Below are 107,752 nucleotides of genomic sequence, written 5' to 3'. Positions count from 1 at the left end.
AGCTCATTATCGGGCAATTTCTGTGGCCGGCTGAGAGCCCAGCCCCAGTCCAACTCACTCAGCCCAGGGAGGTGAGGTCTGGGCCCGGTCCTGCCTGCTTTGAGAAGGCTCAGCTCTGCCTGCATGCAGAAGGTCCTGTGGTGCCCCCCTGTGAGGGGCCAGGATTCCCAAATCTGCTGCCTAGAGACCGGTGTGCTTCAAAGGCAGGTCCTAGGCTCGTCTGCCCGGAGAGGAAGATGCAGCAGGTCAGAGGGGCCCCGCAGCCTGCCGTTCTAGACAAGCTCCCAGGTGCTTCGGACGCAGTCGCGTCCCTGGTCGACCTGGGATCCACATTCAGAGAGCTTTGCTGAGCGCCTGCGGGAAGCTGAGCACGACTCCCTTTCCATGCACTGCGCCCCATCCGGTCCCCGGGATTGCCACCCATGAGAGGAAACTGGCATTAGCCCGTTTCACAGACAAGGACATAGAAACCTAGCCTGTGAAGTCCTGCGGTCGTCACACCGCTGTCCGGAAGGAGCCTCTATCCTGGCAGACAGGCTTGCTCGCAGGAGCGAGCCAAGTCTGTGCCTGTTGGCCCGTGTGACCTCCATGACCTGAAGGTGTCCACGGCTGGTCCTCTTCAGCAGAAGACAGACTGATGCCTTAGGGCTGTATCCTCGCCCTGAGTTCCAGCCCCATCAGATGGCAGGCACCTGCATTTGTCAAAGGAGCAGAATTAATATTATGTGACCGACATACATTCGTATATATGCACACACACACACGCACATTATGTATTGTATATATAAATCTCTCTCGCACACACACACACACACACGCACGTATATATGTACGGAGGCTAGCATTCCAGAGTGTGCAGGGTGGGCTGGCCTGGGCTGGAGACCCCAGGGACAGCTGATGCTACCGTCCCAGCCTGTTGCGTGCTGGCGGAATGCCCTCTGACTTGGAGGAGGTCAGTCTTTTGGCTCTGTTCAGGCCTTCACCTGATTGGATGAGACCCACCCTTATTATGGAGGGCAACCTTCTGTACTCAACCCACAGATTTAAAAGCTAGTCTCATCTAAAAACATCCAGAATAAGGTTTGACTAAATAAATATCCAGGCACTGTGGCCCAGCTGGCTTGACTCATAAAATCATACCTCACTATGCCCGGTAGATATTTGTGGAATGAATAAATCCAGGCCCATTCTGTTGGGGCAGAATCGTCTGATGGGCAATAGCCTGGACATGGGAAAACCTGCAGTGTCCTAGGCCAGCCCTTGCCCTACTGACCACCGCTCGGTGTGGCCTCAGCCCTGAGCTCCCATTTGTTCCTTTGCTGGAGGGAGACCAGTCTAGCCTGGGGCCAGCTGGGAATCTGCCCACTGCTCGGCCCAAGCAGAGGTGTCCAGCCCCGCAGGGCGTGGTGGCGTCCCCGGGGCAGCTCTGCAGCAATTGGAAGTGTCCCGGGTCTGAGCACTGAGCACCGGCTCTGGGAGATTGTGGACCGGTGTGCCCACACATTGACTGAGGCCCGAGGCTTGGCTTCCCTCTCCTCTTACGTAACCTGCCCCCGGGAGGGTTCCAAATGCTCACCCCGAGCTTACCGTGCCACATCGGCTTTGCCATCACCAGGGAGCGCAGTCAGGGCCCAGGCGACCTGGGGGGGGCGGGGGCTCTGGACTCTGGCTCTCTGGGTTTCAGTCCCCACTCTGCCACCTGGTACCGCGAGAGCAAACGACGTGGCTCGTTTCCTCTGCTGCCGCGCGGACGGCACCTGGGTGGTTGCGAGGGTCCAGCGGGCAGTGTGTGTGGGCTCTGAGGGGCCTGCGGACGGGAGTCACGAGTCAGCACTGTGGTGCCGTCCACAGAGGCCAGCCTCCCTCGGCCCTGCCATGGGCTCCCTGAAGGGAGGCCGGGGGGACAGCGGTGGTGTGCCGGGTCATTGGTGTCTCCTGCCACTGAGCTGTCCCCTGTAGATACCTCCCCTGAGGGCCGTGCCAGGCCGTCCGCCGGCGAGGACTCGGCCCACCTGCCTGCGGGGCGGCCCAGGACAGTGACCTGCCTTCTGCTGCCCACGGCTGTTACAGAGAGTCCGCATCTGTACTGTGGGGGTGGCGATCGTGGCGACGCCCTAGGATGGCTTTGGAGACGAATGGGAGTGTAGGAAGGGGCTCGCCCTGGAAGTTGGCGCAGAGGAAGGGCTCAGGACACAGGGTAGTGGTGTTGACGGGGGCGTGTGGATTGGAAATCCCAGCTCTCTCGAACTGAGCCCCCTGAAGCTTCCACTTCCTTCCTCAAACACGAAACTCACCGTTTCAAGGGTGTACTCAGTGGTGTTCGGCACATTCTCGGAGTTGTGACGATTCTCAGCACTACTTACTTCTGGAACTTTCCGTCGCCCCAAACAGAAACCCCGTCCCCATCAGCAGACACTTCCCACTGCGCTCCCCAGGCCCTGGCACCCACAAACCTGCTCACCCTCCCTGGATTTTCCTCCTCTGCACGCACAGCTCGTGTGGACCCTCACAGCAGGTGGGGGACTCTGCACCCCCATTCCCCCCTCCCTCTTATAGCACAGGTCAGCCCTTCCTGCCTTTTCACCGCCCGCTAACATCCCACTGTCCCCACAGCGTGTGTACCTGTTCTTCAGCCGATGGACACTTGGGCTGCCTCCCTATGCTAACGCTGGAAACACCTTTATCTGCAGAATTTTATTGAGATACGACATACCAGCCAAGCACACGAATCCCGCCGGGGCCGTGGGCTGCATTTTCAGAACGAAGGCATTCATGAAACAGTAAGAAACAGATCATCGCCAGCCCCGTTAGCCCCTGGGCTCCGGTCTCCTTGACACTGTCCCCATCGAGTGAGTGTCAAATGACCTTCAGCGCGGAAGGTTGGCTTCTGACCCAGCAGGCGTCTCTCTGGCTCACAGCTGTCTGGGACTCGTCCGTGCTGCACGCAGCTTCCGCTCGCTCCTGTTTGTCGTGGAGTGGCGCTCCATCGTCCAGCAGACCACGGTCCTTTATCCCTCCCACTGCGGACGGATAGCGGGTGGCTCCCGGGGACAGCTGTGACCAGCTGCACGCTGTGGACATCCTGGCATGCGTCTGTGGAAAGACAGGTGCGTCTGTTTCTGCTGCGAAGGGGGCTTGAAGTCGTGGCATGTGCGTGCTCAGCCTCCGCAGGCACGGCTGGCTACAAAGCTCGGTCACTCAGAACCCCCAAAGTGTCTGAAAGTGCCCGTTACACGCGCTCTCGGCCTCCATCAACGTTCGCTTTGTTTGGGCTTCACCGAGGTACAAGGTGCAGACCGCCCGACTGGTCCCCGTCTAGTGCGCGGTCCGCTGGAGCTGAGCGGACGCTGCGGGGCTGCACGGCCGTCCCCCGGGCCAATTTTAGGACGTTTGAATCACCATGAAAAGAATCCCTCAAGCCCTGACCATGAGCCTCAGACCCACCCCGCCCCAGCCTGGGCCATCTCCAATTTACCTCCCGTCCCCACGCAGTGCTGCCAGACGGCCGCGTGTCCGGCGACTGCTTCGCTTGACGCAGGGTTCCCGGCTCCCGCCTGCGCGGCACGTGACAGCACGTCAGCGTCGTCTGCGCTGATTCCGATTCCAGGGTGCGGATGCGCGTGTGTCCCCGGCCTGCTCAGCGGGTGCCTTGGGCTCTGTCGCGAGTAGCGCTGCCGTGGGTGTTCTGGTCCAGGTTTTGGTGCAGATGCATGTTCGCATTTCCCACGGGTCGGTACCCGGGAGTGGGAATTCTGGGCAGTTCCTCCGCGTTGAACTGTTGGAGGAAGCGCCAGACTTGGTTCCCGCCGTGGCCGCACCGCTGTCCCCCTCAGCAGCCGTCTCCACTCCCAGCAAGGACCACCACTCCACCAGGCGGGGCCGGGCATAGGGAAGCCCCGGGGAAGGTGGGATTTGTCGCCATGTGCGCGCTGGAGGGGAGCCGCGCTGCAATCGCGTGGACAGCCCAGGACGGCCGGCATCCGGGGAGAGTCCAGTCCCGCCTTCGTGGCAGCCGTGTACCCCGTGTCTCGAGGCAGCTGGGCCGAGAGTCAAGGTGGGGTCTGTGACCACGGGCTGTAGCTCCTCTCCCTGAGCTGTTCCGAGTCTCTGGTGGCAGAAGTCTCCCGGGAAGGGTGGTTCACCCCACAGGCGCAGGAGCCAGCCTTGGTGACTTGTGCGGCCTCTAGGGCGTGTCACACAGGCCCGGCCGGCAGTGCCGTCCAGCCCCGACTGGCGGTCCTGTGCTCCTGTTTTGCCAAAGCCCAGGTTTTGCTTCTTGGGGACGCTGGGACTGGTTCTCCGTCACTCACAGAAAGTTCCAGAAGTTGCCTTTGATGTGGAGAAATCCTCCAGAACAGAGGAAGGGGCTCTGGCTCCTGACTGCAAAGTGGTCAGCCCTCCCAGGGGACCGTTGCCGCTTGGATGGAAGCACAGAGGGGTCCGCGCGGGCTCTGGTCTGTGGGGACACCAGCTTCGGCATGAAGGCACCAGGTGCTGGGCGGTCACTGGGCACCATTGTGCCTGCAGGGGAGGCACTGCTGGGCAGTCACTGGGCACCGAGCTGCCTGTGGGAGAGGCCCTCCTCCTCGCCTGAGTTCTGGGCCTCTTCCTGGAACGAGACGCACCGTCTGCTGGAATCTGGGCTGGGCTGAGTAGCAGGGGCTTGGATTCAGCCCCTGACTCCCAAGTGGCCTTGGGCAGGTCACTGGCCTTCCCGGTCTCAGTTTGCCCATCAGCAGGAGCATAGGGTCAACCCGATGATGCTTTGGGCTCTCCCAGCTCTCTCGGGAAGCGGGCCCCGGCTGCACACTGGTCTTTGGACAACAATCCTCCCTCCAAGGCAGCTAGCAGGGCCTGTGGCCCTCCCAGAGGCCGCGTGGGATGTGTTTATATTCTGGAGCAGAAGAATGCCTGGTTCCTGGAGGCGGGCCGCCCTGGCCATCCTGCCTGTCCGCCTGGGACCGCCCGGAGTCTGTCCACGGAGCCCTTGGGCCTCCCAGTGGCAGGAGGGAGAAGGGACAGTTCCTGGGAAGCTCCAGACATTTCCATTCCTCCCTTCCTTCCTTCCTTCCTTTCTTCCTTCCAAAGATTTTATTTATTTATTTGAGAGAGAGACAGAGAGCCTGAGAGGGAGCAAGCGTGAGTGGGGGTGGACGGCAGAGGGAGAGGGAGACGCGGGGGCTCGACCCCCATGACCCCAGGGTCATGACCTAAGCCCGAGGCAGACCCTTCGCTGACTGAGCCCCCCAGGCATTTCCATTTCAACCGAGACAAGAGCTTGCCCAAGGCAGTGAGTTTCTCTTTCCTTTCTTTCATTCACTCGGTTTTAGCGTGGCGGCCTGTATGCGTGCGCGTCTGATACCCTCACCGGTTCGCGGGAGGACAGCGTGGAAGTCCGTGGTCAGAAGCTGGCCGCGGGGGGTGCAGGCTGGTTGTCGGCTGCAGGGGCCGCGTCGGGTGAGGGCTGCCCTCTGGCTTGGCCTCCGCAGAGCCCTCGGGAGGCAGGTGTCCTTCTGTCCCCTTGAGGAGGAGGAAATGCCGAGGGCCATGGACCCAGGACCATGTGCCTCAGCACCGTCTCTGCTCCACACTGCCTATCCCCCAGGCCCAAGCAGGAGGTGAGCCTCACCTGCCCGTGCTCTGAACCCCCAACCCGCCCAAGGCAGAGCAACGCTGTGGAAGCCCCTGTGTGGGGGGGAAAGCTGCGAGGGGCCCGTCGTGCCCCGAGGAAGACACGTGCAGGAGAGGGAGCTCTGGGAGACTTGGTGAGGCCGTGTGCAGGGCCGTGGTGGGCCCCACCCCACAGGGCCATGTGAGGGTGCTGGGCACTTAGCAAAGCTCACTTTATTTGTCTATTTATTATTTATTATTTTTTTTAAAGATTTTATTTATTTATTTATTTGACAGAGAGAGATCACAAGTAGGCAGAGAGGCAGGCAGAGAGAGAGGGGGAAAGCAGGCTCCCCGCCGAGCAGAGAGCCCGATGCGGGGCTCGATCCCAGGACCCTGAGATCACGACCTGTGCCGAAGGCAGAGGCTTTAACCCACTGAGCCACCCAGGCTCCCCATCTCTATTTATTTTTTAAAGATTTTATCTACTTATTTGGGAGAGACAGAGAGCGCACAAGCAGGGGGAGCGGCAGGCAGAGGGAGAAGCTGGCTCCCCGCTGAGCAGGGAGCCCGATGCAGAACTCGATCCCGAGACCCCAGGGTCATGACCCAAGCCAGAGGCAGACGCTTCCCCCCGGCGCCCCGAGGGCTCGGTTTGAAAAGGCTGTCGTAGCACTGGGCGGCTGCAAGCCCCTCACCTCGTAGATGGAATGGGGCTGGGGCCTCGGCCTCGGGCGTAACACTAAGCTAGTCGGATGGTGAGGACGGCAGCGCTGCGGACCAGCTGCGGGACGCGCACGTGCTGACGGCCCCAGGGCTGACCCGAGCCGCTCTACTGTAGGGGCTGGAGAAGATCCCATCGCTTGAAACCCAAACCCCCCCGGCAGCCTCCATTGCCTCCCGGAGCTGGTGGGTGGTGGCCGTGTGGGCATCCCGGGGCTGCCCAGTGTAGACCGCAGACCAGGAAAGACACAGCTTATTCTCTGGCGGGCTGGAGGTTGGAGGTTAGCTGTGGCCTCCCCGGGCGGATGTCCAGGTGCCTGCCGGGCCAGCTTCTTCCGGCGGCTCTGAGGGCAGTCTGCTTCCCTGTCTCTCCCAACTGAGGAGGCGTCCGTGCTCCTTGCCTCATGGCCCTGGACCCCACGGCCTTTCCTCTCCCTGCGTCCCCACCACCCTGCGTCTGCCTCTCCGCAGGCAGACCTCCTCTGGCCTCCCACTTCCAAGGCTCACCTCCCACCTCCAGATCCTCGGTCCCATGGCACAATTGCCCTGTGGGGTCTCACAGCCCCAGAGTCCGGGGACTGGGATGGGAACATCCCGCAGGGTTTACCCAGCTGAGCACAGTGGCATCGTGAACCCCAGGGTGCACATGCCTGTCGATACCGTTCCCTTCCACAGAGGTGGCCGGAGAAGGATCTGGAAACTGAAGAGTGGCGGCCTATTCTCCCTGCCATGCAGGGTGAGACCCAGAGCAGGGGTCCCTGACCAGAGTGCTCAGTGAGCGGGGAGTCACCCCAAGGGGAGGCCGCAGGGAGGTAGAGATCCCGACGGCAGGAGGCCTTGCTGGCACCCAGTTCATGCCCCAGCCCCAACTTCCTCAACTTTGTCCCTGATGGGGCTCCCGATAGCCCAGGTCCTGACCCCAATCGACACCTGTGGAATGGGCACGGTGCACTCCTTGGCTTGTGGGCGGCGAGACACACACAGATGGGAAGGGGCCCTCTGGCCTGCAGACTTCTGAATGGCGTCCCTGGCTGCGACCAGGGCAATGCAGCTGCGTCCCTCCTGAGTCACGTTCCCAGCCTGGATGAAGTCCCTTCTTACGTGGGTGACGGGCTGCTCTGTGGGGCCAGAACGGACAGGCAGCGCTGGATGGAGAGCCCATTGGGCCCTGGGAGACCAGCAGGACAGGCCCCAGAAGGAAGGTGGGTGAGGCGGGGTCAAGGGATGGCCTGGGAAGTCCCGGTCCAGGTCAGTTCTTGGGGTGAGACCCGCATGGGGCTGAGGAGCGGAGCTGGGCCCAGGACACGGGCCCCTCCGGGCCACATGAATCGCACAGTTCAAACTTCCCATGATTCGCACTCTGAATTCTCTCTTTCCGGTGTTCTCCTGCTGACCCTTGAGAGTCCTTGTGACCTCTGACCGCTGACCTCCTCTGCCTCCCATCGGTCACAGCAACAGCCACCCCACGGAGGGCTCGAGGGGCCGCCTCATCCCCTGCCGTCTGGTTGCAGAGCCTTCCTCCTGGCAACAGCTGGCCGTTGGCACAGACCTGCTCCCCCTGCCTGTGACCCAAGCTCCAGCTTCCCCTCTGCCTCTCTCCCGGGGAAGAAGCCCTGAGAAGCCAGGTTCACCGGACTCTCACAGCTCCCCGGGGCACAGGTGGCCCAGGAGACGCTGGCCTGGGTGACCACTGTGGTCTCTACGCAGCTGTGGCTTCAAGCTAGGTGCCATCACGGGGGGCAGTGCACAAAGTGGGCTCTGGGCGGACGTTCCCTAGCCAGCACCCCTGGAGCCTGGTGGATGGCCCAATGCAGGGGCCAAGCTGGAAGTTTCTGGAAGGAGGTTGTTGGTCACAGTGACCGGGGTGCAGCCTGCCCTGGTGGGGGGCTATAGTAAAATCAGCCTTGTCCTTGGCGGCATGGGCAGCAGAGTCAAGTGGGAGAGGCGGCCTTAGAAAAAAGCCACTGTCACAGAGGAGGACAGCAGCCCTCTGTCCGTGTCCCCCTGTCTGCTCTCAACTCAATTCCCTGCTGCCCCCAACGGCCTGATTGATTGATTACCTCTGCCTCCCTCCCGTGCCGCCTCCGCCTGCCCGGAAGTGCGTGCTCCTGGCTGCCCGTCCTGCCCCTGTTTTAATGACAGCGGCCCTCGGGTATCCCATGGTTAAAGCAGCTGAAGCGAGGTGGGCCCTTGCGTCCCTCTAAGTCGGGCTGGGCTGCGTCAGGCTTGGCAGACGATGGCCCGCGGGTCACATCGAGCCCCTGCCAGGTTTTGTAAATTAAGTCTTTCTTCTGGCCCCCAAGTCCCGGAGGGGCCACCGAAACTGTTTATCCGCCGAAGCTCCGCATTTCACGGCCTGGCCCTGCCCCGGAAAGGTCGGCTGGACCCTGAGCCGCCTGGGACAGGACGGAAGAGGAGGGGAAGGGGCCTCTGCCCCCTGAACCGTGGTCACCTCACGGCTCTTCTTGAACCGGCTCCGAGAAGGATCCCCTGGTTTTCTGGACAGCAACTGCTGTTGGGTTGTCCCAAGTGCGGGGGGCACGCGGGTTTGTGCGGTGCCTGCTCTGCTCCCGTACGCCTTCGAAGATCCCCCGCTGAGAAGTAAATGGTAAAACGTCACAGGCAACGCGGCAGGTCGCCTAGTAATCGTATCTTTACGGGTCAGTCTCTCAGTCGTTTTATTTGCAGCCTGCACGTCTGTCCGGGGAGCAAAGCTTCTTCCGAAACGGCCTCCATGGAGGCCCTTGCGGGGTCACCAGGAAGCAGTGAAAGAGGCGGCAGCCGCGGGTCCGGCCGGCCGTCTGCGGGGAGGGCCTCCCGAGTGGAGGGGCCACAGCGAGAAAGCCTGTCTCTTCCCGGAGAAATCCTGTAAGCGCCGACGGGGCGAAGACCAGGCCCGGGAAGCTGTGCGTGGACCTGGGAGCCGGCTGCCCGCCGCAGCGCGGGCCACACCCCCGCCCCGAGGGCAAAGAGCGAGGGAGATGCCCGCCGCTTGGGGCTCCAGGACTCAGACGGGGCGCGAGGTCTCAGACGGGGCTCCGAGACTGGCGACGCGCGACGAGTCTGGAGTCGGACAAGCGCCGCCTCTAAGCCGCGGGTCGGTGAGCGCGGTGGGTGGCTGCGCCCGTCACCGAGATGTGGACCTCTGTGTGCCGTGAGCCGTGGCTTGCTTCCTTCTCCCCTCAGTCGTGGCGGGGGTGTCCGGCGGGTGGTCTTCGGGGGCCCGGGGCCTGTCATGTGGGGGCCCCGCTGTCCCCCGGGCAACAGCATCCTGCGCTGCCTTCGGCGTCCGGGGGGCACGTGGGCTGCGAGCCGGGGGAGACTGGACATGCGGGAGGCTTCTGAGGCGAGGCCGGGAGCGGCACCCAGTGTCACCGCTGGAGCCCCACTGAGAAAACTGTCCTGTGCCTGCGCCGTCAGCGTGGCTGGGACGTGGAATCAGCCTGTGTCCCCAGGAGCGAGAGGGGAGCTCTCGGCAGGACGACTGGCCACCCCACCACATGTTCTTGCTTTGTGTTTAATTCATTTTTACTCTTCTTTTAAGATTTGGTTTATTTGAGAGAGAGCGAGAGAGAGCACACGCACACAAGCAGAGGGAAGGGCAGAGAGAGAGGGAGAAGCAGACTACCCACAGAGCAGGGAGCCCAGTGGGCGCTCCATCCCAGGACCCTGGGATCGTGACCTGAGCCGAAGGCGTGCATCACCGACGGAGCCCCCAGGCGCCCCTCGTCCATCTTTTCTGTGCCGGGCACGTATTCTCTGTAACCTCACTTATGATCTAAAATTGCATTTCTAACTTAATTGACGAATTAAATCTCAGGAGCATTCCTGCGACACCTTCTTTGACAACCAGAACATTTGTATACTCCGTTGGGACGGGAAGCGGCTTGGAGGATTCTACGGGGCGTTTCCGGGGCTGGAGGTTCCTCGATATGCAGGCCCAGGTGTGACTTCTTGGTTGGGAAGGATGTTTGCAGACAGCAGGGGAGCAGGGCCAGTTGAGGCGGGGACTGTCCCTGCCGGCTCGCAGCTGCCCTCCCTCAACGGTGACGCAGGGGCGGGGGCCAGCTGGGGGCTCAAGGTGGGACAGCGCCCGCCGTCTGACCGGTGAGAACCCAGCAGGCACGGTAGGTTTTATCTTCCCACGAGAAAACCACGCGCGCATCTGCGTGAGAGAAGGGCTGAGAGGGCCCCCGCGAGCGGGAGGAGCGGCAGTCCTGGGGTGGAGCGCGAGTGTGCATTTGGTCAAGGTGCTGTTGAACACGCACGCGGGAAAGCAAGTAGGTCGGAAGTCAAAGGAGCACAGAGGTGCCGCCTCTTCCCGGGCCCTGCTCCTCTGCCTGGGGCTGCTGTCCAGCTTCCCGAGCCGCCGTGGGTTACTTAGCTCGGTGACGATCCGCGGCGATCGCGGAGCGCCTGAGCCGGGCTTCTGCCGGGAGCGCCGTCGCCGTGGGCGCCCATCAGGCCCGTTCACCTCCTCACTGTGCGGCGGACTTGGGGGGTTTTCAGTTCCTCCTGATGCTTATCTGCATTTTCTTGTTTCTCTGCAATGTGTATATATTGCATCGTGAAACACATTTTTCAGAAATCGCAGCGCAGAGGGGAGAAGCCAGCTGACGGCAAGGAGAATCCCAACGGCCCTGTCCTGGGCATTCTGGTTCAGGAGCAGCTTCAAAACACGTCCTTTCTGGCCAAGGCCAGCCTGTCTGGCGGCCAGAGCGGGGAGCGCGGGCAGCTGTCACCACAGGCGACGTCCTTCTCCCGTCCCATGATCCGACCCTGGCAGGCGGACGAGCCGGGACCCAGGAGGGAGCGGACTTGCTCCTCTGCAGGAGCTAAGCTCACCCTCCGGAGGTGCCTCTTCCCGCCTTCGGCCTCCGCTGGCCCTTCTCCCTCTAACACACCTCCAGAAGGCGAGGTCAGGCAGGAGGAGCCCTGGGGAGAGTGGTCCTGGTGGCCTCCGGCTGGAGAAAGGACACGGTGTGTGTGGTCCCGGCAGAGGTGTCCTGCCGTCTGGCGGACGTGTGGGACTCGGGGCTCTGGCACGGTCTGGAGCCCCACCTGTCACCGCCGCTGTGCCACCTCCCCCCGAAGACGCAGGTCAGGCTGGGGCCAGGGGAGGCAAGCGAGGCGCCCCCTCAGAGTCCTGGGGGCGGCACTCCCTTGTCCTGGTGACCTGGTCCTGAGAGTAGACAAGGCCTCTGTGGACGCCGGTGTGCACACGTGTGAGCATGTCCGCGCGCGCATGAACACCGGAGCGCGGGCACCTGGAGGTGAGGGAGGACGATCTGGGTGTTCACGCTGACGGCGCTGGGACGCCATCCCACTGCTGTCCTGGGGGCCAGCGTGGGACACAGCGTGGGTCCGCCACACCACCGGCCATTCAGTACAGGCCGCCCCGCGCACAGCCTGCGTCTGAACCCCAGCACCGCAGCCCACCCGTGCCCGCCGAGCGGGTGTGCGTCTGCTGAGGGGTCCTGCTCCCGGTCCTCGGGCTTCCCGGCCACGTCTCTGCGCGCCCGTCGGCTCATCCCCACAGTCCGTCCTCACAGGAGCAGGTGCTCACTGAGTGTCTTCATCCCCAGGCCTGGGTGCGGGTGAGCACGCCCCGCCCCGTCCGGCTCACATGGGGCTCACAGGCCGCCACACAGACCAATTCACAAAGTCTCGTGGAAAGTGACCCCCGGAGAGCGCGCAGTCTGAGGGCTCGGTGGGAGCTGGCAGGTGCGGCGGAGGGGGGGTCCTCCAAAGCAGACAGTCCACACCCCGGTGTCTCCCAGGAGAACTGAGACCTCGGTGCCCACAAAACCCTGCGCGTGAGTGTCCACGGCGGCATTCACCACGGTCCAAACGTGCCAACGAGCAAAGCCCACCCACCGAGAACGGACAAGCAGAGGCGCCCACCCATACGAGGCCCCGTCCTCGGCCAGAAAGACGGGGGGCGCGGACGCAGGCTGCAGCACGGACACACCGGGAAAAGGCTTCCGACGGGCAAGGAGCCTGCCGCAGCGGGTCCCGTGGTGCTGGTCTCCCCTTGGAGGAAGCGTCCAGAAGAGGCAAATCTGTAGAGACAGAAAGTCGATTCGCAGTGGCCGGGGGCTGGGGGTGGGGGTCGGGTTTCCCGGGGGTGATGGAATGTTCTGGAACTAGACGGTGGCGACGGTGACGAGCGCGCGCCTGTACTAAATGCCATCGGATTGTCCGTTTTATGTTGTGTGAGTTTTACCTCAATAAAAAAGGAAAGAAAAAATAGAGTTAGCAGGGGTGGGAGGCAGCGTGTTTCCATATGGAGCCTAGAGAAGGCCCCGGGGACACGGGAGGGACCCTCCCTGCCGAGGACCCCCTCCCCTGCCTCGCCCCTCCACACCCTGCCACAGGCCTCCCAGGGACGCGGGGCTCAGCCAGAGGTCCCGGGCCTCCCCCGGGGCTGGGCCGCCGAGCACCTCCCGCCACGGCGTTACTAAGGGCTGACAGGGGCGCGGCAGGCTCGCGGAGGGCTCTCCACTCGGCGCCGGCCCTCCTCGTCCGGCTGGATTCTCTCCGTCGTCCTGGAGACCGGCATGATTCCGGAGCCCACTTTCCAGAGGGAGCCTCGGGGGCAGAGATGGTGGGAGGAGACTGGAAACCCAGTCTGTGTCCAAACTCTCTTGACTTGAGGGCAAAATTCCAAACATCTTCTGTGACAAGGACGGCGGGGTTCTGGCCCGGAGACGAGGGACCGGTCGGAGCCGGTATGAGACGGTTCTGTGGCGTGGGTTCCCGGAGGGCCAGATGGTGGGGCTGTAGGGGACCGGCTGGCGATGGCAGGCTGGGGGACATGGGAGGGGACCGGGAGGAGGCGTTTGCCACCGGGGCTCACATAGACGTGCTGCGCAGCTCAGCGTGCTGGGTCAGAGGCCCACACCGGGTCATCCCCACCCCGTCCAGCGGCAGGACACTACGAGGAACAGATGCCTGGAGACTGCCGGTGGTGGGGACACGTGGGTGCCCAAGTCGGCCTGTGTCCTAGCACCAGCCTCTGAGGGATGCCAGAGGGGTGTGTTTGTTATCACCTGATGCAAAACGAGCGCCCCCAGACCCAGGGGCTTAAAGCAACATACACGTCTTAGCTCCTGGTTCGGGTGGGCCAGGAGTCAGGGAGCCCTGAGTGTTTCTGGCTCCTGACGTCTCGTGTGGTTGAGGTCCGGGGTCGTGTGGGGCTCTAACTAGAGCAGAAAGGTCACCTTCCAAGCTGACTTTGTGGTGGTCGACGGCCCCAGGTCCTTGCTGGCTGGTCATGGGAGGCCTCGGCCCCTCGCTGCGTCTCTCCCCGGGGCGGCTCCCATCCTGGCCGCTGACTTCCCAGAGTGTGCGAGCTGAGAAAAGGAGAGAGAGAGATGGGGGGGGGCTTCAACTCTGACTTGCATCTCCCTAAAAAACACTCAAAGCAAATAGGGAAAAGAATTACCATTTGTTCGATCTGGGAGGGGGTACACGGGCGTCTGGTACAAGCCGAACTCTTCCTAATCGGGAACCGGGAGTGTGTGTTGCCGGCGGAGCCGCGGGGACGCTGCTCTGGAAGAGGCTGAGCACGCCCCCACAGACCTTCCCGGGCCGGAGGCGGCCGGGTCGTCCTGCTCCCATGCGTGGTATGCGCGTGTGCACACGAATGCCCGCCACGCGTGTCCCTGAGTGTCTCGGAACTGGGAAGCAGGCATGTCCTCCTGCGGGGGCGTCTGACGCCATCTGAGACGCCGCGGTTAACCCGCCTGCTTCCCGGGGCCCCAACCCTGCGGACGGAAAGCCCGGCGGCCCCATCCTGCCCTGCTGCAGCAGGTTCACAGCCCACAGCCCCTTCCCGAGTGGAGGAACCCTCCTCCCCGGCCCCACCCTCCAGCCACGGGAAGCCCCCAGGCCAGTCTCCTTCCCCCGCGCCTTCCGGCCACTTTGCAGCCGTGTGGGAGCTTCCGTGCTCTCCCCAGAAAGCCTCATCACAGGAGTAATGGCCTGTTCCTACCCTCGGAGCGTGTGTGTGTGTGAGGCTCATCCCTCTTGACATCCGGACCTAAATTTGGGAGGGGGTCCGCCCTGTCTCTCCGGTGTGGATGCACCCAGTGACACCTGGGAGGACGTCACCTCCCGATTCTGGAAGGCGGGGCCGGTGACTTGGCGATCTGGCCGTGTGTTTACTATTTTACTACTCCTATCTGCTAATTATTTAGTATTTTCTAATCTACTATGAGCATCTTGGTCTCCTGGGAGCCCCACCCCTGGGTGAGCATTCTCCGGGGCCTGGAGCCCTCGGTCTGGCGGCCGTCCCCACCCAGCCCGCGGCTCTTCGCTGGGGCTGACCCTCAGAGTGTTGGTGGGAGAGGAAAGAGGAAGAGGACGGCCCCCGTGGACACAGAGAGAGGCCAGGCTCACGAAGGACCTCCTCCCCTGTCCGCTCGTCACCCTTCACTGGTGTGTGGCTCACGGAAGTGTACCGTGAGGCACAGCAGCCCTGTTACGCTGGAAAGAGGAAACAGCGGCGCTGACTCTCTCAAGTCCCCAGGGCACTGTCTGGGACTCCTCTGTTCTCGGAGGGACAGAGGGACCCAGAGCACCTGACACACGGTGACATCTCAGATTCCATGACCTGCGGCGCCCGGGGGTAGCAACACGTGTGATGAGATTTGTGCTTGTTGCAAATGTACTGGCTTCGCGTGTCCCGAGAACGGGGGAGTTTGGAACCACGACCCCGAATTTGCTCTGAGCATTAACATTGAACCGTGTGGAACTGTCTTTTTCTAGAAGGCAAAAATGGCCCAAATCAGCAATTTCATGTGGTTCATTTTCATATTTCATTTCCAATTCGTATGGAAAGCAAAACCCTCTAAGTGTTCTGTGGCCTCCCCCCTACTTTTACCAGAATTAAAGTTATTATTATTATTATTATTTGCTTCTCCCCTCCCCCAGCCCCAGCGCAAGGAGCCCACAGGCCTCAGCATCCTCTTGGGGGTAGAACGGAAACCCTCGCAGACACAGGCTCCGGCTCCCCGTTGCTGGGGTTTGCAGCGGAGAGACCGGCCGCCGCGCTGCACGGCCGCTCCCGTCCAGACGGGGTCTCCCTCGGCCCGCCGTCCTCTCCGGCTCCCTGGATGCCGCGCGGCAGGGACGGGAGCCCGCAGGCCCAGGAGGCTGTAGGAAAGGCCCTCCACGCACAGGGCTGGACCCCCGCCGCCTGGCCTTGGTGCAGAGAGCTGGACTCTCGGATCCTCTCTGGGCGGATCAGATTCGCAGGAATCGGCTGTGTAAATGGCCAGGCTGGGCGAGCGGCCAAAGACAGAGGTTCGGGCTCTGCGGGGTGGGCAGGAGCCGTGCCGGACGGAGGCTGCCTGCCAAGAACCAGCCTTCTGCAGCCCCCGCGGCCAGTGCAGCTGACCGTTCACGCCCTGCCTGGGGCTGTGCTCTGCCGGACCCTCTGAGGCCAGTGCCGGGCTTCCCTCAGAGGAAACCCTGGGGACCCTTCCTGCTGGGGGGGAGTGGGGATGCAGAGAGCTTGGGCCCCTCCCAGCCCGCTGGACCAGTGTCTCCCTTTTCCTAAGAGTCCGGGTGGTTTTGGTGCTGTGGAAGTTTGAGCCACACTGTGCTACGGGGGACTGTCCCTCAGTGGCAGCGGGCTTGCCAAAAGCACGTGCCCTCTGACCCAGCCCTTGCGCATTTTGGGGTGTATTCAACGGAATAGATCAGAGGTGCACACATGGGAACGTTTGATCTGGGGAGGAGGCGCTTACCGCCGCTGTCCCGTTCCATCCTCGCAGCAGCCCCGGGCTGTGGCTCTCTGAGGCTCCCGCAGTGAAGGAGGCCCGAGTCGCCCAGCCGGGACCCGCGGGGTTAGGAGCTGAGGTCAGACACCATTGGCCCGCAGTGTGGGTGACTTGTGTGTTTGGGTGGGGCAGGACCGTGGGCCTCCCGCCCTGTGGGCTGACCAGGTAGGATGCAGTCTGTACAGAACTGGGTGCCCTGCTCTCTAGTTTGGGGGACTCTCGTGGACGCTTGAACAACACCCCTCTACACTGGCCTGAAGCCTACGCTCTCCTCCCTCCCTCCTGCCCCCTTACAAATTCCCAGAGCCTAGGGGGCTCGTGTGGCTTCCCAGGGGAAGGGGTACCTGTTCTGCCAGCGGAGGCCTGTGGCCTGGCTCCCACTGTTGACACTGCTCTTGGAATCGCCAGTTTCCACAGACCAGCGACGCCTCAGCATCGCCACAGGCAGCCCGGGTCAGTCCTCGTTCTAGAACATGATGCTTGGGACCAAAGCGGGGGGGAATCGTTGCTGAACTGATTCGAGCTCCGTGTCAGATGGGTTTCCAGTGCTTCTCACAGGTGCGGGAGGGCACCCAGGTGCACATAGGTGCAGACACCTCGCCCACTGCAGGCCCCCCCGGGAAATGCACGGGGGGGTGCAGACACCCCAGCATCAGTTACGTGCTTCGTGCAGAGTCGGCCAGCCTTCCTGCCCCCTCTCAGGAGGCTTCCAGAGCTCCCAAGAGGAGGCAGCCTGCCCTCACCGCCCAGTGCCATCCCCGTCCTGTTTGTGCCCACGATGAGGGGACAACAGGGGCCGTGTGGACTCTGGAGTCAGACTCCTAGGTTCAAATCCTGGCCCCGCCACTTAGCAACTGTGTGACCCTGGGCCAGTGGCTTGACCTCTCTGCGTCTCCGCCTTCTCCTCTGTAAAATGGGTCTTAATAGGGTGCTTCGCTCACGCAGGTGTGAGCTTAAGTGAGCTGGCCACGAGGAGCGCTGAGGACACGTGAGCACGAGGTAGACACGACGAGGCTCTACAGCACGGCACGAGCCACACACAGGTACGAGCGTTTGCCGTTGTTGATGGCCACAGACAGACGCCAGCAACTAGGAAGTCGGGCTGCAGAAGACGCTTTAACGAAACGGGGAAATGGCTGGGACGTACGGCTCACCGAAGAAGGGCAAGTGCGCAGCAGCCTTTGGGGTCGATGCTGATTTCGTAAAACAGATCCGCGTTAACTGTGCCCGAAGGACACAAATGGTTAAGTGTGTGAGTGCTGGGATAATGAGGGTTTTCATTTCTTGCACGTGCTTTTCTGCATTTCCCGGAATGTGTATAGTACGTGTAACGGCTCTGATGTGAACCAAGCACGTCCGTAACAGCTGCTCTGCAAAGGAGAAAGCTGAGTTCAAGCGTCCCCGGCCCTTTCCACGAAGGAGTTCCGTCTCATTTTCCCAGAGCCAAGGCCCCTCTGCAGGGCAAGGGGGTGGGGGTGGGGCAAGAGACGCCGCTCTCCCGCCCTCCCTCTCCCACTCTGGGGTGTCTGTCTCCTTCCCTGGGGTGGTTGTGCGCAGTCCCTGGGGGTGCCCAGGCCAGGTCACGGCGCACGGCTCTTTGTGAGCGGGAACTTATCACAGCTCCCTCCTGGTCAGCCCCGAGAGCCGCTGAGAGTTGTTGTGCGCCCAGGACAGGGGACGGACGACTCTGAGCCTCTGAGAGGCTGAGTGAGCTGCCCCAGGCCCCAGCGTTCGTGGGGGGCACGGTTAGGGCGGTGCGCCGCACCCCTTCCGAGTCCACTCGGAAGCTTCTGGAAGTTCTTCATCTGGGCCGCTGTCACTAGGTTAGGGGAGTCCCCCCCGGCATAATTGCTTCCCACCCAAACCTAACTGCCACTTGTCGGTGGGAGGTGTTGGGCTCCTACCGTGTGAGAGCTTTCTGGCCACGTGGACAAAGACCACGCCCATCTCATTCTCTGTGTGTCCCCAACCTTAGCCTTGACTTTATGCGTGAACGTCGAGTGAGTCATTGTTCAGGCTGAAGGGTCTCTGTTTTGGAGGCAGAAAGGTGGGTGGGGAGGGGCAGGGCGCGGAGAGGAGCGGACGGTGGTCAGCTCTTCAGCTGGCAAAGGGCTGAGGTTGGCTCCTGCTGGGTTGAGGCCTGAATGTTGTCTGGGGTGCGTGGGGCTCGCAGACACCCGACTCACGTAAGCTCTGGTGTCTTCGGCCCCCAAAGGGGTATGACTTGCGCTCACACTCCTTGATTGGCTGCCCTCCCCGGTCGCCCACTTTCTTCTGGTCCTTCTTTCGGGAAGTCCTCGAATGTCCATCTGCTCTGGCCACCGTGGGGGCAGGAGAGTGTGGCTGAGAACCTGGTATCCGCGGGTGCCCGAGATGCCCTCTCTGAGAACACCGTGTTGTGGGAGCAGGCCACACGGCCATCATGGACTCGGACACACCCTCGTGCTCCGATTCTCATTGGGAGGCCAGGTTCCCACCCTGGGAGGCCAGAGGGAGAGGCCGACCCTCGAGAGGGAGCAGTCCTCTCAGAGAAGGTGGGCGAGTAAGACTCTTTCCTAGCAACGACCCCAGAAGCACGAGTGACCAAAGGAAACAGACCCACCGCGCTTTGCCAAAACCAAAACCGCTGGCGTCACGGCGAAAGATGCCGCGAAGACGGTGTAAAGACCAGTCCCAGAAAGGAAGACTGTTTTGCAAACCGTCTATGCGATCAGGGGTTTGTGTCCAGAATATATAAAGAAGTCCTACAAGTCACAGTAACAGCACACATTCAGAAAAGGGGAAAAGCTCGAATACGTGTCTCCCCGGAAGAAGACACAGGAGTGGCCAGGAAGCCCCAGAGCGGTGGGGCAGCTGCTCGGGAAAACAGCCGGCGACTCCTCAGAAGGCGAAACAGTCACCGCAGGACCCAGCAGTGTCTTCCTGGCTTTACACCCACAAGACGTCCAGACACACAGGCTCACCAAGGCTTGAACACAAACGTTCACCACAGCCTCATTCGCGGGACCCCAAAGTGGAAACAATCGAAACGTCCACGAACGGAGGGACAGAGGCGCACACTAGGGTCCATCCGCACGATGGACTACGACTCAGACACCTGCTGCGGGGTGGATGAGCCGTGAGGATGTTGTGTTCAAGGAAAGAAGACGGTCACAGAAGGCCCTCTTGGATGGTTTTATTTGGTCGGCAAATCCATCACGAAGGAGAGCAGATGCATGCTCTCCAGGGACTGGGGCACGGAGGAACCGGAGTGACCTCGAATAGCTCAGGGCTTCTTCCTGGGGTGACAAAAAGGCAAAGTTACACTGTGGTGGTAGCTCACAACTTGGCGATTACACTGGAAACACGGATTTATCCCCTTCCCGTGTATGTATCACGTGGCATGTGAATTGTGTCTCAATAACGCCGTTTAAGAAAATCCTTTCGGGGCACCTGGGTGCCTCAGTGGGTTAAAGCCTCTGCCTTCGGCTCAGGTCGTGATCCCGGGGTCCTGGGATCGAGCCCCACATGGGGCTCTCTGCTCTGCGGGGAGCCTCCTTCCCCCTCTCTCTCTGCCTGCCTCTCTGCCTACTTGTGATCTCTCTCTGTCAAATAAATAAATAAATAAAATCTTTAAAAAAATCCTTTCGCAAATCCCAGGAAACCCAGCTCGGAGCAATATAAGCAGTTAGTTTCTGTAAGTCAGTGAGTGAGTAAATTTGAACATAGGCTGGCTTCAGGTCCTGCCTGACTCAGGAGCTAAAACAGGTCGCCAGCGCCTGGGTGGAGACTCCCAACACCCTGGCTGAGAACCGGGGCGTGGTCTGAACACTTCGGCCTGTCGGGGGCAACAGATCCTGAGCAACCCTATCTCTATCCTCCACAGGCTTGAGGTGGCTCAGGAGGCAGGCCCTGGAGAGGCAGAGACGAAGGCCCTCCTGGCTTGCCTATAGGGAAGGCGAGGTCGGGGGCAGGGCTGGAAGAGGGAAGAAGCTTGTCCCCGCACCTGGTTGCCTCTGAGTCACCTTCTGACGCTCGGCAGACGCCTGATCACCTTATTCACTCAGCCACCAGGACATTCATTTCCTGGGCACCTGCTGAGTCCGGACCCTGCGCTGGGATAGAATATGGATCCAGCAGGCTTGGTGTCTGTCCTTAATCATCCAGCAGAGAGTGGTGCGGAGGAAGCAAGGCTGGACCGTACAGTGGGCTGGGTGCTAGGTCCCAGGGGCTTTGGGAGCAGCTGGCCTGGCCTTAGATGCGGTGGGCGTCAGGCCTGCCCCCTAGAAGAAGCAGTCACTAAGCTTGAGCCATTCAAGAGCACAGCAGGAAGGGGGCAGGACCTGCGAGGGCGGAACCGGCCCGGGCAGGGGGAGGAGGAGGGGGGGGGGGTACAGAGGGGAGCATCGGGGAGGCAGAGGGTTGGCAGGCACCAGCCAGGGACAGTCAACTGTCCCTTGACAGTCCCTTGACAGTCAACTGTCAAGGAGGCTGGACGTGATCCGCAGGCCCGAGGGCTCTGACGAAAACTAGCATTACTAAGACGGTGAGAAGGCACCTGGCCTGGCCTGCGTGGAACTAAGCTGGTTGATACTGGCCAGAGCTCCGGTCCACGGCTGTCACTTCTGGATTCATGTCTCCAACCTCTGAGCCTCTGCATGTCGGCTTGGACCCTCCGATATGCCCCCAACCTGCGGGAGTTCAGCCCCTGCCCAGGGCCTCGTTCACCCTCGGTGACTTTGATCTTCCTCTTTGACAAACGTGCAGATCCAGGAGCTTCCTGCCGCTGCCCAGCTCACTTGCCTTCCCGGGGACGGACAGATCGGGTGCCCGGCAGGTAATGAAAAGGCAGGAGGCAACCACCCGCTGCCTCCTTCTGAGGAGATCTAATCACACTTATTAGCCCTGGGAAGCAGAGGGGGCAGAGGAAAGGAATCCAGCTGGGAAGCGTCTCTCTAGACGTCTCTATGTCCACGCGCCATCCGCTGACAGGGAGAGAGGCCTCTGTGACCTCCCCGCTCCCCCGCCCGGAGTCCGTGTCCCCGCGTGCCGTGCCGGTGATACCGGCCGGTGTCTTCTGAGGTCCAGACGCCGATCGGAAACAGCCACGGCTGAGTGTCTTACTGGCACCTCCGGGCCGCACCTCTCACGTCTGTGACACGCTTCAATTCAGCAGGTGATGGGGGATGCCGACCGCTCACGCACGTCTTCCCTCGCTCGTTCATCTACTCAAAATTCTGTGGTCGCATTCCTATTGCCAGACACTGTGCTGGGCGCCGGGTGGGATTGAGAGGAGCCTGCCAGGGGCCCGGCTGGCCGCACTCCCCCCGCCCTGTGTGAGGGCACGAGGCCGTGAGTTAAAAGACAACTACCGGGCAGAGGGACACGCGCTGTAACGGGGGAGGCGCGGGGCTGACAAAGCTCAGCGGAGAGGCGCCCCCAGGCCTGCGGATCCCGGGGAGGGAGGTTTATGGTAAGGGCTCCTGGGCACACGTCTCGGGATACACAGACAGTAGCCCCCGACTGGCAACAGTCCAGATGTCCAGTTACGGTGACGTGGGCATCCATGCCATGGGACACTGCAGCGAAGGGGTCAGAGAGCCCTAGAGTCACACAACCACGAGGACGAACCCCGAGCACAGTGCTGGGCAGAAAAGGAACACGTATCGTCCAGCTCCAGCCACATAAGGTCCAACAGCAGACGGAGTAAACTGCAGTGCGGAGAGACACTCGTTCCCGGGGGTAAGGCTATAAGGAAAAGAAGGGGATGGTAAATTCAGGTGAACGGTCCCGTCTCAGAGGGGAGACGGTTATGACCGCCAGGGACACGCAGTGGGTTTTGGGATGTGAATAATGTCCGGCTCCTGGGCCGGCGCTTACCTGTCCATGGACATTTGCTATGTAACCATTTGTTCAATTGCACGAATATGGGGCTTGAGCACAGACAACAGCTCGTCTTCCCCAGGGAGGGGACGTCTATGCGTTGAGACAGAGGAACACGGTTGGACACATGCTCACGCCCTGCTCTCAGCTGCCTTGGTTCACTTCCGCCGGGACAAGTGACTTGACCTGTCTAAGCCTCAGCTTTCCTCATCTGTAAAATGAGGACCAGAGTAGCAGCCTCCTGACGTTGTTTTAGGAGGAAACGTGAGAGTGAATGTAAGTGCTCAACACAGAGTCAGGCACAAAGATGTAACCAGCAGCATCGTAACCATCGTCACTCTCAGCGTCATCATCTCCACCGTCGCTGCCATCATTGTCCCCATCGTCACCACCATCCTCATCGCCACCAGCATCGCCAACATCACAATCCGCGTCATCACCAGCGTCACCACCACCAGCACCATCATCTCCACCATCATCATCACCATCACGACCATCCTCATCATCACCATCATCATCCTCACCACCATCATCATCATCATCATCATCTCCACCATCATCATCTCCACCACCATCATCACCATCACGACCATCCTCATCATCACCATCATCATCATCATCACCATCACGACCATCCTCATCATCACCATCATCATCATCATCTCCACCATCACCATCATCATCATCATCACCACCATCACCACAGCCCCCCTTTTTTCCTTCTTGCTAATTCATCCAAATCACTTCACACTATCTTCCTTTTCCATTTCCTCCTTCCTTCCTCCATCTCTTTCTTTTTTTGTAATAATCTTCACTTAGAAATTGAATGGCCAGTGAGAGTGCCTCTGGGGACATAGATAGCTCTAGATCTTCACAAATATGGAGGAATAATTGTGCCTATTATTTTTCAAATGTCTTCCATTCTCAATTTCTTTTTTTTAAATGATAATGTCTTATTTATTTGACACACAGAGAGAGTGAGCACAAACAGGGGGAGTGCAAGAAACAGGCCCCTGCAGAGCAGGGAGCTCAATGCAGGGCTCGATCCCAAGACCCTGGGATCATGGCCTGAGTTGAAGGCAGAGGCTCAACCCACTGAGCCACCCAGGGAAGCCACCCTTCCATTCTCAATTTCAAATCATCTGTCCCATCAACAGAATATCCCAATAGAAAGACCAATCATGTGTTCTTCCCGCTGTCACCGAGAGGTCCCCACTCTCTGACCATGACTGACGGTCAGGAATCAGTACCTGACTCAAGCTGCCCCCAGTGAGGTCCAGTTTATTGATGTTAGGGCTTGGACTGAGAGGCAGAGGAGAGCAGAGTGGGGCAGACGGTAGAGAACAGACACACAGAGCAGGTGGACCAAGAGGAGAGACAGGGGCCCAGGATGAGGGACAGATGTGGGTTCTGACTTCCTGGTTCTCTTCCATCCAGAGCCTGCTTTCCCCTCTATCTTCAGGTTGGGAGAGGTCGCTATGTCTTCAACAGGTGCCACATCCCACCTGTGCAGGTCTATTAGTTGCAAAATATCCCTCTTTAAGGGCATCTCCCCCACCTCCTTTTTTTTTTTTTTAAACTTGGATGGATTTATCTTTAAAGAAAACTCTACATGCTCGCTTCGGCAGCACATATACTAAAAAAAAAAAGAAAACTCGGGGCGCCTGGGTGGCTCAGTGGGTTAAAGCCTCTGCCTTAGGCTCAGGTCAAGATCCCAGGGTCCTGGGATCGAGCCCTGCATTGGGCTCTCTGCTCAGCAGGGAGCCTGCTTCCCCTTCTCTCTCTGCCTGCCTCTCTGCCTAGTTGTGATTTCTCTCTGTCAAATTAATAAAAAATATTAAAAAAAAAGAAAACTCTACATCAGTCATGTAAATAGAAAATCAGTAGCACATGGTACTTTCAGGAGACTGCAAATGTAAGTACTGCAAACAAGAGACAAGAACAGGTTTGAATATCTGTTCAATTGAATTGAATATCTATTCAATTAAAATTAAGGAGTGAGCTACAAGTAAAGAAAGAAGCCCAATTAAGTTATAAAATGTTTCAGGACTGCAAATCAGAATCACAATGAAATACCACTGCAATACACTGGACTGGCTAAAATTTACAACGCGGATACTATCAAGTGTTGGTAAGGACATGGAGCAACTGGAATGTTTACCCCCTGCTGGGAGGCAGGTTGCAGACTGACTTGACCACTTTGAAGAACTAAATACTCAAGTACCCCAGGCCCTAGGAAGTTCACTCCCAGCTGTACACTCAAGAGATGGGTGTCTGCCAGAAGACACATACAAGGGTGTGCATGCTGGCTTGTTCAAAATGACCTCCAACTAGGAAACAGTGCATGTGCTGATCAGCAGGAAATGAGAGAAATAATTTGCAGTATATTCACGCAGTGGAATACTATGCAGCACCGAAAGGAACACACGAACCCCTCTGGTGAATCGGAGACACGATGTTGAATGAATGAAGCAGACGCAGACGTACGCGTGCATGGGTGTGAGGCTCAAGGATAAGGCAGAACTGATCTATGCTGATGCAGGTCAGCACAGCTGTCCCCTGTGGGGGTGCGTGGCGGGGAATATTGGTGGGAGGTCCGAAAGAGAAACTCTATCTTGCACCGGCTGGTGTATCCGGGGCCGCTGTGCTCAGTACATGCGTGGGTGGGTGCCAGTAAGAGCAGCGGCAGGGCACACTTGCCGCTGTTACCGCTGTTGCTCCAGATGCCATGATTCCAGCCGATGAGCGGGAGGGGCCGCTGCCGGCCAGCACGTGGCCGTATGTCGGCTAGGAGTCAAGACTGCTGCTTCTGGGCAGGCCAGCTCGTTGGCTCTTGCCTCTGCCTCCACATCTGCAGAGCGGTGGCCCCCCCAGGGGCTGATGTGTCTTGGGGGAGGTAAGGATTTCGGGGCACTGAGCCCAGCTCGAAGCAAGCCCCCTGGCTAACCGTGCAGAGGATGGTCAGGGATCTGGGTTTCTGGCTCTCCAGGTGGAGGGGACAGTTAGTTTGGATGAACTTGCAAAGTCAAGCTTGGAAGTCTGACTCCTCGAGCATTTACTTGCCTCCCTTAGGGCGACTCGTTCATCTGTTCCTGCCTCAGGTTCTTCATCTGTAACGTGGGGATAACAGCATCGCTTGGAGTCGTTGTGGGGACAGATGAATTCACCACGGGCGCTCCGTGGCTCTCCTGTTGGCCGCGGTCACCCCTGCGTTGTCTGGAACTGAGACGGGAGCGAGCCAGCTCCAGCATGAGGAGAAAGCGCTCCCCACAGGGTGGCTTAGCGTGTGATTTCAAAGCTCAGACTCGGGGTCTCAACTCTTCTCCTCGGCAAACTTTTGACCCTGGAGCTGACCAGCAGCTAGTCAAGAACAAAGGATTCCCCTGTCTCCTGTCCCCGTGGATCAGTCCCTGGGGATGGCATGCCTGCCTGAAAGCCAGGGTCCAGCAGCCAGAGTCCCAGGAGGACATTCCCCTCAAAGCTAACCTGACCTTTTGGGAGACAGGCCCTGGAGCTGGCACTTGCGAGCTGTATGCGGCCTGGGGCTACTCACCTTAGCTGCCCGAGCCTCAGTTTCCCATCTTTAAGAAGGAAGAGATGGTTACAGTCTGCACCCCAAAGGGCCATGCCAAGACTTAGATGAAATGAGGCATTCAAGGTCTGCACGGAGAAATTGGCCAACAACAGCCAGTGATCCTGACTGCCCCTGATTTTGCTCCCACCCTTGGCTGGCATCTTTTTCTACTTCTGGTTTGGGGAGAATCAAGAGCCCTCGCACAATCTCGAGGCACCCCCACGTCAACTGCCATCTTGTGTGGTACGGTTTACTTGTCCATGCACGTACAGCCGGAGGAACATTAAAACCAGAGGATGAGGGGTGCCTGGGTGGCTCAGTGGGTTAAAGCCTCTGCCTTCAGCTCGGGTCGTGGTCCCAGGGTCCTGGAATTGAGCTCTGCATCGGGCTCTCTGCTCAGCGGGGAGCCTCCTTCCCCTTTCTCTCTGCTGCCTCTCTGCCTACTTGTGATCTCTGTCTGTCAAATAAATAAATAAAATCTTAAACAAACAAACAAAAAAAAACAGAGGATGAGCTGCGGTGGTTGGGAAGGGGACAGGCGACGCCTCCAGCAACCTGGGGGTGATCTTCATCCTTGGGAACGACCACCCCCAGAGGGGGTGAGGAGCTATAGCTCTGAGTTGTTGGGGTCTAGTGAGGCAGTGGGGGTCCCCAAACTCCTTCCTCACCTTTGCTCCAGCCCTGGAAAGTAGGAATCAGTGTTGGTGACATTTTACAGAGGAGGAGAAAGGGACGTAGAGCCATCCTCATGAAGCATACGGTCTGTTCTCGTTGCTACTGCTCTGTACCAAGCCACCCCAAGAGTTAGTGACTTAAATCAGGGCGTTACAGACTGAACGTTTGTGTCCTTCAATCTCCAATGTGGCTGTATTTGGAGGAAGAAGTAATTAAGGTTAAATGAGGTCATAAGGGTGGGGCCCTAATCCCACTGGATTAGTGTCCTTGGAAAACGAGTCACCAGAGGGTTTTCTCATTCTCTCCCTTCCCGCCCCGCCCTCAACCCCCTGCCACATGAGGTCACAGTGAGAAAGTGGCCATCTGCAAGCCAGCAACACAACTGTCCCCAGAACCTGACCCTATTGGCACGCTGAGCTCGATTTCCAACCTCCAGTATTGTAGAAATAAATTCCCGTGACGGGAGGCACTCCTTGTGTGGTGTTCTGCTTCGGCAGCCTGAGCAGACGGAGCCACAGGGCTTGGCATGCTTTTTCCGTAAAGGGCAAGGTGTTGAGTTGTTTATGGGCCACGTGGTTTCTATGGAAACTCTTCAACCCGGACGCTGTGGTGTGAAAGCGACCGTAGCTGTGTGTACGTGGGCGAGACTGGCTGTGTTCCAGTCAAGCTTTGTCCCTAAAAACAAGCATTTGGCCCCTGACCTAGTAGTTTGCATGACCTCTGCCTGGCTTAACATAATATTTATTTGGTTCAGATACTGAAGTTATGATGGATGAATGGATGAGGAAAATGTGTGCGTATATAATGTCATGAAATATTATGAAGCCATACAAAAGGAAATCTCATCATTTGCACCAGCATGGACAGACCTTGGGGGCATTACGCTAAGTGAAATGAATCAGACAGAGAAAGACAAACACCACGCGATCTCGCCTATACGCGGAATCTAGAGAAAACAAACTGAACTCACGGGTACAGAGAACCGACCAATGGTTGCCAGAGGGGGTGGGCTGAATGGATGAAGCAAGGTCCAAAGACACAAACTTCCTGTCGTAAAATAAACAGGTCACAGAGATCTAATGAACGCTGCGGTGCCCGCCTGCAAGTTGCCAAGAGCGCAGACCTAGAAAGTTCTCCCTGGCAGAGACACACCGCGTGGCAACGTGCGGTGATGGGTGTCGGGTTTGGTCACCGTGCAAGGCACGCACGGATCCCCTACGTTGCCCCCCGAAGCTCTGGCATTATGCCACTTTTACACGTTGAAACCATGACGAGGCACGGGGAGGAAAGCTCCGTGGGTGGGGTCTCCGTGCGTCCATGGGCACGTGCAGAAGCCGTGTTGCCATTTACGTGACCCTCAAAGTCACATGGCATCGCTGGGGTGAGACGCAGCAGCAGGAGGCATGTCCAAAACTCAGTAGCGGGTGGGGGGCGTCCCTTATGGGGGAACCCAGGAGACTCCTGCCATGGAGACTGGAAAATTTCTGGGCCACGGGAAGAGGGAGCAGGTGAGGGAGAGAGGGCTCAGGCGTGGAGGCCAGAGAGCTTGCTGGCTGGGAGACCAGTCCGCTCGGACGGCAGTCCTGTTCTGGCCATCTGTCCTTCCCTTCCCTTCCGTCGGCACGTCACAGAGGCAGCCCCCAAGCTGGTCTTTCAGACAGGTGAGTATGGCAGCGCGGGTCACCTGAGGAGTGCCGACGAGGTCACTAAGGTATGGTACTCGTCCCAGAGCCTGGTGCCCCGAGCCATGACTTTCTGCGTGGTGCTATGGCTTTTTGTTTTTCCTTCTGGTTTCTGTTTTGAAATTGCTGGGGGTGGGTGCTGTGTTTGTAGCCTTACAGAGTTTTCTCCAAAATGGAATCAATCCCACCCGCCATCCATTATGGGAGAATGATTTCCAAACAGGACAAAACGAATGCCTCTAATGTCTGCGTTTCAGAGACTGAAGTCCTTCAGGGCTGAAGCTGATGCGACCATGACCGTGCGTGGGAGAGAAGGGAGGGTGGGCTGGGGGAGGTAGGAGCAGAGGTCCCTTGGGACATGCAGGGGAAGGGTGTGAATTCGCCCAAGGTAGAAGGTGCTGGCCAGAAATTGCTTGAAGCCTCAAGTCCTCATTTTCCAACAAGATCTTGGTTGTGATCCACCGCCTGTGTGAGGAAAGGCTGCTGAATCAGCAAAAAACCTGGGTGGGGAATAAACTGGAAGAAATTAAGCGCAGAGTGTAAAGGCAACAGCAATTTTATGTCAGTGAGGTTTGGGGGGAACAGGCCGAAAGTCGGGAGTCCCACGTCGGACTCCACGACCTTCGAGGAGGGCTGGACTCCTGATAACACCGCCGTTTCCGCTTCTCCCGTGCCTCCCATGCCCCAGACGCCAGCTCCTTGAATCCGCAGGGCAATGCGTGGGAACTAGTATCTGCCCATTTTACAGATGAGAACACTGAACTCAGAGGTAGTAAGTGACTGCCCAAACCACACAGCTGGCCCGCTCCGGAGGCAGAGCATGAGCCTGAAGCTGGTGAAGGGCGGGTTTGTGCACAAGTTCACAATACGCAAGTTTTCGTTTCCACCGAGCAGCCCCAAGACACTATTTCCTGCAGGTTAACAGAAGAAAATAAATGGAAACACAGTAGGAAGTCTGATAACTCCAAGGGGCTGCCAGGATGCCGAGAGCCAGGAGGACCCCGAGAGCCAGGAGGATGCAGAGAGCCAGGAGGACACAGCACTGTGGGGCGAGAAGGAAGCTGCTCTCCGCCCCACTAAACCCCAGATCAGATCTGCTTGGCCAGCAATTCTCCCCACCCACAAACTCCCTTACTATGCCTCCACAGATGGGGGGGGGGGGGTAAGGTGGTAACTGCTCTCCAGCAGGTGGAGGTTTAGGGAGGGAGGGGGCTTTGGAGCCCCAAGCAAGACAGAAAGTTGAGCTTGAACTCTGGGACTGCTGGAGGGGCTGGTTTTCCCGGGAGAGCCTGTTCAGCCAAAGACGGGATCCGTCTTCCCATCTTTGGGACGCAGGAGAAGGTGTGAGCTGGGCCTCCGGTGAATTGGGGCTAAATGTCAGGCTGTCTGCCTGGCTTGCAATTCCTGTCTCCCTGACCGCGGAGTCCCAGGCTGGCACTGCAATTAGCCACGACCCTGCGCAGTCTCGCCCCTCCCCCCGCAGCAGCGGCCGCTGCCATTTGCTGTCCACGTTTCGGGAGATTCCGGGAGAGCTGAGAACCAGGCTCCCGTCTGCGGATTTACGGCCCAGGAAATGCATTTTAAATTGGTCCCAGGATACTCGGATCCAGGAATCAGACAGCCTCACTTGGGGGTGGGGTAGGGAGTATGTATGGAGAAAGACCTAGTAACGCCCTGGTGACCGTCCCACTTTGCTCCCCCACGGCGCAGCCGCTCCCGGAGTTGGGGGCTACCTGTTGGTCAGGGCGCAGGGAAGGGACGGCATTTGGGTGTCTTTACGCCAGGACATGTGCGTGTGGCTGGACTTTCCATTAATTTATGGGGACGGACATTCACCAACTACACGTTTTCTGGGGCGATCGCCCCCCTTCCTGCAGCATGTGGAGCCAAACTGCCCATAAGGAAGAAGGGCGGATTATTTGTCTTAGGGAAAACCACCTGTGGTCTGCCAAGAGCCTCTCCAGTCAAGCCAGGGACAGGTGTCGCAGATAGGAGCCAGGAGCCAGGGGCGAGGCGCAGGTGGGAGAGAGGAAACGCGAGGGGTGCCCCAGAACGCCCCGGGCCTGCCCTGCCAGGCTTCACCTCGCGCTCGCTCCCGGGAGGGGGAGGAGAGCGCCCTGGGTGCTGGGCGCCTTCCCGTTACGCAGTTCCTGTCCCTTTAAATCTAAGTCCCGGGAAAGGGGGGCTGGGGCGACCCGTCTGGACCCCTATTTCCAGGCCTGCCCCGTTGAGGGGGAAGCCCGGCGGGCCGAGCGCCGGCTGAGGGGTGCGGGAGGGCGGGCGCCCGTGGTCCCCGCCGCCGTCCTGCGCCCTCCGCCCTCCGCCCGGCGGGGCAGCGCCCCTCTCCAGACTGCCCGCGCGCCCGGGGCAGGGGGCCGGCTCGGGCGCGCGCGGGTCGAGGTGGGGCGGGCGTGCGGGAAGCCCGTGCGGGGGCGAGCGGGTGGGAGTCGCGCGCGCAGAGGGCCGGGTCGGGGGCGGGTGGGGAGGTGCGCGAGCGGAGGGTCGGGTCGGGGGCGCGCACGGGGACGCGCGAGTCCGGGGCCCGGGTCGGGGGCGCGCGGGCGCTGGCGGGGAGCGGATCGGGGAGGGGGGCGCGGGCGGGGCGCGGGTCGGGGGCGCGCGGGTCGGGGCGCGGGCGGGGTGCGGGCGCGCGGCGCGCCGGCCCGAGCGCGCGAACCGGGCCCCGAGCGCACGCCGCCGCCGCCGCCGCCGCCCGCCCGCCCGCCCCGCCGCATTGCTGCTGCCGCCGCCGCCCGGCCCGGCCCGCGGCCCCCAATATGGTGCAGCCGCCCGCGCCGCCGCCCGTGCCGCCGCCGCCCGCGGGCCCCGCCGCCGCCCTCGGGCGCCCGCAGCGCGGCAGCCGCAGGTGGGGGGCTGCGCCCCGGGCCTGAGCCGCCCGCCGTGCCCGCCCCGGCCTGCGCGGCCAAGCCCGGCGGGCTCGCCTCCGAGGGGCACTTGCCGCTGAGGTGGAGCCGTTTGCACCAGACGCTCCTGCTCCTGCCCCCTCCCTCCCCCTCCCCTCCCCTCCCCCTCCCTCCTCCCCTCCGGTCCTGTCTCCAGCGGGAGCGCGAGACGCTGGTCAGGCTCCGCGGCGCAGCTCGGGGAGGAACCGTCGCCGCGGTTGACTTGGATCCGCCGGAGCCGGCGCCGCGGCCGCCGCCGGGGACCCGCTCGCCGCGTTCTTCGCTTTCTCCATTCTTCCTTAAAAAAAAAAAAGGCAAAACAAAACCAGCCAGCCAGCCAACCAAGAACCCGGTTTGTTGATCGCCTTGGTGTTTTGTTTTTTTTTTCACCGTTTGCGGGATTTGCAAACCGAGTTACATGCATGTCCAGTGGGGGTAGGTTTAATTTTGACGATGGAGGGTCCTACTGTGGAGGCTGGGAGGACGGCAAGGCGCACGGCCATGGCGTCTGCACCGGCCCCAAGGGCCAAGGCGAATACACCGGCTCGTGGAGCCACGGCTTCGAGGTGCTGGGCGTCTACACCTGGCCCAGCGGCAACACGTACCAGGGCACTTGGGCGCAGGGCAAGCGCCACGGCATCGGCCTGGAGAGCAAGGGGAAGTGGGTGTACAAGGGCGAGTGGACGCACGGATTTAAGGGGCGCTACGGGGTGCGGGAGTGCACGGGCAACGGGGCCAAGTACGAAGGCACCTGGAGCAACGGGCTGCAGGACGGCTACGGCACGGAGACCTACTCCGATGGAGGTAGGTGCCACCGGGAGCCAGGCCGGGGCGGGGGCCGGGGGCTGGGCTGGCGGAGGGACCGTCTTCTCTGGCCTCTTCTGTTTACCTCTAGGGAAGTTGAGCTTCTCCCTCCAGTGGGGCCCTGTGCACCTGGAGCATTTCCTGGGGCTTCCTGGAGGCCATAGTTGCCCTGGCTACAGGTTGCCCCACTGCCTGGTGGGGGACAGCACCCCCGTACCAGCTGAAGGGTGTTGGGGGCTTTCCAGGAGCAGAACCAGGCCCAGAGCCGCCGGGCTGAGCCCAGAGACAGCTAGTGCATGAGCCGAGCGCAGGCCACAGACCTGCTGGAAAGGCCAGACTGGGCCCTGGGCCCAGGGCCTCATCTGGGACCCACCAAGGGCAGAGGGGACCCAGGAGACGGCCCCTTGCCCTTGTTGGTAGAGCTCCGTGGTGCCAGGCCGCCAGGAGTCAGGCCCCAGCTCTGTTCCTTGTTTTCCTGCCGTGCGGAAAGGCCTCCCTTAGTCCTGATCAACCCAAGCCAATGGAAAGAAAGGGAGCGATTGGGAGAGGGACACAAACCCAGAGCAACACAACACGGCAATAAACTTCTAGGTGGTTGGACGCGGGCTAGCACAGCCAGAGAGGCTGCTGGAGGGAGGGAGGGGGAGGCCCATCTGTTTAGTGAGAGCCCAGGAATCTTGCCTTCCAGTGGCTGAATCATTTTCACGGTAGTTTAGGGAATGCTCTGTGCCTTCATTCCAGCATGCCGCCACATCCAGGGCTGAGCCTGTCTGCCTGCCCTGGCTGTAAGATGGTTTCTGTGCACAGAGCCCTGGCCAGCTTTGCAGCTTCCCCGTTGTTCTGGACACTCCAGGGTCCACTCCTCCCTGCCTCTCGGAGGCGTGGAGTGTTTACTGTTCCTGGAAGCTGGACCCCAAACAAGCCGGCTCTTCAATGCCCCCTTCCCCCATCTGGGCGCTTATCCCCAGAGTGGCTCCGTGCCTCCCTCTGGGTAATTTCTCAGGCATGGATGCCTGGGGAAGGCGTGGGGCACGGACCTGACTCGTGTGCTTCTGCCGGGCATGGAAATCGTGAACGTACGTGTGGTCTTCTCCCTGCCTGCTGCCTTAGCGTCTCATGAAGCAGGCACCAAACACCTGCTCCCCGGCCACATCCAGGACTGACGGAGGGCTGGAGAGTAATTATTATTTTGGCTTATGCAACCGAGAGGCAGGGTTCATTACTACTCAAAGGGGAGGAGGCGTGGGGGGGGCAGTTAATTATATAATGCTCCTGCCTGTCAAAGCCATGCCCAGCCTCGTCCCAGGCGGCCTCTTCTGTGCTCTGGTTGTTTTCATGGAGCAGGTTGGAGAGCATCCGTGACCCTGGGGCGCAGCGGCTGGACCCAGCAGACAGCCCTCTCTGGGTTTCAGGCCGTGTGTGCGTGCAGGAGTGTGTGTGCGCGCGCGCGGCGAGGCTTAGGCAGCAGATGTGGGTGGCTGAGGTGGGCGGCTCAGCAGCCGGGCGCTCCCAGCTGGGCTCTTTGGGAGCCTGGGGGCAGTTGTCACCCTGGGGGCTCTGGCCGTGCGGCTCTGAGGACCTGTCTCTCCAGAGGTGCTCTCGGCTGTGCCTGAGCCAGGAAAGCAGCTTCGCGGCCTCCTGTGGGAGCCTGCGGAGGAGAGGAGCCAGGCCCTGTCTCTGTGGAACTCCCCAGAATAGCTAAGGGTGCGAACTAGCCCTCCAGGCTGCCCACCTTCCCCGGACATCTTGGGCGGCCTGCAGAAATCCGTCCTTCATACTGCTATGGGCAGGTGCTCTGGGCTCTGGAATCCAGCGGTGAGCAGAGCAGACAAAAGTCCTGGTCCTCAGTTTCATTTCAGAGGGAAGGGTAGTAATTTGCTCTGGGCTCACTGGGGGAAGAGAGCCTCTGATTCGGTAGCTGGCCATGAGTTTGGGGTCTGATGCGTTGGTGTGAGAAATGCTTCCTTCAGTGCATCAGTGTTCTTGGGTCTCTGTCTCCCATCCAAGTGGCTGCCTAGGGTTCTGCTCCCTAAAGCTCCTCACTTAGGTCCTCCCGTGGTGGGGGCCGGGGTCAGGTCCAGTGTGCCGACGAGGCCAGAGCCCCCAGCCTGTGGCGGCAGAGTCATGTGGGAACATTGGTTTGTCCCGCGTGGAGCCCCCATTTCCCTGCCACACCACCTGTAGGCCAACCAGGTAGCAGGGCGCCCCGGCTGACTGTTCTCTTTTGGTTGGCGACATGGCATGACGGAAAATTGGGATAATTGGACCAGACATCTGGGGCCACCTTTCTGCAGCAAGGTCCATGCTTCTCACCAGGAAGGAAGTGACTTGCCCCCCAGCAGTCCATCAGGCAAGCAACACCCAAGGGGGGTGTTGTGGCGCGGGTCTGGAGGCCTGCTCCCCAGTCGGCGGGTGGGCGTGACACCTCGTGCCCAGGAAGGGCCGGCAGAGCCTTCATGAGTTCATGGTCCTGACTCCAGTCCGACTTTTCCTTTGCACGAGGAACGGGAAGACCGGGCAGGCATCAGCGCAGCTCCTGAACTCCAGCCCAGCTCCCAGTGCTGACTTTGGGAAACAGCGATTTTCATGAATAATGCACAAACGGCAAATGTATCCTACATTTGGCTGGAATTGGTATGGACTCCATTTCCACGGGGGCCCCTTCTGCCAACCCCTCCTCCTCCGGGTTCATCCTCCTCCAAGTGCAAGGCAGGCGTTTTCTACCGAAGTGAGCCAAGTGATTTCCACAGTTGGTCGTCTGCCGGGGGACCCCTTGGTCCCCTTGGAGTTGCAGCCGTTCTGCTGTGTGACCTTGGGTGAGTTCCTTAACATCTCTGAGCTTCCGTCTCTCGGTGCGTACGAAGGGCTGATAATATCTGTAAAGGAAGTGGGGATGGATTGAGGCGTGTGCACGGCTGTGCTAGGCTTACAGTAAGCTCTCGTGGCCACATACCGCTCTTCTCTTCTCACATGAACCTGGAGTGAATGCCTCTTATCATGGTCATTGCTGGAACAATAGCCAGGTGTGGTTGCGGTCATAATGATGCTAAAGGGCAACATTAAATGCTGAACACGTGCTGGGCGTGGGGCAAGTGTTTGCATGCATTCTAGCCTTTAATTCCTCTGCGGGGTTGGTTTCCTCGTTCCCGTGTCCCACACTGGGCAGCGGAGGCCCGGAGAGGGCAGATGACTCGGCTGGTGGGTGCTGGGCAGCGCCAGGATTCACGCTCAGGACAGTGATTCCAGAACCCCTGCTTTTGTGTGGAACACGTTCTCAAACTCCCTTATGCAAAACTGCCTCCTCGTTCCTTCCTCTTCCTCCGCACCCGCTTCCCCTCCGGGTGCAGCAGCCTGGAGTTGTCTCAGGTGTGCTCCCAGTGTCTCCTCCATCCCGCCCGGGTACGCACGTCCCCTTCTGCATGCGCCGGACCCCTGAGCTTAGCCAGACAGGCAAATATTTCCTCCTGCGGCCATGTCTGCAGGACCCCTCGGACCAGCGTTCCCCCCACAAATAAAGCCTCCCACAGCCCGAAAGATGTGAGTCATCTCACACACCAGCCCCCCCCCCCCCAAACGCAGATTCCGTTCACCGGCCCAGATCCCTCGGCCCACACAAATCCCACACGCCCACGGTCGAAATTCCAGGCCCTCTGCGCCTGTGCACACACACACGCACAATACACCTGTCACCCAGAGATGTTTCCACCCCGTCCCCCAAAACAGAGCCACGTGTACCCTCCAGATCCCTCCCAGCGCCTGCCCCCGAGAAGCAGGAATCCCTGGGAAGGGAGAGCGCCAGCCTTCCAGGAGGGCTCAGGTTACAGAGGGGTCAGTGACGCGTTGTTTCCACTTTAAACACACGTTTATACCCTCCGTGCCCCTGTTACTGGGGAAGCAGCCCTCATCCAAACAAAATAAAGGACCAGGAGGCTCATTTTTGATACTGGACCATGAATATGCGAAAGCAAACTTAAAAAGAAAGAAAGAAAGAAAGAAATCCAAATGCCCAGGTTAGGAAGGAAGGAAGCAGGTTCACGGACACGGGCGACGGACAACGTAGGCCACTGGGGATTCGTTTCAGAAACAAAAGCAGCACTCAGCCGCCGGAGATAAAAGCCTGTCCTCGCAGATTCTGGTTCAGCCACTTTGGCAAGGGAAAAGGCTCCGGGAGGTGAAAGGAGGAAGAAAAAGCAAATAACTAGTTCTTTGTTGCCAATAATAGCTGAGAAAGAGTGTTACCGCACGCTCCCCTCACCCAACACAGCCCTGGAGCGAAGTGGGTGCTTTAGATCAGGAGCCCCACCGCACCCTGGTGAGGAGATGAGGGTCAGCACCCTCCGGAAATAGCCCCGCCGCCGCAGCGGAGTTCGCGAGGAGCCCTGGCTGAGGGCGACAGTCAGCCCAGCTGACCGAGGGAGGAGGGGGCACGGCCCGGAAGACAGAGGGGTGGTGGCTGCTGGGTGAAAGCCAGGAAGCTCTGCCGCTGTTCCTGGAGGCTCACTTGCCTCCTCGCTTTCCCCCAGGCCTGCACAGCTCTGAAGTCAAGTGGCCGTGGTCTCTGAGCTGACAGCGTGTAGCTAGCCCAGCATCCCAGTGACAACAAGACGTGTGGGTCCGTGGGATCTCGAGGGGATGATGTTTGTTTGGATTTCCCACTGTGGTCATCCCTCTTAGATCAGCCACTGCCCCAGTTTAGGGTCTCCTGACTCCTGCGAGGCATGCGGTGGGTGGGTGAGCACAGCCCTGGGTCCTGGCTTTGCCTCCGACAGGCTCTGTACGTCCCACCAGGGGTTCTCTTGGACTCTCTGTGTCTTCCTTTAGGACAGAGGAGCGGCGGGTCCCTTCAGCACCGTGGAGAGCGCCACACCCCTGGCTGGCTGGGCTTCCTTCTCAGGTCAACCCCTTGCGACCAGGAAGCCAAACTGACCCTCCTGGCCAGTGACCCCCCTGGCTCTGACCCGTCCAGCACCCTCGGCCACGAGAAGTTTTTCCGTCCCTGCCCGTCTCAGGTTGGGTGCACCTCTGTGCTCGCGGGGCGTGCAGGGGCTATGCCAAGGCTGGCGAGGGAATGATGTCGCCCGTGACAGCCAATGAGAGGCCGCTGTGCCACCTTCCTCCTCAAGTCAGAACCCGTGGGTTCCTCCTCTAGACCCACCCGTGGCTGCTGGGCGCACGTGGCCTTTCCAATTTGAATCCGAATGAATTTCGAGGAAATAAAACGTAGACAATCAGAGTTTGCCTCTCACTAGCCGTATTTCAAGGGCTCGATAGCCACGTGGGATGCGTGGACGGTGTAGAGATAGAACACGTCCGCATCACAGAAGGTTCTGCTGGAGCGTGAGCCTCGCGCGGGGATGAGGGACGGGTCTGTGCCGGTCCCCGCCAGGCGTGCAGGGCCTGCGGTGACGCCGGCACGCTGTTTGTGGAATGAACGAAGGCCGTGCCTCATCACCATCTCGCCGCATGTCAGCTCCTTGCAAGCACCTGTAGCGTTGAGTGCTAAAAGGAGAGTTTTCCCTGAGACTGTCCTGCCGGCGGGGTCGGCCTCGCTCCCTCTTCTCTGACAGCATCGCGGTGACAGGTCCCCAGTGGGTTTCGCTTTGCTCCTGGCTCCGTCCTTGCTCGTAAGACGCTCTGCCATTGTTCCTGTGAGCGAGATGGATGGCGTAGAGCAAAGGGACCCGTTCTGACGGTGTGCTGACGTCCCGAGGGTGCGGTGCCGTTGTGGCCAGAGGACGCGGCGGGAGCACCGTGCAATGAGCAGCGTTCGCGGCAAAGCACTGGAGAAGCCGAAAAACAAGGGGCCGTTCCTCTACCGGATTTGTAACTCTTTGCTCTTACGGCTGCTCTGGTTTGACTGGTCCAGTCGCCGAGATGCGTTCCTGAACCGTCTGCTATGCTCGAGGGGGAAAGCCACAGAGCCCTGGGCAGCCTTTAGGAAGTCGACCTGGGATTACTTGCTGACCCTCCTGTGCCTTCATCCGTTGGGGCTGCTGTCCCAGAACCCCAGAGACGGGAGGCTTCTAAACAGCCGTGTGTATCTCTCCTAGCTCTGGGGGCTGGGGAGTTCGAGATCAAGGGGCGGGCACGTTGGTGTTTGGTGAGGGCCTGCTTCCGGGGTGCAGACGGGCGACCTCCCTGTGTTCTCACGTGGGGAAAGGGCCAGAGGAGCCGTCCAGGTCTCCTTTATAGGGCACTAATCCCATGCCTAGGGCCGGACCCTCACAGACCTTCAGTTGCTAGCACGAGGAATACGGTAGGTAGTTTGCAGCGCCGTCAAAGACACGAGATGACGTGACTTCTACCAAAAAGTCTGGAAGTGAAACTAAAATGTGTAAAATAACCCGGGGTTTCTCGCTCCAGAGTTTGAGGACTCTGGGGGAACCACCGCAAGGGAGGGGTCTGAGAAGGGAAGGGGGTTTCGTGTGTCCTTGAGAGCAGCAGAGGGGCATCGCAGGGGAGGGGACCACTGGGCTCAGGCTAAATCATGGCGGGTTGGGGTCCGGGCTCCCAGACTGGGTTGCTGACTCTGCAGGAGGCGTGTCCTCGTAGTGGAGTCATAATGCTCTGTCCATGTGCTGGCTCCCACCTTCCGGGGTGTCCGGAGGTCTCCCTGGTGCTCCTGGAGGCCTCAGGAAGGACCCAGGGTCCTCTGTGCCCCTGGGAGAGCAGGGGTGGGGCAGGATGCTCGTCCCCCACTGTCGTTCCTCGAGGTCGGTGCTTTGCCAACCTGACTGTGCGTCAGAATCGCCTGGAAGGTGCCGAAAGCAGATTTGCTGGTCTCACCCTTGAATTTCTGGCCTGCGATCCTGCCTGATACTGTGCGTTTCCAACACGTTTCCGTTGGCGCCGCTGCTGCTGGTCTGGGAACCCCACCTTTAGAAGCATGGCTCTGGGCCGGGGCTTCTTTCTTCTTTTCTTTTTTTTTTTAATTCGGTTAATTAACACAGGGTGTTTTATTAATTTCAGAGTTAATACTTTAGTGATTCATCAGCTGCGTGTAACACCCAGTGCTCATCCATCACGTGCCCTCCTTAATGCCCCCCCCCCCCCCGGTTAGTTCCCTGGAGTTAAGAGTCTCTTATGATTTCCTCTTATTTTTTCCCTCCCTTCCCCTGTGTTCGTCTGTCTTGTTTCTCAAATTGCACACGAGTGAGATCATATGATGATTGACTTACTTCGCCCAGCACAATGGCCTCCAGTTCCATCCACGTCCTTGCAAATGGCCCGATTTCATCCTTTCTGGTGGCTGAGCGGTTTTCCATTGTCTATATGGGCCCATCTTCTTGAGCCATCCATCTGCTGATGGACACCTGGGCTCTTTCCACAGTTTGGCTGCTGTGGACGTCGCTGCTGTAAACACTGGGGTGCGGGTGCCCCTTCGGATCACTGTGTTTGTAGCCTTTGGGTTAAGTGTCTCGAAGCACAATTGCCGGGTCGTAGGGTAGCTCTATTTTCAACTTTGTGAGGAACCTCCGTACTGTCTTCCAGGGTGGCTGTATTTATATATTAGAGAGAGAGAGAGAGCAGGAGAGAGGAGGAGGTCGGAGGGAGAAGCAGGCTCCCCAGGGAGCCGGGAACCCGATGCGGGACTCGATCCTGGGACTCCGGGATCATGACCTGAGCAGAAGGCAGTCGCCCAATGAACTGAGCCACCCAGGCACCCAAGTGTGGGGCTTCTTAACGCCAGCAGAGCCACTGAGGCTGGTTCCCCGGCAGACCGTTAGATGTGCAGAATCCCAGCACCGTGCCCCCAGTCCCAGCCCAGGGGCCTGCAGGGCCGGAAGCCCAAGTTTGCAAGCTGTCCGGGTGGCTCGAATGGAGGACCTCGTGCACTAGGCATCTGGCTGCGTTGGGAAATGCTGATGCCCAGGCCCCACCCGGAGAGGCTGACTGAGCTGGTCCGGGTGCAGCCTGGGCATCGGGGTTCTTTGACGACTGTCCCGGTGATCCTGATGTACAGCCGAGGCGGAAGGCTACGTGCTGGGGGCGTCGCTGGGAGACAGGCACCGAAGACACGGCTGGAAGGCAGGGTAGCCCCGTGACCCGGGTCCCTGAGGGGCTGAGCCGCTGCTCTGGACGGTTCTTCAAACGCTGGGTCTAGCAGCTCATGGAGGAGATGTTGGGCTTCATTTAAAGAGCCGTGCAGATTAGGAGAGCTGCTGTGTGTGCGTGGCCCCTCCCTGCCTCTGCCTTTGCCTCCTCCTTCCTTACAGGGTGCCCGCCCCCGGGTTTAGGGCCCCACCAAGATCCAGAACAGTCTCCCAGGATCCCACAAGGCCTGTGTCTGTGCAAGGGCCCTGGGGGCAGGACGAGGACACGACTGTGTCTTACAGACCCCAGACTGAAAATGCGCCAGACACGGGCCTCTGGAATCCCCAAGCCACGGGATGACTCCGAAGGAAGGACACTGAGCCCGTGTGAATGTCTGCTTCATTCCAGGTTCTGGCCAGCGTGCTTTGCTGTACTGGGCTGTGGGGCTGGCCTAGCGCGGTCTGCAGCACCCGGGGGAGCAGGTGCTCCGCTTGGTGGACACTTGTCTTGGCCACCCCCTTGGTGTACAGTTGGGGACAGCAGAGGACCAGGGAGGTGCCCAGGTCTGGCAGTAACAGAGAGGCGGGGAGGGGGCCTGGCCTCCTGAAGCCGGGCTTTCCGTGGCAGTGCATAAACTCGCGGTCTCTTCCAGGCTCCTCCGAGAGGGTGGGGAAGCCGAGGGTCCTCTTCCAGGACATATGCATGTTCCTGCACACACAAGGCATTTGGTGGGTCCTTGTGGGGGTTCACAGACTCCCCAAGACTTGTCCATGGACCCCAGGATAGGAACCGTCCCACTCTCCATGGCAGCCCAGGCTCGCGGTGCATAGCAAGTGGGAAAGGAGAGGAGGGCCAGAGCCAGGGGGTTCCTACAGCCCGCGAGCCCCGAGCAAGGACTGGAGAGGGCAGGCCTGGCCTTCCCCGCCCCCTCTCCCATGAACACACCCCAGGGCCCTCAGCTGCTCCCACAGGACTCCCCATCTGCCCCCCCAGACTGCATTTGACCCTCAAAACGTCTTCATCCTTGTCCTCCCCACCAGTCCAACACCACTCGAGCCTCAGCGAGTGTCTGGCCATCAGCTGGGAGCCGCCTGTGCCTTCTTCCATTCCGTCGGCCTGGGAGGAAGGCAGGACTCCCCCATTCTGGAGGGAAAAACTGAGGCCCAGGGAGGCCAAGGACACAGGGACGCTGGTTCAGGGTCTCAGTGGTCTGCTCCTGACCCCCTCCCTCCCCGGGCTTGCAGGACAGGCTCCCCAGGAGGGAATCTAGCAGGGGACACATCTCTGGGGCCTTCTGGGGCAGGGATCCTGGGGCCCACACCCGAGAAGCCCCTGTCCCTCCCTGTTGGCCTCTGCCTCGGGTGCGGACCATTAAGGGGAAAAGAGGAGACCCCCGAAGGTGGCAGAGGGGTGGTCTCACTGTAGGGAGCCCGGGAGGGATTTCCTGTGGAGAGAGTTTCAGGTCCTAAGGGAGGCTCGGGCGGGGTCCTCCTTGGGAGGCCCACCCTGCAGACCCGTGCCGGCTCTCTCGGAGGCTGATTGCAGACGCCAAGGTGAGGGGCTGTGCGCTGGCGCCCCGCTGCCCGCCTGGGACCGTGCACGACATTTCTGTGCCCCCCCCCGCCCAGCTGTTTGCTTGCTTCCTGGTGAGTTCAAAGGCCTGGCTGTCTGTGGGTAGCTCTGGGGGAGAAGAGGCAAGAGCTGAATGCATTTCCATGAGGATGGCGTGGGGAGGCCAGACCCTCAGGGAGCCTCTGAGCCCTCTGGGCACACCTGCTCCTGGGAGGGTCCCTTCGCGGTGGATTGGAGGCTGGGGGGGGGGGGCGGTGCGTGGCAGAGACTGGCCGTCCCTCCCTGGGACCCGCAGCAGGGAGCGCTCCAGAAATCCCGGTTGGCTGATGCGTGGGTGATGGGACAGCCAGTGGCGTGGAGAGCAGGAGAAAGGGCACGCGGAGGCCTGGAGGAGGCCGGAGCCGGTGTGGCTCCAACCTGGCTGTGGCTCGTTAGAGGCCCAGAGGGTGAGCGCGAGGGGGTGGGGGTCTGAGCACAGCTTCCCGGTGCCGGGAGGGAAGGGCACGGAAGGATTCAAGCGTGGCGGCCTCGTGGGCTGGTGTTCGTGGTTTTGTGATTGAGTTTGGATTCCGAGATGCTTGTAGACTCCCACGCGGTGCTGACAGTAGCGGGGGCATCCCCTGTGCCGTCCAGGCGGTCTCCCCGCAGGAACCCCTGACGCAAGGACCGATGCAAGGACCGCACGGGCTGCGGCCTGGATGCCCACAGAGACACGGAGCGTTCCACCAGCGGGGAGCCCCACCGCCTTGCAGAGCCACGCCGTGCTCGCTCCCCTCCCCGACACCCACTCCGCTGCTCTCCTGGCACTTTCTCATTTCCAGAATGTTCTATCCATGGGATCGTATGGGTGCCGCCTTTCAGGACTGGCTTTTTTCGCTCCCTCTGGTTCTCTGAAGCCACCCAGGTCGTGTGCGCTTCCACACCCCGTCCCTTTTTCCTGCTGCTGACCAGGGTCCTGCGGTGTGCCTGTGCGCGGACCGCGGGTTGTATGACCACGTGCCATCAAAAACCACGAGCCGTCGAGGGGCCGCGATGAGTCTGACCACTGCAGACTTTCACGGAGAGGCTGTTAGGTGAACGTGAGCCTTTGTGTCCCTGGGAGACACGCTGGGAGCGTGGCTGTTGGACCGTTGCCGTCTGTGTGTTTGTGTTTGGGTCATCACATTGGTTGTTGGGTGGGGATGGAAATGGGGGCCAGAGAGGAAGCTGGGTTCCCCTGGGAGGGCGCTTGTGTCCGGGGGAGGGGAGATGATGGCCTGCGTTGGGGAGACACAGAGCCCTGAGGTTGGCGGTGGGCTGAGCAGGCGGGCGGAGCCCGGGACAGCCAGCTCCCAGGTCAGGGCTGACCTCCTGTTTCAGAGGGGACTCCGAGGGCAGGGTGGGTGTGTGGAGGCACCGGGGGTGGGGAAGGGTGCAGGGACAAGGTACCTCTCATCTAGGTGGGGCACCGTCCACGGGGAGGTGGCAAGAAGTCGTTGGGAGGGACCAGACGGAAGGGAAGAAGCCCCAGGACTCAGAATTGGGCGGGAGAGGGAGGGTGACGGGGCGGGGGTGTAGTCAGGCAGGCCGAGGGGGAGGGCGCTCCTGGGGGAGGGCAGGGGAAGACAGCAGGGATTCAGCCCCGGGTTCCCCTTCTCATCCGGGCGGCCTCTTTACCGTCCGTCCATCCCACAAGGCCAGGTGCACACAGTTCACCTGGTGCCAGTTCGAAGACGGGGAAGCCACGGTTGGGGGACGCAGGGACTTGCCCACGTCCCTTGGACGGTTCGGATTCCAGCAGCGAGGGAATCGCACGACGTAGTTCCTGAGCCCCCGTGGGAGGGTCCCGCAGGCAAAGGTTTCTGTGCGTGCCCTGGCCGCCCCCTTGGTCTTCCTGTCCCAGACAGTGGTTCCGTGTCGCGCCGGCACCAGGAGGGGACAGACAGTCGCGCAGTGACATGGATTTGATACCGTCCTGTGCAGGTACAAGTGACCGGTCGCAAAGGTCGCCTGCGGAAGGGGACACTTCCCTGGTGTCTAGTCTGTGAACCCCTAATTTCAGAATTAAAATTATGTTTTAAATGTTTCTCCCCTGAGACAGAGACCCCTCCCGCGCTGAGTCCCGCCCCGGGCCACCTGACCTGCTTTCTGTCTCGGGAGCGGCTGGGGCTGGACACTCGGTGTGGACGGGCGTCTCCCTGAGACTGGCCAGGCCCATCTGTCCACGTGTCCGTGGGCCACGCGCATGTCTTCGGAGACGTGTCTGTTCAGACCCTTGCCCGCTTTATATTGGGATATCTGTCTTTCTGTTGTTTTGTTGTCAATTTTTAATACATTGTAAATAGTGACTTGACGTCCGGCGCCCGACCCCTCCCCCGGGATCCGGTGTGGTCGCTGCCTGCCCCGGGGTCAGCGGATTCCTTGAAATAAGCTCGATGCCCTTGTCTCGCCCCAGAGCACCGAGCGGGGTGCCAGGCACACAGCAGGGCTCCAGCCGATGTTGACTGCACGAAGCAGGACCACCACCCACGGGCGAGGCGGTCGGGATGCCGTGCGGGCGTGCAGTGGGGGCTCGGAAGGGTCGGCTTCCCCAGCCGGGGAGAGCAGCCCCGGCGCCGGCACACGGGCGTTCAGTGAGTGCTGGCTGTGTGCCTGTCAGTGAGCCGGCCCCGGGACGAGGGGACCGTGTCTGTGCACCTGTTACCTGACTCCCCGTTCCTGCTGGTGGGATGGAAGGGGCTGGGCCAGGGGAGACCGGAGGGACGAGCAGGTGTGAGAAAGCCTGCAGGGGAGGGGCTTTCCCCGGGAGATGGTGGGGAGAGGTGGGCAGGCTGGGGGGTCCAGATGCGCCAGGAGGAGGGTTTGTAAGCGTGCGTGGGCCGAGGGAGCACGGGGAGCGAGCGTGGCTGTGTCCTGCAGCCCCGTGTCGAGGCTTCGGGCCGTCCCTGGCCGTGGAGGCTGCAGCCCAACCCTCTGGGTCTGCCCAGAGCCAAACCCCGGAAACCTGGAAACCCGCGGGGACGGAGGGCCCGGCCTGGTTGCATCTCACGCCACCGGACAGCGTGGGGCCGAGCGGCTGCGTCTGCGGGGCAGGGTCCCGTCTGCAGGAAGTGAGCTGTGGATCCCCGAGAGAGTGTGGCAGGGAGAGAGCAGAGGTCAAGGTTTCCTTGGGACTGGACGCGGTCCTGGAGACCGTGACCATGAAGTGTCCACCAGCGCGGGGTGTCCTGTCAGCCGGAGGCCGGAGCTGGGGGGGAGGAGGGCAGGAGTGCGCCGGTCGGGGGTGCGCGAGGACGTTAGCGGACAGACAGGGAGGGAGGAAGGGAAGGCGGGAGAGACCAGGAGAGGGGGAGAGAGAGACAGAGATGGGGAGACAGAGAGAGAGAGATAGGGAGGGAGACCGAGAGGCTGCAGGGGTCAGCACCGGGGGCTTCCAAGTGCCGTCCTGCGCCGCCGCTCTTCAGGAGGGCCACAGGCCTTCCCCTCCACCCACGGCGGCCAGCGGAGTTCCTGTAGAAACATCCAGAACCCCCTCAGGGGTATCGAGGCCCTCCAGCCAGGGCACCCAGGAGTGCGTCCGCCCTGAGGTGGGAAGGTCTGGTTTATTCCTCGTTGCGGGAAATCCCGCGGGACCCTGGAGGGAGGAGTTGTCTGAGCCTGTGGTGGGACCGGGCTTTGCGGGGTGGTTCGGTGCGGGTCTGAGAGCAGGACCCGGACTTTGCGGGGTTCACTCTGCTCTTCCTCTGTGAGCCTCAGGGACTCTGGCTGGTGGCCGAGGAAGTAGTTTCGGGAAAACCCAACGTCCAGAGCCTGTCCGCCTGGACTGGGACAGGCGTCCGGAAGGAATCCTCACAGGGGTGTAGGGGAAGGGGTGTGTGCTGGCCGCTGGCCGGCCGGGTTCCTGCTGCCCCTCCCTCTGCTCTCCCGGTCTCCCCTCGGAGCTGCTCTGTCCGGAGACGCCTGTGCAGCCCCCCTGTATCCCTCCTTGCTCTGGGCAGCAGCGTCCTGGGGGCACAAGGACACACGGCTGGCTGGGCCTCCCCAGGCCCGGCACGAACTTGGAGCTGGCGTCCATGGGGGGGTGCAGGGGCCGGCAGGGACTGGAGGCCAGGGACCTGGCCTGGGCCACGCTAGCGTCCAGCGGGATAGGTGTGAGGTTCGTCCCGAATGTCGGCCCTGCTCTGGGGGCAGGCCTGCGGGGGGGGGGGGGGGTAATGCCACCCCAGGACATTGGCAGCCACCCTGCCCGGGACGTGCTGTTTCCATCGCTGACAGAATCACAGCTTCAGCGACCGACTGCCGTGCTTCGCTGCCCGTCTACATCTCAGGTCGAGGCTAGTGAGAAAAGTGTGTGAGTCCTTTCTCCGCAGCCCCCGGTTCCATCCATGGGCCCCCCGGGGTCTGCACACCCCAGGCTGGGAGCCTCCACTCCCACCTCGTCCCTCGGGAGCAGGTCTCATGTCTGGAATCCGACTGTCCCCGTCTGTGTCCTGGGGGGGATCCTGACCCGGGCCCTCGACACTGAGCAGGCCATGGGGGGCCCTGGGCTACAGAGCGGGAGCCCCCCAGGGTGCCCGGGAAACGGGATTGGGGAGGGTTGTTATTTGGCGATGCTGGGACATGGAGGTGCGTTCCCACTGGCAGGGACGTCCCCCCAGGAAGGCTGCGTCCACCTCACAACGGGGCCGCTCTTTGCCGGGTGCAGAGTCAGTGCAGACAGACTCCACCTGGCACACCCCAGACCCGCTGCGGACGCACAAGCCAGTGATTCCTGGTGGTCCGGAGTCGCACACATCGCCACGGCCGACTTTAGGGCCTCTTGTGGCCTCAAAAGGGAAACCCTGTACCCAGCTGTCCTCTGCCGAGCTCCCCTCCCTTCACCGCCACCGAACCCTCCCTCTGCACTGGGTTTGCCAGTCCTGGGCCTTTCATGTACACGCGTCACAGCCCCTTACGGTCCCCTCCGTCCGTGCGTGCGGTCACACGGGCCAGAGCTGTTCCCTCTACGACCTGCCGGCGTTCCAGGCATGGCCGGGCCGCCGCCGGCTCCCCCAGTCATCCGCTGACGGCCACCCGGGCCCTTCCTACCTTCGGCGGGCGGGAGGGAGCAGGTGTCTGTGGGACGGGCGTTGTCTGCTCTCTTGGGGGTGCACCTAAGCACGGAATTGCCGGGTCACAGGGTGGCTCCCGGCTTCATTGTTGGAGGACCTGCCAGACTGTTTCCCGAAGTGTCTGCACCTCTGTACATTTCCACTCAGCTTAGTTTTAAAAGGAATGTTCTGGAAGATCAGAAGTCCTTACTGGCATCCCCCCCTCTCCAGGGGGTGAGGGATGGATTTCTTTCTGGACGGGGCAAAGTTTGTGTTTGGAGAAAACCCGAACAGGGCTGGAGATGGCGGCTGTGCGGGACACGGGGGCACTCGCTGTCCCCTGCACGTGGTCCCCACCACAGTCCTGCCCCTCGGCCCCCACCCGAAGCCCTGCTCTCCGCCTCCTCCTGCCGGTGGTGTTCCCGTCATGTGTCTCTGTCCCTCTAAATCCCAGATCCAAGAGGTTCTTTGTTCTCTGCGTGGTCTCTGCCCAGCTCCCGGACGGTTCTCCGCAGGCAGAGATGGTGTGTGGTCACGTGGAGGGGGCGTCTTCTCCCCGTGCTGCAGAAGATGGGGGCTTCGGTGTGGGGAGGGGGACAGAGGAGGCCCCTAGCTGAGCAGGGACCGTGATCCCGCTCTCTATGGGAGAGGTCTCGAGAAAGGAAATGACATTGACGTGCAAACTAGCCCCGCCGACCACCGACCACCGAGGAGCCCTCTGTTTTTCTCTGGGGTGGCAGACTCTGGGGAACCCGCGTAAAGTGACAGAGTTCTGGGGGACCCCCGAGAAGATGGCAGGGACCTGGGGGTTCCCCCTGGGATGATAACAGGCACAAGGGTCCTCTGTGGGGCCGTGGCCATCGGGGGCTCTGTGGGGCTGTGGCAGATATGGGGCTTCTGGGGGCTGTGGTCAGAAGGTGGGGTCTTCAGCGGCCCCATCCCTCACTCTCTGGCCGGGTCCCCCCGGGTCCCCATGTTCAGCCCCTGTCTTGCTGCAGACCTGTGTGTTGGGTACCACTGTTGCCCTTTCATGGACGTGGGGTCTGAGGGTTAGTAACCCGTCTGGCCTCACGGCTGGTGGTGGAGCTCGACTTGCGTCCAAGTGGCCTTGTGGGAGGCCTGCCCCTGGGAACCCGCAGCCCCACGTACACCCCACCTGCCCCCGGTCCTCTGGCCCAGAACTCGGGAAACTGAGGCCTGTGGAGGTCTTACGGGGGCTTAGTGACAGCCTTGAGGGGGTTGGAGCCCCTGTGTCCCGCTGTGGCCGTGGGTGCATGTCTGGGGTGATGGACCACAAGCCACGTTGTGAGCCTCGTCTTAAATGCAGCCCCCAAGGCGGGGCACTCGGCCCGGCTCCTGGTGCAGCTGTGGTGTGTGTGATGCCCCAACCCTGAGAAGCGACACGGGGGAGAGGGAGCGGCGGGGGCTGCTGTCTGAAGGCCGGATGGGAGCTTCACCAGCAGGCGGCTTTCCAGCGACAAGACGGTTGGCTCTGGAAGGACGTTGTGCACACAGGAAAGTGATGGGGGCTGCTCCTGCCCAGCCTCCTCCCCGATGCCACCCCCTCCCCCGGGTCCGTGCTCTGCGCATGCCGAGAGTCCGATCGGTTCCCAGAACTCTCCGGGTGCTTCTCATGGGAGAACATGGGTTCTCGGCCCCAAGGGGCACTGGTCACCTGGAGGGTCACCTGGGTGCCGCCCGCCTACAGGGGCTCTGTCTCACTGGGGCTGGGGCCCTGGGAATCTGCATTTCACCAAGTCCCTGGGTGGGGCCGATGCTGCCCAGGAGACCCATGGTGGACCCAGCAGCCGTGACGCACGGACAGCCCTCCAGCGGACCCTCTGCTGCCTTGCTTCTCAGACCACTGCGGCCTCCTGATGAATTTTACTTAAACACAGTGATTGCCTTGGACCCAGCGCCATCCTCAAGTGCTTTCCAAGTATGAATCGATAATTTTCCCGTAAGAAGCACATGGCGGGGGGGGGGGCGATGTTGTCATTGTACCCATTTCACAGATGGAGACAGGTGAGGCTCAGGGGTCAAGGAATCCACCCAGGGTCGTGTGGCCATGCTCAGACCTGCCCGACTTCTGACCACTCTGGTGGAGGCCCTTTCTGGAGAAGGACTGAGCCCTCATTTCCTGCCCGTGGCCCCCATCCAAGTGTTCCCATTAACCCCTGACCTCAGAGGGACTAATCTTGTGGGCCTCGGGCGGCTATGGAGCCTCCAAGCCTGCTGGGTGACCCGAGGGGGAGCATGGACCCAGGAAAGGTGTTCCCGGGACGGCGGGATTCGGAGTAACACCGTCTCTGTGCGGCCTCGGTTCTGGCTGGCGAAGGTGTTCTTCGGGATGGCAGAGTCAGGGTTGGGGGCACGGGTAGTCCCCGCTCCCTGAGGCCTGGCAGGATGGCGGTCTGGAAGCTGGTGGGAGAGATGACCAGGTCCTCTCAGCCTGCCTGTCCAACCATTCCCGGGCCTTAGAACGAGTCCTCTCTGCGTGAGCGGCTCTGTGCACGGGGTGTGAGAACCAGCAGGCCTGGGGGGACGGGTGTGGTTGGAGCTGGGGCCCGTGTTCCTCGTTGCTGACTCCCCTCCCTTTCTGACGGCGGTGGAGGTAACGGTCCAGAACCCGGGCCTGGGTCTCTATCAGGCACACCTGGTTAGGGTCCTCACCCAGCTGTGTCCTCCGTGTCGGAAGTTTGGCCCAGTGACTCTGGGCACTCAGCCGGAGAAGTCCTTGGCGTGGCCGGTGTGCCCTGGGCAGTGTGGGCTGTGCCTTTCCTGTTGGCGGGGAAAGGAGCCTCCGCTCTCCCCTGTGGGGTCAGGGTGACGAGGCAAGCAGAGTCGGTCTCCCTGGGGAGGGCGGCTTGGAAGGAAGGACATGGGGACCCCTGGCTGGGGTCCACAGACCCGCTGCCACTTCGGACTTGCACCGCACGGCTGACCTCACAGAGCCTGGGCCTCCCCTAGGATGGGGGCTGTCAGGGGCCAGAGGTTCCTGTCTGCTCTGGGGGCCAAGCAGGGGGAGTCAGATCTCCCCGCTCTCCCTGTTCTGTGATCTGGGGAAAGTGCCCTCGTCTCTCTGCACCCCCGTGGCCCGCGTGGAATGACCACATGTGGCCGTCTACCATGACGGCTCAGCAAGCCGCAGCGGCCCGCGCCCTTCAGACACCGGACTCGTGGCTCTTAACCGCGGGGCTCCCCAGCAGGGGTTTCCAGGTTCATCCACGCTGACGGGAACGGATACAGGGACGTCTTCGTGACGACCAAGATCCTTGAAGGAACAGTCCTTATTTGGAAACGAGGTTTTTGTTTCCTTCTGTGGAAGAGCACTTCCCATGAACTGATAACTGCCCAGACTTGGGGGCAGCAAACTGCCCTTCCCCGGGGGTGGACGACCATGCACGGCACGCAGGCCCCCGGGGAGCCGGACGCCTCCGGGGCTGGGGGCCGCGTGCATGAGGCCAGCCCGGAAAGCTTCACTGTGCACCATCCCTGCTCTGGGACACCGGACAGGGCAACGCACTGGGGACAGTGCCAGGGTCCGTGGCTGCCTGGGGTTGTAGGGAGAGAGGACCAGGCGGAACTCAGGACTTGTAGGGCAGTGGAATGGCTCTGTGGGGGCGCGTTTGTCCAGACCCACAGAAGGGCCCCCGCGTGTCTCTTGCTGTCAACCATGCACGTCGGCATCGATACTGGACCAATGACTGGGACCAGTGAACGCAGGGGAACAAAATGGTGGCCTGGGGCCATCTGGAAGGTCTGCGTGCTTCCCACTCAGTCTTTCTGTGATCCTGAAACGGCGCTTAAATTCCGAAACAAAACAAAACCTCTTCCCGTGATGGACCGGTGTGGGGAGTGGAGGGGCAGTGTGGACACCTGCCGTGGACCCCCACGCCGAGGACGGGGAGAGGCTGGTCCCTGGCTTTTGTGCCCCCAGCACACTCCGCTGTGGCCCCCCACCTGGGTGGCTCCTCGTGCCTGCCCCCTGCCCCTGGGAGGCCGGGCGCACTGCCCACACCTGGGTCCCGTCTCTGCTGGCTGGAGCGAGGGAGAACGTGAACGTGAAGGCCGGGCTTGCTGCTCTCCGCGGGGATCTGCTTCTGCTCTGTGGCCTCCGACCCCAGGGTGCTTCCCGGCCCGTGTCCCACCCTCCGTCCCAAGGAGACCACTGACCTGGGTGAGGCTTGGCCCCTTTCCTCCAGCTTTCCCCAGCAGCCTGCTCAGGTCCCAGGCTGAGCCCTCAGCAGGCTGGCGTCCTCTGCGGGCAGCGGGGCCCCACGGCGGCATCCCCACGAGGCCTGAATCCTACCCGAGCCTCGGCTTCCACAGCCAGAGCGGTGAGGACATGATGACTGCTGAGGGACCCGCTTGCCAATGTCCCTCCCTTCCCTTCCCCGCTCAGCGTTCCACCTGCATCAAGACACGTGTGCCCAGAGCTGCAGGTGTCCGTCAGGGCCCCAGACACACACCCAGGCCCTGCCCGGCCCCACCTGCCCAGAACGTCGAGCCGCTAACTTTGTGCCCTCGCTGTCGGGTGTGGATGTGTGCTCCGCAGAGGGTTTTCGGTCGTAACTGCGAGGCGAACGCGTCCGGGGGCGCCCAGCCCTGGCCGATCCCGCTGCTCGCCTCCACGCCACCGCACGCAGCTGACCCGGTTTGCCTGACTGGTGCCGTCTCCCAGCTGCACGGCGCTTGCCATGCCCCAACCCCTCGCCGCCTTCCGAAGGCTCCTGAGCTTCTCCGGGCGCCTTTTCCGTGGACACACGCTCCAGAGTCTCCCCGCCGTCTACCCGTATGTACACACACGTTCTGTGGATTACACGATTTCTGGATTTCCCTTCGTTGTCTCCAGAGTCCCGTGTCTGTCCCCGCCTCCCCCTCTGCTTCCTGGGCCTCCCCTGTGCCAATCCCCACCTCTGGCTTTCTCGTGGTTCCCTCCCTCCCTTCGCTGGCCGCCGTCCTGCGGCAGCTTTGCGAGCAAGGGCTCCCAGAAGGTTTTTTCAGTGGCTTCGCTGCTCAACGGGTCGCATACAGAATTCTAGGCCAACATCGCCCCAACCTTGGGGCGGGGGCAGCTGCCCCAGACGGCTCAGTTTCTCTGCTGCGGAGGAGGCCTGCACCGATCCGATTCTCCGTCCTTCACGCACAGGCGTCCCCGGGCCCCCGCGGTGTTTGGCACCTTCATTCTTGGGGCGGGGTGGGGGAGGGTCCTGAAACCAGCAACGCCGAGTGTTGGTTGGAACCTTTCCCTCGTCGTGCTGGTGTCCGGGATCCCCTCTGGCCCGGGCCCTTCGGAGCTGTCGAACGTCTTCGGTAACGTCCGGGAACCCCTGCTGTACGGGCTTGGGGCCCCGGCTGACGCGCGCCGGCTCTGGTTTTCCTCTCACTACTGTGCCTGCCTCTTCTTTTTGTTCCAGGTTCTGGAGTTTTCTCGAATTCATCCAGCTCATGCTTGAATTTCCAGGCGCTTGCTCTTTGTCCCTGACTTTCCCTTTTTGTCGTCGTTGCGTTTATTTGCTCTTTGTGGAGGCAGGACCTTCTCTCCTCACGGATGTAATCTGGGCTCCCGGCGTCTTCCGCACTCCGTGCTTTTCATGATTCTCTCCAATCCCTCCTTCTCCCCCCTGCATTTTTTGTATGTTTGGGTCTTCCTTCCTGCCGGAGGCTTTCTCCAAACGTCTGACGGCCCCTGGCGGGGTGGTGGTGTTATCGTTTCAATATTTTATTTGAGCGTGAGCTCAAGCGGGGGGGAGGGGCAGAGGGAGAGAGACTCGCCGACTCTGGGGCTCCTTCCCAGGACCCCAAGATGCTGACCTGAACCAGCGTCAGACCCTTAACCAACTGGGCCTCGCAGCCGCCCCTCGCAGTCCAGTTATTAAAGTGAGACGCCGAGCGGCCGGCTGGCCCCATTCCGCCCCTCCCAAGGCTCTCTGCCCTGCCAGGCTGGGGCCATCCCAGACGCCTACCCCTGGACTGCCTGGGAAGGCCGGCGGGGTTTCTGTTCAGAAAAGGGACTTCCTCCCAGAAGTCGGTGTCTGCCTCCTCTCTCCTGGGGACCCCCAGGTGCGATTTTCTGGGTCTGTGTCTCCGGAAACGTCTTTCTGCGTGCTACAGGACGGAACGGCTGTGTGTTCTCCGCACTCTGGGTCTTATACGGGTTTGCCGGGGCTCCCGTAACCCCTCGCCGTTTGTCGGGTCCCGTCTGGAGGCCCAGACCGAGGCACCGGCCGGTGGGGCTCTCCCGAGGCCACTCACCCCGTCTTCACGCGGGTGCCCCCCTCTGCACACACCGCCGATTTCACCCCCTTTCTCGCAGGATCGACTGGGTTGGGGCCCAGACTAACAGCTTCCTAGTTCTGGCTGTGATCAAAGACCACACGGAATTTACCGTCCGCACCGTTTTCAAGACTGCAGTTCACTGGTACTAACGCAGACTGTCGGGCAGCCGTCCCCGCCGTCCACGTCCAGCAGGCTCTTCCCGTAAGGCCCCTGCCCCGTTAACGACTCCCCTCGGCCTCGCACCCACTGTCCGGCTTTCTGTCCTGCATCTGAGCTGCTTCGAGTGTCTCCTCCAAGTGGAGTTGTGCGGCAGTTATCTTTCCCCGAGCGCAGCGTCCTGCACATTCACCCGTGTCCTGGCACGAGTCCGGATTCCCTCCTTTTAGGGCTGAGTGGTGTTCCGTGGCCTGGGTCGACCTCATTTTCCGCACTCCCCCATCCGTCCGCGGACCCCTGGCTCGCTTGCGCTTCCCGGCGGCTGAGAACGCGGTGTGCAGAGCCCCTGTCGCGCGCCCCGCCAGGTCCGGGGGAGCCGCACGCCCTCACCGCGGCCGCCGCACTGTCTGCGCGCCCGGCGGCGGCGGCAGGGGTTCCGTGCTCTCCCTGCTCTTACCAACACCACCTCTCGGGGGTTTGACCGTGGCCGCGCTGGTGGGCGCGAGGCGGGGTCCCGCTGTGGGTTTGACGTGTTTCCCGATGGCGCGCGGCGTCGAGATTCTGCCCGTGTGCCTGTCGCCTCCCTTCATTCCAGCGCGGTCCTGCCTGCAAAGGCCGTGTTGCCAGGTGCGGCTGGTCCTGGGGTCCGGGGGGACGAGTGCGACGCGGGAGAGGCGTGCCGCACCCCTGCCCGCCGCATCTCTTCTGCGCCCACGAAAGTGGATTTTTAAAAATGACACTTCGTGGTGTTGGTGATGAAGGGGAGGTGGTCGCTCAGACGGGGTCTCTTCCAAGGGCAGCGTGTCAAAAACCCGGACGCTTCTTTGGAACGAGCAAGTTCATTCCCGGGGTTCGTCCTGAGGACATGGGCTGCGTACGACGACAAGCTCTCAGAAATGAGGAACGACCTCAGTAGCCCCCAGACCACGGCTCGCAGCTTCTGTGCCGTGGAGCCTTCCCGTGCTGGGCTGGCTGCGGCCGTCACTAAGGATGTCACGGTGGAAAGCAGGCCAGGGTAGCTCATGGAAGAAGGTTCTAGAACTTAGTGTGCCCACGTGTGCAGAGAGGCTCCCGCCTTGGCTCTGCTCCCCGGGGGCTGGGCGTCCCTGGGCTCGTCCCCTCCTGGCCGGCCTCTGCCACGCCCCTCGCCCCGGGGCGCCCCGACCGGGGGGGTGTTGGCCGGTGCACATTTCCGGCTCTGCTGACAGTGCTGGTTCTGCAGGTCAAAGTTCATGCCTGGAACTGGGGTTACTACCCCCTAAAATCACAGGTGGGAAGCACTGGCTTTCCCTGTTTCAAGGTCTTGCCTGTCTTGGGGGTTCTGGGCTTGCCCCTGTGTGTGGAAATATGGGAGCAGCTTGACTCCTCGGGGTGCCTTCCTGCTGGTCAGATGGTCCCTCTGCCCACCCAGCGTGGCTAGGGTGCCTGGATGGAGGGGGCTCCGTGCGTCCCCTCCGGCCGTGATGGGGGGGCCTCTGTGCGTCCCCCATGCCGGACATGAAGGCCGGGGTGCAAGGATGGGTGTCTCTGTGAGTGCCCCTGGGCGTGAAGGCAGGGACACGGGGGTGGAGGGGGCCCTGTGTGTCTCCCCGTCCCCGGGGTGTTTTGTCCACCTGAGGACAAAGGAGCCTGGAGCTTGTAAACACCGTGTCACTGGCAGGGAGACGCTGCTTCAGCGTGGGGCTCTCACAGCAGTCTGACGTGTCCTGGGCACCCTGACACCCGGAGGACAGACGGCGGTGGGGGGGGGGGTTGGTGGTATCGAAGGGAGTGTTTGGGCAAAGGGACATTTGGGCTTGGAAGGAGCGAGGGGTGTCGCAGCTCCGTGTCTTGCACTGAGGAAGACCCCGACCACCGCTCTCTCTCCTCCCCTGGCAGTAAGTGGTCCCGCGGGCCTCCTCAGCTCCCCGCTGACCTTCCACGGGGGGAGGGCGCGTGGCCACAGTCTGGCGTCCAGTCACCTGCGACAGGAGGGGCAACGCTGCGTCCGGTGCCCCCAGGAGGGATCGGCCCTGTAGGACGCAGGCCTGTCCAGTGTGGAGGGAAGCTTCTGGAGGGGAGGGCACAGCCTGGGCCACACCAGCTGTCCACCCTCCTGGGGTCCCAAGCGCGGTGTCTGCCTCCCGGGGAGCCGGTTAGGAACATAGCTCCAGCCGTAGCGCCCAAGTCGGAGGGTCGGGGAGGGCTTGGCAGGCCCCATGGGGGGATATTGGTGCCGCGCCGGCGTGAGACCCCCCGGCCTCGTCCGGTTTCTCTTCTCGCGAGTGAGTGTCGTTGGCTCTCGTGAGCGAGGTTCAGGGACATTTGCTTGCTCACCTCAGGTGCCCTTGGACCTCCTGATTCCAAGTTCCAGGGGCTGGAATGGGGGGATCCGTCCCTCATCTTCGTTGTGATGGGCAGGGGAGTGGGTGCCGGGATCCGGGGGCAGGTCCCCTGCCTTCCCGAGCTTGCCTGGAGGGAAACGGGTGCCCCCCGTGATCTTTCTGCATCGTGGTGTCTTTCTGTGAGGGGCCGTGGCCCAGGGTCGGGGTGGAAGGGCTCATAGGAAAGTGCCCTGCTCTGGGGACCCTCCCGGCATCCTGCGGGGCAGCCGACTCCTGCGTTTCCGTACACGGGCTGCGTGGGGTGTCGGACAAAACCACGAGACACTGCATCAACGTTCTGCCAACAGCCAGTTGGACTCAGCCACTGGGACTTGGTGGGCTGGAATTGAACCGTGTGTCCCCCACTCCGCCAGCCCCAGGAAGGAAGGAGAGGCGGAGGACTGGTGCAGGGAGGAGGCTGGGAGGGAGGGCAGGGGGCCTTCTCTGGGAGAAGCCGCCTTCCCAAGGCCTGTTTGGGGTCCGTCCTCATGATTCCGACCTGAGCTCGGCAGTGGGCGATGAAGGCCAGGCTCCCACGCGGGTCCTCGCCAAGCTGGTCTGCCGTTTCCACGATGCAGTTTCTTGCTGACCCCGCCCCAGCCTCAGAGATGGGGTCCCACGGGGACAGACGTGCACGTGGACCCAAACCGCAGTCTCCGGCCAAGCCCATCCCCAAGCACGTGTGCGTGCTACTTGCGGACCTAGCACGGGGCACCCCAGGCCGCCAGATCGGGGCTGTGGCTGCCTGACCGGCAGTGCCCCTGCTCTGGGCTCCCTCGGCCAGGCCCTGTTGGCCGCAGGACTTTGTCTGAAAGCCCACGTCTCTCTGCTCTCTGAGCCCCCAGAGCTCCGTCAAGTCTCCCTGTGCCTAGTTTGGGGGAGTTTGAAATCCTACTGCCCACTAAGTTTCTGTGCATTTCTCTGCCCCGATTTTAAAATTGATGTGAAATCCACATCATGTGAAGGCAGCCGCCCCCCCTTTTCTTTAAAGGGCGTGAGCGCGAGACCCCCACGTGCAGGACCGAGCGTCGCTGTCGCTCCACTGCTGTGGGGACTGAGGGTCGCAGAGGCCGCGGTTTGTCCCGGCCACACCCTCCTCCCGCAGACTCGCGTGGCTCGTGGAAGGCCAGCGTGGCGGGACAGGGGTGCTGGGGGGGTGGGAAGGACGGTGGGCCCTGGGGTTGGATCCCGCCCGGGAGGACCTCCGTTCCCTCACCTGCAAAGTCGGGGGTACCTGCTCCCTAAGGTGTGGGTGGGGAAGGCTTCCTGGAGTGCTGGCGCTCTGCACCTGCCCCCGCGGCCGCACCGCTCGGCCGTCTTCCGCCTCTCACGCACGAGGACGCTGCGGTTAAAGCAGACTCTCCACGATCACGGATCCGGAAAGTGTGCTGTCGGGACTCGAACCCAGGTCTGTCCCGCGGACGCCTCCCCGAGCCCCTGCCCGTCGCAGCCATCCCCAGCCTATGCCTGCGGCTCCTGGGAGGCCTTCGCTGCTTTCCTCTTTCAGATTTTGGCGAAGCAGACGGAAAATCTACCATCTGAACCGTGTTAAAGTGTACGGTTCGGTGGCATTAAGGGCGTTCACTCTGTGTAAGCATCACACCATCGTCCTTAGAGCTCTGTCACCTTCCTGAACCGGGCTCTGTCCCCCGGCGCGCTCGCTCCCTAGCCCTGTCGCCGGGCCCTCGCGCCCCCCATCTACTGCCCGTCTCCGAGGACCCGGCTCCTCCGGGGGCCTCGTGTGGTCGGAACCGCTCGGCGTTAGTGCTTTGGGACGGGCTGATTTCACAGAAGCGTCGCGTTCCCCAGGCCCGTCCTCGCTGTAGCAGTGTGACGGCGTCCCAGTCCTGGGCCGCGTGACACTCCGCTGCGTGGACGCGCCCCATTCTGCACACGGGTGACACCTTTTTAAATTCCTCCTCGTCGGCAAGCCTCGGCCTCCTCTGAGGGGAAGGAGGGGTGCGGGGCAGGGGTGAGGTTCCCCTCCTTCACAGGAGGTCCTGCTCTTGGGGAGGGGGCCTGCCGTCCCTCGTGCCCCACGTCTGCAGATCCCGAGGTGTCCTCACGGAAGGTCCCAGCTGGGTGGCCAGATTCAGCAAAAAAACCTACGGGAGACCGAGCTGAACTCGAATTTCAGATCATCACCCAAAGTTCTCGTGTAAGTGTGTCCCAGAGACTCAGCTTTAACTCAGCGTCCTGGGCCGCATCTGATGGTCCTGTCCCCGAGCCACAAGTAGAAGGAGCATCCTGGGCGTCGGGGAGAGAGTCCCAGCGACGGCAGCTTGTCCGCCCACATGAGCTAGGACGGGAGTCCGCCTGTTCTGAGCTAGGACAGGAGTCTGCAGCCTGAGCTAGGACGGGAGTCCGCAGCCTGAATGGACCCGCTACCCCCAGGCCTCCCCACCCCCACGGCGCCTGGTCCCGGGTTCCTCCTCACAGCCCTCGCGGGTGCCAGCCGTGGACAGGGTCTCTGTCCTGCGTGGCCCCACGGAGCCTGCGGAGTGACAGAGTCCGCCATTGCCTTTGTCCCGCCCCCAGGACCGTCCCCCGCTTACGGCAAGCGTGACTCCGGGAACGGTGCAGCAGATGCTGTGGGCTGCTGGGGTCCCCCCGGGAAGGCGCCCACCACCGGCACAGGCAGCCCACGGCAGGAAGAGCGCATGGTCAGGGCAGGGGCAGGAGGAGGAGGGGGGGAGCACCCCTGCTGCTCCGCTTTGCCCCTCCACTCGGGGCAGTGGGTGCAGGACAGCCTCCCCCAGCAGGGCACACCCCCCCAGCGCTGGGGCTGCCAAATGACCGGGCGGTGTGGGGGCGCAGAAGCCCGCCCCTTCGGGGTGGGGTGAGTCCGTGGGGTTGAGCTGAAGGACGCACACGGCGGAGACCCCCGTCGCCGCGGCTCCTTCCTCCTTCCCCCATCCCTGCAGGGGAGCCTGGTCTCCGGCTCTGCTCCTAGACAGCACCCGCGTGTGAGTCACTGTCTTGACGGACAGGCTGCTGTCTGCTGGAGCACACAGCTTCCGGGTCCCTTGTCCTGGCTCCTTGCCCCGGCCACGTCTCTCCCCATCGAGGCCACGCACCAGCCGTGAGGAGAAGGAGTCAGAACCCAAGGCCCGCCCCTTCTGGGGAGCTTGGCAGGGAGACGTGTCCCCCAAAGCCGGGCATCCCCTTGTCGTGGAGTGCCGGATGCTGGCCTGGAGGCCACGGGTCCTGTGTGGGAGTGCGCTCAGCTCTGTGGACCGGGGTACCCCATGGTGTTACTGCAGGGGGCGGGCAGTGTGGTTGGATCGGGTGGGATTTGAAAGGCAGGGGTAGGGGTTGAGTCAGGGCAGGCCGTGAGGACAAGTGTCAGACAAGCCCTCGAGTGGTCAGGACTTGTTCTGCCTTGGGGTTGTGGGGGACGGTGACGGGAGTGACAGACCCCTGACTGAAGTCTCTGGGGCCACGCTGCTAGGCTTTGGATTCCGCACTTGGCCTGTGTCTTACCTCCGGTGTGGGGTGGGCATGTGAAGGGGAGGGCCTGCGTGAGAGACGGTAGAGCGCAGTGGGGCGTGGGGCAAACCGGAGGGCGCACTCTGCTAGAGGAGGCGGCCGCTGCTGAACTGAACTCTGTTTTGCCTTCTGGGAACAAAGATTAGGGTTCCCGGATCCTCGAACTGTAGGAGAACGAAGAGCTGAACTTTGTGTGAAACGTCTTGGTTTTGAAATGTTGGCATCCAGTTTTGTTTCTGTTTTTTTTAATTTTATTATTCGAGAGAGAGACATACAGTGAGAGAGGGAACACAAGCAGGGGGAGTGGGAGAGGGAGAAGCAGGCTTCTGAGGACCAGGGAGTCCGACGCGGGGCTCGATCCCAGGACCTCGGGACCATGACCTGAGCCGAAGGCAGAGGCTTAACCCACTGAATCACCCAGGCGCCCCATAATTCTAGTTTTTTATAAGAACACTGTTGGACAAAATAGACCTGTATATTGGCGAGTTTCTGGTTTGTAGCCCCTGTGACAGGGAGTCGGAAGAGTGTAAAGCCCTTCCAGGGTGGGGACCCCCTCGGCGGACCTGGGTTGAGACCTAGTCTGGGAACCCAGGACGGACTCCACACTGGGGGCCGCCCTCTTCCTCCAGTGACTTACGGCATGAGGGCTTTCAGCGTCCTTCTATGGACGAGGACACTGAGGGTCAGAGAGGTTCCCATCACGCAATTAGTAAGTAGAGCAAAGGATACGAGCCTGCGTTTGTTGGTTTATTTTTCCTTTTTATTCTGTTGTGGTGAGATATTCTATACATTGGGGAATCTGGAGTTTTAACCGCTCGTTGTGTGGTTCAGCGGCATGGTATTCCCGGGGTCACGCAGCCTCCCCGTCTATCTACTTCCCAGACTTCTCCATCACCCCAAATAGAAACTGACCCCATCAGAGAACAAAACCCGTTTCCCTCCCCCCGACCCGGGCACCCGCCCTTTTGTCTCTGAACCTGACTGCTGGAAGGGCCTCCTGTCCAGGTTCTCGCGTGGCATGTGTCCTTCTGGGACCGACTTGTTTCCCCGAGTCCTCCAGGGCACCCGCACGGTAGTGGGCGGCAGTTTTGTGGCTGAATGATACTCCACTGTGCAGACGGACCCCGTCTGGGTTTCACGTTCGTCCGTAGAGGGAGACCTGGTCCGTTCCCACCTGTTGGCTGTTCTGAGTGATGCCGCTGCGAGTTGGGTGTGCGAACACCCCCTTGGATTCTTCTGGGCGTGTCAGGTCTGCTGGTGGCCCTCGTGTCCCGCATGCTGAGGTGTCCCACCTACTGCTCTTCCAAACCTTCTTGGATGCCTCCAGCCACGGGGAGCTTGCCACCTCCCAGACCAGCCTCTTCCCACCCAGTTTGTAGCCCGGATCTGTGTCCCCGTGGCTGGAGTCCCAGGCCCCACAACTGCTGGGGGCCACTCGGCAGCACTTGTTTCTCCCTCCTCCACTGGGTGCCTCCCTGTCTTCCCGCGTTGGGCCTTTGCCCATGTGTGGGGAGCTCTGGTTCACCCCTAGCCGCGTCAGACCCCTGGCTTTCCCCTCTCCAACTTCCAGGAGAATGGAAGGCCACCGTGGAGAGCACAGTGGAAGCGTCTTTACCAAAGACCATCGGTGAAATAATCATGAAAACACTGCGGTCTCTCTGCCTCCGAGCAGACTTCACCATGTTGTCCCAAGACGGAACCACGGCGGCTGGTCTACTGTGTTCCGTCCCCCTCCGTCTCCTAAGACAGAACTACGGCAGCTGGTCCGCCGTATCTGCTGTGTCCCGTCCCCTTCCGCCAATGCCCTTGGGCTCACCCCTCTCTCCTTTTTCTCCGCAGGGACCTATCAGGGCCAGTGGGTTGGTGGCATGCGCCAAGGCTACGGGGTGCGGCAGAGTGTCCCCTACGGCATGGCGGCGGTCATCCGCTCGCCCCTGAGGACGTCCATCAACTCTCTGCGCAGCGAGCACACCAACGGCGCGGCGCTGCACCCCGACGCCTCCCCGGCGGTGGCCAGCAGCCCGGCCGTGTCCCGAGGGGGCTTCGTGCTGGTGGCCCACAGCGACTCCGACATCCTCAAGAGCAAGAAGAAGGGGCTGTTCCGGCGCTCGCTGCTGAGCGGGCTGAAGCTGCGCAAGTCCGAGTCCAAGAGCAGCCTGGCCAGCCAGCGCAGCAAGCAGAGCTCGTTCCGCAGCGAGGCCGGCATGAGCACGGTCAGCTCCACGGCCAGCGACGTCCACTCCACCATCAGCCTGGGCGAGGCCGAGGCCGAGCTGGCCGCCATCGAGGACGACATCGACGCCACCACCACCGAGACCTACGTGGGCGAGTGGAAGAGCGACAAGCGCGCGGGCTTCGGCGTCAGCCAGCGCTCCGACGGGCTCCGGTACGAGGGCGAGTGGGCCGGCAACCGGCGGCACGGCTACGGCTGCATGACCTTCCCCGACGGCACCAAGGAGGAGGGCAAGTACAAGCAGAACGTGCTCGTCAGCGGCAAGCGCAAGAACCTCATCCCGCTGCGCGCCAGCAAGATCCGCGAGAAGGTGGACCGCGCCGTGGAGACCGCCGAGCGGGCCGCCACCATCGCCAAGCAGAAGGCAGAGATCGCCGCCTCCAGGTAGGTGGTGCAGCGGGTGGGACGCGGCGGTCTGCTCAGGCCGCGGCCGTCCGCAGGATGAGATGCTGGTGTTTCTGGACTGGTGCCCCGGGGCACCTGGGGGCTCCCCGGCGGTTCTTGGGGGGGGCCGGGCAGCGGTTGGTCCAGCGGCTGCTGCTGGTTGGTTCCTCCAGCTGAGAAGACCGCCCGCTGCCCCCTGTGCTGGCGTTTCCCGTGGGGTCGCCGTGGGTAAAGGAGGGGGCCCGTTCTGCCGGCGACACAGAGGTGTGATGTCGCCACGGTCGCGCTCCCAGCGCTGCGGGCGCTGGGGGGAGGGAGGAAGCCACCCTGGTTGTCCCTGGGCCCCAGGACACAGCCCCAAGGGGAGGGACCGGCTGGGAGTGCCCGGCAAGAGGCCCACGTGACCCTGGGCGCCGTAGGCCGGCAGCCCGTGTGAGGTACGCCCCTTCCTGAGTTGGGGTTCCTCAGGGCTGCTGGGCAGTGGGCAGCGGTCCTGAGCTGGCTGTTGGGGGGCACCATGTCAGCTCTCCGGGGGATTTTGGTGTCGGTGCACAGTGCGGGCTCAGAGCTAGAAGGAGGGGCTCAGGGCCCGGCTCCTGGAGCTGCTGGGGTAGGTCGGCAGCGGTCCTGGGGACGGCTTTAGAGGGTGCACCTGCCCAGGCCAGAGGCGTCTAGCAGAACAGACCCCCACGTCTTTCTGGATGATTCTGGGTTCCCAGTCAGGGGCAGGAAACCTTCTGGCTCCGTCAAGGCTCAGGACAAGGCCCAACCTTGTTGCTAATTAACGTTTTAGTTCGTTGGGCTCCGGTTTTCCGTGGACTTTGATCCACAGCGGAAGAACAGAAGCAGTAGCTAGCGTCTATCTGCGGCTCCCGGAGTCTGAGGCTTTCGAGGGAGGAGATCCCTTCTGAGAAGCCAAGAGAAGGATCGGCTGCTCCCTGAGCACCAAGGTCCCAAATCGCTCCCCCTCCTCCCCAAGACACGTCCAGGCATGGAAACAAATGGGGCCCGCATTGATGACGGCTCGCCTGGAAGCTGAAGATGAAATTAGGTGTGATCGTTATTTTTTCCTTCCTAAACGTGACAGTTGCTCGTATGAACACAGAGCATAGAAGGAGGACGGCGTCCGCGGCTCTGGTGGGCCATGGTGACAGGCTGGTGTTCGGTGTATGTCCCGCCTTTCAGCTGTGTCGTGTGGTCTGTTGACCTCCACGGACGAGAGGCCATTCCAGGGCTGGGGCACTGAGTGATCGGGGATCCGGGGTCCTTGTGGGAGCTCCCGTCCGGCTGCGGATCTGTTCTCGGCCCCCGGGTCTCCTGCAGAAGTGACGTTAAAGTCCAGCCACCAGGAGAATGTCCTTGGGACTGAGCATGTGGGACACGAAAGTTTTCTGACAAATCCCACAGAAATAGGGGCCCGAGATCATGTCACGGGCTGAGCTCAGAGTCCGCACACCTGACGGGCTCCCCCGGGGCTGGCTTCAGTCCGTGAACCGGGAGTGAAGGTCTAAGAACTCGGGTGACGTTTCTCCGTGCGTTGGGGTCAGCTCAAGGGGGCTGCAGACCCTGGTCCGGCTCAGACCCAGCGTGGGGAAGGTGCTTCCCTCTCTGGGCTGGGTTCCCTGTGGAAGGACGGGATGAAGCGATGGACAGTGCCTGCAGCCTGTGTGGGGGGCCTGGCTAGACACCCCAAGGCCCCCCTCCACTGGAGCGTGGAAGTGGCCTTGGCAGCTGCAGGGTGGGTGGTCCCCAGGCGGACTGTGGTCACTGTCACGGCCCAGAGACAGCCAGGCCATGTGGGCGGTCACAGAGGGGGGCCACCAGTCCCTCCTTGGGTGCCGGGAGGGTACAGGTTACTGAGCGACGTCTGCGAGAGACGGTGCGGTGTCTCCTCCCCCGGGGGCAGCTCTGTGGGGACAGCTGCCCAGTGGATGGGGACACGGGCTTTCCTGGAAAACATGGGTGGGGCAATGGCACCCAGAGCTTGAGCTCTGGGTGGGGGCCCCTTATGTGGGCCCACAGCTGAAGGGGTAGTGGGGTCGGGGGAGTGTCCGCAGCCTGGTTCCCCGTCCCCGCTCCATGCACGGGTATCCCGGGGCTCTAAGGCACGTGGAGCCCGGCAGCCACCCCCCCAAGATTCTGGGTTCCTCATCTGGGAACCTTACAGCTTTCCGGGCCATCCTTGCTCTCACCAGCTCCAGGGGTGGTGACGTGCCGCAGGCGGGGCCTCACCCCAGAGCTGCTGGTTTGGCGGGTCTGGACGCAGCCTGGGAACCTGCATTCGTCAGAACCCCCGGGAGGCTGCACCCGCCAGCTCCCCCCGGGCGGAGGCGCTGCAGGAGACAGGAAACGGGTGGGTCAGGGCCCGCCGGCTGGGTCCGTCTGGGGGGCCGTGGTCAGAGCAGAAGGTGCTGCTGTCCTTCCCCTGTGACTCTCTGTGGCGTCCTCTCCCCCCGTCGTGACTGATGGCCGCCACCTGCCCTGCTGTGGGCGGGAGACACCCTGAGCCCCCGGAGGAGCCTGTTCCAGACCACGAGTTCTCCGGTGGACCTCAGTGTAGACGCCTCCCACACTACGCTCCGGCCCTTCCGCAAAGTGTCCTTCACGGGACGGCAGAGGTGTCCCTTCCGTGCCTGCCGCCTCTCCACCCCCTCCCGGTGCCCGCGGCAGACGTGATGAGTCGATCGCAGCGCTCCCGGCAGCGCACTGGCCCGAGGACGGAACCTGACGGTCTCACCAGAGCCGCTGGTCTTCCCGAGGACCCGCCGGGGGCTGGTCGGAAGTCAGGACGCAAACCTGTCCACTCCTGGCCCGGAGGCTGTCCACCACGGTGTCCAGAGGCTGCCTCCTGTCACGCGGCTCTCGTGGCTCCCCGTGGAGGAAAGCACTGGTGGGTGCCGAGCTGGGGGTGACATCCCGGTCTGTCCCCCCATCCTGGGCAGCCCCGGGATGCAGGGCAGCTCCCCGGGTGCTGAGAAGGCGGCAACGGACTGTGGTGAGCCCCCCCGCTGTGTCTGCAGGGCGAGGGTGGTCAGGGCCTGTGACAGTTCAGGGGCTCCCAGTGGTGGTCGCGAGCGGGGTCCCCGCCTGCCGCCTCTGTGGAGCCACGCGGACGTGTCCACGGAGAGCTGTCTGCGGATGTGCGGCGTGGTCTGAAGGGCTGAGGTGTTTGTCACTGCTCGCTCTGTTGGGGCGTGGACTCCTGGCCAGGGGTGTTCCGGTCACGGCCGAGGCGCTGGGGGCTGGAAGAGCGTGTACCGTGGCGTCTGCTCCGTGTGCTTGCTTCGAACGAGCGAAGGAGGGAACGAGTGAGTGGCCGATCACGTGGGCCACACGTGCTCTCATCGGCAGCGGCTGGGAGCCTGGAGGTGTGATAGTGGCCGTGGCCTTGGGGGGCAGGACACAGGTCTGCCAGACGCCCAAGCAGCTAGGGTCACCCCAGCTACCTGTCCTTTCCGTGGGGACCGAGGGAACCCCCAGGCTCCTTGGTGCCCGTGGATTCTGGCAGGAGGAGAGCCGTCCATCCCGGGCCCAGCAAGGCTGCGCCTCCTGGCAGAGTTGAGAGGCAAGAACGGCATTTTTCCCACGTGGTTCCTCTAGTGTCCCAGCTCCCGGGGCCCGCCATCGCGCGGGTGGGGCCAGGTCCTGACGGCCAGGGCTCACCGTGCGGCCGTGGGCAGTCACCGGCTCCACGGGGGGTGGAGGCCGAGGCCCCGGCGGCATCCTGCGTTGCGGGGGTTACCCGGGGTGGGGTCCGCGGTGCTCAGCACAGGGCCCGGGAGGGGTGGGCACGTGCCGACGAGGGTAAGAGCTCGCAGCTGCACATCCCCCTCCCAGGCATCCCCTACCCCCGAGACCCCACAGGGCCAGGCGCGCCTCTGGACTTGCTCCTGATTTGACTGAGGCTGGTCGGGGACAGCGAGCCAGGATGTGCTGGGCAGGGGGCAGGGATAGTGACCCGAGAGCCCTCTGTCCCAGCTCCCCACTCCCTGGGCTGGCTTCCCTCTGGTGCGACACCCACAGCCTGGCGCTTGGAGCCAGCAGTCCCCGGGGAGCGGCTGTGGTGATTGGGGCGAGGGGTGAGGAGGTGCGGGGGGCTGAGCCGTTCAGGGGGGCTCTTGTCCCGGCGGGGCAGCCCCAGGTGGGGGTGCAGACAGGAAGGGGGCGCCGTGCCCCGAGGCCCCAGGGTAGGGCAGGCATCCCTGCTTCTGTGCCGGCGGTGGCCGGGCGGCTGCGGGCGCCTGTCCCTGTGTGCTGAGGCTGGCTGGGTCCTCGCAGCGGCCAGCAGGGCAGACAGGTGTGCAGGCCCTCGGTGGAGGTGTGTGTCTTGGGACGCTTGGCTGAGTGGGTAGAATTGCAGGGGGGAGGAGACGCGAGGGACCTTGTCCAGGCGTTTGGACGGCGGACGTCATTCCTGACACGGGGCTCCCTGACCTCCGCGCACTCGGGCGGACAGGGCTCCCTGACCTCCGCGCACTCACGCTCCTCCTGCCGGGCAGCCTGCCCTTCCGAGGTGGGGGTTGTCCCTGCCAGCGGGGCTGGGGCTGGGGGGAGGGGAGTCGCATGGGCGGCGTGGCCGAGGACAGGCCCTGATGCTGAGGACACAGTGCCCGGTCACAATGAGATACACCATCGGTGTCGGCCGCCAGGCCCGCCTGCTCTTGCCTGGCACGGAGCCCAGCGGGGGCTTGAACTCACGACCCTGAGATCAAGACCCGAGTTAAGACTAAGAGTCCGTCGCCCCCCAGGAGCCCCTGACAACCGTACGCTCTTGTCCGGCTTCTCTCCGTGTCCGTGTAGACACAGGTCTCACACTCTTGCAGTTTCCTGTTGCGTGATGGGGCTGCCCGTCCGTGGCTCGCTTCTCTCCGGACCTGTGTGCTCGTCATGGCTACACCACGTGGGTCCAGCCCTGACTCTCTGAATGAGTCTTGGGCGCGTCCGGACACTCGGTCTTAGGGGCAAGGCCGCAGAGTCTGGGTCTGTCCCCTCCACTGCCGGCTGGCCGTTCAGCCCTGCAGCCTCCTGCAGCGGCCCTGCTGGCTGAGATGCGTGCGTTTAGTCTGTGCTGGTGCTGGGGGGGCCTGGCGGGAGGGCTGCCCGGTCTGCTGTGGCTGGGGAGAGGAGGGGCTGCGGCAGGACGCGGGGCGGCCTCGACGGGCAGCTCCACCTCTGAGGCTTGTCCGTGGCCGAGGCCGGCGATACCCCAGAGACGCCGCCCTCCTGACCGCTGGACCCTGCGGGTATGTGACCTTCCGCGGCAGAAGGGACCTGGCAGACGTGGTGAAGGGTTTGGAGAGGAGGGGCTCGTGCGGGCTTGGGGGCGGTGTGACTCCAAGGGTCCCAGAGCAGGTGCGCGTGGGCTCAGAGGGGACCGCCAGTGGAGGCAAGGGCGGGTGACGTGGCCACAAGCCGAGGATGTGGCCGCTGGAAGAAGGGAGGTAACTCAGCCCTGCACCCCCAGGTTCTAGAAGGGCCCAGCACCGCCCGCCCTGTGACTCCGGCCTGCTGAGACCCCAGCGTCTGCCGTCCAGAGACAGAAGCTGCCGTGTGTGCCGCACGCGTTGGGAAGGGCGTGCCCTCTGCCCTGGATGAGGGCGGGGTGTGTCACCCCCGGTCCCCTCTCTAGAATGGGCGAGCCCGTCCCCTTCCCACCCTGCTAGGTGGCCCGCTCCTCCAGGCCCTGCGGAGCTGGGCTCTCTGGGCAGGGTACGAGCGCTTCCTGCCTCCGGAGGAGGGCCGACCACCTGCTAGGACAGGCCTTCTGGTGGGCGAGAGCCATCTGTTCTGGCTCTGGCCTCTGGACAGGAAAACCGGAGGAGAGACTCAGGACTGGGGTGCTCGATCCTGGGAAGGGGCTGGCTCCTTTCCATGCTCCACCGCACCCCGTGGGGCCTCGCCCTCACACGCGGGGTCAGGGGATGCGGGCTGTCAGATGTGATTAGGCTCGTGGCCTGCTTTGCTCCGCGGCGTCCCACTTGTCAGACAGAAGGCCCAGAGCCTGTGACTCAGCCCCAGCCAGTGATCCCACCTGGCGCCCAGACAGGCACCTTGGATGACAAGGAAACAGGAAGCCAGCCCCGCGCTGCCACATCCAGGAGAGCCCTCCCCCAGGTCCCACGGTCCAGAGTGGGGCTGGGGGCCATTTCCCCCATCCTCTCTGAGCCCCCCGCCTCTCAGGAGAAGCTCAGGGCCTCCTACAGGGCCCTGAGAGAGGGATTCAAATCGGTCTCAGCGATCTGTCTCCGGACTTGGTGACTATGGGACATCCCCCCCTCAGTGGGACCCCTAGCCCTCCTGCTGCAGCGGGATCCTGTTTCCTCCTCCTGGAGAGACGTGGTGCGCGGTCCTGCTGCGTGTGGCTCTCTGGGCTCCAGCAAGGCTCGTAACTCCCTAGACCGTGTCTTCGGCTCCGTGTAAGGAGTCGGGAGCAGCAGGAGCCTGGTGCGGCCGCAGGGACAGACGGGACGCTGGGTTGTCCTTCCCCTGCATGTGAGAGCAGGCAGGGGGACAGGTGCAGAGAGCACAGTGACCCCCCTGCCCTGACCCCTCGATGGTCACCGAGCCTCCATGCCCCCCGAGTAAGCCGCGCCCTTGGAGCCGGGGAAGCCACATCCACGTTAGACCCGAGAGTGTGGTTTCAGTCCAGCCAGAGTCCAGCAGATGACGGTGGCTTCACGTCTGTTCCCGACTCCGCCGTCCCCTCACTGGCCGTGCCCTCTGCCATGGGACTTTGGGGTTCCTCCTGTTAGAGGCTCGGCCGTGTGCTTTGTTGGGTCAGTGGCCTGGGGTGGACGTGGCGGCCGGCCCCCAGTTCGCCCCGTTGGGCTCCAGCACCGTGACAGCAGGGCCTGGGTGTGGGGACCCCGGGAAGACCCCGACGCACCGGCGGGAATGAACGATGACTTTGAGCCACCCCCCCGGGGCTTGTTTCCCGGCGGTGTAGCCGGCTGACCGAGCACCCGCCGTGGTTCTGGAAGGACGAGTGTCCCTGCTGCGCCCAAGCCATGCCGCACCGTCGGTCCTCCGGGGGACCCTCCTGACCTTCCCTGTGATCCGTGTCCCGGGGCTGCCGTGACAAAGTGCCGCCCGCGGGGGGGGGGGGCCAACACAGCAGGTGAACATCCTCTCCCGGCTCGGGGGGCAGAGGTCTGGAAACGAGCGCGGTGGGTCTGCTCTCCCTCCGGAGGCGCCAGGAGGGTTCTCTCTGCCTCCTGCTCCGGGGGTCCCAGGGTTTTTTGGCTGGTGGCCACGTCCCCCCGTCTCTGCCTCTGTCCTCACTCGCCCTCTCCCTGTGCTGGTATCCATGTCCCCTCTTCCAAGGACACATCCTTGGCCTAAAGGCCAGCGTGACCCAATCTGACCTCCTCTTAATTCGATCTACAAAGACCCCATCCCAGGTAAGGTCACGCTGAGGTTCTGGGTGGGTGTGAGTCCGGGGGTGAGTCCGGGGGTGGGGGCCCTGGCTCAGCCCACAGCATGCTGCGCCGCGGCCAGGCTGTTCCCGCGCCTCGAACGCCGTGTTCCCTGGTCCTTCACCTCCTGCTGTCCCGGCGCCTGCCCGCGGTCAGCTGTCCTCCGAGAGCTGGGGTCCAGGTCACTGCTCACTTGCTTCGGCTGCTCAGACCCCCTTTCCCCTCCCCACAAAGTGTCTTCAGTTCCTGGGGTCCCGGGGCCCTGCCTTAGCTTTCCTGGAGTTTTCCATGAGGCACGCGGGGTGGTAGACCCCGCCGATGGCGAGACGGTCGGGGTTATCTCAGCACTGACGGAACCTGCCACGGCTTACAGAGGCCACAGCTCCAAAACGCCCCGGCCACTCCCCCGGCCTGAGCTTCAGGCTTTGTCCGCCGCCGCCCCCAGATGGTGACCCCCAGGGCCTCGCCCTGCCTCTCCCAAGTCCCGCCGACGGGCTCTGCCAGGCAGTGAGCTGCCCAGCCCCGCGGAGAGTCCCAGCCTCCAGGCCGGTGGGAGAAGGGGGGGCGTGGCTGGTGGGGGAGGGGGGGCCTCACCGCAGGGGCGCGTCCCGGAGCTGGTTCTCTGCTGTGGAAAGATCCGTACCGTTGGCAGACAGTGCCCCTGCACGTGCGCCGCACGGGGTCTTGCAGGGCAGTTTGATGCCTCGTGGCTTTCTGCAAACCCGGGTCGGTGGAAACTGGGAGCTGGCGGTGGTGTTCAGGACTCGTTCGCAAAAGCAACAGAGTCTCAAATCCTGCAGGACGAAAGGGGCTGCGCTGGCTTCCCTCTGCGCTCACGTCCGTTTCCGGCGGGTTGCCCTGCGCTCACGTCGGCACCCGGCAGTCCTGGCAGGTCTGGGTCCGGAGGGAAGGAGGCCGCATGGGCTCCCGGCACGCATGTCGGCTCGGTTGGGAAGGTCTCAGAGCGGCCGGCCCGGGACGCACGTGCACCTCCAGCACCTCCAGCGTGAGGCGTCGGCGGAGGACCGGTGCCCGGACGGCCGCCCCGCGGGACCGGGAGTGGGGGAGCCACGGCGCCTGCCGGGGGAGGCCGGGTGCACCAGCCCTGCCCCAGCTTCGGAAGGGGGCGGCGCAGGGGTGCGTGTCCTCGTGTGTGGTGAACGCGGGCGAGCCTCGGCCCGTTTCCTCCTGCCACTGCGCATCCCTGCGATGTCCCGTTCTTCCTCGCGGCGCAGGTGTCCGTGCCCTCCCGCCAGCAGCGCCCACGCGTGTCCGCACCTCTGGGATGAGTTCTGCCACCGTGCACGGTCACCGACGGAGCCTGTGCAGACGCGTGTCCAGCTCGCTCGGGCGTCCATCTGGGAGCGCAGTCGCTGGGCCCGGGAGCCGCAGTCCTTGGTTCAGCGCTTCGGGGACCCGCCATGCTGTTCGCCGTCGCGGCCTGCCTGTCTTATGTTACCGCGGGCGGCGCGGTGGGTTCTGGTTTCTTCCCGTCCTCACTGCCTCTCGTCGTGGTGGGTCCGCGGCTTGCCGCCCCGTGGCTGTGTGGGGGCCTCTCCCCGATGGTGACGATGGCAGGATAAGGACACGCTCGTCGGCCGCTTGTGTGTGGGGACACCGTCTGCCGTCTGCGGCTTTAACAGTCGTGTTCTTGGTCCCGTTGGACACGCTCGGTTGTCGGAGTCTAGATCCCGCGTGAGGCTGGGCTCCTGCCGGGCGGGGGGCTGCCTGCCGCCCTGTTCCTCAGTGTCCAGCGGTGGGGGGTCCTGGGATGGGGCTTGGGGAGGCGCCAAGGGAGGGACCCTTCCGGAGCCGATCATGAAGCTACCCAGTGCTGACCCAGGCAGCTCTGAGCCCTCGACCCCGCAGTGCTGGCCTCGGGGCGCTATGCAGCCTGGGGACCGACCCGAGTCTCTGCGGTGGCCACCAGGGAGACCCAGCCCCTCCCGCCCCGAGGCCCCCCTGAGCTCGCCTGCTGGAGACTTAGTTGCGGGGCCTCCCCAGGGTGGGTCCCTCGGGGGAGGACGGGGCAGCGTCTCGGCACCCTCACCCCTTCCCGCCCTCGGCTGTCCCCAAGCACCCAGCCGGCGACAGCGTGTCAGGGAGGCAGGGGGACGGCAGCCCATCTCCCATCTCACCTCAGCCTCTCTGGCGCCCACAGCCTCTGCCCCGGAGCCCCCAGCCCTGGGCCCTTCCTGTGGGTGTGTAGACGTTACCGTCCAGCTCTGCCCCCGGGCCTCCCTCCGCTGTCCCAAGAGCACCTGCTCCTTGTGGAGCGAGTGGCCGCCGGTCTCTCACAGGGGCTGGCGGCGGGGTGAGCGGTGCCCCCAGATTCCCATCCCTCCAGAGCAGGGGGGCTCAGGTGTTGGGATTCACCCCGCAACTCCTCTACCCCCTGTGGAGCTCTCGGCCCCTCGTTTCCTCTACGGGGACAGGAGGCTTCCCGCCCGTTCTCTGGACCCACGGTGGCCACCCGGCCTGTCCTTCCGGGCCGATCCCCCGCTTCCTCTCTCCGCTTCCAGCTGCTGTGAGCACGCATGGTCCTGGGCCAACAGGAAGAGTTAGAGCAGAGCAGTTCTGCTCCCCGGCCTGCAGGTGCTCGGTCCAGCGTGACCATGCGGGCCGACTCGCGGCCACCAGCCCGTCCCCCTCCGTCGCAGGCGCACCGCAGTCCCTGGGGTTGGGTGCCCCGTGCCGGCACAAGCAGGAGGGGAGGAGCCGGCATGCAGTGACCCTCCCCGGGGGCCCGCGGCTTCACACGCACGGCAGCCTCGGGAGACAAGGCTGAGGGTCCCGGGCACTTGGGTCCCACGTCCCCACCTGGAAGGGAGCCATGGTCCACTGGGAACACCTGTTCACTTAAAACCTAATTGTGGGAAACACGTATAAGGTCAGCTTTACCGTCAGAGCCGTTCTAAGTGGACGTGCAGCGGCACAGAGCGCGTTCATGGTGCCGTGCAGCCTGGCCCCCCAGAACCTTCCCATCTTCCAGAGTGCAGCTGTGCCCACAGGGGAGCAGCACCCCACACCCCTCCCTCCTGCCCCTCCCCCTTCTACCCCCCACCTCTGCGGATCCCCCTGCCCCGGGGCCTCGAACGAGCGGAACCTACGGCGTTTGTGCCCTTGCGACGGGCCGGCCTCGCTGGTCCGTCTGTCCGTCCGTCCGTCCATGCTGCAGCAGGTTCACTGTCGCCTTCCCGTCGTCCGCGGGGACCCTGCTGGGTTCGCCGCACACCGGCCGCCCGGGCCGCTCCCGCCTTTTGGCTGATGTGGATGATACTGCTGTGAACAGGGCCGTGTCCTTTCATTTTCGCTTTGCATCGGGGAGAATTTCCAGGACACACAAGTGCAGAGGAGGGTCTGTGACCCCGCGGGCCGCTGCCCCGGCTCGAGCCCTCAGGAGCTCAGGACTGCTCTCGTCCACCTGACCCCGGACCCCGCTGCACCCCAGGGCCGCTCTTGGAGCCGATTCTAGGCATGTTGCCATCTCCCCTCTAAGGACAGAAACAATTAAAGCCGGGCTCCACGTCATCCGCCTGAAGAAAGAGCCCCGACGACTAACACCGTTCAGAATCCAGCCAAGCCCTCCTTCTGCTGCCGCGGGGACCGGTCCCTCGGGTCTCGCTGAAGCTTCTCCCCCAGCCCAGGCCCCCGACTCCTGGCAGTGCACGTGCGGAGCCAGCCAGGCTGTGCGGTAGGACCTCCCCGCTCTGGGACCGGCCGACTGCTTCCCGGGGGCGCCGAGCCTATGGCTGGTCCCGTGGTTTCCCTGAGACCCCTAGACCAGGAGGCCTTATCAGAGCCCCGTTCTGTTTGCCCGTTCCCACGAGGACACGTCCCTCTTGGTGCGGTCAGTGTCGGCCGTGGCCGCTGCCTGGTCCGCTGTTTCAGGAACACCGGGTTTTGACCTGGTGAACCAGAAATCTGTGTCTGTTCCGTCCGAGCCGTCGTCCGCCAGGCCTGTCTGATACACGTTGGCCCTGCCCGACAGATGCGCAGGTCGCCGAAGCTGAAGTCCCTCCTGGCGCAGCCGGCCCTGCACTCGGGGAGGCCATTGGACACTCTCGAGGCTGCTGGCTGGTCCCCAGGGCACCTGAGGGAGGTCCAGACCCCTCCACGTGCCGGCTCCCAGCCCGGCAGACGCGGCCGCCTGTCACTCTGGAGGCCTGCGCCGCGGCCGTGTCCACTCACCGTGACCCAGACAGGCGGAGGAGGGGGCCGTGCTGGCACATGGGACCCTGCGCCCAGGGCTCCTGCTGTGAGGCTACCGTGAAAGCTCTTGTCCCGTACGCAGTGGGATCCTGTCTTCGCGAAGGGAAACGGATGTGTGCGTGCATGGCTATTCACACATTCGAACTCGGCTTCTGAATCCCCGTTACTTCCCCAAGTGCCCCAGCCTCCGCCGTGCCTTCCCCGTGACCAGGATGGCACTGTCGGCTGGGAGTGTGCGGAGCAGGCAGGGCCTTGGGGGGCGGGGTCCCTGCCATGGGGCCACATGCCCTGCTCCCCTCCGCCCTCCGCATGGCACAGTCAGCGCCCAGGAGGCCCTCAGTCAGGGAGGGCCGGGTACGACACCCGTGAGCCCCTGGAGTTGGCACCCGGTCCTCTTCCTGGACCCCACGGGTTGGCTGAGCTGGAGACTATGACAGCCGAGGCCAGTCCCCGGACCGGCTTAGAGGCAAGGACTGTGGGGCCTGCTGTCCTCGAAGGTTGGCACTTTGGGAATAAGAGAATTTCAGGGAATGGAGAGGAGAAATCAGGCAGTCAGGGTCCAGCCCCACTGGGCATTTTCTGTGACTCAGACTGGGTTGTCAGACAGGCCTCTAGAGGCCCACGGAGGTCCAGAATGACTAAGAGACCAGCAGGTGTGGAAGCATCAGGGCGGCCTGTCTCGGGGGCTGGGACCTGCGAGGGAGCATCGACCCAGCTGTGTGGAATGTCTGTGCCTGTGCCGAGAGGCGATGGGGAGATCTCACCCCTGCCCGTCTTCAGTGCCTCCTGTCCGGTCGTCTCTGCAGACAACAGATGGGCAGGTCAGCAGCTGTGAAAAGAGGAGTCTGGTCTCTGTTCAGTGCTTCCGAGTCTCTAGGATACAGTCCTCTGGCCTTGGATCCCCCTACCCCTGGCCGACATCCAGCACGGGTGCACCACCACCCTCTGGGCAGACTTCCCCTTTGCACATTCTGTTCCCTCTGCTCGGAATGCCCTTCCTTCCGCCCAGTGAGCTCCTACACAACCCTCAAGACCCAGTTCAGATGCCCCTCTCCGAACTCCTCTGCGGTCAGAGGAGGAGCGTCAGCTGCTCTCTCTGTGGTCCCTCCGTGTCAACATCTGCCTTGAGGCGCAGTTTTTAATCTGTTGGGACCACGAGCTCCCTGACGTCAGGGCTTTGCTTCTCCATGAAGCAGGCATAGGAAGGAAGGGGGAGGAGTGGAGTCTTGCTAACACAGACGGACGTATCTGAGGAGTGCGCGTCACGGGCCGTAGGGTCAGAGCCTCGGTTTCCCGATCTGTACATCGGGCACCACTCCCAGGGCGGTAGATGGAACAGGAGGATGTTCTTGGAATATTCAGTCCGTCCCTGCCACCGGAAAGCCCTCTGGGATTGCAGTCGTCTTCATCCTGGGGCGTTCCGGGCTGGTGCAAAGTGCAGCAAGCTTACAGAACAACCCTCCCGCGGGCTCTGGGTCCTGCCTCACCACACGCAGACGCTGGTCCCCTGGGTTCTGATCGTGGCTCTGCCCAGCTCGCAGGGGACCACGCAGTGCGCCGCTCACCTGGCAACGCCCGGCAGAGTCTTGCAGTCGATCCCCGGCGAGCCTGGAAAACGTCCCCACAGACGAGCCACTGCCTGCCGCCAGCCCCTGAAGGGTGTGCCTGGCGGGTCGCTGTTGTTCGGCGTGGCTGTGGCTGGTGCCCGCTGAGAGCCTTGGGGGCCGGCGGGGTGGTGCTCTGGGGCCAGCAGGGGCTCGGGCACCCGTGGTGGCTCCGCCTTGACCTTGAAGACCCTGTTGCTCCACACGGGGTGGGGACCTTGGCTGGCGGTCATCCAGTCACCTGGAGGCCACCGGACCTGGCTCCCGCACGGGCCTCCTGGCTGAGGGGCTTTGCTGCTGGGCCCCGTGTCCCTGCCCACGGAACGGGCGTCCCCCTCCCGTTTGACCTTCATTTCCTGCTCTTCCAATTCTGTGACTTCCCAGGGTGACGGTGTACTTAAGAGCCCCCGCGGTGTAGCACTGGCCGGCATCCCGCCTCCATGGAGGGGACCGAGGGGCCGTCCCGGGTCCACACTCCGCTGCGCTTGCCCCCCAGGAGGCTCCAGATGAAGTCGGGGGGACAGGAAGTGTACACGCTGCCCCTGCCACCAAGCACATGTGCGGGGATCGTGGGTGCCCCTCGGCTGCTGCTGCCGGACGAGCTCCCCTTCCCACCCACCCGCAGCTTCTGCAAAACTGTGCTGAGGTCACCACCCCCCGCCACAGTGGGGCCTCGATGGCGGGTCCTGAAAGTCACCGACAAGCTGTGCCCCTTGAGGTCAACCAGCCAATGTGACTATGAACCTTTGTCCTCCAGCTGGTCCCTGGGGGTCAGGCGCCCCGGGGTCTCTGTCCCTCCTCAGGGGCTGTGTCCTCCTGCCGGCCTCTCGTGGTCCCGGCCCATCGGGTCCCCCTCCCCCGCTGTGCCATCCGGTCTGGCTGCCGTGAGGTACTGCAGACCAGGGCCTCCTTGTTCATGGGGACGCGGCTTCCTGAGGACCTCCGTGTCCCCGCCCTGCACACGTTCCCAAACACGTGGGGGCTGTGCTGCCCCGTCTCCTCAAGGCCGCGTGGCCGGATTTGTCTCCCTCACCTGCCGACGTCCCTCCTTTTCCGGGTGCCGAGGCGCCGTCTGCGCGTGAGGCCGTGTCCGGGGCCTGGCGTGCACCCGGCACTGGGCCTGTGACCGGCAAATACCACACAGGCGCGCGAGAGCTGGACGGTGCGATGGACCTTGGAGGTCGCAGAGCCCCCGAGCGCCCAGGCGGGACTCGAACCCACGTGCAACACGTCTGGATGGAGAAGTCGACCTCCTCTGCCTTCAGGGATGGGCCTGGGAGCGTTTGGACCGAGACTCCGGGTCTTCCCTCTGGATCCTGACCGGCCCGAGGGCTGCCTAGCAAGGGAGGCCTGCAGGAGACCTCCTGTATGGGGCCGGCCGGCAGGGGGTACAGGGCTGTGCTCCCGCCATGGGGGAGCCGTGTGGACCCTCGTCCTTGTTCACGCTGCCTGCTGGGGGGGCCTGGACCCTCTCCGCTGCCGGGGGTGCTGTGTCCGCGGCCCTGCACCAGCCCCTGCAGCCCCCTCACAGCCCCCCCCGCAGCCCCCCGCAGCCCCGGCGTCCTCTCCTTCTGGCTGGACACCGTCTGTTCCCGGCGGGCGGCCTGGCTGGCTGGCGCGGGTGGGAGAGGACGCGGAGTGGCTGGACGGGGAGCAGTCCCCATCAGGGCCTTTGTTGCCAGACCGCAGCCACCCCCGGCACGGCCGAGACGCGTGGTGCCCACAGCCAAGGCCCAGGCAGCCCGCCCTGTGTCTGGAGCGGCTTCTGGGTGGGTGCTGGCCGCCGTCCACTGGCTGGTGTGGCCGCCAAGGGCTGTGGGTCCAGAAGGACTCAGGGGCCAGGCTGGAGCTCGGCGGATGGGCCCTGACGGACTGGGGCCACCAAGAGAGGCGCGTGTGTCCTTGCTCAGCCGCCTCGGGAGAAAGGCAGGGAAGCAGACACGGAGCTCTGTCCGCTGAGCCGCCCTCTCTGGCCTTGGTGCCTGGGGCGGGTTTTTCCCGACGTTCATGCCGTGCTGACAGACACAACATGCGTTTTACGACTTTGACCATTTTTAAGTGACCGGCTCGGCCGTGCTTTGTATATCCCGCGGTGGTGAGGCTGTCCCCGCCACCATCTGCGGAACTAGCCCAGACTGACTCCGCCTCCTCTGGCTCCCCCGCCCCCAGCAGCTATCTCCACGGACGACTGGCCCCAGGCCTCACATCCGCGGGACACCTGCGAGATATCTGTGGACATCTGTGGGATCGTCCTCTGTCCTGCTGCGATGAGCTTCTCTCCCTGAGCACGATGTCCTCAGGGTCCCTCCGGCTCTAGCAGGTGTCAGGGTTTGCGGTGTCTTACGGCCGACGGGTCCTTCTGCCGTAGGGACGAGCCACGTGTGGTTTGCCCATAATCTCTCGACGGGCACTGGGCAGCTTCCACCCCGTGGCTGCCGTGGACGGTGCCGCCGGGCACACATGCGTATGGCTTCCCCCTAGACGCTCTACTGTCCGTCTACTGTCCGTCTGCTGTCCGTCTGCTGTCCGTCTACTGTCCGTCTACTGTCCGTCTACTGTCCGTGCTCCCGGGATGTGCCCCGAGGCAGGACCGCTGGGTGGGGCAGTGCTCGATCCATGCTTGGAGGAGCCGCAGGGCTGGTTCTCACGGCAGCTGTGTGGTCCTTTGCTGCTGCCGGCAGGGCGCTGGGCTCCCGTTCCCCGGCGTTGTGGCCAACACTCACCGTGTTTTCTGATGGCGGCAGCCTAACGGGCGTGCGGCCAGAGCACTTTGCCCGGCTTCGGTTAAGTCTCCACGACCAGCCCCACCGTGCACCCAGCGGGGCGGGCAGGAAACACGGGCCCAGCCAGGCAACCCCCTCCCCAGCTCACCCTGACCAGGCCCTGCTGGACGCCCCCGCTGGCCGCCTGCCCTGGTCCCGTCTTCTCCAGAGCCTCACCCCTCCCATTCTCCGTGGCCAGAATGTGTTCCCAGAGGCCGGACTTCACTGTGGGACCAACTCGGACCCTTTTGTGCTTCCCACCGGCAAGACCCCCCGAGCTCTGGTTCCTCCTGCCGCCCTGCCCGTCCGGGGCACTCGCCCTGCAGCCGGGCCTCTGGCTGGGCGGCCCCCGGAGTCCCCCACCTGCCGCCCTCCACTGGGGCCCAGGCACCTTCTGGACGCCTCCGGGGCTGTGAATGGTCTTAAGGACAGCGCCGTGTCCCCCCAACCCACCTCCCGCCAGAGCGGTGAACCACTGTGGGCTGGGTGAGAAGTCGGGGTGCTGGTACCCACCTGTCCGCCCTCTAGGCTGCCGCTCTCCGCTTTGGAGAAGTCTTCCTGGGCCTCGCAGGTGGGAGAGGGCTCGGGCCCTGGATGTCCACCCATTACCCTGCAAGGTCCTATCAGAGGGAGGCGGGAGGGTCAGTATGGGGACGGGGGAAGCAGATGGGACCTGGGCAGCAGAGGTCGGAGAGCGAGCAGAGTGCTATCACCTGTCTGAGACTTGGTCTCCCTGTGTGCGCAGGAGCTGGTGACAGGCCTGTCCCCAGGCTGCGGTGGGGCCTGCAGACGGTGACCGTCTGGTTAGTGCGACAGTCCTCCCGGAAAGGCTCCCGGAGGACAGCAGCCCTTCCCCCAGCGCGGGCTGTGACGCTCCCATTGGCGGATGGACATCTCGGGGAGGACGGAGCGCGAACTCGGGGAGGACGGAGCGCGAGCCCGAGGGGGATGTCCAGGGCCGGAGGCAGAGCTGGGGGGAGTCCAGGACCCCGTGCGGGAGGGGCCTGGCCGATCAGGTCTGCCCTCCCCTCGGGCACAGGGGCCCAAAGGGTCTGTGACGTCAGCCTGTTCTCAGGCAGAACCAGGCACCGCGGCCCCAGCTGCTGTCCCGTGGTGCCCCGGGCCACGCATGTTGGAACCAGTCTACACCCGCGTCCCCACTGCAGCCCTCAGCCTCAGAGGGAAGCCACCAGCCTAGGCTGGTCTCCGGCCTCCCACCAGCAGCCTCTTCCCGGACACACAGCTCTCACATGTCCCTCCCTGCGCCGAGATGGGAAGCAGCGCCCGCCCCGTGTGGCGTCCTGGGTACTGAACGACGAGCCCACACCAAGCTGGAGGGACGTGTCTGGGGGTTCCTGTGTCCTCCTGGGACATGTCTGTGGGATCTCGTGCAGCCCGTCCTCGCTTCTCTGAGCCTTGGCTTTCCCATCTGTCAAATGGGACAACAGTAATGCTGGCCTGGCAGGGCTCAGAATAGTGCCCAGCACAGAGCAGGAGCTGGGACCTGAGGGGTCCTCGGGCCCCCGCCCCCAGCGGGCCCGCAGCTCCGGACGCTCTGGGTCCTCCTACGGCGGCCTATGGCTGTCGCAAGAGACGGAAAGGACAGTGGCTTCAAACAACACGTTTGTTGTCTTGTGGTTCTAGAGATCTGAAGCCTAAATCAGCCGTGAGCTGGGCTGCTTCCTTCTGGAGCCGCCGGGAGCATCCCTTCGTGGCCTTTCCTGGCTTCCGGAGGCGCCGCCTCCCGTGGCTCGTGGCCCTGCCGCGGCCCTCGGGGTCAGCAGCTCAGCTGGGTCACCCGGCTCGCTCTGTGACCTCTGCTGCCCTGGTCCCTCCTCTCACTCTTGTCTGCCAGGGACCTTGTGGAGACAGGTAGTCCCCCTGGGTGGTCCAGAAAGTCCTCCCACATCCAGATCCCAACGTAAACCACATCTGCAGGGACCCTTTGCTGTGTGAGGGGACACCCCCGGGTTCCAGGGAGGAGGGCGTGGACGTCTTGGGTCCTGGGCCCGCCATCAGGACCTCTGGGTGATGGTAGCTCCTCGGAGGGAGCGAGGCCTCGGCCCCGAGCGTGGCCTTCTGGGGGGCAGGCTGTGCTGAGGGCTGGGGAATATGTCCCTCACCCCCAGAGTGCCCCAGCCCGCCAGGGGTCAGAGCAGGGTCGGCGTCCAGGGCTCACAAGCGGCTGGATGGGACGGGATCACGTCTGCCCTTGCACCAGTCTCCATGAAACTCGGTGCTTTCCCAGGCGCGCGTTCGGGCCCCCGTGGTCGAGCAGCGGGCCATGAAGCAGCACCACTGTCCGGGGCAGCGGGGGCCACGACCGCGGCTCGGTTCACGTGTCCGCGGAGAAGCATGGCATGGGTCTGGCTCTCAGGTGTGATTTGTAAACATTTCCAAACAACCGGTCTCGGCCGCACAAGCTGTATCCACGTGTCGCCAATCGTCCCGAGAGGGGCCCCGGGCCTTGCCTGCCTCCCGTGGGCACAGGGAACTCTGCTGGGCTGAGTCTGCGCCTCTGTCTGCGGCTCTGAAGCTCCTGGCCCAGCTTCCCCGCGTCGCTGGGACAGCAGAGCCCTGCTGGGAGGAGTGTGTCGAGGCGGTGCCTGGCCTGGGAGCCGCCCCACCGATTTGGGGGAGCCTGAGAACCAGCTGGCCTGTCGTTTCTGTTGGCAGCAGACGCTGGGCAGCCCCGAAACCAAGAGGACAGCTGGATTTCCCCCATCTCCTGATTTCGCTGGGCTCGTGTCTGATTTCCTGGGACCGTCTGCTAACGGGCCTGGGTCGTGGCTGGTTTTGGTGGGCGCTGGTTTGATGTGGGCGCTGGTGTCCGGCTTGTGTTTGGGCTGTTATGGGTCCGGATCTTATCAGGTGCTTGGAGCAGGAGACCCGGGGGAAGGGAGCTTTGGTCCCTCCACGGTCAGTCCTGGGTCATGGCCACGTGTCCGCCGAGTCTGCTGAAGGTTTGGGTGAGGGGCACACTGTCTCCCAGGGTTGGGTGGCTGTTTCTCCCTCATCTGCCCCCAATAAAAGTGTTGCTCAGGTCCTAATCACCTGCCACCCAAGGCCCCAACGGCCTTGGAAGTCCTGCCCCGTGACCTGGGGCAGCTCTGCTCTGCCCGCAGTGGATGAGCACCGGCCCCTTGCGACAACGTCAGGGTCCTGCGGAGTCTGACACGCTGAGCTCCTGGCCCGGCTCACGGCGGCGCTCACGGCCTCGCTGACACGTTGTGCGCTGGGAATGGGGGACCACGCAGGGAGGCGTGATGCAGTCGGCAGACCAGGTGTCGGGACGGGTGGCTTTCTCGATGATGTAATTGTAGCAAGTTCTGCCGCCTCGTTTGCTCCAGAGACACGGGCAGACGGGCAGCCGCGGACCCGCGCAGGGACAGGGCGCACCCGAGCCTGAGAGCCGCCCCCACTGGCCCCCGCGGCGGCCGCCCTCCTGCCCTGCATGCCCCGCAATCCCGGAGAGCTGGGCCTTGGCTAGTGCGGTCCTTACACATTGGAGCCCCGAGGGCCAGCGAAGCTGGGCTGCCCTCCCGTCGGGCCCCGTCCTGACGCGTCACTGGTGAGTGTTGGGGTTTCCCTGTGATCCCGCGTGGCGGGGTGATTTGTGGGAACCTGTGAGCCGTGTCCTAGCGCTGACCACACTGGGTTTACGGGAGGGAATGCCGAAGAATTTAGAGCTTCAAGCTGTTACCTCCCCGGGGGCCTGAACCCCACTTGCTCCGCAGCCCCGAGGGCATCTGGGGGTGCGGCAGGGTTGGGGGCAGGCGAGGTGAGGCGGGTCCACGGCGCCCGGTCCCCCACACCCGCAGAGCTGCTGGTACCGCTGGGCCTCCCCGGGCGGCCCGTGAGGAGACCCACCAAAGTGGGGTCCGGCCATCTGTGGGGAGACCCCCACATCCCTGGCCTCTCCCGGGGGCCCCTTCAGGGCAGTAGTCTCTCCTGACCTGGTGATTCCCTGCGGACGCTGCTGTTTCAGTTAATACGTGTAACAATGGAACATTTTTTCGAATATTTAAATTTCTGGACACGAGGTCAGGTGCTTCCCGGGCCACTCTGAGGGGTGCAGGCCCAGCAACGTGGTGCTGACGGGAGGGCAGTCCTGGCAGAGGGTCACCCACAGGCGGGTCCCGCTCCGCACAGACCCGTGTCCGCCCACGGCGTCCGCTCCTGGGGCCGGGTCCCGCCCCCTGCCCTGGCTGTGCATCCCCTGCGGGTCTGCTGACCATCGTCTCGGCCGTGCTGGGCACTTGCCCTGTCCCAGAGGCTCACGGGTGTCACTCCTCCGTGCCGTCACCGTCCCACTCCTCGGATGAGGACACAGACACGCAGGTGTGCAGCCGAAGGCCTGGGCCTCTTTCCCCTCCTGTCCCCAGGTGTCCAGCCGTGTACCGCCACCAGACGGCACAAGGGGGAGGAGCCAGCGTCCTCTGAAGGCGGGTGGGACACTGGTCCCGCAGGTGGTTCGCAGGTGCCACGGTCTCTGTGCTGGACAGGCCCCTGCACCGGGGTCGCCTCGTGGATTCATGGTGGTCCCTGAGCGAGCGGCTCCCGGGAAGGCTGCTGGCGGGACAGAAGGGCCCCAGAGCCGTCAAGGCTCGGCCACACGCCCTCCCTCCCGTCATGCTAGTGAGATGGACGTCACGGTCCAGGTGGCACAGGGGTCCTTTTCTGTAACGTGGGGTGATCACAGAGCAGGTGCCTAATGGGGGCCACGTGGAAAGGGCAGGGAGCTCGCGGTGTGCGGCCTGGGGGAGAGCTCCAGCTGGCTGTGGGGGTGGGGTGTACTGGGACTGAGTGGCGGGCGTCTGAGCACCACCCAGCGTGTGGGGAGGGGGACCAGGCCGGACTCGCCGCGGGCCGTGTGCACCGACTCCCAGGATCCCCCGTGTTCTGCGTCCGGCCGCACGTGGAGCCCGGCCGCCTCCAGGGCTGCCTGGGCTGCTGCTGGGCCAGCCCGTGTGCTGGGCTGCACAGCTCTCTGCCCCTCTGGAGACAGGGTCACAGACACGGGAGCATTCTGCGGTGCTGGGTCAGTGGAAGCCAGGCCCACACCTCGGGCAGCTGGTTGCTAGAAGCCTGAGACCAGTGTCCCCCCCAGGAAGGATGCGGGGCTGACGAAGGTCTGGACGGGCACGGGTGGGGGCCGCCGCGGGGAGCTCTGCCGCAGGGGTGGAGGCCGTGGGACGGCCGGGCTACAACTGGCCTGTGCCCTCATTTGCCCTGTTGCTGAGCTGCTGGGAGAAGCTGGTCCACGGGGGAGACCCACGGGTGTGCTGGTGGGAGCCCAGAGCATGGCCCCAACGGGTGTCCCCGCCGCTAGGGATCCCCGCGGGCCTGGCCGGGCCTTACGTATTCTGTCAAGGAACGTGGCGATTGTGCCGTGCGAGCAGTGAGGAGCCGGACGCCAGGCCCCGCGTGGGTGATCCCAGATACTGTCCGGTGTGAGCGGCAAGCTCGGTGACACCCGTCAGCCTCTGTCCTGCCTCTGCCTGTGCTGTTCCGGCCTCCCCTCCGGCCACGGGAATTCGCGGGCGCCCACGGTGCACCAGACCGCCTGCTGCGGGACGGTCCCAGCCCCGCTCCCGAGAAGCTGAGGGACGGAGATGTTCCTGGGAAAGTGCAGAGACGAACTCATCGGTGGGTTTGACATGTGCCCGTGTTGGCCCTGTCCCATGCCAGCCCCCGCTCTTGTGTGGGATGGGATCCCCGGTCTCCTGCCGCGCTAACTGGGGATACGAGCTAGGAGGGGACAGCCGCTGCCGCCCAGGGTCTGGGAGCTTCTAAGCAGGGTGTGGAGAGGGCAGGGACCTGCCCCGGCCTGGGAGGGACTTGCCAGGAGAACTGGCCGCTCAGGAGGGGCCACGGGGGTGAATCCTGGCCCTTCGTGAGTCGGAGACAGCATGACGTCACCAGAGGGCAGCGAGGCAGTCTTTGGGGTGGGTTCAGGGCGTAAGGACGGACCCTTGCAGCCCACGCCCACAGAGGCCCTGCTCCGGAGGCTCAAGGCCCGGCCGCCCAACTTGAAATTCCGGCCTTGGCGGCCGTGTCGTGGAAATGTGGCCGGAGGGAACCACAAGTCGCAGTCTTGGAACCTCGGCTTCTGTGGGACGGGGGCTTGGCTGCAGCCCCCACCCCTCCTGCCCCCTGGCTACCCTTCAGCCTCCCGCAGTGGTGACCAGGTCGTGTGGGTGAGGGAGCCCACGTTCCACCACCGCCCTTGGGGGCCCTGTGCACTCGGGGTCACCATGAGCAGATGGGGTCACAGCACATTTGGGGGCCCCATGGCAGGGTCCCCTTGTTCCCCATCAGACAGTGGCGTGTCGGAGCGAGGAGCCTTGCCTTCCCGCTCGCCTGTCAACTGGAGGCCGGAGCTGCAGACCCCAGGAGGGGAGAGTGACCGCACGGGCCCCTGGCAGGGACCCTGTTGATTTGGCCCTGCTGGACGCTACACATGGCCAGACCAAACCGAGCTGGGCCCCCACACCACGGTGCTGCCGGCCAGGGATCCTGGGGAGCGCGTCCTTCGTCCCGATCCGCCGAGGCCGGTGGTCCTGGGCCCGGCCCAGACGTCATGGCCAAACGGGCTCCTTTGCTAACGGAATGTGCCCGAGCGTTATTTCAAAGAGTGGGTTTCGGGCAGGGACTTAGGTCGGCAAACCCCAGAGGACCAGGCATGAGCTTCTCCAGCTGGGTTTAGGGTAAATCTGGTCTGTGGGGGAGGCTCCTCCCAGCCCGATCTTCTGTGCCTGAGGAGGAAGGTCGACCACGTGTGTTAGCTGGAACGTGTGAAGACACGTTCGGGATATGCCTGGGCCCGGCCCCCACCCCCCTGCCCCCCTCCCCAGCCCCCCCTCCCTCACCCCCACCTCTGCCTCCCCAGCTCCCTGCTCCCCCAACCCTGGCCCCATCCTCCCACCCCAGCCCCCCATCTCCCTGCCCTCACGTCCCCCGCCCCCCCCACACTGATGTCCCCCCGCGCCCCGCCCCGTCGGGCACCGGCGGTCACAGGCAGAGGTGGCCCGTCCCGCAGTGGAACCGCAGCGCCCGAATTAGCCGTCTTTCCACTCGCTCAGTGGGGATGTAGGCTACTCGCAGGGTGGCGGTTCGCGCTATTCCTGGCGTGCGGGGGCTCGGGTGTGGGGTGCGGGAGAACAGGGGGCGCTTGGTCTAAACATAGACCACGGCCGGGGGGCGGCAAGGCGGCGGGGAGGGCTGTGATGCTGGAGAGTCGGCTCCAGGGAGAGGAGAGGCGCGGGGGTTGCCATGGAAACCGCGACGAGCCCCCCCCCCCCGCCCCCCACAGGCATTCTGGCAGCGCGTCCCCCTGCAAGGGGCCGGCGAGCCCCGGGGTGGGGGGACCTCCCTGCAGGAGCCTCAGTGTTCCCGCCTGTGAAATGGGGGACCGCCTCCCTCTGTCTCCGTGCGCGGGGAGAAACCCAGCCTCGCTCTCAGAACAAAACTGCAGATCAGAGCGAGGTCGGATCACTGTCCGCTTGGGGAGGGTTTTTTAAAAATGGATCATCACCGGATCAGAGCAGATGTGCGCAGACGGCCGCCTCGAAGACAGATGTGTGAACCGGACGGCAGGACAGCGGCGCGTGAGTACGAAGCTGAGAACGGACTCCGGGCCCGTCGGCAGGCCAGGCGCGGTTTATTTCGGGGAAACAAAAATCCATTAAAAGGAACACGCGAGCTCTGTGTTTGCTGGTGTGGGACAATCTCCAAGACACAGCGTTGGGGTGAACAAAACAAAACCCAGCGGCAGAACGGCGAGAGGCAGAGCCGCGCGCAGAGTGTGGACATCTGCGTCTGACGTCTGCGGCGCCGGGGCTGCGCACGGTCCGGGACGCCCTGGGGCAAGATCCACGAGTGGGAAACTTGCGTCCACGCTGGTGCGGTTGAGGTTCCGGAGACGAGACGCGCGCGCCTTTGAGGACGTGGACCTCGCGGTGAACGGGAGTGCGCAGGACTCAGCGCCGTCTTCTGGGGGACACTGACGAGCTGCGCAGTTGGGGGGGAGACTTACATTCCCCGTCGACACTGGGAAAAGATTGCTTAAAGAACCCATCTTGGTTTTGTAAATTTAGAAATGTGTATATCCAGCCACAAAGCCGGATGGTGGAAGGTTCCAGACCCGCAGGCTCGAGGACTCTTTCCGTCACCCCCTCTCTCCCTCCACGGCAGAGGCCGCTGCCTCCCACCTCACCTCCCCGTTTTCGCATTTGCTGTCGCTGCTTGCTCCCCGGCCCCGGGGCCTTTGCACTTGCTCTCCCTTTGTCTCAGAACTCCTCGCCTGGCCAACCCCTCCTCGCCTCCAGCTCAGGGATGCCCATATCCACCCCAGGGACGCTCACGTCCCATCCCCACCCCTGGAATGCCCGTGCCCCCTCCCCAGGCACGGTTGATCCGTTAGCCATCCGCCGCCAGACGTGCCGCCTCCTCCGGGCAGGACCTGCCTCGTGCTTTGAGTCCCCACTACCAGCATGTGGCTGACGAGTGCGCCTGTGGGGTGGCTGGTGGCTCTCTGACCCACGCCGCTGCGGAGGTGCTTGTGTCTGGGGCGGGTGTTAACCCCCGTTCTGCCTTCCGTGCCCTTCCGGGAGGGTGGTTTTCTGGAGGTTTGTCTGCTTTTATAGCTACGAGTTGCTTTGACCTTAAACAGGAGCTCTGGTGATGCCAGCGGGGAGGCGACCGGGGTGCCGTGGGACAGCAGGGTGGGGGGGCTCTCCAAGGTGGCACCACGGCCCCAGCCCTCGCCCCTCAGCTCCCGCCTGCGAGAAGCACTTCCGACAGCCACCAAGGCCAGAGCCGCGGAGCGGGGGCAGGAGCCGGGCCGGAGGGGCCGGGCGCGGCGCTGCCGGGCGTGGGCTTCCTCACAGGGGCGAGTTCTAGAATTAGCTTGCGGCCACGGCCTCACAGCTCCAGGCTCACTGAGCACGCGGAGCGGTTCCCTTCCAACAGGAGGGCGCTGCGCTCTACGCACCGTACCTCGATCAAGCTGCTCGGAAACGAAGCCCACGAGATCGCTGCGGGCGGGGAGCGGCGGGCTGGTGCGGCGCGTGCTCCTCCCGCTCGGCGAGACGCCCTCCGGCCGGGCCCCTAGTGGACCCACCGCGCTGCAGGCGGAGGCTCACGGCGGCCCAACTGGGCCTGGACGGAGTCGTGGGGGATGGCGCACCGCCCCCCCGGGTTCCTGAGCCTAGAACGGGATCCTTGGAAAGGTGGGGGCTGTTTTGTGGGGGGGGTCAGGCCCACTTCCTGCGGTGAGTCTGGCCGGACGGAGGGTCCTGACGGGCGGCGCCCTCACGCCCTGTCGCAGGTGGGACGCTGGACCTCAGACCTGTCCAGGGCAGCCTGTCAGACTGGCCTTGTCCGGAAGCAGGTAGCGTGTAATTGAGGACCTGGAGATGAGGTCACCCCGGGTGAGGCAGGCCTACAGGCAACGAGCGTCCTGAGAAAGGGAGAGACAGGGAGGCCGGGCACAGAGATCAGGGTGGCACGTGGGCCAGCCAAGGAGCCCAGGGGACGTGGTGACACCGTGCTGGGGGCCTGTTGGGGCTGCTCCTCTGGGAGCCCAGCCCCACGGTTGTGGCTTCCAGCCCCCAGAGCTGGGAGAGGACACGGCTTTGTTGTTGCTGTGACCCCAGGACACTGGCATGGCCCCCAGCCCCCCGGGCGCAGTCTCCGCGTCAGACACTGGCCGTTTCTGGGCTGGTGTGCAGAGTGCTGGCGGCTGCCTGTCCCTCTGTGACCCCTGTCGGCGACCTGCTGCCTTTGTGACTCAGCCTCCCTCGACCCCCCCCCCCCCCGGTGCACGGGGCAGCATGTCCTTCCTGAGCTTGGGGAGTTTTTCTTTCTTGGAGAATTTTTAATAGGAAAAAAATGGGGGTAGGGAGGGACATGGTAAGGGAAAGAGAAGCCCGCTGCTGTGTGTGATCCAGAACGTTCTCTGGCTTCCCGGCCAGCTGTCCACAGGACGTGACGACACGGCGTGCAGGACAAACGCAGAAGGCCCGTGGTGACCTGTCCCCTGGGGTCACGCCAGCGGCCCTGGGGCAGGCACCCAGCTCTCCGAAGAGCCCCAGGCCTGCAGGACTGTCCTCCCAGCAGCGTTTAGCAGCCCCACCCGGACAGAGCGCCTGGCAGGCCTGGGGAAACGCGGGGCCCACCCCGGCAGCCACTCTCCCTCCCAGGGAAGCAGAGACTCCTGCATCAACCCGTTGGCTTAGCTCCATCCAGGGATTGGTTCCCGCCATGGCCCCTGCCTGCACAAGCATCCCAGCCCTCCGCCCGGGTGGAGCGCCTGCCTTCACCGCCCCCCGCGGCCCCCGCTGCACCCCTGCCCCAGGGGCGGGTCCCAGGAACTGTGAGGCTCAGCTGGGAGGGCCCTGACCACACACGCTTGCCGGCATCTTGTATTCTCTATCTCTGAGACGCCCCCGGCCCCGCTGGCTTTGGGGCCCAGGGGTGGTGGCTCCTCCCATGCCCCCATGGGTGGCCTCATCAGGGCTGCAGTCGGTGAGGGGACCCCTGAGTCAGCAGGGCCTGGTGGGCCTGAGAGTTGGCCCTTCTGTGATCCCCAGGGACAGGCGGCAGGTCCTGGGACCTCGCGGCAAGCGGCTCATCCTCCCACGGGCCTGTCCCTTTCTGGCGGGGGCAGGCCCAGGGTTGGGGGCCGAGTGGTCCCTTCAGACGGGCATGTGTGCGGTTGCGGCGCGGTCACGGCCATCAGGTTGGGCACGGCGGCAGGGACGGCTCGCGGGTCTCAGCTCGTCAGCTGACAGATGGTGGCCCAGGGCAGCTGGGGACAGGGAGCGGGTTCCCGGGCTGCGGCCGGAGACCCCCGGAAGGGCCGCAGACAGCGCTGAGGGTTGTCCGCGCTGGAGGGCGTGTGGGAGCGGCCTCCAGCCCGAGGACTCGTCCGGTTTCTGGGGCTGCCCTCAGCATGGGTGCCCGTGTGCTCCCCAAAATCAGCCTCGGGGTTCTGGCAAGAAGGGATGTTCTGGTTGCAAACAGGACAGGCCCTGGGAACCAGCCCAGGATCGCCAGAGCCAGGACCCGGGCTCGCTGTCTGCCGCAACCAGGCAGCTCTTTCTGACACCCACTCCCCGCCTGCCTCGTGCGTGGCCCGACCCCTGCTAGTAGGTAGGGGTCAGCTCTGGGCCTGGGGGCCTGCGGGCCTGCCCGGGGCCTGCTCCCCCAGCTCAGGGCCCAGGGCAGCGGGGGACAAGGGCTGACTCGCGGCCGCAGTCCCCTTCCGTGATGTGCATCCCTGAGCCCCTGGACCGGTGGGCCTGGTTCGAACCAAAGGCCGGAGTGTGACTCAGGGACCAGCGAAGGCTGACAAGGAAGCGAGGGGCGCGGCCGGGGCTCACGCGTGGGAAGAAACCACATGCCGTGTCAGCTCTGGCGGTGTGTCCCCGAGCGCCCCGGCCGGGGGCGGCTAAGCAGACCGTCTCGCCGCGGGTCCCAGGGGCGGACACCAGAGGGCTGTGTGGGCAGCTCGGCTCCTCCTGAGGCCGCTCCCCCGAGCGCGTCTGTGCCCCGGTGTCCGCTCCCTGGGGGGGGGGGGGGGGCACGCCGACAGCCACGTCTTCACGCCACGTCCTCCGATCGCGGTCACACGCACTGGTTCCCGGGCTAGGACCCAGCGCGTCTCCTGGGGACACCACTCAGCCCTTAGCCTATGCAGGTGTCCTCTGTGGGGCCGAGCGCCTCCCGGGCCCGAGAAAGACCGAAGCTGTGTGTCCGCGCCGGGAGGGAAGGCCCGTCGTGCCTGCCGGGGGCTGCAGGAGCGCGGCTTTGTCACACGGGGTCCGAAGCGACCTGCTTCCCCGGGCGCCCCACGGGCATGCCTCCATGCCACAGCCCGTCTGTTCCCGCCGCCACCGCTGTGCGCCAGGGCCGTGAGTGGGAGGGGGGCACGACCTCGAGCCAGGGGCATGTGGCAGGCTGGGGGACGGACCCCGCAGCGCATAGGACTGTGCGGCTGTTCGGCAACCCCAGGCCCCTCCTTAAAAATGCAGACGCCCCACTGTCCGTGCCCTGGCCTCTGCCACCTGGGGCCCAGTGCACCCTCTCCTCTGTGTAGGGCCACAAGGGCAGCTGGGGCCTGGGGTCGGGGACAGGTGACAGCGCACAGAGCCCGGGCGCACCGGAGGCCACAACACGGCCCCTGGGCGGTGGCACACGCAGGGGGGACCCCGAGTGGCGCCCGACTTGGACAGGAGTGCTGGGGGAACGTGCGGGAACGGGAGTCTCCGTAGAGGGCACGCTGCTGTCCCGGGCAGCCCCTAGCGTGTCTGCTAGCGGACGGGGACTGGTCGCGGAGACCCGCTGGTTGCCCACAGGCTCGTAGGAACGGGGCTCAGGGCGCCAGCACGCGGCCTGGAGAAGGAGGGATCTGGCGTGACTGTGAAGCGATCATTCCACGTTGCTTACCCTGGACCCCAGCTTTGCTCTGGTCCCGCCGCAGAGACGCTCGTCCTTCCCTGGGCCCGGCGCGGCGGACCTTAGACCTGATGTGGCGCGTCGCGGACAGGGGAAGGGGCCTGCGTGGGAAGGCAGAGCGCGGCTGCCGGGGGGGCGGAGGGGTCGGCAGGTGGGGGTGACTGCTGACGGGGCCGGGGGTCTGGAGGAGCTGGAGATGGTCAAGGATTCGAATTCGCGGGGACGGCCGCACAGCTCTGGGGTCGTGCTAAAAGGCCCTGTTTTGTACAAAGGCGACCCGTGTGGTGTGTGGTGGCAGAGGCAGGGCACGGGCAGCAGTGACGGTGGCAGGGGGCCGTCTCCGATGTGACCTGCCCGTGGTCGCCTGTCGGGAGCTGGGGGCCCCACCTTGCAGGCCCCGGGGCAGGGCTGGTGTCGTCTCTGTCCACAAGGGGGTGTCCCGCACGTGGCCCCGAGCGGGAGGGGCAGGTGCCCTGGTGTCATGGAGGTGTCCTCTGTACCGAGGCATGAGTCCCTGCGGGGTCCCCATGGGGGAGGAGGGACTGGGCAGCTCAGGGTCTCGTTAGCACCGGACGTGTTTGAGCCTTCCTAAAGGTGCCCGCGGCGCGTCTCCCCTTGTGAAAGACGAGCTCACGTGTGTGTCGCCCCCCTTCCGGCCACAGCTCTCCAGTAGCACCCCCGAGACCTGCCCCCGGCCTGACGTAGTGTCCTGGGGCGGCGCTAGCCAAGGACAAAAACAAGGGACGTTTACTCTCCAGCTCTGAGTCCGATGTCCCTGTGTCCCTCTGCAGGCTGGAGGGGAGGGTCCTTCCCGGCTCTTCGGGCACCCGCCGGCCCCATCCTTCTGTCGCTGCCCCATCCCGCCGCCATCCTCCCGTGGCCTCCTGCACTAGGGGCTGTGTCCCCCCTCATAGGGACTCCGTTCATGGGACTTAGGCCTCCTGTAATCCAGTAGGATCTCCTGGGAACTAAAGACACCTGCGAAGACCTTATTTCCGGAGAGGGTCACATTCATCGGTTCTGGATGGACGTGAATTTGGGGCTGGGGGTGGCGTGCACCCCCTCCAGGCCCCTTCCCGAAGAGGATGCGCTAGGAAGGCGGCAGCCTGAGCCACTTCTCAGAGACTCGTGGCGCATTTTTGAGCTGGAGAACTAGGATCGTCGGGCGAGACCTCAAAGCGTGTGGAAGCCCAGACGCCTGTGCCTCAGTGTCCCCATCTGTCCGGATGGGTCAGTGAGCCCCTCTGGAACACGAGGCAGGCGTCCTGTGGCGATGTGTAAGGCCCTGACCCCTGGGCAAGGGCTGGCGAGGGGAGAGCCCCTGTAGCATGGCCCCTCGGCCCACCTCTGTGCGCCAGCAAAGACCTCCCCCGGGGCCCCTCGTTCCCCACCGAGGCCCACGTTAGCGCCCCCGTTACCAGCACTGGTGACAGCTGGGTGCCCTGCAGTGATACCCTATGGGGACGCCAGATAGTAACTGTGAGGAGACCTGCCCTCAGGGAGTAACAGGGGACAGTGGACTGGGAAGAAAACCACATTCTGAACTGGGTGGGGAGGGTCTGGCTCGGCTGGAGACCCGAGAGTGGGGGAGCCCGCGCTGGGTCACACGCCCCCACTGGTCTGGGCTGGGGCGGTGCTGGGGCGCAGGACCCCCTCAATCCAGGGCAGGGCAGTGGGCCGCTGGCCGGCTGTGGATCAGGTGCGGAGGAGACGGAACGTGGGGACCATCCGGTAGGAAGGTTTGGACGTGGAACAGCGGCCAGGCACAGGAGCAGCGGGTCCAGGTCAGGCGGTCGTCTAGGGCGTCCAGCTTCTGGCGTGCGGGTTCCCAGAGCGAGGTCCCAGGAGCACGGGCAGCGTCACCTGGGAGCACCGGGCATGCAGACTTCCGGGCCAGCCAGGAGCGCCGGGGTGGGGGCAGGCGGGGGACAGGGCCCCGCACAGGTGCCCGCGGTGGAACTGGGGATGGGGTGGACACGGGCAGGTCACCCTATGTCCTGTCCTGGGCTTCCACCGTGGGCGACGTGTGGGAGGGAGACCGGGGCCGCGGCTTCCTGCCCACCGCGCCTCAGGGTCTCCGCTCGGGTCGTCGGGCTCAGGCGCCCCCCACCCCGCTCCCCTGGAGAGCCTGAGTCCCATTCGGCCCTTGGGAGGCGCCGTGAGGTTTCCTTCCCTATTAAACGCGCTCTCCTTGATTCAGGTTTATTTTAGGATTGGCTCAGACAGTCCTTCCCTATGTGTGAGCGTGTGTATGTAAACACACGTACGATGTTGGTGAATTAACGTCTGTGGTATTTGACGGAGCGAAGATGTGGAAACCAAACAGCGGCCACTCCAGGGTGCGCGCTCCTGGCTCCCGGGAGCCCGCCCGCCGTGGGAGGGTCCGCGTGGGGTCAGGGCGCCCTACCCCACCATGTGGCCTAGAGGACGGCCGCGGTGCCCACGGCACAGTCTGAAGGCAGGGACGGGGAAGGCTGTCGCCGTCCACCGGGGCCCGGGCCACACCAGCGAGGTGCAGACTCTCCCTGGCAGCAGCCGGGTCTCCCCAGGGGAAGGCAGGGGTGGGGAAGGGGGTTGGGAGCCCAGGGACTTTGTTTGCTGGGTTTGGGACAGAAACAGAGGGGAGAACCCCCGTGGGAGAGGCTGCCGTGGCCGAGCCATGTGGGGATGCAGGACCTGGAGGGGTGGCCCCCGTGTTGACACGCACACCCTCAGGGCCGCGTGTGCAGAAAGGCTTCGGGCCCGACAGCTGGGGGAACTCAGGCGGAGTCCTGCGAGGGGGGCGCCCGGAGGACAGACGCACGCTCACGCTGCTCCTCAGGACGAGGAACCCCAAACTCGCCGCTTTAACCGACTCCGGGCCTCACGCGTGTCCTGCAACTCCATTCTCGGGGCAGCCTTGTCTGCTCCAGTGTGCTGGGCTGGGCTGTCGCTCTGAAAGGGCTAAGCTCGGCTCCGACAGCCGCCCATAGCTGCCCCTTCCCCTCGTGGCATTTCCTCGCGTGGCCACACTCTGCCCCGCCTCTCCGGGTCCAGAGCGGTGTGGGTACACGCCAGCCCGCGTGCACCTGGCCGGCGGTGTGACTGTTAGGAAGGAGCGAGCCGTCGTGAGCGGGCACATTCCCACGTTCCCGGGGAGGGGTCTGCCCTGAGCCATTCGAGTTGAACTTGGAGGAGGAACCACAGCGTACGCACTGGGCCCTATTCCAGACCCTCGATGCTGGTCTTCAGGTCGCTCTCCCTGAACTCACCCTGCACGGCCCCAGCAGCCTGCGTCAAGGGTCCCCGTGAGGCCCAGAAGGAGCTTTCAGGTCCAGAGCCTGGCCATCCCTCTCCTGGGCCCCAGACTGGTGTCTCACATATGCCCTGAAGGGCATCCATGACGTTCCCGCTTGGCCTGGCCTCCAGGGAGCCCGAGCCCTCTGGCACGCCGTGCGTCAGCCCCTGCTCTGTGTCCCCTTCATCTGGTCTGCTGGTGAGCGAGCCCACTGGGTGTGGGACCCTGCGTCCTCTCGTCTGCCCCCTCTGGGGCTGCTTCCGCAGCCCGCATGCTGCCTCCTTCAGTATTCTTGCGAGGATGGGAGCGCGCTGCGTGCCTGAGGGACGGGCCTTCCCCGACCTGGTGCACGAAGGTGTCCAGGGGGCTAGGGCGGTCGTCGGCCGCTCGGGTCCCCTCCAGACGTGTGTGCCGGCCAGCCGAGTATCGCCGGTCCCAGGACGGGGCACCGGTGTTGCACGCAGCAGCCACGTGCAGCCAGGCCCTGTGACCGGGGCTGGCGCTCGGTCAACACGCAGGGTCGCAGAGAAGCCCCCGGGCTGCTCTGGGGCCGGGCCTCCTGCTGGTGCTGGAAACACGTGCGCGGCCTGGGAACGTGCGTGTGCCCCTGGCACTCTTCTGACTGTGTGTGAGCTTCGGCAAGAACCAGCTGGGCAGGGAGAACCCGAGGGCTCTAGGGCAGGGCCGGACGCGGGGTCACTGGAGGCGCAGGCGGGGCACGAGCTGTTCCAGAAGGAGCGCCGTGCGGGTGCGGACCGCGAAGACGCCAGAAACCACTGCGCTGTGCGTTAACTCGGCGACCCGCGGGGCACGTGAGTTACCGCTACAACACGGTCACCGTGGCAGAGCACACCAACCCACGCACTGGTTCCCAGAGCCTCACTCAACCGCTGCACCGGTCTGGGTCGCGCCGAGAGGAGCGCCCCTCTCCGCCGGGCCGGCGGCTGGGCCTCGCTTGTGCGTCTGTTCAGGCCGCGGGTCACAGTCTGGTGAAGGCCGTGGACGTGGCTGGGCAGGTGGTCGGGGGCCAGGACCACAGCCCAGAGGCTGGGCAGGCAGGGGCGGAAGTGGCTTCTCCGGGGCTCCTGGCGGTCCCTGGCGCGCGGGGAGGGTCCCAGGTAGCAATGACCACTTATCACGTGATCTGTCCTTGGTGACACGCGGCCCCTCTCAGGGACAGGCCGTGGCATGTTGGTCTCGCCGGGGTTGGGGGGCGGCGCTCTGGAGCCAGGGTGCCGAGCCAGTAAGAGGCAGCGGGTCTGGCCCTGTCCCACCGAGGGGGTGGGTCTCATGTGGGCCTGCAGGGAGACACCATGGGGTCGTCCTGCTGGCAGGTGCAGGGCAGCGTCCTCGCTGGCGGGTGGCATCCTCGGGGCAGGGCCGTGGCGCGTGCGGAGGTGTCTCCCGGGTCGTGCCTGAGCTTAGCGACTCGAGGTCAGTGCCGCTGGTATCCGTGGGACCAAGGGGGGAACCGAGTCACAGAGAAGCAAGTCTGCTCCGTAGGGCAGTCATCCTGCGTTAAGAGCCAATGGGAGCTGGGCCTCCTCCCTGGGCGAGCCCATGGGACATGGACGTGATTTCTCTCGGCATCTGGAGACCATGCTCCGTGCTGACTTGAAGGAAGCTCTCGGGCTCTGTGCCGGTCTCCTCCACGAGGACGGGGCCTGTGCCGGCAGCTTCCCCAGGCGCCGGGGACGGGCAGGAGGGACCAGCAACAGCATGTCATACCTGCACCCCGGCATCCTTCCCCAGGGACCCAATGGGGCCGTGTGAAGGGCAGGGGGGCAGAGGCACTGGGTGGCCCCGGCGGCTGCTGTCCTGGGAGGCAGGTCCGGCTCTGACACGGTGTCCAGCATGGCCAGCCAGCGCCCGCCCTGGGAAGGTGCTTTCTGTTCCTTATGCCCTTGGACCTTCAGACAGCCGACTGGTCTGGGCATCTGGCCTGCCCCATTCCTGCTCCAGAGCTGGCCAGCCACTTGCTCACCCCACATGTGGGGCTGGGCACAGCTGCCCCCCCAAATCCCCTTCCCGGGCAGAGCAGCATCAAGCTTCTGCGTGGGTCTGGAGCCTCAGAGATGAGACGGCTGTGCGTTTAGTTCTCTGGTGTGTGGACATGACCCCGGGAGGGAGGGAAGCTCCTTCAACAGGACCTGGGGCTGGCCTGGGCTGAGAGCTCTTCTGAGGGCGCAGACGTCTATCCCCGGCCAGGCCCTGCCCTCGCTGGGGTGTGTCCTGTGCCCCGAGGCACTGGCAGGCCTTCGGTCGGGCTACCTGCTGGGCAGCAGGTTGGCCGCAGGGACGAAAGCATGAGATCCGAAGCCAGCGGCCCTCCGCCAGGCTTCCGCCACCCTGACCGCCCGCCCTGCCTCCCCCTGCCAGGACGTCCCACTCCCGGGCCAAGGCTGAGGCGGCCCTCACCGCAGCACAGAAGGCCCAGGAGGAGGCGCGCGTCGCCAGAATCACTGCCAGAGAGTTCTCGCCCTCCTTCCGGCCCCGGGAAAACGGTGAGTGCGCGTCTGCCCGGGTGGGCACCTCCCTCCGGCGCCCGCGGGGCTGCGTAGCCACAGCAGCTCCGACCCCCGCACCCCACACTCGGTCCGTGCGCCGCTCCTACTCTCCAGGGGACCATCCGCGCGGTCTCCTTGCCCTGTCCGCTCCCGTGGTCCTAGAGCTTTCTGCTGAACCACTCTGTCCCGTCGGGGGCTCTCCGGCCCGCTGAGGAACTAGGGCTTCCCTTTTTCCACTGCGTGACTGTCGCGGGGGACACGTGCTGGCTCGCCGGGTGGGACAGCGCGGCTCTTCCCCAGGGAGGCGCTCCCGCCGGGCACTCTGGCAAGAGCTAGCCGCCCCCGCACGGCAGCCAGACCCGCGACCCTCCTCCTTCCCTCGGGGGTGCCGCATCAGCCTTGACACAGGCCCGGCCAGCTGGGAGGCCTGCAGCAGGGTTAGTGACGGCCGGAGGCTGGGGAGGCCCTCGGGCTGGACTTGCCGCCCATCACCCCCCACCCGGCCCGCTCATCGCCGGCTGGGAGCTTCCTCCACTCCTGGAGGCTCCAGAGCCAGGGAAGGTCAGGGCCCAGGAGAGAGAAGTCGCTGTTCCCAGACCACCCCAGGCTCTCCTGGAGCCCATGGCTTTAGGCCTCACTGGGACGGGTTCTGGCCTTCTGGGTGGCCCAGGGACGCCAGGCCTGCTTTCAGGAGGCAGGAGGACCTGAGTGGCCTTGGACCCGCCCAGAACCTGACAGGCACAGGTGTTGGAGTCCCGTTGCCCTGGCCGCCCCACTGACCCTGGTTTCGACGGTGACGCCTCCAGGAAGGGCTTGTGATCTGCAACGGGTCGGGGCCGAGCATCAGGTCCCAGCCGGTGGCGCCGGCCGTCGAGGTGGTGGCACTGAACAGGAGGGCACAGGCCTCCCCCGATGTGCGGAGTCCACACGGCAGCTGGACCGGCCACCCCCTGGCCTGCCCACGGGGCGTGGTGTCTGGGGGTACGCTGGCCCGGAGGACGTCCCAGGCACAAGTAGGACAGGTCAGGGCCGTGATCTTTGGCCTCCTGGGGTCGGGCCTCCGACCCCGTGCTTGAAGGGATGCAGGGCCACCCCAACGTCCTGGCCCTCACGTGCCGGACGGAGTGTGCATGGACTTGAGGGGTGGGGGGGCTGACCATTCAGCCCGTCACTCACCAGTCTGAGAGCCCTACTCCCCGGGGCCCCTGGGCCTCCCTTCGTCACCCTTCCATGAGCGGCCAGGCATCCGAAGCTGGGCCTTGTACTGCTCACGGCCCCGTCTCGGAATCCCCGGACGCAAGAGGGCAACCCGAGGCCGCCACGTGCATGGCGGCAACTGCACGGCGCGCTTCTCCCCGCTGGGCCGTGGGGCCCGGGGCTCCTGTAGCCCCTCCTGCCCCAGCTCGAAGCCCCAGCAGAGAAGTGGAGAGGGGAGACCACCCCTGTCCTACACGCTGCCCCCGGGGAGGCCCCGAGACCCTGCAGAAGGCTGCCTGACACCAGAGGCTTCCTTCCACTTTCCAGAGGGAACCGGGTGGGGGGACAGGAGACCTGAGAGCAGGGACGAGGCCAGCCCATGCGCTTGCATGTTGAGGCCTGGGGCTCCCGTGTAGCCGGGGAGAGGGGTGCGCAGCCCAGGGCCTCTGTTCGCTGCTGCCCCTGGGGACCTGGTCACCCTCCAAGTGCCCTTCGGGTGGGAGGCTTGGGGTTCTACGCAAAGGGCTCTGGGAACCACCATGCCTGCACCCTATGGGTGAACGGCAAGCGCCCTGGCCTTGGCCGCTGCCCCCCAGGGCCCAGGCCCGGTCCTGGTCTCCTGCGCTCCTATGGTAAGATCAGGCCTCATGCGACACAGAGGGTCTGAGTAACCCGACCTCTGTGTGCTTCCTGCCCCTCCATAAAGGGCTCGAGTACCAGCGGCCGAAGCACCCAATTTCCAGCAGTGACATCGAGGTGGCCTCCACGGGGACGCCCCTGCAGCAGGAGAGCCCCGAGCTGTACCGCAAAGGCACCACCCCCTCGGACCTGACCCCCGACGACAGCCCCCTGCAGAGCTTCCCCGCCAGCCCCACGGCCACCCCGCCCCCGGCCCCTGCCTCACGGAACAAGGTTGCCCACTTCTCCCGGCAGGTCTCGGTGGACGAGGAGCGAGGCGGCGACATCCAGATGCTCCTGGAGGGCCGGGGCGGGGACTACGCCCGCAACAGCTGGGGCGAGGAGAAGGCCGGCGGCCCCAGGGGCACCCGCGGCAGCGCCCTCCGGAGCGGCCAGCCCGCGGACGACTTCCGCTGCAGGGGCCCGGGCCACAAGCAGCCCGGCAACCCCAAGTCCCGGGAGCGATGGACGGAGTCACCCCCGACGTTCTCCTGGACTTCGCACCACCGGGCCAGCAACCCCAGCTCCGGGGGCGCCAAGCTGCTGGAGCTGGATGAGGAGAAGCTGAGCAACTACGAGATGGAGATGAAGCCGTTGCTGAGGATGGACGCGTATGTGCAGGAGACTCACCCCCAGAAGAGACGCTACAGCAAGGGGGCGGCCTGCCGGGGCCTGGGGGAGGACCACCGCGCCGACGACCGGGGCTTCGGGGCACAGAGACTGCGGTCCAAGTCCCAGAACAAGGACAGTGCCCGGCCGGCCCCCTGCACGGAGCCCGCGGTGCAGAGGCTGGAGAGCCTGCGGCTGGGGGACCGGGCTGAGCCCCGGCTGCTGCGCTGGGACTTGGCCTTCTCCCCACCCCAGAAGTCCTCACCGGTGGCGCTGGAGTCGGACGAGGAGAACGGGGACGAGCTCAAGGCCAGCACGGTAAGTGGTCGCCAGCCGCTGGCGAGGGGACGGCAACTTTTTCCCGAGGAAAGGGACCCTCCCCATAGGAAGCCTCTGTGGAGGACAGGACAGGGTCCCCCTTCCTTTAGAACCAAGAGAGGGTCACTCCCAGGCTTGACCCTAGCAGCAAACGCACTTGGACCATTCTGGACGCTCCCAAAAGAAACTGGGCCGTAGAAGGACCCTGTCCTCTGCCCAGCAGGACCAGGAGGGTCCTCCCCTGCCCTGGTGAGGAGACCTCGCCGTCCTCGGGTTCAAGGACAGTCCCGGGTCTCGGAGAAGAGCACGGAGGGTCAGCCCAAGCCACTGGGGCATCGGGCTGGGAACTGGCTCCGGATTGTTTTGTCCGGGCCGCACCTCGGGGGCCAGGCGCCGGGGTTCCCCACAGGGCCCACTCTCACAGGCAAGATGGACAGAGGATAAAACTCGGTGAAGGCCATCCGCACTGAGCTTCCCTCACTCTCAGAGCCGCAGCCTCTCGGGCTCACCCACCCTGGGAATTAGCCACACGGGTGCAGCCGGGTTCCAGGTCGCCGGGGGCGGGGGGCCCTGGGGTTCACTCACGGGTCCTTGCAAGTGCGCATGCCTCCCGTGGCAGGCAGCTTGGAGCTTAGAACGGAGGCCCCTGTGCTGGACTGCGGGGCCAGGTGAGTTCTCACGCACAGGAGGGACCTTCTGGGACCCTTCAGCCGGAGGCTGCAAACCCGCGGCAGACCTAGCCGACGCCCCTGCCCTGACAGCCTCTCGGCCCCAGCCCGGGCTCCGCCCCCGTGCGCTCCATGCCGTGCCTGCGGCACCCACCCACAAGGGCCTGCTTCCCTGCCCCACGGGCCACGCAGCGCCTCGGCCGCCTCGGACCCAGCAGCGGCCAGGCAGGGTCAGTGTCCGCGCCTGCACCCTGGAGGAGCGGCACTGTCTGGCAGGTCAGGGCCAGGCTCCTGGGGAGAGACGCTGGGGCAGGGGCCTTCCCCTTGAAGCCACTGTGAGCATCGGAGGGACGGGCCGGCTCCTTGGTGCTCCCGCTCCCCCCCCCCCGCCCAGAGCCCACCGGAGCGCAGCCCTCTGAGCGCCCACTGGGGCAGGATTCGCTTGTACTCGCAGCTCCGTGTCCCGTCCCAGCAGCCAGAGACGTTTGCACGCCCTACAGTGTGTGTACCCATGTGCGTGTGGTGACGGCAGGAAGCTAAAAGATGGACACTGGTGGGAGACAGGGGAGAAGGTTCGACCCGCGGCCTCCTTCCCTAGATCGGTGCTGTAAGACGAAGCCCCTGGGGCAGCACCTGTCTCTCCGCCGCTGACCCCGCCCCCGTGCAGCCCACTGGTCTCTGCTGCCCTCAGCACCGAGGCGCCAAGGACTGCCGGCCCCAGGAAGGCTGCGGCCTCCGCTCCAGGGGCAGCAAAGGCTGGGAGGCAGCCCGGGGCTGCCCAGGGACAGCAAGAGGGGCGTGAGAGCAGCTGACGGGAGGCCCTTGCGAGGGCCTGGACGCAGCAGGTTTGGGGCCTTGGCCCTCAGGCTGGGGCCTTTCTGGGTGGGCCACCTCGGGAACCCCAGGGACAGTATTTTGTCCCAGTCGCAGAGGACACTTACTTAAGGTGACCCGGTGCTGGGAGGGGATTCCGGTCACTGGAGAAGCTAGAGGACCGCCCCGGCTGGGGGGGGGGGCAGGCTAGGTGCGGGCTCACCTCTCCTGTGCCCTCCCGCTGCAGGGCTCCGCCCCCATCCTCGTGGCCATGGTGATCTTGCTTAACATCGGAGTCGCCATCTTGTTTATCAACTTTTTCATCTGACGGGACGTCACGCTGGCAAAGACACGTCGGTGTACAAAAGGGACGTAACCCACGACGACAGGGAAGGATCGTAACTCAGACGGCCCGACCACCACTTCTGAGTTTTCACAGAACGTGACTGGGTATTACTCACAGTTTGCCTTTTTTTCTGGGTAATGTTTTTTGGATTTTAGCCAAAATTCTTTGCTTGTATAACACGATGCTGTGTGGCATGGCAGAAGGAGGCCAGCACCCCGACCCTCCAGCTTGGTGTGGAAGGAAAGGGAACCCAGCAAATCAATGGCCAAAAACTAAGACGGCCACGGTCCTCGCCGCCGCCACACCCCGCCTGGGACCGGAAAGGAGGGAGACCCCTGCGCGTCCAGCCGTGCCCGGCGGATCGGGACGCAGCAGCCGTGAGGCCGAGTGCGGGACGTCTGCTACCTCTGCCTTTCCTCCGGGTCCCGGAAGAGCGAGCGAGTGACCCGAGTGGCCGAGCCGCGGGGGAAGAGGGCGAGCGGGCCCCCACCCCGGCAGTAGCCGGGCCTCGGTCTGGAATCTGTGCTGTGGACTTGAGGAAGCGGGACCTGCCGCCCCTTCCCTTCCCCACCCCTGCCCTCTGCTTCCTCTGGCCTTCACGGCGAGGCCAGCTGCCCACCAAGTCTGAAAGCCAAGTCCTAATACTCCCGCCTCCGTTCTGCCCCCCCCCCGCCCCGACCCCCAGGAAGCAGGGCTGCGGAGGGCACAGAGGGCAGGGAGCGCTGTGGGCTCACGCAGCCGGCTCGGCTGGCTCGCGGTGCGGCAGTGTACACGTGGCATGCAGAAAGTGTACCCGGGCCCCTTGTCCCCCCAGACGTCACGGCAGTGACACCATCCTTTCTCGCGGTCACGGCGCACACGGGTTCTCACATCTCTGTCCTGTGCCGGCCTCCAGTCCCCGCCCCCGGATACGCACACTCCTCCTTCCAGACGCCTCGTTCATGCTCCGGAGCTGGTCTGGTCCCAGGACAGGAATGTGGGCGAAACCCAGTGGCTTAAAATTCCTGAGCAGCAGTGGCCTGTGCCCTCCCCCCCAACACCACTAACTGGTTTCAGTCAGTTCTGCCTTCTCTACTGGTATTGCTCCTCATCCAAATGAAAGAACAAGGTTCCGGAAGGTTTGGGCGCCCCGTGGTCCTAGCGGTGGAGCCAGCCCCGGCCCGTGGGTATGGACGTGTCTGTGGGGCAGGGCCACGTCCATGCGCAGGCCGCCGCGCTCCCGCGGGGGACGGTCCTGACCGTGAGCTCCCACAGCCGTCCTGGACACAGCCCAGCTACGGGCCCCGCCTTGCTCTGCTTATGTCTAGCTGTTTCTCTGCTACCTTTCGAGCAGATTTCTTTACTACACTGCACTGGATTGCTATATTTTTAACCAGAAATAAACTCAAGATTAGAGCATGTTCCAGTTAAACCCAGCATCGTTTGTTCCGTCCCACATTCACGCCCCCTTTCCTCTCCTCTCGTCTTAGTTTGGGGCTCTTTCTCGGGGGCATGGGGACAGAGGAGAGCGAGGGTCCGTTAAGAAATACACTGCTGATGACGAAATGGCATCTTTTTGTGCATCTTACCTTCGTGCTTTCTGCTCGGACCCGAGGTGACCAGAGACTCCGGCTCCTGGCGGCTCAGAGCCCTCCGTGCTGGGACGTGGGTCGGAGAGCTCTGTGCCTCTTGGCAGAGATGACAGACATTCCGGGGACAGCAGGACACAAAACGGGGCCTGGAGCGGCAGGTTACACACACGCACACACGCACGCTGACCTGGGAGGAGCAGAGAAACGCAAGCTGCCGCCCCGTGAAGATGGCGGCACGACAAGGGGTCCGCGTCCCCTTACACACCAGCCACCGCGACCACAGTCGTGACACCACAGGGCCCTTCCCTGCACGCCCAGGGGGTTCCCCGTGGATTCCACGCAGCCACGTGTCCTGGGGCTGAGGGACTCCAGAAGCTGCTTCTTCCCTGGTTTCCCAACCGATTAGGACCAGGCAGCTCGGCAGTCGCGAGCGCTTCTGCTCGCCGGGCTGGCTTCCCCTCCCGGCCCAGAGCCGAGGCTCCCGCAGCGGGCGCCGGCCCTACCGTGGGGCCAGGGCAGCTGCCCCGCTTCTCTCCCGCTCCCGGAGGGCGCGCATGCAGAGCCAGACCGTGCCCCACAGGCCCGTCGGGAAGCCCAGGCGAGCAGGTCGGGGCCGGCCCCCCGTGGTTCCAAGAGCTGACACGCTTTAACTACTCTCAGAGCAACCTCGCGCGTCCTGTTCTCCCGTGAGAACGTCTTCCACTCTAGATGTGAAAGCCGGAGGCAGAGAAATTGAGTGACTGGAGCCCCCAAGCCCGGGCCCACGGGGGGGGTGCGAACAGGTCACCGGTCCATGCCCAGCTCTTGCCGCCCCTCCCCTGGCTGGGAAATCTGCAGGCACACCTCACCCCGGAAGACGTGGGAAGGACACTGCCCTCTAGGGTCCGCAGGTGAGCTCGTCTGTGCCCACAAAGCACCTGCTGCATTACCAGAAACCCGAGGAAACTTACAAGGCGGGCTGTGCTTTCCGAAACCTGCTCAGTGCTGTGACGTGCTTGGGACAATGTCAAGCACACGGAAAGTCACCCACATGTCTAAGCTTCCCAATCATTAGCACACGGGATTCCAAAGACACAGAGCAGGGATGCAACACAGGAGCCTAAGTGACCGGCAGGGAGAGGATGGAAGTGGAGGAAACTTCCGGGAGCCATAGAAGCGCAACGCCCGTTGCCAAAATCGCTCTCCCCAGAAGTCCACAACCACAGATACAGCCGACGAGCTCACGTCTGTGTTGCGATGACTGCAGGGGCTGTGCGCACACACATGACTGTAGGGTAACGGCTCCCTGCCACATGCAACCACCCAGACTCCCCACAAAGCAGGAAGAACACAGGCAGGTCCCCGCAGCCCGGCCACCCCTCGGGGACCATGTCTGGTGCCCACACCAAGAGGGGACACAAAGAGGGCAGCCCCATATCCTGGTCCTAAAGGTGCTCCCTTTCCCTTTCAAGAGAGTCCCCATTTGGACAATTCCGTTAAATGGGGACAATCCGTCCCCACTTAAAGCCAAGGGACATCACCGAAAGCCAGTGCAGGTACAAGACGCTACGGCCCGACGCAGACGAGCATCTGGGCACCGCAGGAAAGTGGTTTCTCGCATTTTTGAGTTCGGGTTTTTTGACCACTTTTTCTCATCCCCTCCTCAATCAGCACCAGTTGGGGTCCCCTCGTGAGCAGGTCTCACTCGCACCCACGGGGACACGCTTCGGACGCCCGCGGTGCCTTCCTCCAGGGGCAGGTGCTCGCTGGAGGACGCAGGAAGACACGGCTCCCGGTCGAGGAGAGCGCCAGCCTCGGCTCTGGATGAAGCTGACTTTCCTCGACTGCCGCAGGTCTCGTCTTCCGGTTTCTCTTGCCTTCGGTCTCAGAAACTTATCATCAAGGTGCCTACTAGATTTTCAGCCTCTAGTCCACAGCCGCACGCTGTCGGGCCCCCACTCTCCAGCCAGCACTGAGGAGCGCGGACGTCTCGCGTTTCCGTGGTGTCCTGCCTCGGACAGGACTTGCTCACGTCAGTCAAGCATAAACGTGAAGCAACAAGACCAGAATCCCAGACGAGAAGTAAGAAGTAGGGAGACGTGCTCTCGGCAGACAAGGGGTCTTGTTAGTCCCCTGCCCAGGCCCGGCCACGTGTCACACGCTACTGCCGCAGGAAAGACTGGGAACATGATCCGCCCCCGAGCTCCGTTCCCGAGAAGGGTTGAGATCAGGAAAGAGTGCAGTGACCTTTGCTCCAAAACGGAAGAACGACGCTGCGTTTTTACAGTCCGAAAGCTCTGGGAGCCAAGGGTCACAGGCACTGAAAACGTCTTGGGGGGGGGGGCTGGGCGCCTCGAAAAGCGACGGAGCGGCAGACAGAAGACAGCGGCCCGCGTGCCCCCAGACGCAGGAGACCCCAAGGACAGGCACCCACGAGCTAAGGAGAAAGGGCGCCTCTGCATGAAACCCCAACACGGAGGTGCCTGGGATACACAAGGGCAAACACGCATCATTCCAGCTTGTTCCTCGGCCTCCAAGAAGCAGGCGGCCCGGCCGCGAGCAGCCCGGGGCCAGTCGGGGTGTGCGGCCGGGACCCGGGGTGTCAGGGGACGGCAGGGCAGGGCAGGCGGGGAGCAGCACACCTCACACCTACCTCACTTCTGTCTGCCCCCCGCTCCCGCCCACCGCAGACCCGACACAGCTCGGCGCTGCGTCGCACGCCCGCCCCGGCCATGCCACCCCTGCCTTGGGACACAGGGACGGCAGCAGCCTGAACCCACGAAGGGCAGGAGGCCCCAAGGGACGGCAAGACAGGTGCTGGCGGGGGCCCTGCTCCCCTCCAGCACGCTGGCCGCACCTGCCCTGCGATCCCTCACACGCCTGCTACGCGAATGAGAGATGAGCAGGCAGGAGCATCCCCGTCCCTTAGGACAGGAGTCGCTCCCACCAGGGCTTCCCTTGAGAGGACACAGTCACAGAGGAAGGGCTCTCCATCACGAGGCCAACCGCAAGGCCAAGAGCACGAAGGGCGTCTCCCTAACACCGTCAGGCGCAGGGCGGCCCACACCACCCGCCTGCAAAGGGCAGGAGAGCACTTGGGGGGGGCTGCCCTCCAGTCCCCCAGCGGGGGCGTCCACACGGGGGGGGCCTCGGGGAGAAGACGGGTCTGGGCGCAGGCGGCGGGCACTCGGCTCACGCGTGGCCAGGGGTCCCCCTGACCGCAGGGCCAACCCTGACGGCCGGACTCCGCTCACCTGCACCGTCCACCGCGTCCAGAGAAACGAGGCCACGTGCACACTCGCCCTCCCGCCGGACCGAGGCCGCACACCCTGACAGAGATGCCTTTCCGTGAATCTAACCGAAACTGGTCTCGTCTGCATTTTCCTCTCCCACGCTTCCCCCGGTGCATGCAAACGTTACTACAGTGCGACCGTTTGTGCGGTGACAGCAAGGGAATGTTGACTGTGTCGATTTGTCTGACCGGGGAAGCAGCCAAGTACGTCACCTCGCTCTTTTACCTTCTAGCCGGAAAGTAGCTGCGTCACTCGCAAAGTGAAAATTAAGACCTTCTCCTTAACGAATGTAACACCCAAAGTCATGCCATTATTATGTATCTCGCTCTCTGAGAGCAAGGGACCCTGTCAAGATTTCCAACACTTTTGCTCCTTTTAGTAATAAACGTCATCGTGTGAAAACTCTGGGTCCCCCGCATCGTGTCATTACAGCCCAGGGTCTTCAGAGAAACGGAGTTCCTTCCCGGGGCAGAGCCCCCGTTGCCCCAACGGCAGCCCTGCAGCCTGGGTCCCGGGCGGGAGGGCTCCGGGAGCCCAGCCCAAAGCGCACCCCCCCACCCCGAGCCGGGCCCGCCAGCCGCGCCCACGCCCCTCCACAGACTCTGCCCCAAGGGCCTCACGGCACCTCTGTGCTCAACCTAGTTGGATCTGGCTTCTCCTGGGGGCGCTCCGAGAGAGCTTTCCCGTCTGCGGAACCCCTCCCGACACACCGGAGTCTCTCCAGGCCGGCCTCCCCGGTCTGGAGCCCTGGCGCACGGCTGCCGAGCTCCACAAGCAGGTCTGGTCCAGAGGGTCCCACGCCCACTCAGCACGGGGAAACCAGGCCCAGTGCGGCCTGTGCCTATGGAGACTCCTCAGGCCCCGATGGCTGATGTCCACGGCCACTGGCTGCGTGGGTCGGCGCCTTAGCTTCCCGCCGGACACCGGTCAGACCGCTGGCGGGGGACCAGGCCCCGCCTGAACGCGGCCCTGCCAAAGCTCTGGCAAAGCAGAAACGCAGATGCCGCTGCTCCATACTCGGGAGCTGCCGGGCCAGTAAGACAACACGGGCCTCTGGTGGCCGAAGGCCTGCACGCAGCCGGCCTCCCGATTCAGAGCGCGCAGGAAAGCAGCAGTTACTAGAAAGCTCCTTCGGTGCTCAGGGAAGTAAGCAGTGGACAGCAGGTAGATTTCTTGCTCACATAAGCCAAAGGGAGTCGCGTCCCCCCAGCCCTGTACTGTGGAGCAGCTGCCCCTCCCCAGCCCCCAGGCAACACCGGTCACCTCCTCCTTACCCCAACACACGTGGGGGGACTGGTTCCCAAGTGGGAGCCTCACTTGGGTCACCCGATCTAAACCCAACCTTATGCCTGAACTCCCCTGGGTGGCAGCCTGAGGTCCCTTTGAGCCCCGGGGACAGCCCTGTGAGACCATCTGTCACCGGCAGGCCCTGGCCAGCCTCTAGTCCCTCAGCGTGTCTCTGCTGCCGCTGACTCCCTTCCTGTACAACTTGATAAAAACCCGAGACGTGTCCGACTGCAATGAAACCACTCTAACAGTCTTTCAGAGAGAAACGGAAAAACACTGAGTGTAAGCACGTTTGTTCCATTCAAGCCGACCCCAGAAATCTGCCCCCTCTGGGCAGCCCTTTGGAACCCGCCTTCCTGCAGCATGAGCTGCCCCGGGGCTCGGCAGTCTTCACAGCCCACGCCCCCCACGCCCCCACGGAGCTCTGCTGGCGTCCAAGACCGCACGGCCAGCAGAGGAGCACCGTGCGCCAGAGGCGCAGACCCGGCAGCCGGGCACGGGGTCTTACCAACTACTCAGCCAGCCAAGGAGCAGACGAGACAGGGTGTAACCGCGGGGCCCTTGCTGATCCGGAACACAGCTCTTTCCGGCTGTTCTGGCTCCAGCAACACCGGGAATGGGGCCTTGGGCTTCGTACATCAGGGTGTCTGGAACCTTCCGTGGGGCACCGCCGTCCCCGACAGACAGCAGGGCGGGCGTGCTGGTCCCGCTCCTGGGGGGCCCCCGCCATCCCACAACGCTCGGCCACCTCTCCGCCCGCTGAACATCTTGGGCGCGTCTGTCTGGAGTTCCCGTCTCCGCAATGCGGCAGCAGGGTGGCTCCTTCTCCGGAAGCTTCTTCATTTATTCTGGTCGGTCCACTCAAACTGAGTGTCCTAGCAATGACCCTACGGACATGACGGCAGAAACAGACACTTATTTGTACACAGTTTCTTCAGGGGGTTTGGGACTTCTCTCTCCACTGGGCTGACGGAAAAACAGCCTCCTCCCTCAGACCTGCTCTACCCTAGAGACGACCAGAACACCCTGGTCTCTGACAAGAGAACGCGGAGGCACAGCTGACAAGCTCTTCGAGGACCTCCCCCGAAAGCAGCCACACAGCCGGGGCCAAGGACCACCTGTCAGGCGAGGGCACAATGGGCGCCTGGAGGACCCGGGAGGTCCCGCAGCCCAGCCCCGGCCTCCCACCAGCCGTGCCTGAGGGCCCTCCAGTAGGACGGCACCCCGCGTGTCCGAGGAACACCTGGCCTGTCCCCGCGTCCAAGGGAAGGGGCACAGACACGGCCCTGGGGCTGGAGCGCTCAGCTTTTCCACCAAACCCGCCCCACACTGGCTGGAAGGCTACCGTGCTGCCCGACCCAGGGCCGGTCCCCGCGACGGCCGGAGGCAGACGCTACAGCCGGGGCAGGGCTTCCGACGTCTGCCAAACGCCCCCCAGCTCCGTCCCAGACGCCTGCCAGTCTGATGGGCTGAGGTCCCACTGTCGAAGCTGCTGCGGCTGAGCAGGTGAGCAGGGCAGGGCAGCGAGGGGCGGCTTCTGGGTCGGGTCAG

At 63.7% G+C, this 107,752-nt stretch overlaps 1 protein-coding gene across 1 annotated transcript; it reads left to right on the top strand.

The window, feature by feature from the left end:
• The first annotated feature begins 30,812 nt into the window (after nucleotides 1-30,812).
• On the top strand, nucleotides 30,813-101,482 carry JPH3 (junctophilin 3). Its single transcript, XM_045989053.1, has 5 exons — nucleotides 30,813-31,621; nucleotides 60,426-61,203; nucleotides 95,315-95,439; nucleotides 97,346-98,244; nucleotides 99,973-101,482. The coding sequence occupies exons 1-5, from the start codon at nucleotides 31,240-31,242 to the stop codon at nucleotides 100,051-100,053; spliced, it is 2,265 nt and encodes a 754-aa protein (XP_045845009.1). The 5' UTR covers nucleotides 30,813-31,239; the 3' UTR covers nucleotides 100,054-101,482.
• Nucleotides 101,483-107,752: the final 6,270 nt, after the last annotated feature.

Source organism: Meles meles, chromosome 19 (assembly GCF_922984935.1).
Source record: "Meles meles chromosome 19, mMelMel3.1 paternal haplotype, whole genome shotgun sequence".
Classification (NCBI taxonomy): Eukaryota; Metazoa; Chordata; class Mammalia; order Carnivora; family Mustelidae; genus Meles; species Meles meles.
This window is presented reverse-complemented; position numbering and strand designations above follow the sequence as displayed.

Coding starts and splice junctions, on each gene's coding strand:
- JPH3 (XM_045989053.1), top strand. CDS start 31,240: ATGTCCAGTGGGGGTAGGTTTAATTTTGACGATGGAGGGTCCTACTGT. Junction 31,622..60,425: donor GGAGACCTACTCCGATGGAG/GTAGGTGCCACC, acceptor TTTTCTCCGCAG/GGACCTATCAGGGCCAGTGG. Junction 95,440..97,345: donor CTTCCGGCCCCGGGAAAACG/GTGAGTGCGCGT, acceptor CCCTCCATAAAG/GGCTCGAGTACCAGCGGCCG.